Source organism: Kogia breviceps, chromosome 14 (genome assembly GCF_026419965.1).
Source record: "Kogia breviceps isolate mKogBre1 chromosome 14, mKogBre1 haplotype 1, whole genome shotgun sequence".
NCBI lineage: Eukaryota > Metazoa > Chordata > Mammalia > Artiodactyla > Physeteridae > Kogia > Kogia breviceps.
Genome location: NC_081323.1, coordinates 27,931,362 through 28,075,540, shown reverse-complemented (window position 1 = coordinate 28,075,540; position 144,179 = coordinate 27,931,362). Strand labels below are relative to the sequence as shown.

General features: G+C 43.8%; 3 protein-coding genes and 1 long non-coding RNA gene across 13 annotated transcripts; 1 reads left to right on the top strand and 3 right to left on the bottom strand.

Moving 5' to 3' along the window:
* Positions 1-13,922: 13,922 nt before the first annotated feature.
* ZNF133 (zinc finger protein 133) lies at positions 13,923-46,199 on the bottom strand. Of its 4 annotated transcripts, none has more exons than XM_059037470.2 (4): positions 45,764-46,199; positions 30,315-30,441; positions 29,737-29,832; positions 13,923-15,933 (listed from the first exon to the last, which is right to left on the bottom strand). In XM_059037470.2, exons 2-4 carry the CDS (start codon positions 30,433-30,435, stop codon positions 14,186-14,188), a joined length of 1,965 nt encoding a protein of 654 aa, XP_058893453.1. In that variant the 5' UTR covers positions 30,436-30,441; positions 45,764-46,199; the 3' UTR covers positions 13,923-14,185. The 4 variants fall into 4 exon arrangements, with proteins under 4 accessions (XP_058893453.1, XP_058893454.1, XP_066868592.1 ...); XM_059037471.2 differs by having other exon boundaries at positions 13,923-15,930; positions 45,764-46,196; XM_067012491.1 differs by lacking the exons at positions 29,737-29,832; positions 30,315-30,441 and having other exon boundaries at positions 14,031-15,933; positions 45,764-46,170.
* A 23,061-nt stretch (positions 46,200-69,260) lies between these two features.
* On the top strand, positions 69,261-86,396 carry LOC136792585 (uncharacterized). The gene is made up of 3 exons (XR_010836573.1): positions 69,261-69,600; positions 74,254-74,387; positions 86,293-86,396. It is a non-coding gene; the product is annotated as an uncharacterized lncRNA (long non-coding RNA).
* On the bottom strand, positions 78,448-137,378 carry KAT14 (lysine acetyltransferase 14). 7 transcript variants are annotated; one of them, XM_067013431.1, is made up of 11 exons: positions 137,120-137,378; positions 134,601-134,719; positions 130,194-130,315; positions 123,879-124,060; positions 121,893-122,309; positions 121,212-121,777; positions 111,725-111,861; positions 110,643-110,818; positions 108,908-109,098; positions 106,536-106,710; positions 78,448-78,902 (listed from the first exon to the last, which is right to left on the bottom strand). In XM_067013431.1, exons 1-10 carry the CDS (start codon positions 137,376-137,378, stop codon positions 106,537-106,539), a joined length of 2,343 nt encoding a protein of 780 aa, XP_066869532.1. In that variant the 3' UTR covers positions 78,448-78,902; position 106,536. The 7 variants fall into 7 exon arrangements, 4 of the variants coding, with proteins under 4 accessions (XP_066869532.1, XP_066869531.1, XP_058893069.1 ...); XM_067013430.1 differs by lacking the exon at positions 78,448-78,902 and adding an exon at positions 98,197-98,461 and having other exon boundaries at positions 121,893-122,312; XR_010836570.1 differs by lacking the exon at positions 78,448-78,902 and adding an exon at positions 110,350-110,473 and having other exon boundaries at positions 105,732-106,710; positions 121,893-122,312.
* PET117 (PET117 cytochrome c oxidase chaperone) lies at positions 136,864-142,798 on the bottom strand. The gene is made up of 2 exons (XM_059037088.2): positions 140,686-142,798; positions 136,864-137,826 (listed from the first exon to the last, which is right to left on the bottom strand). The coding sequence occupies exons 1-2, from the start codon at positions 140,779-140,781 to the stop codon at positions 137,677-137,679; spliced, it is 246 nt and encodes an 81-aa protein (XP_058893071.1). The 5' UTR covers positions 140,782-142,798; the 3' UTR covers positions 136,864-137,676.
* Between the last annotated feature and the right edge of the window lie 1,381 nt (positions 142,799-144,179).

The following is a 144,179-nucleotide window of genomic DNA, read 5'->3' as shown; positions in this document are numbered from 1 at the left end:
CTTTTTGCCATACGCGGGCCTCTCACTGCTGCGGCCTCTCCCGTTGCGCAGCACAGGCTCCGGACGCGCAGGCTCAGTGGCCACGGCTCACGGGCCCAGCCGCTCTGCGGCATGTGGGATCCTCCCGGACCGGGCCACGAACCCGTGTCCCCTGCATCGGCAGGCGGACTCTCAACCACTGCGCCACCAGGGAAGCCCAGGATATTGTGTTTTTTAAACAAGGAAATCCATTTCAGTATTATTAGTGTGCAAAAATACTTACGTAAAATAGTCTATCCACAGAGACGTTTAGAAAACTCTCTCGATGGTACAAGTTTTCCCCCTTCGTTTGAATTTTCTGCAGTGTTTTAATTTCTTACAATAAGCATGTAATGGCTTGCAAAAACAATAAATTACCTCAGTAAGAATTAGTAAATCATTTAGTCTGTCAAAATTTGATGAAGCCTAAATATCTACCTTGATTATAAATGTGTCTAAGAGACAAAACATACTGCAACATTACCCGTTTCGTAACAACACATAAACCCACGTAACCAGGATATTATTTGAAATTTAAAATATTTTGAAGGTTTTTTTAGGTTATAAAACAGTTGACACCCAAACATTTTCTAGCCTACTGACACACCTACTTTTATTTTTATCTACAACGTTATATCAGAACCACCTGATAAAAAAAACAACATGTCTTTCAAACCTCACAGCCAGCATACCCCTGCCGCAAAACCTGCAGTTTGGCTACAAAATTCTTTTGCCCAAACCCAAAAGCCACAGTGAATTTTCTCCACAGCTCTTTGCTGAGAACCTACCTCACCACGTTCATTTTTCCAGACAGGCAGGAGCCGAGACGCCAGGGTTTGCAGCAAGGAGAGGATTTATTCACAAAGCAGCCGAGCGAGGAACTGGGAGAACCAATCTGAAATCCACCTCCCGAAGGCGAGAGGCTGCGGTCTTTATGGCCTAACGAATCAAGCAGCAAGGCGGTCTGAAGCGTGGCGAGCGTGGGGAGACGTGATTGGGAACAGGTGTGATAATCATCATTCTGCACAGCTGTCCCTAGGAGAAGGTTAAGGGGGCGGGGAGGGAGGAGACAGGAAGGGTGAACAGAGAGATGAAGGTAAGGCGGGGGGAAGAGTTGATGTAAGAGATGAGGAGGGAATTTTAGGGGAGAAGGCGGCAAAGCAGGGTCCAAAATATTCAGCAAATTCCATTAAGATGTTTCCGAGGTCCTATCCGAACGGAACCATGTTAGACGGGATTTGCATTCTAATAAAAAACTTGGCCAAAACCCAGAAAAAGCCTGTTTTAAGAAATGTATAAATTCCTTTGTCATCAGATGATCCACGTATTTAAGAGCTTTCGCTACAGATACACGCTGGTCTGCCCAGCCAAAGGGCAACAAGAACCTTGCGCCACCCCCAGGCTTGGATCCCCACCCCATGCAATGCCCACTCCCGACTCACCCAGGAAAGGGTCCTCAACAGAAGGGCGGCAGCAAGAGGGTGACAGGGCTGCCTTTGCGGGGAGCCCACAGCTGCTCCCCGGGCCCAGCTCTGTTCTCCTGAGCCCACTACCCGTTTGCTGGGACAAAACCACCAGCAGTTTGTGGCGTCCAGTTCTTCCCGGGAAAGGCAGGAGACGGTCCAGCTCTCTGTACAATTCGAGCCTGAAAGCATCTGTGCCCTTCTGTCACTTCAGGATCAAATGGAGGAGGGAGGAACAGAGTAAGGAGTCTTCTGGTCCATGTCTTTGATGTAAAGGAAGCCCCCTGGGCTTCCCTGGTGGTGCAGTGGGGTTGAGAGTCCGCCTGCCGATGCAGGGGACTCGGGTTCGTGCCCCGGTCCGGGAAGATCCCACCTGCCGCGGAGCGGTTGGGCCCGTGAGCCATGGCCGCTGAGCCTGCGCGTCCGGAGCCTGTGCTCCCCAACGGGAGAGGCCGCAACATTGAGAGGCCCGTGTACTGCAAACAAACAAACAAACAACCACAAAAAGAAGCCCCCTGAAGTTTCTGGGAATGCAGCTGACTGACTGACTGACTGGAGTGTTGGGAGAAACTAGGTCTTTTCAATTTGGTAGTGGGTCAAGGACGAGCAGGAACGTGGGACTGGAGCATTTGTAAACAGACAAGGGGAAAAAAGCAACTGGAGTGAGTTCTCGGGACCCCCTGCAGAAGTAAATTAATGAAAAATGAAAAATGGTGTTTGGGACACATGCCAACCAGAGATGTACCTCCATGGCCCAAGGCCAGGATGCCTGAAGCTGGGGTCCTAGCTCCAGGCAGGGACTTCACCATCACTGGATCAGGCCAGAGAGAGTCCCACCATCCACAGAAGCCATGACTGGCGAGTTTGTGGTCCTGGTGTCCCCGCCGTGTGGACTCAGGATGCAGCGACCTCTTGGTGTATTGTGACATCAGACAGGAAGTGCTAGAACACCACGGGCACAGTCCCCTGGAAGCCAGCCACAGCGAACACCGTTTTAAGTAAAGACATTCTAACTTACAGACGGTTGAAGGATCTCAATTGGGAAGACCTTAAACATGTTTTCTACCCAATATTCTTAGGTAACTCTGGGCACCTCAGTTGAACAGTTTTCAGAGAAAAAGCTTATCAGAATGATCATCTAACTTGATCCAGACAGCTTCCCCACCCCCCCATAACTGTAGCATACTATCAAGATTTTTCTCCATTCTTGATCACAGAACACCTGTAAATCCTCAAGAAAACTGTTTGAAGAAACTTCATATGCCACATTGCATTTGGTATGTGCTCTATAAATATTGACTTTAAGGGCTTCCCTAGTGGCGCAGTGGTTGAGAGCCCGCCTGCCGATGCAGGCGACACGGTTTCGTGCCTCGGTCCAGGAAGATCCCACATGCCGCGGAGGGGCTGGGCCCGTGAGCCATGGCTGCTGAGCCTGCGCGTCCGGAGCCTGTGCTCCGCAACGGGAGGGGCCGCAGCACTGAGAGGCCCGCGTACCGGGAAAAAATAAAAAATAAAAAATAAATAATAAATAAATTTGGATCTGCCTTCTCCTCTTCTCGCTGGTTGTGACCAGCTCCATTTGATCACAACTGTGATCAGAGGTGGGTAAAGCCACATCCTGCACACCTTCAGGTTCTGCTTGCTGTTTACACGGGGCTACAAGTCAACAGGGATTCGCTGGGGAGGGATCCTGGAGCCAAGGGAAGACAGGAAGACAGAGCGAAGCTGGTGCCCTTTGAGGAACTTGCCTTCCTGACCAGTGGAGGGACCCACGGACTACGCTGTCACTGTCACGCTCACCAAAGGGCAGGCACATGCTAAATGCTCTTTAAACACCTTTTGATTGGATCATTTCACTTCCCTTGTAAAAGCTGTTCCTGATCTTAAGGAATTTAAGAAAAGAAGAGAGTCGGAGAAGCAGCTATTCTTTCCCAACAGGTAACATATTTCTTGGTATATGGAGCAAAAAGTCAAGATATTGGGGTTTTGTTCGGTTTCTTTTTGCCATACGCGGGCCTCTCACTGCTGCGGCCTCTCCCGTTGCGCAGCACAGGCTCCGGACGCGCAGGCTCAGCGGCCACGGCTCACGGGCCCAGCCGCTCTGCGGCATGTGGGATCCTCCCGGACCGGGCCACGAACCCGTGTCCCCTGCATCGGCAGGCGGACTCTCAACCACTGCGCCACCAGGGAAGCCCAGGATATTGTGTTTTTTAAACAAGGAAATCCATTTCAGTATTATTAGTGTGCAAAAATACTTACGTAAAATAGTCTATCCACAGAGACGTTTAGAAAACTCTCTCGATGGTACAAGTTTTCCCCCTTCGTTTGAATTTTCTGCAGTGTTTTAATTTCTTACAATAAGCATGTAATGGCTTGCAAAAACAATAAATTACCTCAGTAAGAATTAGTAAATCATTTAGTCTGTCAAAATTTGATGAAGCCTAAATATCTACCTTGATTATAAATGTGTCTAAGAGACAAAACATACTGCAACATTACCCGTTTCGTAACAACACATAAACCCACGTAACCAGGATATTATTTGAAATTTAAAATATTTTGAAGGTTTTTTTAGGTTATAAAACAGTTGACAGCCAAACATTTTCTAGCCTACTGACACACCTACTTTTATTTTTATCTACAACGTTATATCAGAACCACCTGATAAAAAAAACAACATGTCTTTCAAACCTCACAGGCAGCATACCCCTGCCGCAAAACCTGCAGTTTGGCTACAAAATTCTTTTGCCCAAACCCAAAAGCCACAGTGAATTTTCTCCACAGCTCTTTGCTGAGAACCTACCTCACCACGTTCATTTTTCCAGACAGGCAGGAGCCGAGACGCCAGGGTTTGCAGCAAGGAGAGGATTTATTCACAAAGCAGCCGAGCGAGGAACTGGGAGAACCAATCTGAAATCCACCTCCCGAAGGCGAGAGGCTGCGGTCTTTATGGCCTAACGAATCAAGCAGCAAGGCGGTCTGAAGCGTGGCGAGCGTGGGGAGACGTGATTGGGAACAGGTGTGATAATCATCATTCTGCACAGCTGTCCCTAGAAGGTTAAGGGGGCGGGGAGGGAGGAGACAGGAAGGGTGAACAGAGAGATGAAGGTAAGGCGGGGGCAAGAGTTGATGTAAGAGATGAGGAGGGAATTTTAGGGGAGAAGGCGGCAAAGCAGGGTCCAAAATATTCAGCAAATCCCATTAAGATGTTTCTGAGGTCCTATCCGAACGGAACCATGTTAGACTGGATTTGCATTCTAATAAAAAACTTGGCCAAAACCCAGAAAAAGCCTGTTTTAAGAAATGTATAAATTCCTTTGTCATCAGATGATCCACGTATTTAAGAGCTTTCGCTACAGATACACGCTGGTCTGCCCAGCCAAAGGGCAACAAGAACCTTGCGCCACCCCCAGGCTTGGATCCCCACCCCATGCAATGCCCACTCTCGACTCACCCAGGAAAGGGTCCTCAACAGAAGGGGGGCAGCAAGAGGGTGACAGGGCTGCCTTTGCGGGGAGCCCACAGCTGCTCCCCGGGCCCAGCTCTGTTCTCCTGAGCCCACTACCCGTTTGCTGGGACAAGACCACCAGCAGTTTGTGGCGTCCAGTTCTTCCCTGGAAAGGCAGGAGACGGTCCAGCTCTCTGTACAATTCGAGCCTGAAAGCATCTGTGCCCTTCTGTCACTTCAGGATCAAATGGAGGAGGGAGGAACAGAGTAAGGAGTCTTCTGGTCCATGTCTTTGATGTAAAGGAAGCCCCCTGGGCTTCCCTGGTGGTGCAGTGGGGTTGAGAGTCCGCCTGCCGATGCAGGGGACACGGGTTCGTGCCCCGGTCCGGGAAGATCGCACATGCCGCGGAGCGGTTGGGCCCGTGAGCCATGGCCGCTGAGCCTGCGCGTCCGGAGCCTGTGCTCCCCAACGGGAGAGGCCGCAACATCGAGAGGCCCGCGTACTGCAAACAAACAAACAAACAACCCACAAAAAGAAGCCCCCTGAAGTTTCTGGGAATGCAGCTGACTGACTGACTGACTGGAGTGTTGGGAGAAACTAAGTCTTTTCAATTTGGTAGTGGGTCAAGGACGAGCAGGAACGTGGGACTGGAGCATTTGTAAACAGACAAGGGGAAAAAAGCAACTGGAGTGAGTTCTCGGGACCCCCTGCAGAAGTAAATTAATGAAAAATGAAAAATGGTGTTTGGGACACATGCCAACCAGAGATGTACCTCCATGGCCCAAGGCCAGGATGCCTGAAGCTGGGGTCCTAGCTCCAGGCAGGGACTTCACCATCACTGGATCAGGCCAGAGAGAGTCCCACCATCCACAGAAGCCATGACTGGCGAGTTTGTGGTCCTGGTGTCCCCGCCGTGTGGACTCAGGATGCAGCGACCTCTTGGTGTATTGTGACATCAGACAGGAAGTGCTAGAACACCACGGGCACAGTCCCCTGGAAGCCAGCCACAGCGAACACTGTTTTAAGTAAAGACATTCTAACTTAGACGGTTGAAGGATCTCAATTGGGAAGACCTTAAACATATTTTCTACCCAATATTCTTAGGTAACTTTGGGCACCTCAGTTGAACAGTTTTCAGAGAAAAAGCTTATCAGAATGATCATCTAACTTGATCCAGACAGCTTCCCCACCCCCCCATAACTGTAACATAATATCAATATTTTTCTCCATTCTTTATCACAGAACACCTGTAAATCCTCAAGAAAACTGTTTGAAAAAACTTCATATGCCACATTGCATTTGGTATGTGCTCTATAAAAATTGACTTTAAGGGCTTCCCTAGTGGCGCAGTGGTTGACAGCCCACCTGCCGATGCAGGCAACACGGGTTCGTGCCCCCGTCCAGGAAGATCCCACATGCCGTGGAGCGGCTGGGCCCGTGAGCCTTGGCCGCTGAGCCTGTGCGTCCGGAGCCTGTACTCCGCAACGGGAGAGTCCACGACAGTGAGAGGCCTGCGTACCTCAAAAAAAAAAAAAAAACGTTATTACACGATAATGGCTGTAATTCCCTGTGTACTATATATCCTTGTTGCTTATCTGTCTTATACATAGTAGTTTGTATCTCTTAATCCTCACCCCTAACTTGCCCCTCACCTTCCCTCTCCCCTGTGGTAACCATTAGTTTGTTTTCTGTATCTTTGAGTCTGTTTTTATTTTGCTATGTACATTCATTTGTATTTTTTATATTCCACATATGCAGTATTTGTCTTTCTCTGTCTGACTTATTTCAATAGGCATAATATTCTCTAGGTCCAGCCATGTTGCTGCAAATGGCAGAAGTTTGTTCTTTCTTATTGCTGAGTAATATTTTATTGTGTATATATACCACATCTTCTTTATCTAATTTTCTGTTGATGGCCTCTTGGGTTGCTTTCATATCTTGGCTATTATACTGGCTTCTTTCACTTAGCAATATGCATTTAAGCCTCAAAGTGTTCTTCAAAAAATAATTCTTAGCTTTAAACAGAAAGACTAGAAATTAACAAGGTATGTGTGCAAATCAAGAACCTAGGAAAAAATTCAGCCAAAGAAACCCAAGAAAAAAGATGGAAGAAATAAAAATATTATACAAATTAATGCAATAAAAAAAGGCCTAATTAGTAGTGATTAAGTAGGGCAACCACAATACTTGGCTAAGTATGGATTTTCAGTTATAAGTTTACCAATATTCGTATTCTTTATCCTTTAACATATAATTCTCAGATACAATTTATTAAGCAATAGGCCATGAGAAATTGCCATTAAATTTGTGTTTAGATAGATTTTTTTTAAACTGATAGTGATTTTGAATTTGTTGCCGTTTTCTCAGGGAATATGGCTGAAACAGGTTCTGTTTCATAGAACTGGAAGCAGAGACACAGATTATAAATTCTTTTCTTGGATACAGAGGGGAAGGCAGGGGAGCCTTGGTATTTATATTTACTCAAACCCAGGCAGCTTCACCACTTATTGTTATACTATCTAGACTCAAATCATGAGGAATAAAAGAACATCGTCAATCAGGACCTCAGACTCTGGGTCAGTCAGCAAGTGTCTCCCTTCAAGTAAAGAACACAGTATACATATTTGGGGTTGTATTAATTTAACATGAAGGAACTATCTGAAAATGCTCGTCAACACTAAACAGCACTAAAATTTTACAAATCAGGACCTAATCGTCTATTGGTTCCCACATTCTCCTATCAAAGCTCAGGGCAGTGGGGCAGCAGAGCACACATTTTTCAGGATGGAAAACACCATTGTTTACTCAGCAGTCTGAGCCCTGGTGGAAATCTCTGCAGTTAGACACATGAAGGAGAGTGGAGATGTGGTTTGTTTTGTTTTGTTTTGTTTTTAAAGCTACAGATGCAGTTGGAAGCATAGGGTATCCTCTGGATTTGAGATAAATTAAAATAGCAAAAGTAGAAAAGTATATACTAGCATTGAAAGATATTTAATGGTTGACTTGGAAAAGGCCAGGCATCTTACCTCTATATCCAGACTTGAGTACCATTTATTGTCAGGCTGTTGGTGGTGTTTTTTTCCGCCTTTCACTGAATTTCTCCCACGGTTTAAGTGCCTCCGCATTTTGTTTATTTTATTTTGTCCCTTTCCTTTATAATTCCAATTCTAGACTCCTCAAACTGGCTTCTGAAGCCTCTAGAATTTGACCTGACCATTGGTAACAATTTATCTTATTTCCCTAATACCTTCCCTAAAATCCAGGCAAAGCAGTCTCTTTGTGGAAACTATAGCTGTTATTTCCATGCCTAAAAATTCTACTTCCAGTTTTTCCTGGGTTATTCTTTCTCTCCTCTGACTTTCCAAGTCCTTGTCATCATTCCCTGATCTCTCCCTAAAGTTCCACACTTTTAATGAAAACTTTCTTGGCTAACCTTCTCCTCTATGAAGGCATCTCCTTTGGCTCACCAGTAGCACTGAGAGACTGGGACACAGAAATGAGGCTTTCTCTGTGGACTGTCTCAATATTCTGTAAGGACTGCGTTGTTCTTCTCTATAATACTGTATGGAGCTTGAGAACAGGGATTAGAACACAAAATTTTGCTTCTCCCAAGAAAGGCTCCCTGCAAATTGACATCACAAAACCAAGCACTCATTCTGGCCAGCCAGCAGGATGGTACACCTGCTTCTGAGATGTTTGCTTTCACACTTTATAGATTGATAAACAGATACTTAGAGGATTTAACAATCCCAAACAGTCAGCTGTGTACCATAAACAGAGCAAAGGCTCTGGTTTTTCAGAACCGTTTCTCTCAATTTGTTTTGGAAAAACTTAAGAAAACAATTGAAATGCTGTTGCTGCCACTTTAGGATTTTACCAAGTGTGTGTGAGCTTTATTTTATTTTTTAAAAAATATTTATTTGGCCGCACCAGGTCTTCGTTGCAGCATGCGAGATCTAGTTCCCTGACCAGGGTTTGAACCCAGGCCCCTGCATGGGGAGCACGGAGTCTTAACCACTGGACCACCAGGGAAGTCCCGTAAGCTTTATTTTACATCGGCAATTTTAGGCCTCAGATATTTTTGTGGCATCAGATTTGTCCTTAGATTTTTATTCTTCTACTTATTACAGGATTTGGGTAGGTAAGATTTTTAAAATATTTAACAGAGATAAGATTCAGATAATATAAAATTTATCATTTTAACCATTTTTAAAGTATACAATTCGATGGCTTTTGACACATTCACAATGTTCTGCAGCCATCATCACTGTCTAGTTCCAGAACATTTTTATTACCCCAAAAGGCAGCCCTTTATCACTAATAGGGAAGTTACTCCCTATTTCCCCCTTCTCCTTAGCCCCTGGCAACCACTAATTTGCCTTCTGTCTCTTTGGATTGGCTTATTCTGGATATTTCATATAAATGGAATGTGTGCGTGTTTGTGTGTGTGTTTTAACCGTCATTCTATGAACGTGGTGTATTGTATTGATGGATTTTCCTGTGGAACCAGGAAACCACTCCGTCATAGTGTAAAATCCTTTTGACATGCTGCTGGATTTGGTTGCTAGCATTTTGTTGGGGTTTTTTCCATCTCTGTCCATAAAGGATATTGGTCTATAGTTTTCTCGTGTTGTCTCTGTCAGGCTTTGCTATCAGGGTAATACTGGCCTCACAGGATGAATTAGGAAGAGGTTTTGTAAGATTTTGAGAAGAATGGGTGTAAAATCTTTAAATGGTAGAAGTCGCCAGTGAAGCCATCTGATTCCGGGCTTTACTTTGTTGGAAGGTTTTTGATTACTAACTTAATCTCGTTATTCATATTGGTCTATTCAGATTTCCTATTTATACAGGATTAAGGGTTTGTATGTTTCAAGCTATCTGTTCATCTAGGTTAACTAATTTGTTGACACAATAATTCACAGCATGCTCTTATAATCCTTTTCGGTTCTGTAAAGTCATTAGTAATGGCCCACTTTAATTTCTAGTCATTTGAGTCTCCTCTCTTTTTGTCTTGGTCAGTCTTGCTAAAAGTTTGTCGGTGTTGTTGCTCTTTTCAAAGAAGCTTTTGATTTCATTGATTTGTCTCTTAATTTCTATTGTCTATGTTAATCTTTGTTCTTTTATCCTTGCTTCAAGTTTGAGTTTGCCCTTTTTCTAGTTTCCTAAGATCAAAGCTTAGGTTCATGATTTGAGATCTTCCTTCTTTTTATTTATTTTTTAATTTTTAAAAATCTATTTATTTTTGGCTGTGTTGTGTCTTCGTTGCTGTGTGTGGACTTTCCCTAGTTGTGGCAAGCGGGGGCTACTCTTTGTTGTGGCGCACAGGCTCAGTAGTTGTGGCTCACAAGCTCAGTAGTTGCAGCGCGAGGGCTCAGTTGCTCCGCGGCATGTGGGGTCTTCCCTGACCAGGGCTCAAACCCATGTCCCCTGCATTGGCAGGCAGATTCTTAACCACTGTGCCACCAGGGAAGCCCCTAGATCCTCCTTCTTTTTAAACATAGGTCTTTATAGCCCTAAATTTCCTGAGCACTACTTTTGCTGTACCCCATGAGTTTCAGTGTGTTTTCATTTCATTCATCTCAAAGCAATTTTATTTATTTATTTTTTTATTTTATTTTATTTTTGCAGTACGCGGGCCTCTCACTGTTGTGGCCTCTCCCATTGCGGAGCACAGGCTCCGAACGTGCAGGCTCATCAGCCGTGGCTCACAGGCCCAGCCGCTCTGCGGCACGTGGGATCTTCCCAGACCGGGACACGAACCCATGTCCCCTGCATCGGCAGGCGGACTCTCAACCACTGCACCACCAGGGAAGCCCTCAAAGCAATTTTAAATTGAATAGTCATTGGTTTCCTTTTAATCTAAATTAATTTTGACAAAAAGAATTAATTTTGATCTTTTAGTTTTTAAAGTGGAATCAACCAGAAGGCAAGGGTGTAAGGGAAATAATTTTCCAGCATTGCTAATATAAACTCAAATTTTAGATTCCTTTTTTTCACTTTTTACATTTTTTGGAGTATAACAGGCTCTGCTGTTTACAAAGTTGAGTTGAAAAATTATCTGCCTCCTCTGTGTTTTAAAATTCCCATGTTTTCCCATTGGATTTTAGCTGTCATAATCAGACAGAAAGCATCAGAGAACTTCTTCCTTGCACCTGTGGTGGAAACCTTAGCAGCAGGCATTCATTGCTCCATTCAAAGCATTTTCTAGTTTCCCTTGCGATTTCTTCTTTGACCCATTAGTTGTTTGCAAGTGTGTTGCTTCCACACATCTGTGGAATTTCCAGTTTTTTTTTTGTTACTGATTTCTAGTTTCGTTTTGTGGTCAGACAGAGAAGATACCCGGTATGATTTCAATCTAATGTTTATTGAGAACTTTTCTATGGCCCTACATATTTTGGAGAATATTCCACATGCACTGGAGAAGCATGTGTATTCCACTGCTGTTGGGTGGAGTGTTCTGTGCATGTCTTTGGGTCTAGTTGGTTTATAGTAATGCTCAAGTCCTGTGTTTCCTTATTGATCTTCTGTCTAGTTTCTTCATCCATTATTTAAGGTGGGGCATTGAAATCTTCAATTATTATTGTAGAACTATTCCTCCCTTCAATTCTGTTAATTTTCTACTTCATATGTTGCTGGGTACTGTTATTAGGTATGTATGTAATTGTTACATCTTCTTGATGGATTAACCTTTTTATCAACATAGAATGTCATTGTCTCTTGAAACAATTTTTGAAGTCCAATATTGTGATATTAGTATAGCTGCCTCACCTCTGTTTTGGTTATTATTTGCATGGAATATCCTTTTTTTTCCATTCATTCACTTTCAACCTGTTTGTGCCTTTGGATCTAAAGTGAGTATCTCTGAGATAGCATATAGTTGGATCATGTGTTTTTTAATCTATTCTGCTGGTGTCCCTCTTAATTGGAGAGCTAAATCCATCTATATTCGAAGTAATTACTGATAAGAAAGGACATACTTTTGCAACTGTGGTATTTTCTGTATAGCTTATATAAGTTTTGTTCCCCAATTCATCCCAATACTGCCTTCTTTTGTGTTTAATTTTTGAAGTGTATCATTTTGGTTTTTTTCTCAAAATATAAATTCTGTATATTTCTGTATATACATATTTACATATGTACAGGATATACTTCTGTATATTTTTTCTAGTTATTTTCTTCAAAATTACCCTGGAGATTACAATTATCATCTTAATTTTCTAACAATCTAGTTTGAATTAATGCCAACTTAATTTCAATAGCATATAAAAAATATTCTATACAATTCCATCCCATCTTATGTTGTATTGTCACAACTTACATCTTTATACATTATGTGCTCATTAACAGGTTTGTGATTATTGTTTATTCATTTGTCTTTTAAATCACATGAGAAAGAAAGTTTCAAGCCCAAAATATGATAATACTGACTTCATACTTAACTATGCAGCTACCTTTACTGGCATTATTATTATCATTTTGTATGGCTTCAAGTTACTATTCCAGTATCCTTTCATTCCAGCCTTGAGCATTTCTTGTAGGTCATGTCTATTAGTTATGAACTCCCTCAAACCTTCTGAGAATGTCTTAACTTCTCTACTTTTGCCAGACATAGAATTCTTGGTTGACCTTTTTTTTCTTTCAAGCACATTAAATATACCATCCTGCTGCCTTCTGGCATCCATGGTGTCTAACGAAAACCGGCTGTCAATCTTACTGAGGATCTCTTGTACATGGCATGTCTCTTTCCATGCTTTCAAGATCCTCTCTTTTGACAGTTCGACCACGTGTCCTGGTGTGGACTGTGAAGTTGAGCCAGGCACATGCCATTAGTTCCTTGACAAGTGCCTGGTACTGCCCCCTGGGAGTGACTCTCATGGCTTTTGTGTCTGCACAGTTATTCTTCCTTTTCCCTAAGAAATGGCCTGTTTACAGATCAGTATATTTCTCAGCCTGCCTCCCTGCCCATATAAACGTAGGCGTTTTTCTCTGTCCTTTTCAGACTAAACTGGTGTTTCTATTTCAAATGTCTTGGGTTTCCTATGCCTCTTACTGAATTTCACTCCTTAGATGAAACCAAACCTACAAACCTTTTCAAGTCAGGCCCCTCTCTGGTTTGGGTTGAGTGTAGGGTGCCGTGGGATGATACCCTTAAAACTCAGAAACCATTTTGTGGAGTTGGTAGGGTCTAGGAGCCTCACACTAAAATCTTCTGAAGTCTTAAAGGTTTTCATAGCTGCAACCTTGAGATGATCCTTACCTTAAAGGCCACTTGTTTAGAGCAAAACCACTGTGGATGGGAACACAATGAAGGAGGTATGGTTAAGAATCTTCAAATATGATTAAATATCTTTTCACTATGATAAATAGCCTTGTGGTTGGAGAACTACTAAGCTCTTAACTCTTGAGGGTGTGTGGCTAAGGGACCTTAGACCAGTTACTGGATGGTTGGCATGAGGGCTGGGCATGGGGTGGAGTGCCAAGAAGCACAACTGGAAGTTCTAACCCTAATGTTACAGGGCTGATTTGGAAATGTGGCTTCAAGTCTTATTCCTGTTACCGAAGGGCTTAGGAGGGCACCTGCTTACAGGCTGTCTCATTACCAGAGCACCATGTTCTTGGTGATCTGAATGGTGTGACTGGAGACCCAAGGTTGTCATAGCCGGAGGACCAGGCTCTGAGACTGTAGTGCTAGGGACAATATATTGTCAAGGGGGCCCCAAGACATGAGGAGTAGGGACTAAAGCCTGAAAAAAAGCAATAAAGGTAGTTAGGGGATGATTCAGCAAAGGCAACAATGTAGACGTTTCAGAGCCAGTAGAAGAGGGGCAAGAAAGGGGGCTGCAGATGAGAGGAATGGCTAGGGGAAGCCATATTTCCTGGAAGATTCCCTCCCCTCACCTGAATCCCCTGAATACAGTCCCCAGATTCTCTCCCTATAAAGGGGACCAGACTTTTCCAATAAATACAGAGTGACTCAGTTCTTATGTCTTACAAGGAATTGAATTTTTATGGAATAGTGGACTCAGCAGCTCAAGATTTCCCTAACACTCCTTATTCCCTATCTTTATAGAGGAGTGAATGAGGTACACACCCAAGGTTTGTAAAGAAGCAGTTTATTAGAACAAAAGACCACAAAACATGAAGACTTAGCATGGAGGAAGTAAACGAAGTCAAATGTCATTTGACCACTTACGGAATGTGTTTCATGAAAGTGTAAGATGTTTGATTATTCAGTCCTCACCACCATCTTCACTCTCAAATAGAGTGTAAGGGGTCAGAAGATTGCTCTGAGTAGGCCTCAGGATCAGACTGAAGTCGCAGTTTGTGGTGGGCGGACTTCATCCTCCTGTGTCTGCTGAGGTGAGCCTTCTGGCTAAAGCCTTGTCCACACGTCTTGCACACATAAGGCTTCCTGCCCTGGTGTGTCATCTGATGTAAGATGGGGTGTGACTTTTGGGGAAAGCCTTGGCCACACTCTCTGAATAAACAGGGCTTCTCTTCTGAGTGTACCCATTTGTGCGTGATTAAAGCTGACTTATTGCTAAAGCCGAGTCCACACTGCCTGCACGTGTAAGGCTTTTCCCTCGAGTGTTTCCGCCTGTGCCGGATGAGACCTGCCTGGTGACTGAAGCCTCGCCCACACTCCCTGCACACATACGGCTTTTCCCCTGAGTGTGTCCTCTGATGTGCAACGAGGTTTGACTTCTGGCTGAAGCCTCGCCCACACTCCTCACACACCATGGGCTTTTCCCCTGAGTGTGTCCTCTGGTGTCTGATGAGATTTGACTGCTGGCTGAAGCCTCGCCCACAGTCCTTACACACAATGGGCTTATCCCCTGAGTGTATGTTCTGGTGTCTGTTGAGGTGTGACTTGAGACTAAAGCCTCGCCCACACACCCCACACACATAAGGCTTCTCCCCAGTGTGTGTCCGCCTGTGTGAGATGAGGGTTGAATTCTGGCTGAAGCTGTGCCCACACACGCCACACACATAAGGCTTCTCCTTGGAGTGTGTCCTCTGGTGGTTGACAAGGGTGGTTCTCTGCCTGAAGCACCTCCCACACTCCTTGCAGGCATAAGGCTTCTCCCCGGAGTGTGTCCTCTGGTGTGAGATGAGGTTCGACCTGTCGCTGAAGCCCAGTCCACAGTCACTGCACACGATGGTCTTCTCCTCCAAGTGCGTCCTCTGGTGTCTGACGACAGCTGACTTCTGGCTGAAGCCTTTCCCACATTCCTGGCACACGTAGGGCTTCTCCCCAGAGTGTGTCCGCTGGTGTATGATGAGGTTTGACTTCTGGCTGAAGCCTCGCCCACACTCGCTGCACATGTAAGGCTTCTCACCTGAGTGTGTCCTCTCGTGTATGATGAGTGTCGACTTCCGGTTAAAGCCTCGCCCACACTCCCTGCACACGATGGGCTTCTCCCCCGAGTGTGCCTTCTGGTGTCTGGCAAGGCTTTTCTTTAGGCTAAAGCCCTTCTCACACACCCCGCACACATACGGCTTCTCCCCTGAGTGTATCCGCTGGTGACTAAGCAGGTTTGTCATCTTGCTGAAGCCCAGTCCACACTCCCCACAGTTGACTGTTCCAAATCCTAAGACTTCTATCCTCTTCAACAGTCTGTCTGTTTCCTCGGGGTTCCCCGTTTGAGCTGGGCTGGCCGCTACCTCCACGCCTTGGATGCCATCCCCAGAGCTGACGGGCTGCCGCTGGGGTGGCGGCCTGAGGAACGTGCCTGAAGTCCTTTTCTTTGTCTTTCCAAACAAAGGCTGGGCGCCTTCTCTCTCCTGACCTTCTGCTTTATCATTCCAGGGACTTCCATCAGAGGCTTGCTGCTGCTGCTGGTCCCCAGGACACGGATCTCCTGGCTGGACAGGCTCTTCTGCACACCAGCACGTGAAGATCCAGGGAGGGTGACTACACAGCATGTGCTGCATGCGGAACTGCTGACTGGAGAAGTCTGGAGGGTGGAAGGGACCGAGGTGGAGTTCTGGCTTTGGTTCTGCTGCAGAGAGAGGAGCGTGAGTCAGAACTGAGACCTGAGGCAGCCGGAGCAGTTCTGCCTCATCTGATGTTAAGACTTGATTCCCTGTTCTTCCAAATGCTTAGAACTTACGAGCTACCCGGCAAGACTTCCTTCATAGGACCTGCTACATTTACCTCCTAATGCCCAGCCACCAATGGTGATAGAAACTGGGCCCAAACGGTATTCTATGACAAAGAGATCTAACCACAGGACCCTCGTGGAAGGGTCTTTGTCTCCCCTGTTTCCCTAGGAGAATGGGGTGGAAGGAGAGCAGTCATTCAGACTGGAGAACCCCTGGTGGAGGCAGCATAGTCGCAGTTAAAGAGATCACGAGCAAAAACACCTGAACTGGAGTGTCCTGCCTCACTAACAAATATTCATAAGAGGATTACTTTGTACCAGAATTTCTACAAGGCAGTAGGCTTTCAGCAATAAACAACACACAAACATAGTCTAGGCCCCGCAGTGACTGGTGCCCCTGTCCAATTCAAGCCCTGTTAGTTAACTTCCGTAATTAATCTAAGTAAAACTTTCCCCAGGGGGAGGAACCAAGGTGGCAGAGTAGAAGGACGTGCTGTCACTCCCTCTTGCAAGAACACCAGAATCACAACTAGCTGCTGGACAGTCATCGACAGGAAGACACTGGAACTCACCAAAAAAGATACCCCACATCCAAAGACAAAGGAGAAGCCACAATGAGACGGCAGGAGGGGTGCAATCACAGTAAAATCAAATCCCATAACCGCTGGGTGGGTGACTCACAGACTGGAGAACACTTATACCACAGAAGTCCACCCAATGGAGTGAAGGTTCTGAGCCTCACGTCAGGCTTCCCAACCTGGGGGTCCGTCAACGGGAGGAGGAATTCCTAGAGAATCAGACTTTGAAGCCCAGTAGGAACTGATTGCAGGACTTCGACAGGACTGGGGAAAACAGAGACTCCACTCTTGGAGGGCACACACAAAGCAGTGTGCGCATCGGGACCCAGGGGAAGGAGCAGTGACCCCACAGAGACTGAACCAGACCTATCTGCTAGTGTTGGAGGGTCTCCTGCAGAGGCAGGGGGTAGCTGTGGCTCACCGTGGAGACAAGGACACTGGCAGCAGAAGTTCTGGGAAGTACTCCTTGGCGTGAGCCCTCCCAGAGTCAGCCATTAGCCCCAGCAAAAGAGCCCACATAGTCTCTAGTGTTGGCTTGCCTCAGGCCAAACAACCAACAGGGAGGGAACCCAGCCCCAACCCATCAGCAGTCAAGTGGATTAAAGTTTTACTGAGCTCTACCCACCACCAGTCCCTCCCATCAAGCCTCTTAGATAGCCTCATCCACCAGAGGGAAGACAGCAGAAGCAAGAAGAACTACAATCCTGCAGCCTGTAGAAAAAAAAAAAAAAAAACATTCACAGAAAGACAAGATAAAAAGGCAGAGGGCTATGTACCAGATGAAGAAACAAGATAAAACCCCAGAAAAACAACTAAATGAAGTGGAGATAGGCAACCTTCCACAAAAAGAATTCAGAATAATGATAGTGAAGATGATCAGGACCTCGGAAAAAGAATGGAGGCAAAGGGCTTCCGTGGTGGCGGAGTGGTTGAGAGCCCGCCTGCCGGTGCAGGGGACACGGGTTTGTGCCCCGGTCCGGGGGGGTCCCACATGCCACGAAGCAGCTAGGCCCGTGAGCCATGGCCGCTGGGCCTGCACGTCCGGAGCCTGTGCTCCGCAGCAGGAGAAGCTGCAGCGGTGAGAGGCCCGTGTACCACTGTAAAAAAAAAAAAAAAATGGAGGCAAATATTGAGAAGATGTAAGAAATGTTTAACAAAGACCTAAAAGAATTAAAGAACAAACAAATAGAGATGCAGCAAAGGAAAAATGAAAAATAACATACAAGGGAACTCCCATAAGGTTAACAGCTGATTTCTCAGCAGAAACTCTACAAGCCAGAAGGGAGTGTCATGATATACTTAAAGTGATGAAGGGAAGACCTACAACCAAGATTACTCTACCTGGCAAGGATCTCATTCAGATTCGATGGAGAAATCAAAAGCTTTACAGACAAGCAAAAGCTAAGAGAATTCAGCACTGCCAAACCAGCTCTACAACAAATGCTAAAGGAACTTCTCTAAGTGGAAAACACAAGAGAAGAAAAGGACCTACAAAAACAAACCCCAAACAACTAAGAAAATGGTCACAGGAACATACATATCGATAATTACCTTAAACATGAATGGATTAAATGCTCCAACCAAAAGACACAGGCTTGCTGAATGGATACAAAAACAAGACCCATATACGTGCTGTCTACAAGAGACCCACTTCAGACCTAGGGACACACAGAGCCTGAAAGTGAGGGGATGGAAAAAGATATTCCATGCAAATGGAAATCAAAAGAAAGCTGGGGTAGCTTATACTCAGATTAAAATAGACTTTAAAATAAAGAATGTTACAAGAGACAAGGAAGGACACTACATAATGATCAAGGGATCAATCCAAGAAGAAGATATAACAATTTTAAATATATATGCACCCAACATAGGAGCACCTCAATACATAAGGCAACTGCTAACAGCTATAAAAGAGGAAATTGACAGTAACACAATAATAGTGGGGAATTTTAACACCTCACTTACACCAATGGACAGATCATCCGAAATGAAAACAAATAAGGAAACAGAAGCTTTAAATGACACAACAGACCAGATAGATTTAATTGATGTTTATAGTACATTCCATCCAAAAACAGCAGATTACACTTTCTTCTCAAGTGTGCACGGAACATTCTCCAGGATAGATCACATCTTGGGTCACAAATCAAGCCTCAGTAAATTTAAGAAAATTGAAATCATATCAAGCATCTTTTCTGACCACAACGCTATGAGATTAGAAATGAATTACAGGGAACAAAACACAAACACATGGAGGCTAAACAATACATTACTAAACCACCAAGAGATCACTCAAGAAATCAAAGAGGAAATCAAAAAATACCTAGAGACGAATGACAATGAAAATATGACAATCCATTTGGGATGCAGCAGAAACAGTTCTAAGAGGGAAGTTTGTAGCTATACAAGCCTACCTCAAGAAACAAGAAAAATCTCAAGTAAACAATCTAACCTTACACCTAAAAGAACTAGAGAAAGAAGAACAAACAAAACCCAAAGTTAGCAGAAGGAAAGAAATCATAAAGACCAGAGCAGAAATAAATAAAATAGAAACAAAGAAAACAATAGCAAAGATCAATAAAACTAAAAGCTGGTTCTTTGAGAAGATAAACAAAATTGATAAACCATTAGCCAGACTCATCAAGAAAAAGGGAGAGGACTCAAGAAAATTAGAAATGAAAAAGGAGAAGTTACAACAGACACTGTAGAAATACAAAGCATCCTAAGAGACTACTACAGGCAACTCTATGCCAATAAAATGGACAACCTGGAAGAAATGGACAAATTCTTAGGAAGGTACAACCTTCCAAGACTGAACCAGGAAGAAATAGAAAATACTGAGCAGACCAATCACAAGTAATGAAATTGAAACTGATTAAAAATCTTCCAACAAACAGAAGTTCAGGACCAGATGGCTTCACAGGTGAATTCCATCAAACATTTAGAGAAGAGCTAACACCTATCCTTCTCAAACTCTTCCAAAAAATTGTAGAGGAAGGAACACTCCCAAAGTCATTCTATGAGGCCAACGTCACCCTGATACCAAAACCAGACAAAGATACTCCAAAAAAAAAAAATTACAGACCAATATCACTGATGAATATAGATGTAAAAATCCTCAACAAAATACTAGCAAACGGAATCCAACAACACTTTAAAAGGATGATACAGCATGATCAAGTGGGATTTATCCCAGGGATGCAAGAATTCTTCAATACACGTAAATCAATCAATGTGATACACCATATAAACAAACAAGAATAAAAACCATATGATCATCTCAGTAGATGCAGAAAAAGCTGTGGACAAAATTCAACACCCATTTATGATAAAAACTCTCCAGAAAGTGGGCATAGAGGGAAGCTACCTCAACATAATAAAGGCCATATACGACAAACCCACAGCAAACATCATTCTCAATGGTGAAAAACTGAAAGCATTTCCTCTAAGATCAGGAACAAGACAAGGATGTCCACTCTCACCACTATTATTCAACATAGTTTTGGAAGTCCTAGCCATGGCAATCAGAGAAGAAAAAGAAATAAAAGGAATACAAATTGGAAAAGAAGTAAAACTGTCACTGTTTGCAGATGACATGATACTATACATAGAGAATCCTAAAAATGTCACCAGAAAATTACTAGAGCTAATCAATTAATTTGGTAAAGTTGCAAGATACAAAATTAATGGACAGAAATCTCTTGCATTCCTATATACCAATGATGAAAAATCTGAAAGAGAAATTATGGAAACACTCCCATTTACCATTGCAACAAAGAGAATAAAATACCTAGGAATAAACCTACCTAGGGAGACAAAAGACCTGTATGCAGAAAACTATAAGACACTGTTGAAAGAAATTAAAGATGATACCAACAGATGGAGAGATATACCATGTTCTTGGATTGGAAGAATCAATATTGTGAAAATGACTATACTACCCAAAGCAATCTACAGATTCAATGCAATCCCTATCAAATTACCAATGGCATTTGTTTGTTTGTTTGTTTGTTTTTGTTTTTGTTTTTTTTACTGTTACTTTATTTATTTATTTTTTAGCGGTACGTGGGGCTCTCACTGTTGGGGCCCCTCCCGTTGCGGAGCACAGGCTCCGGACGCGCAGGCCCAGTCGCCATGGCTCACGGGCCCAGCCGCTCCACAGCATGTGGGATCTTCCCGGACCAGGGCACAAACCCGTGTCCCCTGCCTCGGCAGGCGGACTCTCAACCACTGCACCACCAGGGAAGCCCACCAATGTCATTTTTAATGGAACTAGAACAAATCATCTTAAAATTTGTATGGAGACACAAAAGACCCTGAATAGCCAAAGCAGTCTTGAAGGAAAAAAACGGAGCTGGAGGAATCAGACTCCCTGACTTCAGACTATACTACAAAGCTACAGTCATGAAGACAATATGGTACTGGCACAAAAACAGAAACATAGATCAATGGAACAAGATAGAAAGCCCAGAGATAAACCCACGCACCTATGGTCAACTAATCTATGACAAAGGAGGCAAAGATATACAATGGAGAAAAGACAGTCTCTTCAATAAGTGGTGCTGGGAAAACTGGACAGCTACATGTAAAAGAATGAAATTAGAACACTCCCTAACACCATACACAAAAATAAACTCAATATGGATTCAAGACCTAAATGTAAGACCAGACACTATAAAACTCTTAGAGGAAAACATCAGAAGAACACTCTGACATAAATCACAGCAAGATCTTTTTTGATCCACCTCCTAGAGTAATGGAAATAAAAACAAAAATAAACAAATGGGACCTAATGAAACTTCAAAGCTTTGCACAGCAAAGGAAACCATACACAAGACAACCCTCAAAATGGGAGAAAATATTTGCAAACGAATCAACGGACAAAGGATTAATCTCCAAAATATATAAACAGCTCATGCAGCTCAATATTAAACAAACAACCCAATCCAAAAATTGGCAGAAGACCTAAATAGACATTTCTACAAAGAAAACATACAGATGGCCAATAGCACATGAAAAGCTGCTCAACATCACTAATTATTAGAGAAATGCAAATCAAAACTACAATGAGGTATCACCTCACACCAGTTAGAATGAGCATCATCAGAAAATCTACAAACAATAAATGCTGGAGAGGGTGTGGAGAAAAGGGTAACCTCTTGCACTGTTGGTGGGAATGTAAATTGATACAGCCACTATGGAGAACAGTATGCAGGTTACTTAAAAAACTAAAAACAGAATTACCATATGATCCAGCAATTCCACTACTGGGCATATACCCAGAGAAAACCATAATTCAAAAAGACACATGCACCCCAACGTTCATTGCAGCAGTATTTACAATAACCAGGTCATGGAAGCAACCTAAATGCCCATCGACAGACAAATGGATAAAGTTGTGGTACATATATACAACGGAGTATTACTCAGCCATAAAAAGGAATGAAATTGCATCATTTGTTAAGACGTGGATGGATCTAAAGACTGTCATACAGAGTGAAGTACGTCAGAAAGAGAAAAATATCGTATATTAACGCATGTATGTGGAACCTAGAAAAATGGTACAGATGAACCAGTTTGCAGGGCACAAGTTGAGACACAGATGTAGAGAACAAACGTATGGACACCACAGGGGGGAAACCGCGGTGGGGTGGGGATGGTGGTGTGCTGAATTGGGCGATTGGGATTGACATGTATACACTGATGTGTATAAAACTGATGACTAATAAGAACCTGCTGTATAAAAAAAAACAAACAAAAAAACAATACTAAACTTTCTTTGGGTTATTTGGAAATATGTTAATATAAATGTTTCAGACATTACATGAAATTTCTAAAAATCTTATATGTTCTGGTATAATGTTATAAGTCATAATTCTAGTTATTACTTTAAAATGTATATCTCTGAAATAACTAAATTTCCTTGTCAACTGCATTATTATGAACTTTCATCAAATCTTTAACCGTGGTCATTTTTAAGTCTTTTGTCATTTACAGACAGTTCTGGGTGTACTCTGATGCTTTTGTAAAAATGCTCCTATAAAAGGGTTTCATCTTCAAGGAATTCATGGAAAAGACTCTGACAAGTACAGGTTTCCGGTAACTGACTATACTGCTGTCTAATGGGAAACTGATGAATTCATAAAAGTGCTAACAAAAGATCAAGATGAAAAAAAAATTACATGGGACTGAGTGTTCAACTGATGAGGATGATTATAATTTTTGTGACTTTCTGTTTGAATAATAATTTTAAAAATCCCCCCCACAAAAATAAAGAATGATGGGGAGTCAATGGGTGAGTCGAATCTGGCACCAACAGAACAAAGAAACACAAGTTGAAAACTATAGATTATGTGAATTTTCTTCTAGCATTGCCTGCCATATGGGTATAGGAGTGGAAATCAATTGTTGGGAAAAAAAAAGGGTGGCTATGATAGGTCAAAAGAAACAAATGAGAATGCTCGTAAGAAATGGAGATGAAGCAAGAGACTGAGGAAAAGCTATTGGCTTAGAAAAGTGCAATAAGCTTGATTTAATGGGAGAGGATGGAAGGATAAGGAAACAACGAAACAGGAGAATTTTAGAGTTTAAGGTATCAGAGGTGGCAAGAAGCTGGGGTTATATTCCCTAGCAGTAAGAAAGAACTAACTCTGAGGTCAGAGTGTCCAATATGGTATACAACCCCAAGATGGTAACAGAGGAAGGAGGTGAAATACAAATGCAGCCAGGTATTAAAATCAATAAAGACAGAGAGAGAGTATCTTAGAGGTCAATGAAAAATATGGACTAGGATAGGTGATAGACAATTTCAAATAGGGAGAAGTTACTGAAGGAGACTAGGTCTTTTTTATTTTAAGAGACATACAATGTACTGTGAACATTTTTAATTTTCTCATTGAAACTGTCAATATTAAAAAATTTACTTGGAATCACACACACACACAAAATTTCCCCAGAAATCAATATAAAAATTTTGTTCTTATATACCTCTTTGTAAGGAGATGTCAACACTGAGTGCATTTTTCATCACAGCTGGTTCTAGTCAGCTGAAGACAATAAATGATCACACAGTTTGAGAATCCAGGTACAGATATTGCTGTATCTACCTGAACAGTTGCCTTGATCAGTGAACTGAACTTTCAAAAACCAACTGTGTACACATCTACATTCTAGAATTATTCCATCCTGTATAGTATGCTACTGTCTTTGGAGATAGGGCCTTTAAAGAGGTCATAAGGCTCTAATCCAATATGACTGGTGACCTCCTTGTAAGAGGCGGAGGAGCCGGGATGTGCAGACACAGAGGAAAGGCCAGGTGAGGATAGAGCAAGCAGGCAGCCATTTTCAAGCCAAGGAGACAGGACTCCTGCATAACCGAATCTGCCAGCACCTTGATCAGCCAAGAACTGTGAACCTCCAGAAACAGAAAAACTCTTCTGCTTGTGCCACCCAGTGTGGTATTTTGTTTTAGGCCTCCTGAGCTAAGACAGATGCTTTCTTCCTTTGCCCTGACCTTTCCTATCACTGAAGTCAAGCACCTCTGCATCTGCCCCAGAGTTCGCCCCTAAGTAAGTCCCATGAAACTGATCAGTTATTACAGAAAATGTGAAAGGGCAAAAGTCCCTATTCAAAGACAACAGTTGGTCTGGCATAAAATGCAATACCAGCTACAAACCACCAAAATCACATTAAATACCATACCAACCCCCCCAAAAAAAACAAACAAAAAACCACAACAAAGTGGGTGCTAAGACTAACAAGAAATAAGGGAAAGTTAAAGGAATATCACATGGAACAAAGAATTTTAATGTTAAAAATTTTATTAATGAATGAGATAAAATTGTCATGAACCTTTACATACCTAACAGTACACTGAAGTGGAATATAAGGCAAAAACTTAGAAATAAATGGAGGATTTGATATAAATTACAATGACATTGGGGAGCTTTATGACTTAGCAGACAAAAAGCAAGAATATAAACAACTTGAAAAACAGAAATAGTTTCTATTATATATGCTATATTCCCTTGATTCTAAGATAAAATTAACTGTAAGCTTCTTTTAAATTTAATAAAACTGAGAAATAGAAAATTTCCTACACAGAAAAAGAAAACATATACTCCTGTGTATGAAACATTTATAAAACTGTCAAAAGTATTTTAAAAACTAAAAAACACACAATTCCATGGACTTCCCTGGCAGTCCAGTGGTTAAGACTCTGCGCTTCTAATGCAGAGGGCGTGTGTTCAATTCCTGGTCAGGGAAATAAGACCCCATGTTCCACATGACATGGCCAAAAGATTAAAACAAAACAAAACAAAACAAAACCTGCAATTCACCCCCCACCAAAAAAAAAAACAAACAAAAAACCCCACACAATTCCTTTAAGTTATCTATACCTCTGTCATTTAAAAAGAATGCCAAGTAAAAAACGTTCCCAGAAACACTTTGCCCCACTCTCTCCAATTCTATCCCCACTGAGGTAAGCACTGGTCACGGTAAATAATAATGCAGACATCTGTGTTCACATAAACATACTGATATACAGTCTTTCACACACTTCTCTTAATAAAAAACCGAACTGTGTAATAAACATTGTTTTGTAATTTTTCATTTAAAAATGTATCCGAAGTTTTAAATGATACATTAAACAAGATGGACTTAATTGATATTTATAGGACATTCCATCCAGAAACAATAGAATACACATTCTTCTCAAGTGCTCATGGAACACTCTCCAGGATAGATCATATCTTGGGTCACAAATCAAGCCTTGGTAAATTTAAGAAAATTGAAATCGTATCAAGTATCTTTTCCGACCACAACGCTTTGAGACTAGATATCAATTACAGGAAAAGATCTGTAGAAAATACAAACACATGGAGGCTAAACAATACACTACTTAATAACCAAGTGAGCACTGAATAAATCAGAGGAAATCAAAAAATACCTAGAAACAAATGACAATGGAGACACAACGATCCAAAACCTATGGGATGTAGCAAAGCAGTTTTAAGAGGGAACTTTATAGCAATACAATCCTACCTTAAGAAACAGGAAACATCTCAAATAAACAACCTAACCTTGCACCTAAAGCAATTAGAGAAAGAAGAACAAAAAAACCCCAAAGTTAGCAGAAGGAAAGAAATCATAAAGATCAGATCAGAAATAAATGAAAATGAAATGAAGGAAACGATAGCAAAGATCAATAAAACTAAAAGCTGGTTCTTGGAGAAGATAAACAAAATTGATATACCTATAGCCAGACTCATCAAGAAAAAAAGGGAGAAGACTCAAATCAATAGAATTAGAAATGAAAAAGGAGAAGTAACAACTGACACTGCAGAAATACAAAGGATCATGAGAGATTACTACAACTCTATGCCAATAAAATGGACAACCTGGAAGAAATGGACAAATTCTTAGAAATGTACAACCTGCCGAGACTGAACCAGGAAGAAATAGAAAATATGAACAGACCAATCACAAGCACTGAAATTGAAACTGTGATTAAAAATCTTCCAACAAACAAAAAGCCCAGGACCAGATGGCTTCACAGGTGAATTCTATCAAACATTTAGAGAAGAGCTAACACCTATCTTCTCAAACTCTTCCAAAATATAGCAGAGGGAGGTACACTCCCAAACTCATTCTACGAGGCCACCATCACCCTGATACCAAAACCAGAAAAAGATGTCACAAAGAAAGAAAACTACAGGCCAATATCACTGATGAACATAGATGCAAAACTCAACAAAACACTAGCAAACAGAATCCAACAGCACATTAAAAGGATCATACACCATGATCAAGTGGGGTTTATCCCAGGAATGCAAGGATTCTTCAATATACACAAATCAATCAACGTGATACACCATATTAACAAATTGAAGGAGAAAAACCATATGATCAACTCAATCAATGCAGAGAAGGCTTTCGACAAAATTCAACACCCATTTATGATAAAAACCCTGCAGAAAGTAGGCATAGAGGGAACTTTCCTCAACATAATAAAGGCCATATATGACAAACCCACAGCAAACATCATCCTCAATGGTGAAAAACTGAAACCATTTCCATTAAGATCAGGAACAAGACAAGGTTGCCCACTCTCACCACTATTATTCAACATAGTTTTGGAAGTTTTAGCCACAGCAATCAGAGAAGAAAAAGAAATAAAAGGAATCCAAATTGGAAACGAAGTAAAGCTGTATGAAATTAGAACACTCCCTAACACCATACACAAAAATAAACTCAAAATGTATGAAAGACCTAAATGTAAGGCCAGACATTATCAAACTCTTAGAGGAAAACATAGGCAGAACACTCTATGACATAAATCGCAGCAAGATCCTCTTTGACCCACCTCCTAGAAAAATGGAAATAAAAACAAAAATAAACTAATGGGACCTAATGAAACTTAAAAGCTTTTGCACAGCAAAGGAAACCATAAACAAGACCAAAAGACAACCCTCAGAATGGGAGAAAATATTTGTAAATGAAGCAACTGACAAAGGATTAATCTCCAAAATTTACAAGCAGCTCAGGCAGCTCAATAACAACAACAAAAAATCCCAATCCAAAAATGGGCAGAAGAACTAAACAGACATTTCTCCGAAGAAGATATACAGATTGCCAACAAACACATGAAAGAATGCTCAACATCATTAATCATTAGAGAAATGCAAATCAAAACTACAATTTGATATCATCTCACACCAGTCAGAATGGCCATCATCAAAAAATCTAGAAACAATAAATGCTGGAAAGGGTGTGGAGAAAAGCAAACCCTCTTGCATTGTTGGTGGGAATATAAATTGATACAGCCACTATGGGGAACAGTATGGAGGTTCCTTAAAAAACTACAAATAGAACTACCTACCATACGACCCAGCAATCCCACTACTGGGCATATACCCTGAGAAAACCATAATTCAAAAAGAGTCATGTACCAAAATGTTCACTGCAGCTCTATTTACAATAGCCAGGACATGGAAGCAAACTAAGTGTCCATCAACAGATGAATGGATAAAGATGTGGCACATATATACAATGGAATATTACTCAGCCATAAAAAGAAATGAAATTGAGTTATTTGTAGTGAAGTGGATGGACCTAGAGTCTGTCATAGAGAGTGAAGTAAGTCAGAAAGAGAAAAACAGATATCGTATGTTAACACATACATATGGAATCTAAGAAAAAAAAAAGGTCATGAAGAACTTAGGGGCAAGATGGGAATAAAGACACAGACCTACTAGAGAATGGACTTGAGGATATGGGGAGGGGAAAGGGTAAGCTGTGACAAAGTGAGAGAGTGGCATGGACATATATACACTACCAAACGTAAAATAGATAACTAGTGGGAAGCAGCCGCATAGCACAGGGAGATCAGCTCGGTGCTTTGTGACCACCTAGAGGGGTGAGAAAGGGAGGGTGGGAGGGAGGGAGACCCAAGAGGGGGGAGATATGGGGATGTATGTATATGTATAGCTGATTCACTTTGTTATAAAGCAGAAACTAACACACCATTGTAAAGCAATTATCCTCCAATAAAGATGTTAATAAATAAATAAATAAAAATGTATCCACTAAGTATCTGAGTTATTCTGCTAAAGAAGGTAAAGGAAAATTTGCTCCTCATTAATGAACAGTTAGGAAATATCATCATGAAAATGAAAAATTATAATAAAAGTAAATGGAAATGACAAAACTGAAAAAATACCATATCTAAAATGAAAAATTCACTGGCCAGAACTTAGTAGCATATTGGAGATGACAGATCAACAGAAATCAATCTGAAGAACAGAGAGGGGAAAAAAAAAAAAAGACAGGCTCAACAACCTCTGGGACAATGTAAAAAGGACTAATACACATGTAACTGTAGTCCCCAAAAGGGGGAGAGAAGGAACAGAAAAAAACCATGATAGAATAATGTCCAAAAATTCCCCAAATTTGGCTCTAGCCATAAATTTATAGATTCAAAAATCTCAGCAAGGCCTAAGCAGGGAAAATACAAAGAAAAGCATGTTTCCTTAGTTACGTCACAGTCAAAGAGCTGAACACCAAACATATACAGAAAACTCTGAAAGTAGCCAGAGGTTTAAAAAGAAAAGTAACAAAAAAACCCAAGGTAATAATTGTGTAAATGACAGCTGATTTCTCATCAGAAACAGTAGAGGCCAGAACAGGGGAACAGTATCTTTAAAGTGGTGAAAAAATAAACCAATGTAGAATTCTATATCCAGTGAGAATATCCTTCAGAATGAAGATGAAATACACATTCAGAAAAACTAAATGAATACACTGCCAGCTGTACTACAAGAAATGCTAGACAACTAAAATGCTATCAGGTAGAAACTCAAATCTTCAGGAAAATAATGAAGAGCACAGAAAATGGTAAATTATCTGGATGAGTATAAAAACTTTTTCTTTTGATTAAAAAATAAATACGTATGAGTGTTTAAAACAAATATTTTAACATTGTATTAGGGAGTTTAGAAAGTATAGAGGTGCAGTACAAATGACAATTATAGAATAAAGCAAGTGGGGAAAAAGGTTTAATTTGAAGTGTGCAATTGCACTGTTCTTATATTTTACATAAAGTGGTATTCAGAATAAATAGAAAAGGAAAAGTGAAGGCTGTATATTGTAACCCCTTTGAGCAGGGGTCAGCACACTTTTCTTAAATGGCCAAATAGTAACTAGTTTAGGCTTTGAGGGCTAAGAGACAAAATTGAGGATTATATAGGTATTTACATAACCGTTTAAAGTTTCACCTTCCTGGGTGAAATCCATTCTTACAATTTTTTTAGAATTCCATTTCAATTTCCCAGTTGGCTTTTTATAGCCTTCCTTCCTCCCACTGGGCTTGCCTTTTTTCTTTAGCTCACTCAATTTTACTTCCACATTCTTGCTTGATCTTTTAAAAATATAGTAACAAGAGCAAGAAGCCTATGAATGTGGGAGAGAACTGAGTGAGGCAGAGAGGACAAAAAGAGAAAGCTCGAGGGCAGATGAAGGGCTGGAAGGTCACACGGGGCCAGCACAACAGCCTCCCTCCCCAACACCTGAGCGAGGCCTTCTCGCCCCCAACCCCCTGAGCTGCCCAGTGTTCCCCACTCACCCGGGCCATTGGCAGGTGGGCATTTTCTCTCTTCTCTCCAGGTTTCCTTCCCTTGCTCCAGCTGGGTGATGAGTTTTGGTTTAGAAAATGGAATCCCTGCTCACAGGAAAAGAAAACAAGATGGCTGTAGGTTACAGGCTCAAAAGCCAGTTCCTGAACTCAGAGCCACACTGGGTGGGGAATTTCAAAACGTGGTGGGAAAGACCTGAGAGTGGGGAGCTCTCTGCAGGGGAGGGAAAACCAGGATGACAGCTCACTGACCTTACTCCATCCTGGGGAGAGAACAACTCCCTCATTTAAAAGAAGATAATAACTAGGAAGACATGTCATGCTTACCCAAGAGACTGGGAGAAAAGGCCTAGAAATGCAGATTATCACATACACAACACACAGACACACACACACCTCTACACATTTCAATTCTACAAAATCGGACCTTCTCTGGGGAAAGAGGGAACAGAGTGTCTCTGCTTTTGAGTCCAACCCAAAGGCAAAGTCAGAAAGCAAGATAGCTGCTTCAAGCACAGCCTAAAGTACCCAGCAGCTGGGATACAGGTCCTGAGAGATGCCAGGCTTACCCAGCGAGACCAGGTTGCTGTAGTTCTCCAGCATCACCTCCCGGTACAGGGACCTCTGAGCAGGGCTCAGTAGCATCCACTCCTCCTGGGTGAAATCCACAGCCACATCTCTGAATGCCATGTGTGCCTGTAAGACAGAATACAGCCCTGCTCATCCAGGAGCCAGCCTTGCCCAGGACTCAGGGTAAGGGGCAGGCAGAAGGCTGCCCAGGGGGAGGTAGGTGAGACATCTAGATCTTGTCTTTGACCCTGGTGCCCTGTGTTCCAAGGCTTTTAACCCCTGTCACCATCAGGGCAGTGGCATTTAACCTACACATTCGAGATACTAAATGGGCTGTTTTGGAGAATACCTACAAAAAAATGGAGTCTTTAACTTTCAGGAACGTTAGGCTGAGGGAAGAGCAGATAACAAGAGCAAATCTAGGCTGAGGGAAGAGCAAATAACATAAAAATTAAACAACAGTAAAGCAACAGACTTTAAGAATTTAAAAGAATAGTCTGAAAAATGATTTTTTTTTAAAGCTTTGGTTCTTTTATTAATTTATTTTTGGCTGTGTTGGGTCTTTGTTGCTGCATGTGGGCTTTCTCTAGTTGCGGTGAGCGGGGGCTACTCTTTGTGGTGTGTGGGCTTCTCATTGGGTGGCTTCTCCTGTGGCGAAGCACGGGCTCTAGGCACACAGGCTTCAGTAGTTGTGGCACGCAGGCTCAGTAGTTGTGGCTCGCGAGCTCTAGAGCACAGGCTCAGTAGTTGTGGCGCACGTGCTGAGTGGCTCCACAGCATGTGGAATCTTCCCGGACCAGGGCTCAGACCCATGTCCCCTGCATTGGCAGGCGGATTCTTAACCACTGCGCCACCAGGGAAGCCCTGAACAATGGTTTTAATGTTGAAGCATCAGAATGAAGTTAGTACAATTCAATTATGGCAAAGACCAAATACAGCTCAGTCCTTCCCTTCAATCCCATGGCCCCTTCGGCCTTCCCTGGCCTGAGAGGCACAAGCAACGAGTGGTAAAGAGCATGAACTTGAACTCTACTGCCTTTGTTTGGGGCCCACCCCGCTGTCAACTAGCACCTCTGTTTTCTCACTTACGAAATGTGGGTAACAGTCCATTAAACTTCCCATCCCACACTGTGGGTGCTCAGCGTGAACATCCTTGGCTACTAGGTCTATAAATTTATCTCTATGTGCCATTCTCATCTGCCTGCCCCATTTTACTATCTTTACCTCAACACTATTTCAAAATGGAGAGTGCACTGGAATATAGACATCAGGAAAGGTTTCATGAGAGGCCCAGGAACTTGGTCTTGAGGGAAGGGCAGGAATCAAGGGAAGAGGAAGGTGCCAGGTATTCCTGATGCGGTGCGTGGGGAGCAAAGCAGAGGACACTGTGGGCCATGAAAGAGAGAGAGCCTGAATCATGGGAGCAGGACCACTTGGGAGGAATAAAAGGCACCTAGTGGTAGAATACAGAATAGGTCGAGTGTAGTAGCAGCCTGTAGGTTTTAAATTTTTATTGTAAAATATATAGAAACATTTTACTACTTTTACCATTTTTAAGTGCGTATTTCAGTACATTAAGTATGTTGACACTGTTGTACAATCACCACCACTTTCCATCTCCAGAACTTGTTCATCATCCCACACTGAAACTCTGTAACCATTAAACCGTGACTCCCTCTTTCTCACAAACCCTGGTAACCAACCATCATTTTACTTTGTCTCCATGTATTCAATATTTGGCTAGTCTGTGTATCACAAATAAGTGGGATCATACAGTATTTGTCCTTTTGTGCTGGCTTATTTCATTTGGCATAATGTCTTCAAGTGTCAGCCATGTACTCCAAAGAAGACATACAGATGGCCAGGAGGCACATGAAAAGATGCTCCACATAATTAATTATTAGAGAAATGCAAATCAAAACTACAATGAGATAGCACCTCACAGTAGTCACCATCAAAAAGTCTACAAACAATAAATGCTGGAGAGGGTGTGGAGAAAAGGGAGCCTTCCCACACTGTTGGTGGGAATGCAAATTGGTGCAGCCACTGTGGCAAACAGTATGGAGGTTCCTTAAAAAACTAAAAACAGAGCTACTATATGATCCAGCAATTCCACTCCTGGGCACATATCCAGAGAAAACCATGGTTTGAAAGGATACATGTACACCAATGTCCACTGCAGCGCTGTTTACAATAGCCAAGACAGGGAATCAACCTAAATGTCCATCGACAGAAGAATGGATAAAGAAGATGTGGTACATATATACAATGCAATATTACTCAGCCATAAAAAAGAATGAAATAATGCCATCTGCAGCAACGTGGTTGGAACTGGAGTGACCTAAGTCAGACAGAGAAAGACAAGTATCATATGATTTTGCATATATGCAGAATCTTAAAAAAAAATGACACAAATGAACTTACTTACATAACAGAAACAGACTCACAGACTTAGAAAACAAAGATGGTTACCAAAAGGGAAAGATGGGGAGAAGGGATAAATTGGGAGTTTGAGATTGACATATACATACTACTATATTTCAAATAGATAACCAACAAGGACCTACTGTATAGCACAGGGACCTCTGCTCAGTATTCTGTAACAACCTAAATGGGAAAAGGATTTGAAATAGAATAGATACATGTATATGTATAACTGAATCACTGTGCTGTACACCAGAAACACATTGTGAACTATACTACAATATAAAATAAAAAATTTTTAAAAAGTTTCAGCCATGTATAAGCATGTACTCAGAATTTCCTTTCTCTTTAAGGCTAAAAAATACTCTACTGTATGTATATACCATTCCTCCACTGACAGACATTGGGTTTGTATCCACCTTTTAGCTATTGTGAATAATGCTACCATACAAATTGCTTTCAGTTCTTCTGGGTATATACCCAGAAGTTGAACTGCTGAATCAAATGGTAATTCTATGTTCAGTTTCTTCAGGAACCACTGTACTGTTTTCCACAGGAGCCACACCATTTTATATCCCCACTAGCAATGTAAAAGGATTCTAGTATCCCTACATCCTTGACAACACTTGCTGCTCTCTGAGTTTTTGGTAATAGCCATAATGTGAAATGTATAAAATGATCTCTCATTGTGGTTTTTATTTACATTTCCCTAATAATTAGTGACAGTAAGCATCTTTTTATGTGCTTATTTGCTGTCTGTATATCTTCTTGGCAAAAACTATTCAAGTCCTTTGACGGTTCTTGAATTGGGGTGTTTGGTTTTTGTTGTTGCTATCTGAGATCTTTATATATTCTGTATATTAATTACTTATCGGATATATGACTTGCAAATATTCACTCTTTAATGCACAGAAGTTTTTAACCTTGATGAAGTCCAATTTATCTATTTTTTCTTTTGTTGCCTGGGCTTTTGGTGTTATTACCCAACAAATCATAACTAAATCCAACTTCATGAAGCTTTTCCTCAATGTTTTCTTCTAAGAGTTTTACAGTTTTAGCTCTTACCTTTTTAGGTCTTGGATCCATTTTGAGTTAATTTTCATTCTCTTTCATATGGGTATAAGTTTTCCCAGCAGCGTCTATTGAACAGACTGTCCTTTCCACATGGAATGGTCTTGGTAGTGTTGTTGAAAATCACCTGATCATACATCTGTGATTAAGTTCTGAGCTCTCTGTTGCTGCTCTCAAGATTCTCTGTTGCCTTTGGCTTGATTATAATGTATCTTGGTGTGGGTCTCTTTTAAGAGGTTATCTTACTTAGAGTTCATTAAGCTTCTTGGTTCCTTTTCATGTTTTCTATCTCTTTATTGACATTTCCATTTTGTTTTTACACTGTTTTCTTGACCTCGTTCATGTTTTCCATTAGCTCTGACAGTTGTCTTAAAGTCTTTTGTCTAGTAAGTCCACCATCTGGCCTTTATTGGGGGTCATTTCTATTGATTTATTTTTTAACCTCAGAATGGGCTATAATGTCCTGTTTCTCTGTATGCCCTGTGATTTTTTTGTTATTGAAAATGGGATATCTGAATCTCATAGCATGGCAACTCTGGAACTCAGATTCCCCAGATTTGCTTGGTTTTTGTTGTTGTAGTGTGTCTCTGCGCCAAGGTTCAATCTGAGGTGTAAACTAAAGGTTTTTCTTGCATCTTTTCTGATCCTGCACCTTTCCACGGGTAATATTTCCAGGGATGGTAACTTCCTAAACTGACCAAGTCATGGGGCAAACAGGCTTCAGGTAAGGTAAGTTACACTTCCAGGACTAGAGCTGGACTTTGCCAGGTGCCAACAAGGTGGTCAAGACAAGAGAAACGATTGTGTCCATCCTGCGACAGCCAGTGTGGAAATGCAGGAAACACTCACCATTACCCTGGCTTCCCAGGACCCTGTGGCCATTTTTCCTGGTATCCCTAAAGGATGATATCTCAGAAGGCAGATCCGGGTAAGGAAAGCAGAAATTAGAGGGTGTCAGATGGAAATGCTCTCCCAGTGAGCAAGTGCAGGGTCTGCTCTCCAACCCCACAACTGGGGGAGGGGTGGCAAGGTGGAAGTGTAACAGTCTGGTTTTTACCAGGGCCCTGGAAAAAAGTTCAAAGTCAGGCCTTCAGTAGGTTTGATTCCAAACTCTCCTGATCCCAACAAACTAAATGTAGAAGGACGTTTTTCAGGCTATCTACTTGACTGTAGATGTTAACACATCATTATTAATTTGAGGGGTTGTGAAATGGTATTATTGTGGTTGTTTTTTAAAAAAATATACACTGAAGTGTTTACGGATGAAATGATCCATGGGATTGCTTTTAAAAACACCTCAGGAGGGCTTCCCTGGTGTCGCAATGGTTAAGAATCCGCCTGCCAATTCCGGAGACACGGATTTGAGCCCTGGTCCAGGAAGAACCCATGTGCCATGGAGCAACTAAGCCCATGAGCCCTAGAGCCCGTGCTCTGCAACAGGAGAAGCCACCGCAATGAGAAGCCCATGCACCGCGGCCGCAACAAGAGAAAGCCCACAGGCAGCAATGAAGATCCAATGCAGCCAAAAATAAATAAATGTATTTATAAAAACAAACAAACAAAAAACACTTCAGGAAAAACCAGACAAACCACCCCCCTCCCAAGATTGCTACACAGTGATTACTGTTAAAGCTGGGGTTTTATTATAGTTTCCTTGCTTTGAATATGTTTGAAATTTTTCCATTAATAAAAAATTATTTTAAAATTCTTAAACACCAAAGGAACCCAAAAACCAAAAACCCAGATGCAACAAATATGGCAAAATATAAACAAGTGTTAAATCAAGATGATGCACATAAGGACGTTCATTATGCTTTTGCCTCCTTTATTTTTAAGATTTTTCTTTTAAAAAGTAAAAAGCATACACAGAAAAAACATTGCGTTGTGAACAAAACCAGAGAAACCTAAAGCAATAATGAAGGACAAAAATTGGCCATTAGAATCAATTATCAATTCATTTCCCCTTTGGTAACCATAAGTTTGTTTTTGAAATCTGTGAGTCTGTTTCTGTTTTGTAAATAAGTGCAGGGAACTAAGATACTGCAAACCACACAGCCAAAAAAAGAGAAAGAAATGAAGACTAAATTATAAGACAGCAAGGAAGAATAGAATGAAATGAAAACATGATGGCCACTGAAGGCTAACAGGAGGAAATGAAAATGAAATAAAGAAGTAAAAAGAGTTAGAGAAAAAATGGTTCAAATGGAAAACAGGCAAACAAAGAATTTCATTTCTATAATTGCAGCTCCTGCAGAAGAAAACAAAGAAATAAACCAAAAAAGGGTAGGAGTGGGGAGGGAGGGAACAAAACTAATATTTAAAACTATAACCCAAGAAAACTTCAAAAATAGATGACTTGAATCACAGCAATATCCTTCTTGACCCACCTCCTAGGGTAATGAAAATGAAAACAAAAATAAACAAGTGGGATCTAATTAAACTTAAAAGCTTTTGCACAGTAAAGGAAACCATAAGCAAAATGAAAAGATAACCCACAGAATGGGAGAAAATAATTGCAAATGAAGCAATCGCCAAGGGATTACTCTCCGAAATATACAAACAGCCCATGCAGCTCTATGTCAAATAAACAACCGAATCAAAAAATGGGAAGATCTAAATGGATATTTCTTCAAAGAAGACATACATATGGCCAAAAAGCACATGAAAAGATTCTCAACATCACTAATTATCAGAGAAATGCGAATCAAAACTACAATGAAGGATCACCTTACATTGGTCAGAATGGCCATCATCAAAAAATCTACAAACAATAAATGCTGGAGAGGGTGTGGAGAAAAGGGAACCCTCTTGCACTGTTGGTGGGAATGTAAATTGGTATAACCACTATGGAGAACAGTATGGAAGTTCTTTAAAAAACTAAAAATAGAACTACCATATAATCCAGCAATCCCACTCCTGGGTATATATCTAGAGAAAACCATAATTAGAAAAGATACATGCACCCCAATGTTCACTGCAGCACTAGTTACAGTAGCCAGGATATGGAAGCAACTTAAATGTCTATCAACAGAGGAATGGATAAAAAAGATGTGGTACATATATACAATGGACTATTAGCCATAAAAAAGAATGAAATAATGCCATTTGCAGCAACATAGATGGACCTAGAGATAATCATACTAAGTTAAGTAAGTCAGAAAGAGAAAGACAAATACCATGTGATATCACTCATATGTGGAATCTAATTTATTTTTAATTTATTTATTTTTGACTGCGTTGAGTCTTCGTTGCTGTGCACTGGCTTTTTGTAGTTGCGGTGAGTGAGGGCTACTCTTCCTTGCGGTGTGCAGGCTTCTCATTGCAGTGGCTTCTCTTGTTGTGGAGCATGAGCTCTAGGTGCTCGGGCTTCAGTAGTTGTGGTGCCCGGGCTCAGTAGTTGTGGCTCACAGGCTCTAGGGCACAGGCTCAGTAGTTGTGGCACACAGGCTTAGTTGCTCCACAGCATGTGGGATCTTCCCGGACCAGGGCTCGAACCCATGTCCCCTGCATTGGCAGGCAGATTCTTAAACACTGCACCACCAGGAAAGCCCCTGGAATCTAATTTTTTAAAATGATATAAATGAACTTATTTACAAAACAGAAACAGACTCGCAGATTTCAAAAACCAACTTATGGTTACCAAAGGGGAAATGTGGGGGGGAGGGATAAATTAGGAGCTTGGGATTAACATACATACACTAGTATATATAAAATATATAGATAGATGTAGATAGATAACCAACAAGGACCTACTGTATAGCACAGGGAACTCTACTCAATACTCTGTAATAACCTATATGGGAAAAGAATCTAAAAAAGAATGAATGTATGTATATGTACAACTGAATCACTTTGCTGTACACCTGAAACTAACACAACATTGTAAATCAACTGTACTCCAACAAATTTTTTTTTTTAATGACCTGAATCTAATATGAAAGGGCTTACAGAGTACAAGGGAAAAATTGACTCACAACCAACAACTTCAAGGTATCTACTGGAAAAACTATCAGGCTTTGAAGAATAACAACAAAAATCCTAAGTGACTCTAGGCAAAAAATATACCAGACTTCCATCAGATTTTTCATAATCATCATTCAACCCTTGTGCATTGCTGGTGGGAATGTACAATGGTGCAATGCAACCACTATGGAAAATAATATAGCAGTTCCTCAAAAAATTAAAAATAGAAATTATCAAAAAAAATAGAAATTATCATATGATCTACCAGTTCCACTTCTGGGTATTTCCCCAAAAGAACTGAAAGCAGGGACTTGAACAGATATTTGTACACTTGTGTGAGCAGCATTATTCACAATAGCTACAACGTGAAAGTAATCCAAGTGTCCGTCAAAAGATGAATAGATAAACAAAATGTGGTATATACATACATACACACATACAATTAATATTATTCAGCCTCAAAAAAAATTCTGACACATGCTACAACATGGATGAACTTTAAAGATATTATGCTAAGTGAAACAAACCAGACACAAAAGGACAAATACTGTATGATACCACTTATATGAGGTACCTAGAGTAATCCACAGAGACAGGAAGTAGAATGAAAGTTGAGAGGAGCTGGGGGGGAGGGGAAATAGAGAGTTACTGTTTAATGGGTACAGAGTTTCAGTTCTGCAGGTGGAGAGTGCAGATGGTTGCACAACTATATGAATGTACTTAACGCTACTGAACTATACACTGAAAATAGTTAAGATGGTAAATCTTATATATATTTTACCACATTAAATGCATGGCAAAAACATAGCATCATTCAAAGCAATAGGAAAATATTTCACCAAGACAAAGTGGGATTTACCCAGAAATGTAAGACTGGTTCAATATTAGAAAATCCATTACTATAATACACCATATTAATGAACAGATCCAAGAAGAAAAATCATGATTGCATTTATACATGCTGAAATATTCTTTAACAAAACTCAACTCTCATTCTTCCAACATCCAATTCAATGTAAGATTGATGAATCCAGAAAACTTTTCATTTTTAATTTTAGACTTAAAAGGAAGTTGCAAAAATGTCAATTCCCATATAACCATCACTTAGTTTTCTCTAAAGTTAACATCTTGGAAAACCAAAATACAATGATCAAAACCAGGAAATTAACATTGATATAATACTATTATCTAAACTACAACTCTTAACCACATTTCAACAGTTTTTCCACTAATGTCCTGTCCTTCTTCTGGTCCAGGAATCAACTGAGCTTCCAACACTGCATCTAGCTGTCATGTATCTTTCATCTCCTCCAATCTGTGACAGTTCCTTCTTTCATGAAAGTGATATTTTTGAACAACATCCCTCAATTTTGGTTTATCTGATTTCTAAAAAATGATTAGAATGGTATTAGTTCATTTGGGGCTAGAATTCCTCAGAAGTCATGTGTCTTTTTCAGCACACCCTATCAAGGGGTTCGTGATACTGATATGTTTCATTATTGACGATGTTAACCTTAATCTTGATCACTTGGTTAAGGCAGTGTCTGCTGGCTTTCTCCATTGAAAAGTCACCCTTTTTCCCTTTATAATTAATATGTACCTTGGGAGAGATACTTTGAGATTATACAAATAACCTGTTTCTCGTCAATCTTCCATCCACTAATTTCAGCATAATTTTGTGGGACCTGTCTGCAACAATTATTACTGTGGTGTTGACCAAATGACAATGTTCTATTTCCCTCTTTCATTCTAAATTCATTAACTGGGGACCTCCCTGGTGGCACAGTGGATAGGACTCCATGCTCCCAAAGCAGGGGGCCTGGGTTCCATCTCTGGTCAGGGAACTAGATCCCACATGCATGCCGCAACTAAGAGTTTGCATGCTGCAACTAAGGAGCCTGCCTGCTGCAACTAAGACCCGGTGCAACCAAATAAAGAAATAAATAAATATAAAAAATTAATTAATTAATTGGAATTCTTCTGTAAGCAAGAGTTGTCCCTTCTTATTTATTTCAGTGTGGATTTATAGTTTATCCTATGGGTTACATTAGAATATTATCACTTTATTATATGTGGTATCTAAAAAAATGGTACAAATGAACTTAAAAAACAGAAATGAGTCACAGATATAGAAAACAAACTTATGGTTACCGGGGGAAAGGTTGTGGGGGGGAAGAGATAAATTGGGAGGTTGGGACTGACATATACACACTACTATATATAAAATAGATAGCTAATAAGAACCTACTATATAGCACAGGGAACTCTACTCAATACTCTGTAACAACCTATATGGGAATAAAATCTAAAAAACAGTGGATATATGTATATTTACAACTGATAACTTTGCTGTATAGCAGAAACGAACACAACATTGTAAATAAACTCTACTCCAATGAAAAAATAAAAGAGGATGAAGTGAGAAAGTAGCATTGACATATATACACTACCAAATGTAAAATGGATGGCTAATGGGAAGCTGCTGCACAGAACAGGGAGATCAACTCAATGCTTTGTGACCACCTAGAGGGGTGGGACAGGGAGGGTGGGAGGGAGGCTCAAGAGGGAGGGGATATGGGGACATATGTATACATATGGCTGATTCACTTTGTTGTACAGCAGAAACGAACACAACATTGTGAAACAATTTTACTCCAATAAAGATGTGAAAAAATTAAATAAAATTTAAAATATTATCACTATTTTGCTGCTCAAATTATTTCAACTTCAAACATTGGGAGCTCCTTCAGACTGACCTCGTTCCTGCTTTAACCAATAAATGTGGCACAAGTGACACTGTGTCAGTTACAGGCTTAAGTCTTTTTTTCTTTAATATTTATTTATTTATTTTGGCTGTGCTGGGTCTTAGCTGCAGCATGTGGGATCTAGTTCCCTGACCAGGGATTGAACCCAGGCCCCCTGCATTGGGAGTGTGGAGTCTTACCCACTGGAGCACCAGGGAAGTCCCACAGGCTTAAGTCTTAAGAAGGCTACACAGCTTATGCTCTCAGGAGGCCCAAGATGCCACTTTAAGAACTTCAACTCCCCTGCTGGAGGGACCACGCAGAAGCAGAGGCCCCGATACTCTGCGGAGAGAGAGTGTGGGGCCCAGGTGCCCCCAGCCTTCCAGCCAGTCCACTAAAGCACCAGATGTGTGACGGAACCATCTTGGATGGTCCAACCCAAAAGAGTCCACAAGTGACTCTGTGGGAAAATTCAGCTGGATCTGTAACTCCCACGGGGCAGAAGGACTGCCCAGCGGATTTAACCCAAGGAACTGGGAGAGATGATAACATGGTGGCTCCTCTACGCCATGGTTTTGGGGAGCTTGTTGTGCAGCAATCAATAATGAAAGCCGTCGCAGACATGCTGTGCCTCTGTCTTTTTCAGCTCCGTTAATGACAGAAGCACCCTTCCCATCACCCACATGCTGACTCGGGCACCAGGTGTACCTCTCTTCCTGCCAAATCACACCAGTTACCAAGGCCTACTGAGTCCACCTCCAAGAACTCTCTATGCCTCCCACTCCCACCCCGGCTGGGGAAGCGACAGTCCCTCCTGAGAGAGGCTCTGCAGACCATCTCCCGACATCCCGGCCAGCCTGATCCGTTCCTCCCAGAATTAGCTCCATCTACACATGGCTGGATTACTTATTAAAAATGTCCTAAGCCCTTACTGTGCGACAGACACTATCTTAGACCCTGGGGATACAGAAGTGAACAAAGACAAAAACATCTGCCCTCACTGACATGCAAGTTTAGAGAAGGAAGATGGACATATTAAATAAAACACACACCAGATCAGAAAGTAACGAGTGAGATAAAGAAAATAAAGCAGGGAAGCAGAGAAGAAGTAACACAAAAGATACGGAGTTTTCAGATTTTAAATAGTGGTTAGGAAGGCCTTGCTGAGAAGATGACTGAATAAAAATCTGAAGGCTATGAGGCAATGAGCCAAGTGAGTAACTTTGAAAGAAGCATAGCATGCAAGAGAACAGCCACTGCAAAGGCCCTGAGGCAAGAGTCGGCCTGGCACAGTCAAGGCACAGAGACAGTTCACTGTGGCTGGTATGCGGTGACTGACACCGAGTGGGGGAGGTTTTCACTTTGACTGAGGTGAGAAGCCAGGAGGTCTTTGAGCAAATGCATGACCTGCCTGCTGAACTGACTAATACAGCTGTACTGAGGGGGACAAGGAAGGAAGCAGAGAGATCACTCAAGGGCTATGACCATCCAGGTGAGGTGGTGGCCCGGACCACAGCAGAAGTGGCGGAGGCTGCTTATTGGGGATATGGAGTGTAACAGCAAGAAAGGAGTCGAGGACGACTCCGAAGTTCTGAGCCTGAGGAAGCTGATGGCATTGGCATGTCTCTGCTCCCTTTTACAGCTGATCTTCCTGAAAGAACTGTCCATCTTCCACGGGGGCAGGGCATGTTTACAGGAGTTGATCAGAGTTTGTTGTTGGACACATCAGGTTTGGGTGCCCATGAGATACCCAAGTGGAAATGCCAAGTAGACAGGAGACTGGGATTTGGAGTTGAAGGCAGAGATCTTGGCTGAACCTCAGAGAGATGGCATCTCAGGCCTTGAGAGTGGACGGGGCCACCAAGGAGAGATGGAGCTGAAGCGGGGCCTTCCACAGGGGGGTCTGGGAGTAAAGAAGCCAGCCAAGGAGAAAGAGGAGGAGCAGCCTATGTGGTAGGAGGAAAACCTGGAAACCAGGAACAGCAACATGAAAGGAGATCCTAAGACGAATGCAACTATGTAAAATGTTGCTGAGCACGAACTGGTATTTAGCCACAGGAAGCTCAGTGGTAACTTAGACAAAGAATATTTTTTAGTGGGTAAAGCTGAAAAACCTTACTGTAATATTTAAAAGGCAATGGAAGGATATTAATGGAGACAGCAAGAAAAGAGAATTCTTTCAAGGAGTTTAGCTCTGAAGGGGAGGAAACTGCAGGGCAAGAGTTGGAGGGAAACTGTGGTCCCTGCTCTGCTCAAGACCCTTTACTGGGTCCCTCCTGCACCCACATCAAGTCCACACTAACTTGCTATTTAGGGCTCACTCCACTAATGCCCACAGCGCACTTTCCATCCACTAATGCCCACAGCGCACTTTCCAATCAGACTCCCCATGTGAACTTCCATCCTTCCAGCAAGGATGACACTCATGTCTTCACCATGCATCACTCACTTAGTCGAACCCGGTGCCAGGAACCGTACCAGTGGCTCAAGAAGCACAAGATGAGGCACCCGACCGTCAAAGAACACCTCCCATTCCAATGGGACAGCTGGACAGTCATGACACAGCCTGAGCCCTGGGGTCCTGATGTGTCAAGCATCCCACCGCGAACAGGAGCCCAGGAATTCTGCCGGGGGAGCGCGTCCCAGCTCATCACAGGAATTGATACTCAAGCAGAGAGGTACGGAGAAACAAAATGGACAATGGAATAAGTTTCCATGCAGCTGTAAAGCAGGGTCTGACAAGCGTGGAGAATAGGGGAGGACACTGAAAGGGTGACTTGGAGAACAAGGTGGAAGCATTAATAATAATTCTAACGAACAATCACTGAGTATTTATGTACTAGGCGCTCTAACCGCATGGCTAGGGTTATCACACCCAACATCCCTGTCAGGTGGACACCATTCTGATCCCCATTTGGCAGATGAGGAACAGAAGCCTCAGAGAGGTAACGTAACATGCTCAGGGCCACACAGCTAGATATGGTGAAACTGAGATTTGAATCTGGGCAGTCTGACTTTGGAGTGGGGACAGAAGCAAACGATTAGAAAGGTCCCTTTCTAGCAGGCTGAATGGCAAGATCAGTATTTATACCTCAGGTGCCCAACTCAAGAGGCAGCGGTGGGGGGAGGGGGCAGAGGGAGAAGAAGGTGGAGAAGAGGCAGGAGCAAGGGCACTGCAGGAGTGGAAACAGGGAAGGAGAAGGGGATCCAGTGCACAGCACAGGGGAGAGAACACGGCAGCCACCAAACAGGAGGTAAGTCTGTAAAGACCAAAGAGGCCCAGCTTGTACCAAGGGCAGAAGTTGCAGATGTTAACCAGATCTGCAAGGTTAGAAGAAATGTGGGGAGAGGGGCAGAGACAGGGAAAACCACCACACTGAATTCCACATACATCTCCCTCTCCTGTCTCTGACCAGAGCTGTTCTGACTGAAAGAAACTTTAAAACAACTGGAGAAGGAACTATTAATTTTGTTGGGTGTAATGATGAAATTGTGGTTATATTACAACGAGAAGTCCTTATGTGTAAGCTGCCTCCTGAGGTATCTGTGTGTGAAATGACAGGTCTGGGACAAAAAGGCAGTGAGGGCGCTGGACAGAACGAGACCAGAAGGCCGAGGCCTTCACGGCGGACAAGCCCCGGGAGTGAGCAGGTCTGAACAAACGCTGAGACGGAGCGCTGGCGCAAGGATGGAGGGATAGTGAAGGAGGACGCTGGGTCTGAAGAACAGTCCCTGTGAAAATGGCCACCCTTACAACAGGCCTTGCTTCCTGGGGAAACCAGCTGGGGCCCTGATCCCGGGATGGGGCATTACAAGGCACAAGATGCCAAAGTTGAGCGAAGGAAACCCACCCATGGCTCAGCAGGCAAAAGGCAAGCGGTTCCCACCAGAGGCTGGGCTGTCAGGAGCCCAGGAGTCCTCCCCTGGCCCACCAGGCAGTCCTCTCTAGGCAGGCAGGAGCCACAGGGGGCAGAATGAGAACCGAAAGGTTCAGGAGAGTCGCTGGAAACTCTCAAGCTCCAGCAGGGTAGAGTTTCCTCTTCCTAACAGGCATCAGGAAGGGACCTGCCACAGAAGAAAAGACTGCCGGCAGCTTGCTGGGAACAGAGCCGGGATGTAGGCTGGAACACCGGGCCTTAGCTGATCCTCTCGCACCACTGATCTTTACTAGGGAAGTTCACGCTCACTGGGCACTTAGTATATACCGGAAACTGCTCCAGGCGCTGGATGAGTTTTATCTCATTCTAGCCTCACACAACCCAGTGAAGTAAGATTTATTATTTTCATTTTACAGATGAGATAACCGAGGCATAGTGAGGTCAGTCTCTTGCCAAAGGTGACACAGTTATAAGGTGACAGAGTCTGGATGAAATCTGGCTGTGGAGGCCAGGCTCTTAAGCAGGGCAGTGACAGCGAACCTCTGTGGGTTGTAAGGATTCCCAGTGTATCATTTTGAAATGAATCAAGATTGTTCACGAGGTGATAAGGGTTAAATCTGCGTGATGGCTCTATGGAGTTCTATTTATTGCCGTTTAAAATTTCTCCGTAATAAAAATTTAAAATGGAACGTAACATCCCAAAGCCGGGCCACCCTAGAAATGTGTAAATCCTTGATTCCCGTTATCAGTGATGGTTTCCAGGACCTCTGAAAAACTTGCTCGGTGGGCCCCAGACGACCTCTTCCTCCAAGTCCCAAACCCAGGGGCGACCAGCCAAACTGAGACACCCGTCCACACCCGCAAGATCGCGCCAAAATGGCCACTCCACACCCAGCCCATTCCGGGAGCGTTGGCCCACGCCGGCCGCCCATCCGCGGGAGGCCTCAGCAAAACCGAGGGGTAGCCGGGCCCGAAAGAAAACTACCAGCTCCCACCCACCAAAACTCGAGACACCTGGCACCGGGGCCTGCTGGCACCTGGCACCCCCTCGGAAACATAAGGCCCCCAAAGCCTACTTACTCAAACCCCTAAACCCGGGGACTTGTGGCATGAGCGAAACTCTCTCCCAATACCGCTATTTCGGCCGAGGCCGAACCTAGGACGAGGCCGGAGCCCAGCACCCGCCACCACTGGGCATCGCGGCTGGGCTTCACCCACGTCCCTCGGAGAGGCGCGCCCACATCCCAAAATGTGACACCCGGCAGGGCACGGCCTGAGCCACGACAGCGCGTCCCCGCCGCCACCTCCCCTCCCCACCACCCGAACCGTCTCCAGCCCCAGCCCGCAGGCCAGTCTTTCAGGACTTACCTTTCCGCGCGGGGAAGGGCACGGCTGCAGCGAGGGCCCGCGGGAGCCACACTCACCAGCGCCACCAAAGAACAAGGGGTCACTCGAGCCACCAGCTCGGGGGCCACTCCAGCAGGACGCCAGGACTACACTACCCAGAATCTTCGGGTGGCGCCGGGACCACACCTCCCAGCATGCTCGGCGCCATCAAGCGCACCGCCCGCCAGCCGCTCCCACTGGCCTCTGAGAGAACCGTTTCTGTGTGACATGCTCCGGCCACCGGAGAATGGCCACTGTGGCGCCCGGATTCCCCCTGTTTTATTTTCTTCAAACCACATGGACAAGGCATGTAGCGAAAGCATGTAGCTTCTCTCCGTGCAATGACCCCTTTCTCTAACGCCGCCGCCTCAAAGACTACCCTCCCCAGTGACCCCCTGCAGTGACTTCCGCATCCGGTGCCGATCCCGCCCCCTCGGTTAGCGGAAGTGACGTGTAAGGGGAGCTTACACGTTTGGCTCCCGTGGTGGGTGCTGATGGGTGGCACTGGGACGTGCGGTCTCCGCCGCTCCAGTTGCGGGGGAGCGAGCCCCTGAGCGCCGCGTAGGTGTGGTGTCCACCAGTTCACATAACCCTTGAACTCACTTAAACTCATGGCGGGGGTGGTTACTGAGACTGGGAGAGGCAAGGCATCTTAACGGGATCTCACGGCCGAAGGAGGCAGACGCGGGTTCCAGCCCATGTCCGCAACCGAAACATCCCTCTGTGCGCCCTGAGGTCTTGTCCCTGTGTGAATCCACAGATTTATAGGCAGGCTCTCATCCATCTACTGGGGGGACAGGAGCCTCACTGATAGACAATAGCTTGGGGCTGATCCCCTCATAGTCTAAGCTCTGTGTACCGGAAAAACACAACAACCTGAAAGTTGAGAATTATGTTTCATTTGGTGGGCTTACACCTGGGAGACAGCCGCTCAGCTAGCTCTGGGGAACTGTTTCAAAGAGGTATGGGAGGAGCCAGGATATATAGGAGTTTTTGCTGAAAAAAACGCGTGTTGAACGTCAAAAGATGACCACTAGGCACAAAAGAACACACATCTCAACTTAATGAATTTAGCACTTTTTTATGCATGGGAAGATGCAAGAGTCTGGGCTCAGTGAAATTATTCCTTTGATATGGCACGTTAGCTATCTAGGGCCAATATCCTGTTTTTCTCCATCCTGAAGTCCCCTCAGGGCACACCCTCAGGGTGCACCCTCGGTGTGGCTGCAGAGGCTGATGCCTTGATCGCAGGCAACATTCGTTGATTACTGGAATGGCAGGCGCCATATATATATTCTTTTTTTTTTTTTTTTTTTTTTGTCCACAGCCCTCTGGGTCTTTGTTCAGGGTCCTGAAAATGGGGCAGCACTGGTGCCATCTGGGATACCTCAACTGGGGAGCTGAAGAACACACCCCACTTCACTGTGGAAGGGCGTTTCCAGTAGGGCACCCTCTCAGTTCTGTTTACTTTCCTCAGATTTGCTTTCTGAAATTTTGTCCTCTAGGAAGACCAAGAAAATGTTCACATGGCCCGGAAAGCCAGGGAGAGACAAGAATTTCCTAAAATTCCTTTCTAGCTCTTGGAGGCTGAATCCATCCCCTTCTCTTGCCCGGAAGCTGCCATGTTCGTAATGAATTCTATTCAGCCCCTGCCCTGGAGAAAGTGCCCAGTCTGACTTGGACCCTCTCTCCACATCCCTCTCTGCCCCACCCTACGACTAGTCATTCACCAAGAAATTAGTGTCGACTGAAAATGTACAACCTGAAAGTTGAGAATTATGTTTTATCAGGCGGACTTTCTGAGAACTTCAAGCTTAGGAGTCAGCCTCTCAGCTCTGCGGGACTGCTCCGAAGAGGGAGTGGGGGAGCCAGAATATATAGGAGTTTTGCAACAAAAACCAGGTAGTCAGACCATCAAAAGGTTACTGTTAATTAAAGAAAATCAGACATCAAGTTAATAAATTTAGTGCTTTTCTATGTATGGGAAGATGCAAAAGTCTGGGTTCACTCAGATCATTCCTTTGCTATGCACCTTAGCTATCTGGGACCAGTATCCTGTTCTTTCCCATCCTGAGCCCCCTCAGGGTGCACCGTGGGGGGCGAGGTGTGGCTGCAGTGGCTGATGCCTTGGTGGCTACAACAGCCTTTGTTTACTAATCAGGCAGGTGGCATTCTTAGTCCACATTAGGTATGTGGACAAAGAAAGTCAAGGAAGTCACCTGCCCTATCAGTAAACAAAGCTGTTGTGGCCACTGCAGCCCCTCCCAACCGTGCACCCTGAAAGGGGATTCAGGAGGGAGAAAAAAGGGTACTGGCCCTAGGTAGTTGGGTGCATATCAAAGGAACGATTTCAAGGAGCCTAGACTCTTGCATCTTCCCATATAGAAAAGTGCTAAATTCATTAACTGGAGATGTCTGTTTTTTCTTTAAATAACAGGAATCTTTGATGTTCTGACTACCTGGTTTGTTTGTTTTTTCTTTAAAAACTCCTATATATCTTGGCTCCTCCCTCACCTCTATGGAACACTCTCTCAGAGCCATCTGAGAGGCTGTCTCCTGGGCTTAAATCCTCAGGAAATCCACCGAGTAAAATATCATTCTCAACTTTCAGGTTGTGCTTTTTTTTTTTTTTAGTCCACACTGCTCTTCAGGGATGTGGATGTGGATTTCACCTAAGAGGTGTGAAGGTTGAGGAGTCCTGCTCAGAAGAACCCATACCGAGGGGTGGTGGTATCACTGGGTGATTATGGCTTCCCTTAGAACTTAAAACTGACCTACTGAGCAGCTTAAACCCTTGATGCAGAAAAGGCAAGAGAGGGAGAGCTGATCTTTGCCTTAGGAATGGACCTGACAACAAAGATGTGACTTTCCACATCTCCCCAGGGTAGGTCTTCATGTTTTTGTACAGTTGAGAATAGGTGTGTGTTGTTATTGGTAGTGTGTGATTTACCTTGGCTTAGAGAAACATGTCATTGAGCTGTTTTTTTAAAATTTGTAAAAATACATATTTTAAACTTTAGACTTTTATTTGGAAATAATTTTAAGCTTACAGAACATTGCAAAAATAGTGCACAGGACACCAATACTGCCTTTACCAGATTCACTTATCGCTAACATTTTCCTCCAGGGTTTCTCTCTAATTTGTCCAAGTAAGCAAGCACGCGCATGCTCTCTCTCTCTCTCCTTTTTCTTCTTTGAACCATCTGTAAGTTGCACACACCATAGACCCTTAGTTATGTCGATGCATGTTTCCTAAGAACAAGGACATTCTCTTACATGACCACAGTAGTTAGCTGGTTCAGTAAATTTAACAATGATGCAATATCTTACATAACCTGCCATCCATACTCCAGTTTGACAACTGACCCAAGAGTGTGTTTTATAACATGGCCTCACTCTACTACAGGATCCAGTCTAGGATTTGAGTTTAGTTGTCATGTCCCTAACTTCCTCTAATCTGGAGTATTTCACAGTTGTGTTTCTGTTTTTTGTGACAACATTCTTGAAGGGTCGGGACTTCTTTTTGGTAGCTGACCATTTCTTACTGGGGCTTACCTGAGGCTCCCACATGGTTGGATCCAGCACTGACTTGAGTGGAATTGCATCCTTCACGGGGCATCACATCTGGTGCTGCTCGATTTCTGCCTTGTACCGAAGACCATATCTGGGGAGACACTTTAAGACCATACATCCATTGATGATTCTTGCCTAAACCAGTCTTTACTGTGATGGTTACCAAGTTACGATTTTCCAATCAGCACTAGGCATTTAAATAGGATGCTATCTTAAAAGAGAAAATACAGAATTTCCAGGTAGCAATGAGACATGGATGCTCAAACCCCGGATCCCAGTATCACCAGAGCCATTCGGAAGTGCAGAGGACTGGGAGAGCTCGGAGAATGAAGCACGAAGCGGGCGGGGGGCGGGGGGCAGGTGACAGGAGGCAGGAATGATGATGGAGGCGGGGGCTCCGTGGATTTCCTCGCCTGCCTGGCTGAGGTGTCCGTACTCAATCCTGTCCATTGGTGAGCTTATAAAATCATAACAGCACAATATCTAATTACTGAGAAAAGGAACTTCATTGATATATTATTTTTTAATTTAAATAATGCATCCATGTACCCATATATTTAATATTTTCAGTAAAGCCGATTGTCCCTTAATAAGTTTATTTATTTATTTGTTGTGCTGCACACAGGCGTTCTCTAGTTGCGGCGAGCAGGGGCTACTCTTCGTTGCTGTGTGCGGGCTTCTCATCACGGTGGCTTCCCTTGTTGAGGGCTTCAGTGGTTGTGTTGTGCAGGCTCTAGAGCACAGGCTCAGTAGTTGTGGCACGTGGGCTTAGCTGCTCTGCGGCATGTGGGATCTTCGCGGACCAGGGCTCAAACCCATGTCCCCTGAATTGGTAGGCGGGTTCTTAACCACTGCGCCACCAGGGAAGCCCAATAAGTTAACTTTTTAACCATATTCATAGTTAAGCAAGACTGAGCATCATAAAATAGATAACTAACGGGGACCTACTGTATAGCACAGGGAACTCTTCTCAATACTCTGTAATGACCTATATGGGAAAAGAATCTAAAAAAGAGTGAATATATGTATATGTATAAATGATTCACTTTGTTGTACAGCAGAAACTAACACAACATTGTAAATCAACTATACTCCAATAAAAAAATTTTTTAAACAAAACAAAACTGGGTAGGTCCCAAGCAAACCAGAAAAAAAAAAAAAAGACTGAGCGTCATGATCAGATTTTTTTTTTTTAATGACAATAATGCCAGCATCAGGGAAGAGCAGATCCTGAAGAAGGAAGAAACTAGGGACAATAAGAAGTAATATACAGGAGTAAAGCCCTGGTAAAGACAAATGAGATTTATTAGCAGTGAACAACTGGGGGTCATCAGAAAACTCATCTAATGTAGACTAGTGTCTTCAAACTTGAAAATGCTGGGGATTCTGACAAGATGCAGATTGTGACTTGGGGACCTGAGCTCCCAGGAAGGGAGATGCTCCTGGGCAGGTGGGGCCCATGGGCAGTTGTCAGTCCCCTGGAGGCACCTTGTAAATGACAGGAGGGTGTGGATAAAGCGAACTACAGAAGGAGCAGCTGAATGAGGTCAGTCCTGGAAATGGGTTGACAAGATATCTCAGTCTAGATGAGAACCTAGTGGTTCCTTTGGGATTTTGTTCTCCAGTAGTTCATGAGGGCCAGATGACCCAGGTATAACTCAATTTCAGGTATAGGCTACTATTTTTTTAAGCTCTTCTCAGGAGCCAGATACTGTACTTTGCCCACATTACCTTCTTGAACCTTCAGAACAGCCAAATGGAGATTCCCCCCTTCTTGTGGATGGGGACACAGAAACAGAGCTGGCAGCAGCCAGTAAATTGCAGAATCCAAATCTGAACCCCTGTCTGTCCCCCAAACCCTGCTCTTTCTATGCGTTAATGAAGTGCCCACCACACACCACTCACAAGGGCTCATTAAGTGAATGTGTTGCATTCCCCACTCCAGCAGCACAGACTGTGGGGGAGAGGGATGTGTCTGCAAGTAATTACCCTCTGGCCCTGTTACTAGACAAAGGACCAGAGAGGTACCAGCTCTCCACTCTGCAGACTTCTTTGGTTAGAACTGTAACAAATGTCCTTTTCCAAAGTAGAATCTTGAAAGTTGAATAAGCTGGAGTAACATTAGAGACAATAAATGACTGCATCTATCTTAATTCTTTTCCTCCCAACATTTTATTGTGAAAATTTTCTAACGCAAAAAATTGGAAGAATCGGAATGTCCAGATGCCTGCCACAGTTACTATTTTACCATATACATATATATTTTTTGTCACTCTCTATCTGCCCATCCATTAGTCCATCGAATTTTTGGATGCATTTCACAGTCCCAGACATCAGTTCACCCCTAAGCACCTCAGCACACAGGTCATTAGCTAAAGTTCAATATTTGTTTACAGTCCATTTTTTAAGTTTACTTACAGTGAAGTGCACAAATCTTAAGAGTACCATTTAATAAATTTTGACAAACGCAGACACCCATGAAACCCAAATCCTTCTCTAGATACGGAATGTTCCCATCACTCCAGGAAGTTCCCTTGTGCCCCTTCCAGCTAAATCCTCATCCCCACAGCCTCAAAGGCAATCGCTAGATTAGTGATTCCTGTCCTAGAACTTCACATAAATGGAATTAGCTTTTTTTTTTTTTGAGAAGCCTGTGACTTTAGCAAGCAGTTGCATACGTTCAACACACCTTTACTAGACTCCAGATATATATCTGGAAAAGAATTAGTTTAGGGAATCCCCTGGTGGTCCACTGGTTAGGACTCTGCCCTTCCATGCAGGGGGCACGGGTTTGATCCCTGGCTGGGGAGCTAAGATCCTACAAGCCGTGCTGTGTGGCATGGCCAAAAAAAAAAAAAAAAAAAAAGTTTACAGGAAACATTAGTTTTAGCCGAGTGGTCAAGTTTGGAGGGTTGCACAGACAAGCCCTTCATACCAAGGTAGACACATCTACAGACTAGATCAAGGAGCAGAGTGCCCCCCAGGGTGGGAGACTCAGTGACTTACAGCGGCCAGCCCCAGGGTGGGGCTGCTGGGCCTCCGGGCATCCTCAGACACCTGTGTCTGTACCTGCTGTCAAAGATACCAAGATCCTCTGAACTCTTAAGATTGTTTTTTCAGTATTTCAAGGTATCAAATACAAGCGATACACTAATCTTCCACAAGGCAGCAGAGACTGACAAAAATACCCTTCTCCCCTTGACTTTTGGCTGTGATGATACAATCCTAATAGCTAACATCTTCGGAAAGCCCGTACTGTCCCAGTCACTGTTTCACACGTCGAATTTCATTTGGTAATATCAGTCAGTACTGTAACATCTCATACATGGCAGGGTGTCTGTGCCTCTAAAAGTGAGAAAACACGTTTCTTCTAAATATGCACTTTGTTTAACCTGAGGCCTATGGAGAAAGACAATGAAAGAAATGGCTAGGCTAGAAAGAGATAGGCATTGGGACTTCCCTGGTGGTGTAGTGGTTAAGGATCCGCCTGCCAATGCAGGGGATACGGGTTTGAACCCTCATCTGGGAAGATCCCACATGCTGTGGAGTGGGTGGGCCATGGCCGCTGAGCCTGTTTTTTGTCCGGAGCCTGTGCAAAAAAAAAAGAAAGAAAGAGGCAGGCCTCTGTTTCATTCTTAAGGAAATTCCTTCCTGGGGAGACTTTGGGATCCAAACATAAGGAATGAATTTTTAAATCGATTTTTTAAATCATGTATTGAAAGTGTGAATAGTTCACATTATAGGAAGTTGAAGGTATCAATCATAAGAAATGGGCACAGTAAATTTATGAATAATTGTCCTTAGGTTTTAGAAAGGCAAAAGAGACTGGAGTTGTGAGTTCTATTTCCCCTTGATGGGTGGCACGGGTCAGGAAATCCAGCTTTTAACCAGCTGTGACCACAGCCAAGACATTTGACCTCTTTGGGCCTCAGTTTCTCCATCTGTAATATGTGGGTTTGAACTAATCACCTCGCAGGGCCTTTCCAGGAAAGTCCAGGGCGCTCTGACCTTTGACCTGAGACCCCCATGCACTGGAAGCCCCGACCCTACTCTCAAAGTGGCCTTAGCACCACTGAACAGCAGGGGGCACCCTCTACTTGGGGAGCCATTCCCTCCCCATAGGCCTCTGGCCATCCAGGTGGAGACCTGGCACAGGCCAGCAGCTCAACAGTCAGGGCTCAGCTGTCCAGAGCAGCCATCCCCTGAACAACCGAGGTGACCGCCACCTTAGAGGAATCCACTGACTGATCTTGTATCTTTCCAAATGTTTGTGAGATTGAAATATGTAATTGTATTTTAAGTATGGATACCATTGAAGAGGATGGAAATCATGACAAGGCCACACTCCGGGGCCTTGATATTGGACTTCCCAGCCTATTGAACTGTCGGAAATAACTTGTTTAAGTCACGCAGTATTGGGGCCTTGATATTGGACTTCCCAGCCTATTGAACTGTCGGAAATAACTTGTTTAAGTCACGCAGTATTTTTGTTTGGCAGCACAAATGGACAAAGCCATGTGTTCATGTAAGAAAACATCTTTCACTTAAGGAACCGATACAAGAATCCTAGCAAAGAACTCGAGTCAAGGCATCTTCCAGCGCCCTTCACCTCCACAAGATAAAAGCAGAAGCTGGAGATGCTGCACATTCTCTTCTGGTTAAAGAACATTGCATTTGACTGTAACAAGAGTTTAACCCTGATTATATCTTAAATTGTGTTTGTTCTGGCTAAAGACTGAATTCCAGGCTGGTATCTATAGTAGGATTCCAGCAACTTGAGAATGAATGGATTGTGTTTCCTTTCAGCCTTCTAATGTCTTGGTGAAATGAATATATCTTACTGTTCTTACATATCTCACCAGTGAACCATCTTCAACAGGAAAAGAAAGCTTCTGCTAGCCTGATAGCATTTTTGTGCAAATTAGAAAAAGATGTCCCCTTCCTTATGGCATTTTGCTTTTCCTGAAATTTTTCCTAATAGATATTCATTTCTACAAGGTCTAAGATGTAAATTGCACTCCTTAGTTTTGTTCAGTGTACACTCTGCACGGTGATATCAAACCACTCTCCTGATAGGTCCAACCAAGAGAGGAGAAGAGCAACTTATTTCATAACGCTGTTTTGTAATTGCTTTCTTTCTACCCTTTCCCCTTGTCACCAACTTTTCTTACTTGGAGGCAAACATAAAATTTCACCCCAGTGATTAAGAAGTCTATACCAGGTCCCAGCAATTAAATACATTCTTGGGAGAAGACACTCAGCTAATAGCTAGATGACCACAACAGCAAGCAAAGAAAATTGTGCACACACACACCCTCAAACAAAACAAAACAAATTTTAAAAACCCAGAAGACATCCCAGTCTGGTCTGGCATGGTGGGGGGAGGAGAGTATCTTTTTCAGCGGCCAGATTAGCTTTCATGCTTTTATCACATCTTCTAAACGTGTATTGCTCCATTGTTTTGGAATTACAATCGTCTGCAATCTCTTGAATCAAAACCAAGCTCTATCTGTATACGTGGGAGAATATAAGATGCCTCCCATGGGAGTTTTCTGGAGCTCCAGACCTCGTCTCCAATGCCCGGTGGTGGGCATCAGGCAGCTCAAGCTCAGCCATGTCTCAACCTTAGCCTGTTCCCTTCCTTCCCAGGCCTCTTTCTCCTCCTTGGTCCTCTGATCTCCATTAATTTCACTACTCTCCTCTCAGTTTCACCAATGATCACCCACCTTCCCAGAGCCTGTCCCAGCATCAAATCAGTTACCAAGCACACCCTGCCTGCTCCAGATTCTTAAATCTGTCTGATTCTCTCTATTGCCTTGACTCAGCCTTAGGTGTAGCCTTGGGCCCGTTGTCCTTTCTCTCTGGGAATAACACAACAGCTGCTCAGCCCTGGCATTTGGAAAACTCCTGACCGCCTTTTAATTTTCTGCTCTCCTGTTATCTAAATAGAGCTCTGACCATTTACCCAAACTGCTTATAAACCCCCAGGGGCTCCTTGCTGCCTTCAGGATAAAATCTCAACTCTGTTCCAGTCTACCCCAACTCAACCCTAGTTTTAACCTTTACTGTCCTACTTTCTGCTTCCCCTCTGCACCTCAGGTCTTCCTGGCCACTTCGAACTGCTTAGAATTTCCTCAAAACATTGTGCTTCTAGCTCCCCGTCATCCAGGACCCCATGGGCTCAATGTCACCCCTCCTTCCCTGGCAAGCTCTTGCTCATCCTTCAAGGTCCAGCTCAAGTGTTGCCTCTTCTCTGCAGCTTCCCCATCCCCTCTTGATTTGACTTTCTTAGTGCAATTTACAAACCTCTGCCTCAATATTTTTTATCATGGTGTGTTGCAACATGTTTCTCATGGTTTCTCTCCCATCAGGAATGATCTGCCCCCAGGCAGGTGCCGGGTGTCATTTTAGCGCCTGTCGCTCTCAGAGCTGACACTCAGAGAGGACTCAAGAGCTGGCTGAACCCTTGAAATGGACAGATAAGAACAACGAGGTGACTCCATGGATGCTAAGCAACTTCTGATGAGCGTCAAAGATGGAAGGGAGGAGGCTGCTGTGGCCTTGGTGGGCCACTGTTGTTCAGAGAGCCAGAAAACTCAGATTATGTAAAATCAGAACTTTCCAGAATGTTCTCCTGTTTTGTCCACTTCATATTAGGGGGTTCTATGGGACTGTGGCTTTACAAAATGAAATAAAAGGATCTTTGCTGTTGACTACAGAGTGATCATCCTTAGAAAGACAAACACTAAGAAAAAGAAAATCATCGTATCAGTGAATTGCAAGTTCAGAGTTCTAGAATTGATTTATGGGCTCCGGCAAGGTGGTCTGACATTAAACGGTGATCTTTTTATTCTTCTTCCAATTCAGTGTTCAAAGATATTACAAAAGTGAAATGAGTCTTACTGATATATTTTGAATTCCTTGGAATTCAAGATTCTACTGAGAACAAAATATGAATGGGTCTCATTATCTTGCCTGCCAAATTCGTTGATGCAATGTCAAATTCATTTTCTTTTTGCCTGAAAACAGGCTTTTTCAGAATTTTTTTTCCTTAAGGAACAAAAAGATTATCTTAGATTATGAATAGTTAAGTAGATTAATTTTAAAAACAACAAATACATCTATTTATATAAACAGATATAAATATATTTATATTAGTTTGAAATATTAGTTGTATGTCTATACTAGTTCGATAACAAGCTATAACATATACACAGCTAAAGCCATGCATTGGGTCCTTACTGGGCTGCTGGGATTCAAAGCAGGGGATTCTGCTCCTGCACCCAAGACACTCACAAACTTACTGAGGAGATGATGAAGTCAAGAAATACATCAATGTAGTGAGTGTAGAAAGGTCTTTAACACGCTGTTGGTGCCCAAAGCTCCATCAGATAATTCTCTGGGGTGCACATCAAAGGGGAACACAAGCTGGCTCCAGGTGTGGCCAAAAAAGCATACAGTCTAATCAAGCATATTCACATATAAGCAGGTGGGAGGTCAAGAAGGGGTCTTCCGAAGTCTTCCGGTTTGGGCCTACTCCTTTACAGTGAAGGTCCCAGGCATAGGAACCGTGGTTTGTGCAAGGTCACCCAGGTCACCACACAGCGCCAGTCCTCCAAGCCAGGTCCAGTGCCTCATCTCACTTCACAGGGGCCCTAAGTCTGGAAGGGTGTGCTAGGAGAGCTTGGCGTTCCTGCACCAGGTGGAAACAAACTCTAAACTCAGTGCATTAGAGAGGTGCTTTTGGTTTTATTTAAACACTGTGTTCTGTTATAGATTTAGTTAAGTAACTTTTCTGCCTTAGGAAATCAGCTTCCTATTAACCATAGGCTCAAGGGTAGATGTTTATGTCTACCACATGGGTCATGAGTACATCACGTGTGTTGGGGGCATGTGTATCACCTGGGATCCCAAGACGCTTCAGATTCTTGGTTGTCACTGAATGATACACCAGATAGGAAGAAGGCTGCAGTGAACTGGAGAAAACAATTAGATGTCTTAAAAAGGCAAATTATGTCGATGCAGTTCTTTCCCTTTTTTTGTTTCCCTCTTATGTGTGAGTATTGCAACGAGCTCCAGAAGGAATGTTTCTCCCTTATTTGCAATATTTTCTTAAAGGGAATGTTTCTTGATTTCATCTCTTTATTCTTTATTTCTTTTCCTTTTTTCCTTTTATTTTCATGGTGTGACACTTGGAAGACCCAAGTGCTTTTGGCATGTGTATTAGCCAGAGATATTATTCAACAGCCTCTTTTGGTGATGTGTTAGAATCTTTTTTGTTTCCTCTTTTGGAGAGTGTTTCAGACACCTAGGGTTTGATATTGCTGTTTTCACTATGGATGGTAAAGCACATATGCATTTCTCCAAATGTCTTTCGTGCCTTGCAGCCAGTGGCAACAAGCTCTAACATGTCCAGAACAAAAGTGAAAATTGCAGGACCAAGTTTCCAGTCTCATCTTTATGGCCAGTTTTCCAGGCAATCTTGAGACAGTCCTAACTGCCTAAGACATAATTGGGATGATAATACCCAGCCTATGGATAAGTTTGTCATATAGGTAAATGAGGTCATGTCTGCAAAGGATTCTCAGCTCCTTGAAAGAAGACAATATTATAGAGCCATGGTGATTACAGCAGTCAACAGTCTAATTGGTTTTAGTGAGATCGGCTCTGGTGTACTTTGTCTCTGTCTGGTTTCATTGTAACAATGAGAGGTCACAGTGGGTTGAGGTCACAGTGGGGTGTTTAATGAGGACACAGAAGGATAAGAGAATCAGGAATGTCAGTCAACATGTAGTGTGTTAAATGCTGCATGTTCTTACCACTATCTTTAATACCTGGTACTCTCCAAAAGGCACTGACATGTCCCAGTGTGATCATTCTGGACTCAGCAATCTACTTCAGAGGGTCCTCACCACCTTGTCTGTGCCACTGTAGACCAGGTTGGTACATATTCCCAATGTCTTGGGAAGTGGCAGATGGGATAAGTAAGTGTCCGCCAAGGAGGCTGCACTGTCCATTTCTGCCCCAGAAGACTCTGACCTCAACAACTTGAGCCCTTCTGAGGCTGCCAGGTGGCGTGGTGGGTTTCAGAATTCCCACCAGGCTTCTGGACGATGGGAGGCAGGAGGGGCTCAAACGAAAGTTTCCTGCACTTGGGAGTCCTTTTTGTGAGTTGATGGACTGCCATTCTCGGGAAGCCCACAAAATCTTACAGGTTGCTCAAGGGGTCTGTGGGGGAGTCAAGGCCAGTGTCATGGAGGAGACTTTGTTAAAACCTCAACACTGTGGGACTCAACGGTCAGAGGTCCTATTACAATTAAGACTCCCTATTACAATTAATATTAAGTAAATTCCTTTTTCTGTCTGGAAATGAAATTTACAGATAATAAGCATATATAATAAATATTACATACATACACAAATTATATCTATCATATGTCATATATGTGATGTATATATATCATATATTTGATGTTTTTTATATATATGCATATTCGAAACCACAATATAAAGAAGTAGAAGAAAAAGAATTTATAAAGAAATATTTTGGGGCTTCCCTGGTGGCGCAGTGGTTGAGAGTCCGCCTGCCGATGCAGGGGACACGGGTTCGTGCCCCGGTCCGGGAAGATCCCACATGCCGTGGAGCGGCTGGGCCCGTGAGCCATGACCACTGAGCCTGCGCGTCCGGAGCCTGTGCTCTACAGCGGGAGAGGCCACAGCAGTGAGAGGCCCGTGTACTGCAAACAAAACAAACAAACAAACAAAAACCTCCCAGCAAAGAAAATCCTAGGACCAGGTGGCTTCACTGGTGAATTCTATCAAACATGTAAAGAAGAATTAATGCCAGTAATTCTCAAACTTTCAGAAACAAAAGAGGAGAGAATACTTTCACATTCATTTTAGGAGGTCACTATTACCCTTATATCAAAGCCAGATTAGGTCACTACAAGAAAAGAAAACTGCAAGCCAATATTTCTGATGAATATAGATGTAAAAGTCTTCAACAAAATATTTGCAAACCAAATTCAACAGCACATTACAAGGATCATACACCATGATCAAATGGGATTTATCCCCAGGATGCAAGGATAGTTCAACACTGGATAGTGCAACGAGGATAGTGCACTGTTGGTGGGAATGTAAACTGGTGCAGCCACTACCATTTCCACTATGGAAAACTGTATGATAGCTCCTCAAAAAGTTAAAATAGAGCTACTGCATCATCCAGCAATCCCACTTCTGGTTATACAGCCACAGGAAATGAAAACAGGGTCTTGTAGAGATAGATACCTGCACTCCCAGGTTCACTGCAGCATTATCACAACAGCCAAGACACAGAAACAACCTAAGTGTCATCAGTGGATGAATGGAGAAAGAAAATGTGGTATATATACACAATGAAATATTATTCAGCTGGAAAAAAGAAGGAAACTCTGCCATTTGTGACAAAATAGGCAGACCTGAGGGCATTATGCTAAGTGGTTGGCAATGGCTTTTAGATGCACCAAAAGCACCATCTATGAAAGAAGAAGCTAGTAACTTGGACTTCACTGAAGTGAAAAACTGCTCTGCAAAACACATTGTTAAGAGAAAGAAAAACAAGTCACAGACAGGGAGAAAATTTTTGCAAAACACTTATTTGATAAAGGACTGTTATCGGGTCTTCCTGGTGGCACAGTGGTTAAGAATCTGCCTGCCAATGCAGGGGACACAGGTTCGAGGCCTGCTCAGGGAAGATCCCACATGCTGCAGAGCAACTAAGCCTATGTGCCACAACTACTGAGCCTGCGCTCTAGGGCCCAAGAGTCACAACTGCTGAAGCTCGCATGCCACACTACTGAAGCCTGTGCACCTAGAGCCTGTGCTCCACAACAAGAGAAGGCACCACGGGGCTTCCCTGGTGGCACAGTGGTTGAGAATCCGCCTGCCGATGCAGGGGACGTGGGTTCGTGCCCCGGTCCGGGAAGATCCCACATGCCGCGGAGCGGCTGGGCCCGTGAGCCATGGCCGCTGAGCCTGCATGTCCGGAGCCTGTGCTCCACAACAGGAGAGGCCACAACAGTGAGAGGCCCATGTACCACAAAAAAAAAAAAAAAAGAGAGAGAGAGAAGGCACCACAATGAGAAGCCCTTGCACTACAATGAAGAGTAGCCCCTGCTCACCGCAACTAGAGAAAGCGTGCATAGCAATGAAGACCCAACGCAGCCAAAAAATAAATAAATAAACGAAGAAAAGGAAAAAAGGTCTGTTATCCAAAACATACAAAGAACTCTTAAAACTCAACAATAAGAAAACAAAGAACACATTTTTTTAAATGGGCAAAAGTGCTGAACAGACATCTCATTAAAGAAGATATACGGATAATAAATAAGCATATGAAAAGATGCTTAACATCATATATCACTAAGGGATTGTAAATTAAAACAACAATGAGATGTCACTACAAACCTAATAGAATGGCCAAAATCTAAAACACTGACAACACCAACTGCTGGTGAGAGTGTAGAGCAACAGGAACTCTTAAAGTGGCTGGTGGGAATGAAAAATGGTACAGTCACTTTGGAAGACAGTTTGGCTGTTTCTTACAAAACTAAACATACTCTTACCATATGATCCAACCATCACCTTCCCCAGTATTTACCCAAATGAGCTGAAAACTTATGTTCATGCAAAAACCTGAACATGAACAGCTTTAGTCATAATCAAAAAACAGGAAGCAATGAAGATGACCTTTAATAGTTGACAGAATACACATACTGTGGGACCTCCATACAATGGCATATTATTCATTAATTTAAAAATATGAGCTATCAAGACACAAAATGACATGGAGAAACACGAAATGCATATTGCTCCATGAAAGAAGCCACCTGAAAAGGCTACATACTGTATAATTCGAACTATATGACATTCTGGACAAGGCAAAATTATAGAGACAAGAAGATCAGTGGTTTGGGGGTTGGGGGTGAGGATGAAGAGGTAGAGTACAAGAGATTTTTGGGGCTGTGAAAATATTCTCTTTGAAACTGTCATGGTGGATACATGACATGACACATTTATCAAAAACCTACAGTTCTGTACTATACAACACAGAGTAAATACTAATGTAAATTATGGACTTCAATTATCAGTACTGTATCAATAGTAGTTTATCAATTATAACATATGTACCATACTAACTCAAGTTGTTAAAAATAAATATTGTATAAATAATAAGGATTGTGTGGGTATGTGTGATTACAAAAGATATAGAGATGTAATATTTAAGACAATATCATAAGGGAGGGGAGGGAATGAAACTATATTGGGGTAAAATTGATATATTTTCTCAGAATTAAGTCAGTATTAACTTGAAATGAGTTATGATAAGTTAAAAATGTATAGTATAATATCTACAGCAACCAATGGGGAAAAAATTTTAAAAAACTTGAAAAGCAACAAAGTACTTAAAATGACATACTAAATATTTGTTCAACACAAAATAAGGTGGTAATGGAGGAACAGAGGAACAAAAAAAACATGATACACATAGAAAACAAAAAGCAAATTGGCAGCTGTAAATCCAACATATCAGTAATTGCCTTACGTGTGAATGAACTAAGTATTCTAAACAAAAGACAAAAATCGTCAGACTTGATTTTTAAAAAAAGAAAAGAAAAATCGGACTTTATGCTTTCTGCAAGAAACACATTTGAGATTCAGAGACACAAATAAATAGAAAAAAGTAGGCTTCCAATTTTGCCCAAGATGGAGTAAATAGTAAATCTATCACTCAGGGACTCCAACAAAAAACTCTGCACAAAATACAAAAACACAACTACCTAAGTACTCCTAAAAGTAAGCAAAAACAGTGTTGCAGAGATACATGGTGATTGTGTGAGTGGATAAAACTCAATAGAAATCCCATCTTTTGGACCAAAGCATCTATGAAAAGGGGTCCCCATTGTAAAAGCATAGAGGAAATTACCATTTTCCTTTTTCTCTTTCATAGCTTAACCCTGAGGACAATGGAAAATACCCCAGTCACAGAGCTGCAAGGTGGTGTAGGAGTCTAAAATTCTGATGAAAAAACTACCTTTCAGGCAAAAAACAAACAAACAAAAAAACCCAACCAACCAGGAAAAGAGACCTCTGAAGGCCAGAGTGTGTGTGTTTGTATAGAATTCAGAACTGGAGTGAGGTGGAGAGGGAGATCCCTTAATTCTGTGTATGTATGAAATGGCCCAAATTGAATGTCAGAGAAGAAAATTACTAAGTTTGAAACGAAAAATACACTGTGTAGGATTGACAGAAGATTTGACATTGCAGAAGAAATGATTCATGATCTTGAAGATGTAGGAATATAAACTATCCAAAATGAAACACACCAAGAAAAAAAAGCGAAAAAATGAAGAAGAACGGAGCATTAGTTAGCTGTGGAATAATTTCAAACAGACAAATACCTACGTAATTGATGTCTTTGAAGGTGGGGGAAGATAAAAATAATAGAACGGAAAAATTAAAGAATAAATGGCTGAAATATTTTCAGGTTCAATATAAACTATAAACCCACAGATCTAAGAAACTAACCAAACTCCAAGATCAAGACATATGAAGAACAGACTTCCCTGGTGGCGCAGTGGTTAACACTCCGCCTGCCAATGCAGGGGACAAGGGTTTGAACCCTGGTCCGGGAAGATCCCACATGCTGTGGAGCAACTAAGCCTATGCACCACAACTACTGAGCCTGAACTCTAGAGCCCGTGAGCCACAACTACTGAGCCTGCATGCCACAACTACTGAAGCCCATGTGCCTAGACCCCGTGCTCCACAACAAGAGAAGCCGTCGCAATGAGAAGCCCACGCACCATAACAAAGAGTAGCCCCTGCTTGCCACAACTAGATCTAGTCAGGAAACTAGATCCCACATGCATGCCACAACAAAGAAGTCCACATGCCGCAGCTAAAAATCCTGCATGGCACAACTAAGACCCTGCGCAGCCAAAATAAACAAACAAATAAATAAATAATAATTTTTTTAAAAAAAGTTCATTCTTTTAAAAAAATTGTTCTTTCCTCTCCTATCTTTAAATAGAATTTGTGTAGGATTGTATTATTCCACTCATTTGCATTAAGTGTTCAATAGACTTTACCAGTGAAGCCAGTTGTGCCTGGACTTTTCTTTGTGCAAAGATATTAAATGACTGATTCAATGTCTTTACTTGATATTAATCTAATCAGACTTGATGCTACTTTGTCAGTTTTGCTAATTTTGCTAGGAATTCCTTTCATCTAACTCGTCCAATCTGTTGGCACAAAGTTGTGAATAATATTTCCTTTTGACTTTCTTTTGATTTCTCTAGGGCATGTACCGATGTATCCTCTTTCATTCTGATTTTGAGAGTTTATGTCTTCATTCTTTTTGTCTTTGTCAGTCTAGCTAAACATTTATCAACTTTGTTGACTTTTCAAAGAACCAACTTTGTGTATTTAATCGATTTCTCTATTTTTTTGTTTTCTGTTTCATTGATTTTCACTGTGATCATTGCTACAGTAAAGTCCCCTGCATACGAATGAGTTCTGTTCCAAGAGTGTGTTCATAAGTCCAATTTGTTTGTAAGTCCAACAAAGTTAGCCTAGGTACCCAATTAACACAATCAGCTATATAGTACTGTACTGTAATACGTCTTTATTATTGACACTTCACACAAATAATACATAAAAAACAAACACAAAAAAATAAACATTTTTAATCTTACTGTACAGTACCTAGAAAAGTACAGTAGTACAACAGCTGGCACACAGGGGCTGGCATCAAGTGAACAGGCAAGAAGAGTTACTGACTAGAGGACGGAAAGGGGGTGGGAGGTGGTAGAGCTGAAGGATTGTCAGCAATAGGAGACGGAGAGCAAGCTGCAATTTCACCCACACCTGACGTTGATGGCACAGGTTCTGGTTCCTTGCTGGATTCAAATCTATCTACCCTCTTGATAAAACAATCCAGGGATGTCTGGGTGGTAGCTCTTTTTTTCTCATCATAGATGACATGGTAGCACTGGATTGCATTCTGAACGGCTGCTGCAAGCTTCGTGTACCATTCTTTGTTCATGTCCTTTGCCTCAAAAACTAACAGTGCCTCCTCAGATAAAGAGAATCCCCTTGCCATTTCCTGCATCGTGAATCTCTTTAGTTCTTCAGTTACTTCTTCCTCTTGTCTCTCTTCATCCTTTCTCTGGGCCTCCAATCCCATCAGGTCTTCATTAGTAAGCTCCTCGTGTTGCACAGCAAGGAGTTCAGTGAAGTCGTCCTCTTGCAGATCTAGCTCCAGCTTCTCACTGAGGGTCACTACGTTGCTGAAGACCTCTTTGGACCCCTCATTCACCTTCTCAAGTCCACGAAAATCATGAACAAACTGCGGGCAAATGTTCTTCCAAACCCCATTCATGGTGACAGCTGTAAACTCACACCAAGTGAAGTCAATGTTTTTTATGGCCTTGTAGATGTTATAGTCCTTCCAAAATTGTCACAAGGTTGTTCCTGATTTGTTACTTGCCTTTACTGCCTGATGAAAAGTGTGACATAAATAATATTTCTTGAAAGTCTCTATAACTCCCTTGTCCATAGGATGGATGAGCAATGTGGTATTTAGTGGCAGATGCACTACTATGACATTGGGATGAAAGTCATCCATGAATGGGGGCGTGGCCCAGAGCATTGTCAAGCAGCAAAAGAATGTTGAATGGGATGTCCTTCTCCAAGCAATATTTCTCTACCTCCGGGATTAAGTAGTGGAAAAACCAGTCCTGGAAAATGGCCCGTGTAACCCAAGCTTTGGGGTTACTCTTCCACACAACAGGAAGAGAGCCCTTGGCTATGTTTTTAAGGGCTATTGGGTTCTCTGAGTGATAAACTAAGACAGGCTTCAGCTTCATATCACCAGAAGCATTGCCACCAAACAGCTGAGTTAGCCTATCCTTTGCTGCTTTATAGCCTGGCGTCAACTTTTCCTCCTTACTGATGTAACTTCGGTCTGGCATCCTCTTCCAGTACAGTCATGTCTCATCCGCGTTAAAAACCTGCTGGGGTAAATACACACCATCATCAGTAAGTTCTCGGAGCATTTCAGGAAATTCCCAGGCAGCTACCATATATGCAGTTGCTGCCTCTCCACTTACTTCTACGTTGTCAAGGTTGGCTCTAGCCTTGAACCGATGAAACCAGCCATGGCTGGCATTAAAAGATGTGCCCTCTGATTCTTCACCATGTTACTTCTTCAAGTCTTCATAAAAGCTTTTAGCTTTCTCTTGAATCAGCGCTAAGCTGAGCAGGACTCGACGCTGATGCTGATCCTGCATCCACACATTGAGGAGTTTCTCCATCTCCTCCATCACTTTTCCACGTCTCTTTGATATCATTGTCGACATCATCGTCACAGCAGCCTTCACATGTTCCATGATCTTGTCCTTGTTCTTTAGAATCGTGCCAGTGGTTGAATAATTCATGTTATAAGAACAAGTGATGTCTGCCATCTTTTTGCCTTGCTCCACTCTCTCAATTATTTTCACTTTTTTTTCCATCATTATCACTTGGTGCTTCTTAGCAGGAAAAGCTACATCACCACTGCTTTTACGCTTGCTTCCCGACATCCTGGGCTTGAAATAAAGATACTGTACTACTGTACTCTATACAGTACTGTACAGTAAAGTACACAAAAGTATAACCACTTGCAGAGGATGCACACTCGGGACAATGTCCGCCAGACACGTGAACTAACGTACGTGATTGGACATACAAACACACGTTCGCATCTTTGAAAGTACACAACTTGAAGGTGCGTATGTAGGGGACTTACTGTATATTCTTTCTTCTGCTTACTGTGGGTTTGATTTCCTCTTCTTTTTCTAGGTTCCTGAAGTGGAAGCTTATGTAATTGATTTGAGACCTTTCTTCTTCTCTAATGTAAGCATTTAATGCTATGAACTTTCCTCTAAACACTAGTTTAGATACATGCCATAAGTTTTGACATATTGCATTTTAATTTTAACTCAGTTTCAAGATATTTTCTAGTTTTCCTTGTGATTTCTTCTTTGATCCATGGGTTATTTTAAAGTAATTTAATTTCCAAACATTTGGAGATTTCCAAGATTTCTTTCTGTTGTTGGTTTCTACTCCATTATGGTTAGGACAAGTAATTTTACCATGATAACTAACTAATACAAAATGATGAAGTTAAATTACATCACTGCTTTCCAAACTTTAATGTGCAGGTGAATCCCCCAGACATCTTGTTTTGATTCAGTAAGGCTGGGGTGAAGCTGAGATTATGCACTTCTAACACACTCCCAGCAAAGTCTAACACACTTCAGACCACACTTTAAGTGCTAAGATTTAGCACTTAACTTAGAGGATGATAACAATTTTCAAGATACTTAGTATTTAATTGTCTTAATTCCATTCATGTTACGATATGTTCCAAGTTACCATCTTTATTATTTATTACTAGAAATGAATGTCTATTATCATAGTGCTTTACATTTTTTAGAGACCATTTTTACACTTTATCTCACTCATTTTTTCACAACAATAATGTCAAGTAAGGTGGGCATGCATTTATTTGATCATCATTCCAGGAGTGAAGAAACCGAGGTTCAGAGAGGTTGGGACTACCTTGAAGTTGCTCACAATTTCAACCTTAGATCATGCTCGTTCCTTTCAATAACATTATACATTTGTAAAGCTGAGTTTTCAGTGATTAAAAAAAAAAGTATCACGTGAAGATCAACGTGGTACAGGAAGTGAAGGTGGTTTTATCCAATCTGGGTCCAAGGTTTGGGAAGTGTGAGTGCCCAGCAGGCACCTTAATATTTAATTAGTTTCAGGATATTTATTTAAGGAAGAAATAAAAAATATTTTTTCAAGCCATGTGTATTGTGCATTATTTTTTTCAAATGGCTACTAAATACTTATATTTGAACACAAATATAAGTTTGGAGTATTCTTGTTGGTCTAGGGGGTGCCACAAAAAATTACTGAGATGCTCAGGTCACTGTGAGTGGAGAAACTTTGGGGAGATCTGCCATAGATAATTAATCCCATATATATGTATATATATATATACCCCTTTCGTTAGATTATGCTTGGGAATTTGTGATTTTCTCTGCTCACTATATTACCATGTAAATTAATGCGCTGTTTTGGAATTCAAGCATGTATGAGGAGGGGAAGGTGTCTTTTCTATGTTTTTGAAAGTCATTGGCAGAGTCTCGTGTTGCTGTGGGTGTCGTGCATGGGGTGTGGTGCCTTTCAATAATTACATTGATGGGAAAACTGAGAAGAAATTGCTAAAAGCCACAGGGAGAATCAGTAGCTGAACTCAGGAGCACATGAAAAGCAGGTTCCTATGGAGTCTGCCACACATTTTGGTGGACTTATTAGAAAAAAAAAATCTTCTAAGTCCTTGTAAACCTTGATTTATGGTTTACTTTTGGGCAGGGAGAAGATGAAACAAAAATTGTCATCAGAATGTAAGATGTCCACCTAACCCTCAGACCTTCCTTTCAGGTACTGCCTCTAATGTGTTTATTTGCTGGTTCTCCAAACCCAACTAACACACCGGATAACAACCAGCCCTCCACAGTGCTTTGACAATGTGCTCAAGTGTGAATCAATAAGGTGGAATCTTCTTGAAAGTTTCTTTTTTCAACTTGAAGATTTCATGTACTTAAATCTTAAATGCTTGGTTTGAGAACCATTTAATGAACAAGGTTTTTGAGCGCTGATTTAGTGTAATGGGAGTAAAATAAGGTTGTGAAAGCTAGCGGTTGTGAAAGCTATCGATTGTGAAAGTCCTTTAATATAAAATGTTGCCTGCTAGTCTCACAACGTGCATTTTCTCTTCCACCAGCACCTGAGCTAACAACCTGGCAGGCACCCGTTCTACAGCTGTCTTTGGTGGGGGTAACATAAATACAGATGCCAGGGCCCTGCCCCTTTAACTGTATCACAATCTCTGGGTGTGGAGCTGGGTTTAACTATTTTTAAAAACTCCCCAGATATTTCTACTGTGCCACCAGAGTTGAGAACCACCAGCATAAATTTCTTTAGCATTTGATTCACTGAGTTTCTCATCCTTCTAAATTTTCTCTTGAAATCATAGTCCAGAGGACTATGGACTTTTCCCTAGCCTTGGAAAAAAAACCACAAAAACCTAAATTTGGATCCATTGGTTAATTCATACTTGAGTCAACATGTTGAAGGTTAATCCTACCCAAAGGGAAGAAATGAAAGGTTTTGTTTTTGTTGTTTTTTTTCAAGAAGTCCAACTCATCTCACACAGGAAAACTGAGAGAGATGGTGCTGCCTTTTCAGAATTCTGAATGCCCAGCCTGAGTCAGCACTTGAGCATGAGATCACATCATCTCTTGTGGGGGGTCTTATCTTTGTCTCAGCTCTCCTGGCGACCTCCTACACACCTCCCCACTATGCCAGGTTAGTGGAGCGCAAGATGGGCCCCGGCCCTCGCTCATCTTCAGGCTGGCTGCCCTTGGGAAGCTCTCACCCTGCACAACCTTACCCTGCGGTCCTGCTGGGCTCCAGCAAGAGCCCCTTTAACACTCACTCACTCACTAACGGATTCAGCACATACCTGATGCCTTTTGATCAGATGGGGCAAACTGACTACATTTCCTACATCATAAACCCTTGCCAAGGCTCGCCTTCCTCTACCCCCCACCCTGGTCCTGGTTAAGGTCCTCCTCACTGTCTCTTACCCGGACATCTACAGTAGCCCCCTGATCAGACTTGCTCCTTGGAGCCTCATCCTCTTCGAACCCCGCCATGTGCTGCCCAGAGCCACCTATTTACACTCACATATGGCCGGTCCTCAGCCCTGGTCCGCACACTCCAGAGGTGCCTGCCGCTAAGGTCCGCACGGCCAGTTAAATGTGCTAGAACGGCCGTGAGCTGGTCTCCGCCCACTTCCTGCGCGGCCATCCCACTGCTCCGGCCTCACCGAATCCTCCAGCAATGCTGCTTTACAGCTCCCCGTGCGCATCCTGCTGGGCATTGCTGCACCGCCTCCTATTCACCTGCTGGTGAGGGGGGATTCCGGTCCTAGGGTCATGGGGATGGCCAAGGTCACACACGGCGCTGGACAGAGGAGACTGTCACACATCCTCACAGCTGGGGGCGGGGGAGGACCCCGCGCCGCTCGGGGCCCCACGGGGGCTGCGCTTGGGGACAGAATGAACAGCCTGTTTCTTGCAGCGGTGAGCTCGGTGGTATCAAGGGGCGGGGTGACCTCCGGCTTAAGAGGCAGGGTGTGGTTGGCTTGTTTGAACACCTCCACAGGCTGAAACCCGCTCCTCAGGGATAAGCAGGAGCTGCGCCTGGTCCCCTTGACAAGGAGGGTTGCTTGGGTGGGGGACCTCATCCTGGGGAGCAGGGTGGGGAGGGGAACCTGTGGTCTGGGCATCTGAGGCTCTACCAGATATCAAGGCAGCACTTAATACTGGGCCCTCGTCTTAGGTTTCACATCACAGACACGAGAACTTCCTCTCTGTGTTTCTCCATTTCCCCCTCCCATTGGCTCTCTGGCTCAGTCCTGGTCCCCCTGTACTGTCAGCTCAGGCTTTCTGTCCAGCAGGACAGGTCCCCTGACCTCTCCCCTCCGGCTGGTCACCCACCAATCCCTAGTAACCCTTACTGTACCCCCTTACCCAGAAACTAAAAAAGCACTTTTAATTTTATCTTTCCTTTAGGATGTAAGCTCCTTGGGAACAAGGACCCTGTACAACTTACTTGTTTTCAAATCCTTGGTAAATGCCCAAGAAAAGATATTTTAAGAATATAACTCACAAATTTACTTTTACCAAAAAAGTTCTAATTTACTTTTACTAAATTTTACACTGTCAGAAAAAACAAGTCTGTTGGAATCCCGCAAAGAAAACAGGCAACAACAAAACTTTAAACTCTATAAGAAAACTGTGAGGGGAATTTATGTAAAATTGTTTTGCTAATACACCCTCCCGTCCTCTTTTCTTCACAACTTTTAGTTTGGCCCACCTGCACATATGCCCTCCTCTTAAACTGTTAAGCACGGATTTAAAGAGAGCTTGTAATTCCTAAGCACCATGTCAAGTCAGCGTGTGGGCAAGCAGTTCACATGACCAGGAGCTGAGCTCACCTTTGCCATCACCCAGGGCACCTGGGCTGAGACATCTGGGGTCAGTGCCTCCAGGGACCTTCAGGTAGGAAACAAACACAGCGACAAAGCTGCTTTTATAATCCCTGGCCTATCCTTAGGGGAAGACTCCAACATCTCATGACTTGTGAGAAGCAGAGCAGGATTGAAACCCAGGTGCACCCAGCCCCGGAGATGGTGCAGAGCTGGGCCTGGCAGGAAAGTGGGTGCAGTGAGCAGGCTGAAGTGGAGGCTCAGGTGCAGCAGAGGCCACGAGCCAGCAGCCTCAGGCCCTGCCTGCCCAAAGACAAGTTTTCTTTGTGCTGTACTTACAATTTTTTCCTTTTTTTTTTTTTTCCTGCGGTACGCGGGCCTCTCACTGCCACGGCCTCTCCCGTCGTGGAGCACAGGCTCCGGACGCACAGGCCCAGCAGCCATGGCCCACGGGCCCAGCCGCTCCGCAGCATGTGGGATCCTCCCGGACCGGGGCACAAACCCGCGCTCCCCGCATCGGCAGGCGGACTCTCAACCACTGCGCCACCAGGGAAGCCCCATTTTTTTTTTTTATGGTGGGAAAATATACATAAAATTTACCATCTTAACCACTTTAAGCGTACAGTTCAATGGCATTAAGTATACTCACATTGTTGTGAACTATCTCCAACATTCATCTCCACAACTCTTTTCATCTTGTAAAAGTGAAACTCTGTCCCCATTAAACACTAACTCCCCAGTCTCCCCTCCCCTTGCCCCTGGCAACCACAGTTCTACTTTCTGTAGAATTTCTATGAATTTTAGGACTCTAAGTACCTCATATAAATGGAATGATATACTATGTCTTTTTGTGACTGGCTTATTTCACATAGCATAATGTCGACAATGTCCATGTTGTGGCATGTGTCAGAATATCCTTTTTAACACTGAATAATATTCTGTCATACGAATATACCATATTTTAGTTGCCCATTCATTCATCAATGGACACTTGGGGTACTTCCACATTTTAGCTATTGTGAATAATTCTGCTATGAACATGAGTGTACACACATCTCTTTGAGACCCTGCTTTCAAATCTTTTAAGCATACACTCAGAAGTGGAATTGCTGGGTCACAGGGTAATTCTATTTTTATTTTTTTGATGAGTAGCCATACTGTTTTCCCCAGCAGCTATACTGTTTGGCATTCCCATCAGTACTGTACAAGGGTTCCAACTTGTCCACCTTCTCACCAAGACTTATTTTTTTCTGTTTTATTATTATTTTTAGTAATAGTCCATCCTAATGGGTATGAGGTAGTATCTCACTGTAGTTTGATTTTCATTTCCCTAATGATGACTGATGTTGGGCTTCTTTTCAACTGAAAAAATTAGTTCTCAACATGAAGAATCTGGAAATTTCACAGCTCCAAATTCCTGGCCTCTTTTGACAAATCAAAGATCTGGCAAAGCTGGGCACTCATTCCCACGAGGCAGGTCAGCCTGAGGGCAGGGTTGCTGTCTGGAAGGCACAAGCACTCTCCAGTTCACCACAGTCCCCGCCACTCCCTACTGCCTGACCCAGAGGGCACGGGCGTTTGTGACTCCCTGTGGGGACGGTCAGCACTGCTCTCAACTTGTCCAGACCTTTAGGCAAACGACTCACCCCAATCCAGCCACATGTTTTCCCCACCTGGCCCCTCGGGCCTCTGGAAAACTGTCGGTCAGCTCTGGAGGCCACATGTGACTGGGGTCTCCACTTCTCTTCCATATGCTTCTTGGAATCATCTCCCAACAGGAGCCAAAAAGGCTTTGCCAAGCAAATAACAGAGAAGAACTTTCCCCGAAAAACTTAATAAATCCGTCAAGAATCTGGGGGTGACCACGGAGTGACATCCTGAGCCCAGATGATCTCTGCCAAAGGGTTTTTGAAATAAAGAGCAGGCTGAGCCCCCAGCACAGACATTATGCTTTTACAGATGCCATGCTTTGGAGTAAATGGCATGACTTGATGAGACTTTCTTGAGATGACAGAGTCAGAATACCAAAGAAGTTGGTGGCGAGGAGCATTTCTATTGCTACACCTACTAAACAAATGTGCAGAGGGCTTGTTCGGTGACGAATGCCCTCACTGTCCCCATGGGGAGAAGCCAGGGGTGCTCCACTCTCCCACAGTTTGCAGCCCGTACCCAGGATCTTTGGCAGAGACACCAAGACCTGGAGAAGGAAACCTGGGATATTGTGTGTCTGAGAAGACAGGCAGGACCCTCAGCACCTGCTCCCAGACTGAAGCTGGTGAATCACCCAGCGTCTCATGGTGAGGAAGGGCAGGAGCAGGAGAGTCTGGGGCAAACCCAGAGAGGAAAGGAGTCACCCAGGGCTACAGCCTTCCTGGGACCTCTTAGTCTTACCCTTATGCAAGGATCTAGTCCTACTAACCTGCCTAGCACCTTGAGGATGTGCACCCATTTCACAGGAGAGGAAAACGGAGGTTTGCGTCACCGTGGCACGTGACCTTGGATGTGAACTATAAAAGTGTTATTAAGCTGGGACGAAGTGAGAGAGTGGCATGGACTTATATACACTACCAAATGTAAAGTAGATAGCTAGTGGGAAGCAGCCACACAGCACAGGGAGATCAGCTCAGTGCTTTGTGACCACCTAGAGGGGTGGGATAGGGAGGGTGGGAGGGAGACGCAAGAGGGAGGAGATATGGGGATGTATGTATATGTATAGCTGATTCACTTTGTTATAAAGCAGAAACTAATACACCATTGTAAAGCAATTATACTCCAATAAAGATGTTTTTTTTTTTAAAAAGTGTTATTAAATGTCTATTTGGCTATTTTAAAATTCCAAGTCCCTAGCTAAGTTGATTACGTGCAGCCTGGATCAACTATGGCTTTAGCAAAAAGATGCTCAAGCTACCCATGGCAGCGTCTCATCATTTTGCAAATGTAGGCTGGCCCAGAAATCCTTAAGGGGCATGCGGGTTATCAGAACAAATGGGCAGCTGCATTATTATTGTAAGTAAGTTCATTGAGTACCTGCATCAAGCACTCAGGCCAAGTGTGCTTCTAAACCTTCCCACATACTAACTGCCACCGCGGGTATTCGAGGTCATACTGAATTCAGGATGTGGGGCACAGACAGGTCTCAGGGCTCCGGCTTCAAGGACACTGCTGTGAGCCATCATACGAGCCCATTCTTTCAACTACTCCAACCTCAGGGCTGTGTGTGCTTCTCTACAAGAATTGCCATCTGCCCACCCTGCATGCTCAGAGCATCATTCTAAAAGCAAATCTGCCCCCATACCCCTTTTTGTTTCCTACAAGAAACGAGAGCATCTGCATCTGTGATTATCTATTCTTCACGACACAGTGAAGTGGGTGCTGATCTAGAACCAGGAGAGGGTGAGCAGCGTGGGCACAGGTGAGTGGCAGAGGCTAGGCGCCCAGTCCCCCGTCCCAGAACTCGGGTCCCTGCGGTCCACCCACAGTGGGTGACCAGCAAACCCCAGGAGGATGAATAAGCACGTCCAGGACTTCTTCCAGGCTGCCCAATTCAGGTCATTGATGACTCCACCCCTACTCCTCTGTAAGGCACAAACTTCTTGAATAACATTTTGGGTTAACATTTTTGTAAAATACATTACATACTGTTTTCCTTGAATTTCTTTCTTCTTCAACTATCAGACTTTATTTTAGTGATTTTGATGGAAAATTTACTAAATGGCTTTACACATCTTTACACTTTTTTTTTCAGAGCAGCTTAAAAAAAACTGTATTATGGAGAATTTTGAAGATACACAAAAGTAGTTCATAGTAAAAACCTGCAGCGTGCACTCTGCCGGGTCTGGCCTCCAGGTTCACAATGCATTTGTAGGAACCATTCACACTGTGAGTATAGCAGCAATATGTTCTTTCTCATGGTGAATGTCTCTTTCAGGCATTTTCTTTGCTACAAAAGATTATGTTGTGGCCATCATCAAAAAATCTACAAACAGGGCTTCCCTGGTGGCGCAGTGGTTGAGAGTCCGCCTGCCGATGCAGGGAACACGGGTTCGTGTCCCGGTCCGGGAAGATCCCACATGCTGCGGAGAGGCTAGGCCCGTGAGCCATGGCCGCTGAGCCTGCACGTCCGGAGCCTGTGCTCCGCAATGGGAGAGGCCACAACAGTGAGAGGCCCGCGTACTGCAAAAAAAAAAAAAAAAAAAAAAAAAAAATCTACAAACAACAAATGCTGGAGAGGGTGTGGAGAAAAGGGAACCCTCCTGCACTGTTGGTGGGAATGTAAATTGATACAACCACTATGGAGAACAGTATGGAGTTTCCTTAAAAAACTAAAAGTAGAACTACTATATGACCCAGCAATCCCACTACTGGGCATATACCCTGAGAAAACCATAATTCAAAAGGATACATGTACCCCAATGTTCATTGCAGCATTATTTACAATAGCCAGGACATGGAAACAACCTAAATGCCCACTTACAGATGAATAGATAAAGAAGATGTGGTGCATATATACAGTGAAATATTACTTGGCCATAAAAAAGAATGAAATTGGGTCATTTGTAGAGATAGGGGTGGACCTAGAGACTGTCATACAGAGTGAAGTAAGTCAGAAAGAGAAAAACAAATATCGTATATTAACTCATATATGTGGAATCTAGAAAAATGGTACAGTTGAATCTATTTGCAGAAATAGAGACAAAGACATAGAGAACAACATGTGGACACAGCAGGGGGAAGGGGAGGGTGGGATGAACTGGGAGATTAGGATTGACATATATACACTACCATGCATAAAACAGATAGCTAGCAGGAACCTGCTATAAAGCACAGGGAGCTCAGCTTGGTGCTCTGTGACCACCTAGATGGGTAGGATGTGGGGGTGGGAGGGAGATCCAATAGGGAGGGGATATAGGTATACACAGAGCTGATTCACCTCATTGTATAGCAGAAACTAGTACAACATTGTAAAGCAATTATACTCCAATAAAAAAAAATTACATTGTATGAATAAAACACAACTTTACTGTCCTTCTGTTGATGGACATTTGAGTTGGTTTTGGTTGGAGAAGGATACCAACAGAAATACTGAGAACATTCCTGCCTTTGACTTTGGAGGCTCTATGCATTCACTTCTCAGTTCTCTTTTTTTTTAAAATTCAAGTACAGTTGATTTACAATGTTGAGTTAATTTCTGCTGTACAGCAAAGTGCTTCAGTTGCATATATATGCATTCTTTTTAAAATATTCTTTTCTGTTATGGTTTATCATAGGATATTGAATATAGTTCTCTGTGTTATACAGTAGGGCCTTGTTGTTTATCCATTCTATATATAATAGCTTACATCTGCTGACCCCAACCTCCCACTCCATCCCTCCCCCAACCCCTCCCCCTTGGCAACCACAAGTCTTTCTCTATGTCCCTGAGTCTGTGTCATAGATAAGTTTATTTGTATAATTTTTTAGATTGCCCATATGAGTGATATCATATGATATTTGTCTTTCTCTGTCTGACTTACTTCACATAGTTTGATAATCTCTAGGTCCATCCATATTGCTGCAAATGGCATTATTTCATTCTTTTAATGGCTAATATTCCATTGTATATATGTACCACATCTTCTTCATTCATCTGTCGATGGACATTTAGGTTGCTTCCACGTCTTGGCTATTGTGAACAGTGCTGCTATGAACATAGGGGTACATGTATCCTTTTTAATTATAGTTTTGTCTGGATATATGCCCAGAAGTGGAATTGCTGGATCATATGGTAATTCGATTTTTAGTTTTCTGAAGAACCTCCATACTGTTTTCCACAGTGGGTGCACCAACTTACTTTCCCACCAACAGTATAGGAGGGTTCCCTTTTCTCCACACCCTCTCCAGCATTTGTTATTTGTAGACTTTTTAATGATGGCTATTCTGACTGGTGTGAGGTGGTAGCTCATTGTAGTTTTGATTTGCATTTCTCTAATAATTAGCAATGTTGAGCATCTTTTCATGTGCCTGTTGGCCATCTGTACTTCTTTGGAGAAACGTTTCTTTAGGTCTTCTGCCCATTTTTCAATTGGGTTGTTTTTTTACTGTTAAGTTGTATGAGCTATTTGTATATTTTGAAGATTAATCCCTTGTCAGTTGCATCATTTGCAAATTATTTTCTCCCATTCCGTAGGTTGTTTTTTGTTTTGTTTATGGTTTCCTTTGCTGTGCAGAAGCTTGTAAGTTTGGTTAGGTCCCATTTGTTTATTTTTGCTTTTATTTCTTTTGCCTTGGGAGAATGATGTAAGAAAACACTGGTACAATTTACATCAGAGAGTTTTTTGACTATGTTCTCTTCTAGGAGTTTTATGGTGTCATGTCTTATGTTTAAGTCTTTAAGCCATTTTGAGTTTATTTTTGCACATGGTGTGGGGGTGTGTTCTAACGTCATTGATTTACATGAGTTTGTCCGGTTTCCCAACACCACTTGCAGAAGAGACTGTCTTTTACCCATTGCATATTCTTGCCTCCTTTGTCGAAGATTAATGACTGTAGGTATGTGAGTTTCTCTACTCCTGAGTATAAAAACTTAGGAGTGGAATTGCTGGGTCAGAGGCTATAGGTGTGTTAAGCCTTAGGAAATTATGCCAAACAGGTTTCCAAGGCAGTTGTGCCATTTTACTCCTGGCTGGGATTAGTTAGCTTTAAGAACTAGAAACATGCCGTTAGTATTGAAATAATTCCAGTGTTTGAACAACCCGGCTAAGGCCTGGTATGACTCGAGTGATCTGAATCATCTTTTCAACAGAGGTTTGGAAAATGTTGCTCAAGGGCACAGAGAGGAGGGTCATTCTGGAAGATGCCAGGTGGTTTCTTAGTTCCAGATTCAAACCTGTCTCTCCTCTGCTTAGAGCTCTTCTCTGTTAAGTTTTATGCTGGTGGGAAATCAGCCACTGGGGCTGACGGTAGAGAGCAGAGCATCAGAGCCGGCGTGTCCCGGCTGTAGACACAGCCTTTGAGGACAGGAGAACTGGAAGATCCTTGCCCGGCCCTGTAAGAAAATCCTGCAGTAAAAGTAAATGTGTAATTAACTCTTAGGAGAAAGTATCATTATTTGTAGGTGATATGATTGTGTATCTGGGAACCCGGGAGAATCAACTGAAAGATGAGTAGAAATCATGAGAAAATTCAGTAATGTGACTAATTATAAATTTAACATACAAAAAGTTTTTTGATGTGCAAAGAACCTGTTAGAAAATACAATAAAAGAAAAACCCCACTTACAATACCCACAAAAGATAGAATATCTAGGAATAAACTCAGTTAAAATGAATTTAAATGAGCCAAAGCTCTAGAAAAACTTGAATAAAAAACAACTGCATAAATAGCAAGACATACCCTATTTTCAAATAGGAAGAAGTGATATTGTATTTTTTTCTCCCTAAATTTATCTAAAAATGCAATCTCAATGAAAATATCTACTTTCTAATTAGACAAGCTGATTCTAAGGTTCATATGAAAAGTAAAACATGCAAGAATAGCAAAGAAAACTCTACAAAAGAAGGCTAATATGGGGAGACTATTCCTTCTACATAATAAAAGGTATTATAAAACCATACTTAATTAAAGGAGCTTGAAATAGTATATGAATGTACCAGCTAGATCAGTGGGACAAATAATAGAACCCAGAAATAGACCCAAATACATATGGAAAGATGGCATTTCAAAGCAGTGAAAAAAAGATAGATTATTCAATAAATGACTTTGGGACAGCTAAGTGCCAGCTGGAGCCATACCTTACTCCTTACACCAAAGTCAATTCCAAATGGATGAAAGTACTTTTAAAAACATAAAAGTACGAGAAGTTAAGGGTTTTTTTTTAATGAAATCATCTCCAAGTAGGGAAGCTCTTTCTAAATAAGACATAAAACCCAGAAGCCATAAAGGAAAAGACTGCTATGTTTATGTACATATAAAGTTTATTTATAGAAGATTAATAGGTACAAACTATTATGCATAAAATGAGCTATAAGAATACATTGTATAGTATGGGGAATATAGCTAATATTTTATAATAACTATAAATGGAGTATAAGCTTTAAAAATTGTGAGTCACTATATTGTGCACCTGTAACTTATATAATACTGTACATCAACTATACTTAAAAAAAAAAAAGTAGATTTCCCAATCTACTTTTCCCTGGTGGCACAGTGGTTAAGAATCTGTCTGCCGGGGCTTCCCTGGTGGCGCAGTGGTTGGGAGTCCACCTGCCGATGCAGGGGATACGGGTTCGTGCCCCGGTCCGGGAAGATCCCACATGCCGCAGAGCGGGTAGGCCTGTGAGCCATGGCTGCTGAGCCTGTGCGTCCGGAGCCTGTGCTCCACAACGGGAGAGGCCACAACAGTGAGAGGCCCACGTACTGCAAAAAAAAAAAAAAAAAAATCCGTCTGCCAATGCAGGGAACACAGGTTCAACTCCTGGTCTGGGAAGATCCCACATGCGGCGGAGCACTAAGCCCATGGGCCACAACTACTGACCTTGTGCTCTAGAACCCATGCACCACAACTACTGAGCCCACGCGCCTAGAGCCTGTGCTCCACAAGAGAAGCCACTGCAATGAGAAGCCCGCGTACTGCAACGAAGAGTAGCCCCCGCTCCCCACAACTAGAGAAAGCCTGTGCGCAGCAACAAAGACCCAACACAGCCAAAAATAAATCAAATTAAAAAGTTTTTTTAAAAAGTAGATTAATACTCTAAGGAAAAATGTTTATTTAGGGAAAAATGCTTATTTTAGAAGTTTTTTAAAATGACAAACTTGGAAAAAATATTCGCTACTCATACGACAAAAGGCCCAATTGCCTTAATATTGAAAGAACTGTTATTTAAAAACAGAGCTGGTAAATATTGACAATCCAACATCCAAAAGAAAAGGGAACAAAAGACAAGAGTAGGTGATTTATAAATGAAAAGGTGCTCAACCTTTCTTACAATGAAAGAAATGGATATTCCAATGAGACAATAAAAATTAAAAAGATGGATAATTCACATTGTAAGCATGCAGGGAAAGGCACTGCGGAGGGGTAAATGGTTCTGATTGCTCTCTAGGGCCCTTTGGTGTTAACTGTGAAAAACTAAAATGCATGTAGCTCTTCATCTAGCAATTCTTCCTCTACTGGGGATTTACCTACAGATAGATACACCTGAGGGCAAAATTCAATAAATGAGAATTGTTTATAATAGCATTGAATTGGAAACAATTCAAATGGCCTTTCAACAGGAGTCTGGCCAAGTGTGTTCTAGAATGGGGATTGACAAGCTTTTTCTTAAAGGGCTAGATAGTATTTTAGGCTATAGAGGCAACTTAGAGTTTATTATGTAGGTACTACTTTAAAACTATTCTCAGATCAAGTATGAAAATAGGTCGCTTTGGTCTCAGGTCTAGAATATCCACACAATGAAATGCTATCCAGAGTATGATGAGGTATGTCTAAATATTAAATGTGTGAAAAAGCCCCAATGCATACTTTTTAAAAAGTAAGAGAGCGGGATACAACATCAGCACACAAATATCAGTTGTGTTTCTATACACTAACAATGAACGATGTGAAAAGGAAATTAAGAGAATGATTTCACTTACAGTAGCATCAAAAAGAATAAAATAGGAATATTTTAAAAATAAAATACTTAGGAATTAAGTATTTTAAGTAGTTTAAAATAAAATACTTAGGAATTAATTTAGTCTTAGGTGAAAGACTTACATACTGAAAAGTATAAAACATTGCTGAAATAAACTAAAGAAGACACAAATAAATGGAAAGATGTTTCATGTTCATGGATTGGAAGACTTAATATCATTAAGATGTTCATATTACCCAAAGTGATCTACAGAGTCCATATATTCTCTATCAAAATCCCAATGACATTTTTTGCAGATATAGAAAAATCCATCCTTAAATTCATGTAGAATCTCAAGGGACCCCAAATAAGCTAAATCAATCTTGAGGAAAAAAAAACAAAGTTGGAGGACTCATACTTTATGGTTTTGAAACTTACTACAAAAGCTATAGTAATCCAAACAATGTGATATTGGCATAAAGACAGACATACAGACCACTGCAATAAAATAGAGAGCTCAGAAATAAACCTCACATATAGGGTCAAATGATTTTTTCACAAGGGTGCCAACACCATACAATGGGGAATGACAGGCTTTTCAACAAATGGTAGTGGGAAAACATTTCAACAAGGAAGATACACAAATGGCCAATAAGCACAGAAAAAATGCTCGACACCACTAATCATTAGGGAAATGCAAATCAAAACCGCAATGAAATACAACTTCACACCAACAAGGATGACTACTACCAAAAAAACAGAAAATAATAAGTGTTGGTGAGGATGTGGAGAAATTGGTACACTTGGGCACTGTTGGTGGGAATGTAAAATGGTGCAGCTGTTCTGGAAAACAGTACGGTGGTTCCTCAAAAACTTAAAAATAAAATTACTGTATGATTCAACAATTCCATTTCTGGGTATATATCCAAAAGCACTAAAACAGGGTTGTTGGAGAGATTTTTGTACACCCAAGTTCGCAGCAGTATTATCCACAGTAGCCAAAAGGTTGAAAGCAAACCAAGTGTCCATTGACAGATGAATGGATAAACAAGATGTGGTATATACATACAATGGAATATTATTCAGCCTGAAAAAGAAATGATGTTCTAATATACACTATAATATAGAAGACATTATTTGAATGAAACTTGAAGACATTATTTGAAGTGAAATGAGACAAATGCAGAAGGACAAATATTGTATGATTTCACTTATATGAGGTACCTGAAATAGTCAAATTCATAGACACACAAAGTAGAATGGTGGTTGCCAGGGGCTGGGGGGAAGGGGTATAAGGAGTTACTGTTTAATGGGTACAGAGTTTCAGTTTGGGGTGACGAAAGAATTCTGAACATAAATAGTGGTTATGGGAATTCCCTGGCGGTCCAGTGGTTAGGACTTGGTGTTTTCACTGCAGGGGCCCAGGTTCAATCCCTGGTCGGGGAACTAAGATCCCACAAAGCTTGCAGCATGGCCAAAAAAAAATAGTGGTTATGGCTGTACAACAATGTGAATGTACTTAAGGCCACTGAACTGTACACTTAAAAATGGTTAAAATGGTAAATTTTATATTATGTATATTTTATCAGAATAATACAAAGAATATTATTTAATATTTTTTTAAAAGCAAAGGAAGACTTCCCTGGTGGCACAGTGGTTAAGAATCCACCTGCCAATGCAGGGGACACAGGTTCGAGCCCTGGTCTGGGAAGATCCCACATGCCGCGGAGCAACTAAGCCCGCGCACCATGACTATTGAGTCTGCACTCTAGAGCCCACGAGCAACAACTACTGAGTCCAGGCGCCTAGAGCCCGTGCTCCACAACAAGAGAAGCCACTGAAATGAGAAGCCCGTGCACTGCAACAAACAGCAACCCCCGCTTGCAGCAACAAAGACCCAACACAGCCAAAAATAAATAAATTTAAAAATTAAAAAAGCAAAGGATATAATAATAAGCTGTCATTTGTATAAATTTGTATCTGTGTATGTGTGTGAGCGTGTAGGAAATTTCTGAAGGCTATATGAGGAATATGGTAGGTTTCCGGGATAGCAGAGAGTCTTACCTTTTCAACAAAAACACTGGGTTTAGAAAGAAATATTTGCCATAAAACAGTAAAATAGTTAAGATCTACTCATAGATCATAAAAATTCTTCCTGTCACACCAAACTTGCATTTCCCAATCTGCTCACCACACCGGTCATACCACACCTACTGCTAGAGCCAATACTAGCCCGCTCAGCACCTTTGTGTAATTAGAATCAGGCAACCGTTCCTCTGGGTAGATGTGACCTTACAGGCATGCAGCTTGGAAGGCAGAGAGAAGGAAGGGTTTCAGCCTCACTAGCCTTTCATCAGGGTGCCTTTTTTTTGCAGTACACAACATGCACAACTGTTCGTGGTGGCCCTGCCTGGAGCCACTTTTTCCCTACTTGACCAGTGTTATTATTCATAGACCAATAAAGAACACACAGAGACTTTGTTAAAAACACAATTTCCTTAAAAATAAATGTTTTTTTGAAAAGCTTACCAAAGGTAGAAAAGGGGAATCTACTCTTTTCAGTTGTTTCATTGATGGTACAAAAGCATCCAAATTTTCTGCTAATTGTTGGCTGCAGTGATTTTCATAACCACAATGACCTGTGAAACTTTCTGGTTACTTGAAATTTGATGTTTTTCTCTCAGAAGGGCCTAATTGTTTAGGTAGTAGGGAAAACTCCCTTGTTCTCTATTTTCCTTTCCATCAGCTGGGTCCACGTAACCGAAGCATTGTGTTGAGGGATGTGGTCTTTCTGGATGTGGTCTGAGGACTTTAATGTGCCAATGTGAGGCAAGAAATTATAGGGTCAACATGACATCTGATTTTGGGTAAACAAAATGCACACCAAGTGGTTTCTGTACGGCTTTTTTTTTTTTTTTTTTTTTTTTTTGCGGTACGCGGGCCTCTCACTGTTGTGGCCTCTCCCGTTGTGCGTTGCGGAGCACAGGCTCTGGACGCGCAGTCTCAGCAGCCATGGCTCACAGGCCCAGCCACTCCGCGGCATGTGGGATCTTCCCGGACCGGGGCACGAACCCACGTCCCCTGCATCAGCAGGTGGACTCTCAACCACTGCGCCACCAGGGAAGCCCCCGGCTTTTTTTTTTTAAGAACAAGGTACTGTATAAGCCACATTACCGCATGCAAAGAATTGTAATTATTTGTAATACTTTTGAGCCAGGGGTTCATTTGTACAAATATGGAAAACCAAAACAACCTGGAAATACCAAGTCAGCAAGGGGCAAAGCAAGAAGGAAAGTCTCAGCTACACTGACAGTTGGTTTTTGGCTCTTTCTCCACAGACACAGACACACAAGTTTGCCACTCTCAACGACCCGAAGTCCATGATAAACAGGTGTTTTGTAAAACCAGACCATTCTGAACCTAAAGATAAATCTTTCTTTTTTTCTTTTTCTTTGGCCACAATGCATGGCTTGCAGGATCTTAGTTCCCCGACTAGGGATGGAACCCATTCCCTGTGCAGTGCAAGCATGGAGTCCTAACCACTGGACTGCCAGGAATTCCTGCTAAATCTTTTTCTATGAGACATAAAATAGACCTACTTTCAAATGTATTCTGTCCTTTAACAAATTTTTTTTAGACTTAGAGAAAAGTTTTACTACTTATCCTTTACCCAGATTCTCCTAATGTTACTATCTAACATAACCATATAAAATTAAGAAGTTGTCATGGGTACAATACTATTAACCAATCTGCAGACTTTATTTGGACTTGAGCAGTTTTCCCACTACTGCATTTGGATGTCGTGTAACCTTAATCTCCTTGAATCTGTGACTGTTCCTGTCTTCCCTTGTTTTTTTAAAAAAATTTATATTTGGCTGCACTGGGTCTTTGTTGCTGCGTGTGGGCTTTCTCTAGTTGCAGCAAGCAGGGGCTACTCTTCGTTGTGGTTCACGGGCTTCTCACTGCGGTGGCTTCTCTTGTTGTGGAGCACCGGCTCTAGGCACGCAGTCTTCAGTAGTTGTGGTGCACGGGCTCAGTAGTTGTGGCTTGAAGGCTCTAGTGCACAGGCTCAGTAGTTGTGGCGCACGGGCTTAGTTGCTCCGCAGCATGTGGATCTTCCTAGACCGGGGATCAAACCCGTGTCCCTTGCATTGGCAGGTGGATTCTTAACCACTGTGCCACCAGGGAAGTCCCTTCCCTTGTCTTTCATGACTTGGGCATTATTGAAAAGTACTGGTCAGTTACATAGTAGAATATCCCTCGTTTGGGTTTGTCTCAGCATCAGATGCAGGTGAAGTGTTTGGGCAGGAACGCTGAGGCACTGTGCCCTCCTCAGTGTATCCTGTCAGGGGAGCAACATGTTGACACATCTTTTTATAGTGATGTTGCCTTTGGTCATTTAGTTATGGTGCTGTGTCCTGGATTTGTGTACCATAAAGTTACTGTTTTTCTCTTTGTAATTAATAAATATCTTGGGGGAGATACTTGAGATTACAAATATCCTGTTTTTCCTCAAACTTTTGCTGACTACTTTAGGATTCATCAGTGAATTTGACAATTATTAGATTTGTTTTCTCAAGGAGATTTTGTTTCCCTTTTTCTTTCTACATTTATTAATTAGAATTCTCCTATAAGGAAGAGCTGTCCTTTCTCCCTTATTTATTGATTCTTTAAATTTTATTTACTCATATCAATATGTGCTTATGGATTTTTTTATTCTGTGGGTTATAATCCAACATTATTGTTATTTATTTCATTGCTTCAATTGCTCCAGCTTTGGCCATTAGGAGCTCTGTCAGCCACTGACACATCCCCACCCTTTTCAAATACTTCCTTACTTACTGGCACCACAAGATGCTTCAGGGTCTTCACAGCAGCACTATTTACAATTGCCAATATATGGAAGAAACCTAAGTGTCCATCGACAGATGAATGGATAAAGAATATGTGGTGTATACATACAATAGAATACTACTCAGTCACAAAAAAAGAATGAAATATTGCCATTTGCAGCAACATGGACGGACTTGGAGAATATTACGCTAAGTGAAATAAGTCAGACAGAGAAAGACAAATACTGTACGATATCACTTATACTTGGAATCTAAAAAATAAAACAAACTAGTGAATATAACAAAAAAGAAACAGACTCGCAGATATAGAGAACAAACTAGTGGTTACCAGTGGGGAGAGGGAAGGGGGAGGGGCAAGATAGGGATCAGGGGGCTTCCCTGGTGGTGCAGTGGTTGAGAGTCCACCTGCCCATGCAGGGGACGCGGGTTCGTGCTCCAGTCCGGGAAGATCCCACATGCCACGGAGTGGCTGGGCCTGTGAGCCATGGCCGCTGAGACTGCGCGTCCGGGGCCTGTGCTCCGCAACGGGAGAGGCCACAGCAGTGAAAGGCCTGCGTACCGCAAAAAAAAAAAAAAAAAAAAAGGGGCTTCCCTGGTGGCGCAGTGGTTGAGAATCCGCCTGCCGATGCAGGAGATACGGGTTCATGCCCTGGTCCGGGAAGATCCCACATGCCGCGAAGCAACTAAGCCCGTGAGCCGTGGCCGCTGAGCCTGTGCGTCCGGAGCCTGTGCTCCGCAACGGGAGAGGCCACAACAGTGAGAGGCCCGCATACTGCAAAAAAAAAAAAAAAAAAAAAAAAAAAAAAAAGATATGGATAGGGGATTATGAGGTACAAACTACTATGTATAAAATAAAGCTACAAGGACATATTGCACAGAACAGGGAATATAGCCAATATTTTATAATAACTATAAATGGAGTATAACCTTTAAAAACTGTGAATCACTATGCTGTACACCTGAAACAGATAATATTGTAAATCAACAATACTTCAATTAAAAAAAAAAGATACTTCAGGCTCATCTTGCATTTTCCCTGTCCTAGTCCTAGAATAGAAGCATAAATGATATTGGTATCTAATCATGAATAAAACAAAATATAATTATTGATATCTGTATGATAGGACTAAAATAATATCCCAGACCTCTATATCACCGCCATTTAGAAACTCTGTAATTAGTTTAGATACTGTGGTTTTGTTCATTTAAGTAATTTCTAGAACAGTACATGGCACATAGTAGGTCATAACAATATCTCTGAGAATGCAAGCTCCACACATGCATTTTTCTTAGCCTCAGAAGACATATCCACTTGGCTGAATTTGGGTTTCTCTTCCTTAGGACACTGGAGAAAATGGTTGCATTGCATCTCTGTTCACCTGAGGTCTTGTGCTCTGAACAGCACTCAATTCTGGACCTTAACTGCAGAACCCAGGATGGGAAAGGTAAGGGAAAAGATGGTAGAACATGGCAGGGATTCAAATGAAAGTCAAAGTCACCACCTCCGGAGGGCCTCCAAGTCTGCCGGCCCAGCCAACAGGCCTCGCCAGCTCACTTTCCAGGTTGTTATTGTTGTTGTTGCCATTTTTTCCTCAATCTGCTCATTCTCAGCCTCAGCACTGTTTAAATTTTGACGAGAAAGAGCAAGAAAGCAAAATAAGCAAACATAAGGATTTTTCTCTGCAAATGTTCCCTGGGTTATGTTGGCTCTGGCCTCTGGCCAAGAAAAACATAGATGACCCAAGAATCATCACCCTCAGCGGGGACCTGCCACCCTTCAGCTCAGAGGTTTTCTTATTTGCAGGCAGGGGTGAAGAAGTGAGAGGCTGGTTTAATCCCAGTCCCGAGGCTCCTCAGCCTGTGGCTCTGCCTCCACGCGCTGTCAACTTGTCCCAGCATGAGACAGGGCACCCCTGGGCATGCTTTCCATGGGGATTGGCAGAGAAGCCAGGGGGTGTTCAAGAAAAATCAAAGCAGATTATAAAACAGAAGACTGAGGTTCGAGAACCCTCTCCATGAGTCAGCCTTGGGCTCAGAGCGGGCATAAAACCAGGCTGATGCAGAGACACCACCTGCTTTCTAGGTTCCTGAAACTGTTTTTTTTTTTTTGTCCCTGTTGACTGATAGGAAGTCCCATAGCAACGACAGGGATTCCTAGGCCAGATTTAGAATTGACTTAAACCTGAGGCTTTTGGTATAGATACTATTTTCCCAGCATTGAGAGAGGTTGCTGCAAAGGAAGTATTTATTTTTTTCTTTTTTTAAGGAGTAGAACTCTTGTGTTTCTTTACCTCTCTATAATTTTTAAAAATAAATTTATTTATTTATTTATTTTTGGCTGCATTGGGTCTTTGTTGCTGAACGCAGGCTTTCTCTAGTTGCTGTGAGCGGGGGCTACTCTTCGTTGTGGTGCGCGGGCTTCTCACTGCGGTAGCTTCTCGTTGCGAAGCATGGGCTCTAGGTGCGCGGGCTTCAGTAGTTGTGGCACACGGGCTCAGTAGTTGTGGCTCGTGGGCTCTAGAGCACAGGCTCAGTAGTTGTGGCGCATGGGCTCAGTTGCTCCGCAGCATGTGCGATCTTCCTGGACCAGGGCTCAAACCCATGTCCCCTGCGTTGGCAGGCGGATTCTTAACCACTGCGCCACCAGGGAAATCCCCGACTTCGATGTTTTTTTTTTTTTTTAAATGCTCTCTTGGGGGGGGCCTCACACATGGTGGCCTTTGAACAGATGTTGGTTCCTCTCCTAACCAGCATGAAAGGAGACCATTTGCTGATGTCTCTTCAACCTAATAGCGCTTAGTAAGCGTAGTAGAGCCTGTCAGGGCTCTTCCCAGACCCCTCTGCATCCCTTTAACTGTTTGGCTATCACCCCTTGAATGTGCTTCCATGATTCACAGTGATACTCTTCACTAGAGCAGTGTTCCTGGTAAAAAGCTGGTAAAGTACTGGTAGAAGCATCTGGGAGTTAATACTCTCCCCAAAGCGCAGCCCTCCAGACAACGTCTGTTGGATGCCAGAATTCCTTTGTCTCAGGTCGGGGAAACTCCGAGGCATAACTTACACTCCTGAGCCCCCAGGATGAAGCCACAGGACTTAACTTGAAAGCACAGAGCTGCTGACCCCTCCCGGTTCTGCTTCCCTTACTCCTACACATGTCTTCCCAGGAAGCGCATCCTTAATAAACCATTAACACTCAAGTCCTCAGCCCAGAGTCTGCTTCTGACCCAAGACACTCAGCTTCAGAACACCTCATGCAGAAAAGCTACATGATACTGAAGTTCTGATGGTCACAGTTAAAAGAACTGACTAGATGGTACATGCAAATCATTCACTACTTAACAGCCATAATAATCATACTAGTGACTATGCGTTCACCTGCCTAATACCTACCTGCATTATGTTCAACACTAATCCTCATCACCAGCCTATAAGATAGGTAGTTTCATCCTTTGTGGCAGTTTTTTTAAATGGCACAAATCTTTGACTCTCTGTTAAGGTCTTTGTCCCTTCCCCTTGAATCCTGCTGCTTTTAGAGAGATCTGCTCTATTTTGATAACTTGTTCTTCAGCTGGCAGGACCCAGCCACCCGAGGATACTCTTCACTGGGTGAGGACATCCAGCCATGCGGGTTGATTACACTTCAATTTACCTCTAGTAGACGGCAGAGTTAGGTCTTGCTTTTACATTGGTAGGTGGTTCTAAATAAGTACATAAAGGTTGAGCTTTTCTTTTTGTTCCTTTGAATTAATAGTCCTACTTGCCATGGTTTGTGCTTTGGTTTAAAAACTCAGCTTTGAATGAAGCATTTGCAGACTGAGTCATTTTGACTCACTCCATTTTCAGATGGTTGTGTCAGCCTCTGGGTGGTGGCACTGCGGTCATGGAGTCCATCAATGGCTTCTGCCGGCAGATGTGAACAGCCAGTGCGCAGGGCTCTGCTGGGGTGGCTGCCAGCACCAGTGCCGGCCCTCCATCTCCCATCACTGCCGTGTGCCAAGTGAAGTAACTCTGTAGGGTGATATGCTAGTAAACGACAAGTAACAGAGCCAGGTCTCAGGCCCTCACGCTGTACAACTGGCGGTGCAGGGGAGAGCCCTAGACAAGCAGCCAGGAAGCTGGGCCCACCAAGGGCGTTGCCAGGGTCACCTTGTTAATTTTCTCAAGCGGATGCTCTCTCTTTCTTCATCTTCTGAAATAACTCAGAATCCCTGTGCCCCACCAGCAAAGTTGGAACACCATCAAGCTACATGAAATAAACTCTTAATGAAGTCCAATTGATCAATTTTTCCTTCATGGTTAATGTTTTTGCTTTTCTGTTTTACTGCTGTGTGTTGGCCTTGTCCATGGTTGCCTCTCAGAAAACTTGTGATGAATGAACGGGTGGAGGAATGAGCAGACCCAGTGGCCCGGAGGTGGCCTGGCCTGGCCTCGCCAAGAGCTGCCTGGACTGGGAATCAGGGCCAAATGGCTAATGTTCTTTGTCTATCTCAAGATGCTCTTCTGGAAGCTTTATTGTTTTGCCTTTTATGTCTACAACCCACCTTGAATCGATGTTTGTGTGTTTCTAGTGTCACCCACTGTGTGCAGGTGTCCCCTGTCCTAACTGCGCTGCCGTGTGAGAATCAGAACGTGAAGAACTGGGGCAAATGCTGAAGCCCTGGCTACTGCCATGTCTGAGGTGAACAAACCACACCCCTCACCTTTGACCCAGAAGACTCACTTCTCCTACCAGGCCCCATGAAACAGGCCAGCTCACTTGGTAACTTGGAAATAGGATAACATCTGAGACCCTTCACAGCTCTTGACACTCGCGTGCAAGAAAATTGTTTATGATTGTAAATCTGTGTTTGGGGGTGGTTTGCTACACGCCATGGTTGTGGTGATAACTGACTCCCAGAGGGTAGATTGGGTCAAAGGCTGGGACTATTTTCAAGTTCTTGGTACATACTGCAATTTGCCTTCCCGAAAGGTGGCTCCAATGTACACTCCCACCCACCCAGGGATATCTGAGTGGATTTTTCCTACTGAAATGCTAAGGTCTGCTGTCCTTTTCCCCCTACACGCCTCCCCTGAAGTAAGTTCTGCCTTCATGCTGGTTTCTTTGGTTCAGTTTTGTTTTCCTGTTGGCAATAGGACCCAGGAAATGGAGCCTGTGAATGGCGGGTGGGTCTGTTTCCAGGAGTAATGGGAGTATCTGCAAGGCCCAGAGCGATGCCCCAGTAAACCCATGGCCTGCGAAGACTAGCTCCAGAGTTACATAATAAATTGCATCTCACAATCTACTCTCTGGCGCCTTCCTGAGTAATCTGCAAGCAAGCTTGGTGGAAAGTGCCAGAGGAATGCAAGCTCCAGAGTTGGCCCTGAGGCCAACACTTAACAGCCTACCTTAAACAGGACTGTGGCCCTTGTGGCAGCTCTGGGTGGAACTTTAATCCCCAAGGGCATGTCTGTACCTCTCTCACCTGTCCCCACTCAGAGATGACAGTTCAAACCCACCCACCAGCCCAACAAAGGGCCACCTCTGAGCCTCTTGAGGGGCTCTTGAGGACCAGGATAAAGGCCAAGGAAACCCTTGGGGGTCAAAGGGGTTTGTGCAGAGAGGACAGCTGAGGAATTTAAAAGTGTGACATCCACAGAAGCCACTTTTTCCCAGGTAAGAGCAGTTTGCATTGAAGCTGCAGCAGACCATGGTTGATGGTGGGTTTAGAAGACTCAGGGCAGGGGTCAGTAAGCTCACTCTGCAAAAGGCTGGAGGATAAATGGCCTCTGTTGCAACCACTCAACTCTGCCACTGCAGCGTGAACGAGCCTTAGACAACACACAAACCAGAAAGCATGGCTGTGAGCCAATGAAACTTTACTTACAAGACCTGGTGGCAGGGAGGCTATAATTTGCTAACTCCTGACTCAGGAGATGGTGGTCAAAAAACAGGGCTAGACCGTGCCCTCAGCTGCTCAGGTGGAAACTATCTTTTTTTTTCATGTCTTCGTTTAACAAACACTTAAACAGCCTCACTATGCCCCATTTGGAAGAGCTTTATAAATACTGATGCACTTAATTATCACAGTGATCCTGTAACGCAAGTAATACTATCCTCCCTAGTTTGGTACAGAGAGGTTAGGTAACTGGCCCAAGGTCACACAGTGGTAAGTGAGAGAGTCAGGACTTGGAAGGCAGACAGTTTGTGCTCTTACCCATCACCCTGTGCTGTACAGAGGCAGGCTGGGCTTCATGGAAGGCACATCCAATGGGCACCCTGCTCTGTGTTAGCCTGGGGGGAAGGGCAACAGGGACAGAGGTGATTAAAACCAACTCCTGAAATGGAACAGGATCTTATGGGGGCCTTTCCAGGACACAACCTCCCTACAGCCAACCCCATCCCATGTCCTTCACCTGCTTCTTGTCCATAGAAAACCTTAGCCTAAGAATAAATTTAATCAGAGAAATGAGAAAATATAGAAACAAAGGAAAGCAGTCAAACAGGACAAAATAACAATAGTTTAGCCATTAAACAAAGTCAAGGACCTTTAGTTCCTCCTCAAGGGCTTTAGATCATATCCTGAGCCATGTCCTGGGAGCTGTCTTATAGATACTAAAACCCACACCAGGTTGAAGAAGTTAACTACCTGATGACCAGGCTGTAGCCATGACATAAGCTGCCACAATTCCGAGAACTGGCCTCAAAGAAATGGGAACAAACCAACCCTGGAACTGAAGATGGACTGTGCTTAAAACAATCAACATGATGCTGATCAGACCACCGGTGACATTTTGAGATGACTGTCAGAGCTGACTGTGCTGTGCTGCAGGCGGCCCCCTCCCTCTGCCTATGAAAGCTCTTGCCCACTGATGGGCAGTGGGAAGTTGGCCTCTGGACAGCAGTCTGCCTTCTCCCCCCGTTGCTGGCAACTGGAATAAAGCAAACCCTCCTTTCCATTAACACTTGCTTCTCGAATATTGGCTTTCCAGCTGGAGCAGCCAGAGCCCTCAAGGAGCCCTGGCGGGAGAGACCAGTGCAGAGTAACGATGAGTGTAACTTCGGGAAAGCATGGGATGCAGGATGAGTTGAGAACGTGCAAAACTCACTTTCTCACCTAAAGGTCAGAAAAGTGGTGGCCATGGAAAGTACAGATGAGCACAAGTGACCTTCTGCAGTGCTGGAAAGGGCCGGTGTCTTCAACTAGGTATCTCATATAACTAGGTAAAAAAGTCGTCAAGCTGACCCAATAAAATACACAAATTTGGAAAAAAAAAAAAAGAGCCTGGTGGTGCTGGGTGGAAGCTGGCAGGTGGTGAGGCAGCTGTTCAGGCTGCTGCTCTCCAAGGCCTCTTCTGGGTGCTGGAGTGTCCCTTGGCCCCCATCCCATCTCCTCAGAGTTTTATGGGGAGGAAACAGGGTCATGGACAGTGACATGACCAACTATGAACCAGTGCATTTGGCCCGCCTGGCAGGCTGATGGCTGGGGGTGGCTTCCAGAGCAGAGTCAAGGCCTTTCCCACAAACCCCTTTGGGATGGGCTGGGATACTTGACATGCAGCCTGGGCACACATGAGGGATCCACAGCACAGTCACCCAGGTGACCCCACAGAGAGGGATGGAGAAGGCCGCTCTCTTCTCCTTGGCCATCAGCCAGGACTTGTGACTGCAGACTGTGTCCCTGGCCTTGCCCAGGGCCCTATGAGGGGACTCAGACTGTAAACTCCTTGAATATAAGAGTCCTCTTGGGAATCCTGGTGCCTTGCACAGGGCTAGAGACTTGGGAAATGATCGGCCCAAACCCTGGCGCTGAAGACTCTCTTCTAAAATTCGCTCTGGGCTCTCCCTCCTCTGAAAGAAGGAAGACTTTGCACTCGCCGTCTCTAGCTCAGAGGACCTCTGATTGGAAAGGCTGACTCATCCCAGTGTGGACCCCACACCTCAGGCCCTCAGCCTGACGGCCCCAAGAAAGTCCACCTGGAGGCTCAGATTTATTTCCTGCTCCTCCACTTCAGAAAAAAGACAAGCGGAGATGAGGTGACAGTTGTCCTCAGCCCTCTCACATCATCTACTTGCCAACAAGCTGTCCACCCACCCATCCACTCAACCCCCCAACCACCTGCTGGGCCATCTGCCCACAACCTCCTCCAACTTCTGTCACATGCCTGTCCTTCAAGGAGCCAAGGGTCTTTGGAGATGATTCTCTCCTTGAGGTTGACTCGGTGTCCGGGATTTTCAGAGATGGCGAGATGACTCCGCAGTCAGGAAGCCTTCAAGGACGCGGGCAGATGGGAGAGGGGTTGGATGCTGGGGCGCTGCTGTCTGCCCGCCCAGGTCCGGACCTGCCACCTGCTGGCTCTGTGAGCTCGGGTGACTTAAGTAACCTCTCTGTTCCTGACTCATCTGACCTGCAAAAGCCGGTGAGGTAAACCACCAAAATGGCCACAGACCTCCACCCCTCCTTGTATCATGCCCTGTGCAACGTGACTGCAGCTCCGACCACCCAGAGGTGGAGTGATTTTCCTACCTCTTGAGTCTGGGCTGACCGTGTGATTTGCTTTGGCAAAGAGAATGTGGCAAAAGTGATGATGTGCCGATTCTGGGCTAGACCTGAGCAAGCCTTGGTACTCTCTGTCTTTCTCCCACTCTCACCCCTTCCCCCAGCACGTAAACACGCCCAGGCTAGCCTGCTGGGGGATGAGACACCATGTGGATGAAAATCCCTGTCACTCCAGCCAACAGCCAGCCAACTTCCAGAAACCTAGCTGAGCTGTAGGAGCTCAGCTCCTAGGAGCCCAGCCAAAGCCAGGATTGCCCATGTGAGCCCAGCCTAAATCATTCACTCACAATTGCAGGCAAATAATTGGTGGTTGTTTCAGGCCGCTAAGGTTTGGGGTGGTTTCATGCAGAACTGCTGTGGCCACAGGTGAGTGAAGCGATAGGATCATACGACTCTTGTACCTCAGGGTCACGGTGGGAGTTAAACGAGATGCTCTATGGAAGGTGCTTAGCTCCCTGCCTGGTACGAGGCAACATCCCATGGATGTTAACTGTTATCCCTGCTGTGGGACACTGTCCTGTGTGAAGATCACAATCTCAGCCACATCAACTGGACTACAAGTTGTCTCCACTCGAGAATCCAACCAGCCACTCATGGGCCACCTGTGGCCCCACCTACAGAAGCCTGGGCTCTGCCTGAAATTTCTAGCAAAACCTTCTTTAAGTTATATAATTAGCAGGTGCATGAACTAGCTTAGGCGGAACGTGCCAGGTCTGGCTGACACGTGGAAATGCTGGACTCCCCAGCCACCTCGATATGGGGCCCCTGCCACAAGACAGCAGACGGTTCCAGCAGTCTCTTCAGGTCCAAAGAGAAAAGTGGGGGGGGGGGGCACTGTTTTTCTTTTTTGTAAAGCTTCCCAGAGGACATTCTGGCCCGCCTTGGAAATGCTGGGCTTGCGCGCAACTGGACACGAGGGTGAGCAGATGGCTGGCCTCCGGAGACCAGCCTCCCTCCCACGGTGCGACAGCTTTGAACATGATGAATCGCAAAGGGTTTGTGGTGCTACCTGACTCTGACTGAAATTCTAATTCCAGAAGTGAGTCACGGACTGGGCACCAATACCGTGGGTGATATGTACAAGGATGGTTTTTGCTGCCTCGTTTGTGGTGACAAAAAAACTGGAAACTGCCGGAGTATCCAACAGTAGGGGGATGGTTGAAGAAACTGTGGTACTTATAAACCTCTGTTTCAAAGTAAATTAAACCTATGTTTTTTGACCTAGAAGGACCGTTATGATGTATTGTTAAGAGAGAAAATCAAGTTGCACGATAATTAATACACTGAGAATAATCCTATTTTAATAAAATGATAAAAATCCCATCTAAGTGTATAAATATTAGTATATGTTTGTGTGGGTAAGGAAAGCATATGGAAACATACACACCTGGAGGAGTGGAGTAGGGGGGAGACTTATTAGCTTTTCCTTTCTTTTTATTTTTTATTCGGAGATCATTTTAAACTTACAGAAAAGTTGCAAAAATTAAAATAGTACAAATAATACCTATACATCCTTTGCCCAGATCCACCTACTGTTAACATTTTACCCCTTTAGCTTTATGATCTGTGCATGTTCCCTGCCCCATCTTCAGTTAACTGCAATCTACACACACACACACAGAATTCTTCCCTGATCCATCTGAGGGTAAGTTACATGCATCATGGACATTTACCCCTAAATACTGCAGCATGTATTTTCTAAGAAAAGAGGTGTTCTATTACATCACCACAGCATAGCCTTTGGCTTAAGAAATTTAACACTGATATTTCAAAGTATGTTCTCTGATCATAAGAGAATTAAACTAGAAATCAGTAGTAGGAAGATATATGAAAACATTCCCCCATGATATGGAAACTAAATGACTCACTTCTAAATAATCCACGGGTCAAAGAAGAAATCACAAGAGAAATGAGAAAACATTTTGAATTTAACAATGTTAATACAATCTTTGATCTAATCCACCGATGACACACTGTTTATTAATTCTTCATGTCCTTTGACATATGACTTGATACTACCACTAACTGGCGTGAGTAGAATTTACCTCCCCTCCCTGCTGAAACTGGGCTGGGACATGGGACTTGCTTGGACCAAAGGAAAGGGGGCAGAGTGAGATCGTGCCAGTTCCTGACCGATGCTGGTGTTCTTCCTCTATCCTGTGTCACTGCCACCGTTATGTGAACAGCATTGCTCCGGCACCTGCTGCACTGCTTCCCTGGGACCCAGGGGGAACACCTGTGGGGCAGACCTGAGCTGTGTGCACAGATTGAACGGGAGGGGCCGAGCCAAGCCCTGCCAACCTGCAGACGCACGGGAAAGAAATGCTGATTGCTGTGGACCACTGAGAATTTCGCATCTGTTACACAGTGATGACTGATTTTTTTTTTTTTTTTTTTTTGCGGTATGCGGGCCTCTCACTGCTGTGTGGCCTCTCCTGTTGCGGAACACAGACTCCGGACACGCAGGCTCAGCGGCCATGGCTCACGGGCCCAGCCACTCCGCGGCATGTGGGATCTTCCCGGACCGGGACGTGAACCCATGTCCCCTGCATCGGCAGGCGGACTCTCAACCACTGCACCACCAGGGAAGCCCTGCGATGACTGATTGTATAGTAGCCGACACATACAAAACACTTCCTTCACATGAGGGATTGTTGTAAGGCCTTTACTAATGTTAACTCACTGCACGGGCAACGGTCCTTTTTCACAAATGAGGACACTGAGTTTAAGCCGCCAGCCCAAGCTCACGTGGTTAACACGCTAACGGTTAACACGCTAATGGTTGCGTGACCGTGAGACGCACTCCCTCTGGACGTCTGCTGGGTGAGACCACAGTGGGTGGTCCTCTGAGCCGGGGCTTCTCCTACTTGCAGCCCAAAGTATCCTGCCAAGCCCACGAGCACAGCCTGCCTCACTCCCCCGGCCTCATCTTCTCCAGCCCTGGGGATGTCTGACAAGCATGGGGAGAAAGACGCACTTTTCCCAAACACTAGTTTACAGTCGGGAGGCTCCAAGATGCCCCAAGGGTCACAAAAGCCAACGAGTCTGGTTTTCTGTCCACAGACGTGCAGGCAGGAAAAGAACAAACACCAACATGTGCAAAAGAAAAAGTGGTGCGACAATAAAATGGAATCAAAGCCCGAGTCAGGAGAGGAAGTGGGCCCTGCTCTGGCTTCATCAAGGTAAGGTCAGTTACCAGCTCAGGTATGCCTTCAGGCTTGGAGAAGGGATGCATTTCGGAAAGTGAGATGAGGAGCCTCCCCTTGGGAGGCCGGGGTGGGGGCGGGAGATGACGGGCAGATCACACCCGGACTAGTCCTTGCAGCCTGTGCATCTCAACCTTGGCCACCATTAGAATCGCCTGGGCTGGGAAGCCACACCCCAGCCCAGCTAACATCAAATTCTCGGAGGACGGGACCCAGGTGTGGGCGATTTTGTGGCCGAGGCTGAGAAACACTAAGCAACAGCCCCATTTTAACTAGGGTCTCCCCGCTCCCTGAGGGTAACCACCATTGTCCCGTGGCCCCCAGCTACCAGGTAGCCTGCCGAGTACTCCACATGTTCTCACAGGTCCTCCTCACAACACATCACAGGTTTTTAGCAAACAGGGAACTGAGGCACAGCCAGCAAGCAGCAGGTGCGGGACTTAGGCCCGAATGGTCCATAAGCCAAGCTTTTTACAGACATGCCACACACCTCAGTGTGTGCTCTCAAATGACCTGAGAACTAAGAGAGGACAGAAATTTCCAACAGGCCCAAAAGGGGATCTGGGCTGGGTGGACAGAAAGAGGGGTCTGCTGTCAGACTGGGGAGGGGGGCCCAGAGAGGGAAGCGGGGTTCCTGGGATGGCCGGTCTGGGAAGACCAGGCCTTCGTCGACTAATGAGAGCAGATAAACGAGGGAACCAGGCCAAGGGCCCCAGAGACAGAGAACAGATGTCCAATTCTTCCCTGCAGCCTGCTCTCCCAGGACTGGGGAAAACAAGGACACGGGGTTGGCTGAGGACCAGGACCTACCTGCCTCTGAGTTGTTCTGTTTTTGCCTTGGTCCCTCCCTTCTCTTACCCCCTCCTTCACCTCCCTCCTTAATACCACACGAAGGGGAATTTTGAGGGACCCTCTCCACAAATTCCCCAGATGGGACCAGCCAGTTAGTCTGGGTTGAGAATCACCACTTCAATTGTGGGAAGAACTCATATGAATAAATGATGAGAAACACCAAGATCTCCCTACTCCCTGGAGATTAATAGACAAAGGATGCAAACAATTGGTAAAAGAAGGAATGCTACTAGGAAACAAACAATGGAAAATGTTCAACCACGCTAATAATTTTTTAAACGGCAAATTACTGCCTATTTAAAAATTAGCAACAAGTACTTCCAGTGATAATAACTAATCCTGGTAGTTTTGAGGTGAGACTGGTACCTTAACACATTAATGACAGTGTTGGCAATGAGAAAGCGACAATGAAAATGTTCACAGCTTTTGACTTAAGAATACCATTTCTGGGATCTAGCCAGAAGAAAAAAATCCAATCCATGGCAAAAAACCTTAAGCACAAATGTGTTCACTGCAATGTTATATATAAAAGCAGGAATCCTAATGAGGAGCACTAAAAGAAAAAGAAAATAGAACCATTAAAGAATGGTCATGAAAACCATTTAGCAACCTGAAAAAAATGACTGTGATATAACATGAAGCGATACAAGCAAGTAATCCCTAATCTATTTTCTGTCTCTATTAACTTGCCTTTTCTGGACATTTCATATAAAAGGAATCATACAACATGTTTTCTTACATGTTCTTTTGTCTGGCTTCTTTGAAATGTTTCAATTCATGATGCTTCACCCCTGTTGTAGCATTTATCAGCGCTTGCTCCTTTTTATTGCTGGGTAGTACTCCACTGTACGCATCTATCACATTTGTTTATCCATTCATCAGCTGACGGTCACTTGGGCTGTTTCCACCTGGAGACTATTGTGAATAATGCTGCAATTAATATTCATGTACAAGTCTTTGTGTGGATATATGTTTTAATTTCTCCTGAGAGGAACTGCTGAGTCATATGGTAATTCTATGTTTAACATTTTGAAAAACTGCCAGGCTGTTTTCCAACATGACTGCACCATTTTACATTCTCACTAGCAATGTATGGGGGCCCCAATTTCTGCATAGCCTTAGCCACCTGATTATTTATGTCTTCTTGATTCTAGCCAGCTCTGTGAATATCATTTGAATTTCTCTAATGACTAATGGTGCTGAGCATCTTTTCATATGCTTACTGGCTATTTGTACACCTTCTTCGGAGAATTGTCTAGTCAAATCATTTGCCCATTTTAATTGCAGTACCGTCTTTTTAACACTTTATTTTTTAGAACAGTTTTAGGTTCACAGAAAAATTGAGCAGAAAGTACAGAGATTTCGCAAATATCCTCGCACCCCATACACAGCCTGCCCCATTATCCACATCCCCCACCAAGATGGTACCTTTGTTACAGGAGAACCTACACGGACATATCACTGTCATCCAAACTCCATAGTTTACATTACAATTCATCCTTGGTGTTGTGCATACTATGGGTTTGGACAAATGAATAAGGACGTATATCCATCGTTATACCATTATACTATCACACAGAGTATTTTCACCGCCCTAAAAATCCTGTGTTCTGCCTGTTAATAATCCCACCCTCCCTCCCTAACCCCCAGAATCTGATCCTTTCCCTGTCTCCAGTTTTATCTTTTCCAGAATATCATATAATTGGAATCAGACAGCAAGCGGCCTTTCCAGACTGGCTTATTTCACTTAGTAATATGCATTTAAGGTTCCTCCATGTTTTTTCACGCTTGATAACTTGTTTCTTTTTAGTGCTGAAAAATATTGTTTTCTGGACATACCAGTTTATTCATTCACCTGCTGAAAGACATCTTGGTTGCTTCCAAGTTTTGGAAATTTTGAAAAAAGGTTCATGTGCAGGTCTGTGTATAGACATACATTTTAACATCATTTAGGTAAATATGAGGAGTGTGATTATTGGATTATGTGATGAGTGTGTACATCTATTTTTGTAAGATACTGCCAAACTGCCTTCCAAACCAGCTGTACCATTTCGCCTTCTCACCAGCAATGAATGAGAGTTCCTGTTGCTTCACATCCTCGTCAGCATTTGGTGTCATCAGAGTGGTGAATTTGAGCCATTCTAATAGGTGTGTAGTAGCATCTCATTGTTTTCATTTGCATTTCCCTGATAACATGATGTGAAGCATTTTTTCACATGCTTGTTTGCTGTGTATCTTCTTTGAAGTGTCTGTTGAGGTGTCTTGCCTGTTTAAAAATCAGGTTGTTCATTTTCTTATTATTGAGTTTTAAGTCTTCTCTGTATATTTTGGATAACAGTCCTTTTATCAGATGTGTGTTTTGCAAAGATTTTCTCTCAGTTCGTGGCTTGTCTTCTTAATTCCTTCACAGTATCCTTTCACACAGCAAAGTTTTAATTTTAATGAAGTCCAGCTTAGAAAATCCTTCTTTCATGGATTGTGCCTTTGTGGAACCAACCAGGACCCTAAGGGGTCTTCCCTGGGACTGACCCCTCCCCCCACATCCTCTGCTTCAGCCCCTCTCTGAAGTACCTAAATAATAGTACCTGATGCACATTTCCTGAGTTGTTCTACAGATGCCAAAACTCCCACTAGATAGAACAGCTTAACTACTTGATGACCATGAGTACATAGCCCCCCAGACCTACTAGAGCCTAAAGACTGATCATGTGAACCCCTGTGACCTCACCATCAGCCAATCAGAGCTGATCACTTACCCTGGGACTCCCTTCCCTTCCCTTCCCTCACCTCTCAAAATGCTTTGCTGAAAACCATCAAGGAGTTCACGTGCTTTGAGCATTAGCTGTCCCGGATTCCTTGTACAGTGCCCTGTGATAAATGCTGCTTTTTCACCACAACCTGGTGTCAGTTGTTTGGCTTTACTGCACACCAGCGAGTGGACCCAAGTTTTGGCTTGGTAACATTTCATGTTGTATCGAAAAAGTCATCACCATACCCTAGATCATTTAGATTTTTTCCTATGTTAGCAGTTTTATATGATCCATTTTGAGTTAATTTTTGTGAAGGATGTAAGATCTATGTCTAGATTTTTTTTTTTTTTTTTGCACGTGGATACCTAGCTGTTCCATTACCATTTGTTGAAAAGACTATGTTTTCTCCACTGTATAGCCTTTGTTTCGTTGTCAAAGATCAGCTGGCTATATTTATGGAAGTCTATATCCGGGCTCCCTGTTCTGTTCCATTTATCTAGCTATCTGTTCTTCCACCAATACCAGTGTCTTGATTACTGTAGCTTCACAGTATGTCTCAAAGTTGAGTAGTGTCAGTCTTCCAATTTTGTTCTTTTCCCTCAATATCCTGCTGGCTTTTCTGGGTCTTTTGGTTATAAACTTTAAAATCAGTTTGTCAATATCCACACAGTAACTTGCTGGGATTTTGACTGAAATTGCTTTGAATCTATAGATCAAGCTGGGAAGAAATGACATCTTGACAATGTTGAGTCTTCCTGTGCATAAATATGGTACATCACCACATTTACTTAGTTCTTTGATTTCTTTCATCAGAGTTTTGTAGTTTCCCTCATATAGATTTTGTACGTATTTTGTTAGATTTATACCTGCTAATGTAAATGGTATTGTCTGTAATTTCAAATTCCACTAGTTCATTGCTGGCATATAGGAAAGTGACTGACTTTTGTATAAATAACCTCATATCCTGTAATCTTGCTATTCACCTGTTAGTTCCATTTTGGGGTCATTTTATCAATTCTTTCAGATTCTCTACATAGACAACCATGTCATCTGCATACAAACAGTTTTATATCGTCCTTCCCTATCTGTATACCTTTTATTTCATTTTCTTGCATTAGCTAGAACTTCCATTAGCTAGTACAATGTTAAAAGGAATGGCGAGAGAGGACACCCTTGTCTTGTTCCATCTTAGCTGGAGGGCTTCTAGTTTCTAAGTATTCTAGTTTCTCACGGTTAAGTATGATGTTTAGGTGTAGGGTTTTTGCATAAGTCCTTTATCAAGTTGAGGAAGTTCCCCTCTATTCCAACTTTGCTGAGAATTTTTATCATGAATGGGTACTGGATTCTGTCATGTATCATGTGATATGATTGTGTGATTTTTATTCTTTAGCCTGTTGGTATGATTGCATTAATTGGAAACAAGGGATATTTGTTAAACTATGGTACATGCCTATAACAAAATATAATTCTATCATATATGATTTTTTAGAACATACGACAATGTGGAATGTTATTTGTGATCACCTTAAAAAAAAACCCCAAAAGTCATATATCTTATAAAACAAGATATACAATATGATCACAGTTCATTTTAAAAACTAGTATATGAAAAAAAAATGACAGGGCATATGTATGTGCATAAGACAAAAGGCCTTGTAGGATTTATACCAAAATATCTAAAGCAATGGGCTCTGCTACGTTAGAGAAGCCTCTCCGGTAGCTGGTAACAAGCCAACGTGAAGTAAAGCAAAAAGGGTCATTTGACATGTAACGTCTAGAAAAGGCAAATCTATAGGGACAGAAAACAGACTGGTGGTCGCCCGGGCTGGGGCAGGAGTGGGGACTGACTGCAAATGAGCACCAGGGGCCTCTCTGGCCCCATGTTCTACAACTGGATTGAGTGATAACTCCATAAATCTACTAAAAACCACTGAACTGTACACTTAAAATTGGTGATTTACAGTATGCAAATTACACCTCCATAAAACTTTAAAAGGAAGGAGGGATGATTTACTATAAAATGGGATGGATGGAAGGGGAAGCCTTCTCCAATCCTGAGGGGGAGCCTCAGCCAGCCTCAGGAAGAGGCCTAACCAGAAATCTATCTGAAACTGTCTCAACCCTTCCTGTTCTCTACAGACTGGCCCACAAACAAAACAAAAACAAAAACTGTGGCCACCTAGAGCTCCTGCATGCTCTCTGGCCACGAGAAACGCCCTCACTGCCTTCCTAGCATGGATGAGGTGTCCACCAGCTACAGCCCACGCAGTTGCCCCAAAGGTGAACAATTCCAAGCTGGGCAGCTGCCCTCTGGGTGTCACAACTTCAGAGGCTTTTCCATAATGACCCTTGTGGCTGACTATACTTTAGTGCTCACCACCCCCCTCCCCTCAGGAACCACATATCCCAGTATTTGGCCTTGTGAAGCCCTCCCTCTGGCGTGGTCTAGGAGTTTGGTCACATTACTGGCTCCAGCTGATGGGTCAGCAGTAAGCACGATGCAAGCAGAGGCTTGAGAAGCACTTGCAGTGGGGTCTGTCTTCCTGGAAAGCTGGAAGAAGGTTCCTTCTTGGAACCCAGCTACCTTGCCATGAGGTGTTGTAAGCAGTCCCACGGGGAGGCAGGAAGAGAACTGAAGCCCCCCGGGCCAGCACCCCAGCTGAGCTCCCAGATGACAGGGGCTGCCCCAGTGCCCCAGCTGGCACCACATGGAGAGAACCATCCAGAAAACCCTCAGAATCCCAAGAGAAAAGAAACTGCTATGGTGTTAAGTGGTTAGAGTTTGTGGTGGTTCCGTACGTAGCACTAGGTAACAGACATCTTTTGGCCTCTTGGTCATCAGAGAAGTCCTGGTGAGTGTTGAGAAGCGCCACCTTTAACACTGAGTGCCCGGCCCACCTACCCAGGACACCCTGCTGTGCCCCTGGGGAGGCAGGAGCTCTTGCCGGCATCTTACTGAAGGGTGACAGGCAGGCCCTCACTTAAGTTCAGGTCACTGCGGACCCCACTCTAAAAGCCACTTCCTCAAGGAGATATGAACCTAGAAGGCTAAGATGCCATTCATTGTCTGGATACTAAGACCAGGGGTGCAAAGTCTGAGTAGCAGGGTACTGACATATCCTCAGTGAACCTCTCCATAAGACACATATTTGCGAAGTGAACCATGCCTGCCTTAGCTAAAAGTTAACCTTGCCAGAAACGGGACTTATGTCCATGGTATTCCTGCCCAAGTGCCTACAGAACCTGAACAGGAGCAAAGAGCAGATGCCCCCAAATCCTGGGACACTATGCAAACCAACTAGCCAGGACGCTTCAGAAATGTCCACATTCACAAAGACTTGGGGACGGTTCCTGATCACAGGAGACAAAAGGAGCCTGATAATTGAATGCGACACGCAATCTTGATCTTCTTTTGCTATAAAGGGCAGTATTAGGACAATCAGTGAAATGTGAACTAGGTCTGTACATTAACAGCAAGAGATCAAGGTTAACTTCCCTGATTTTGTCACTGTACAGCAGTTAGGTAAGAACATTCCTAGCTTTTATTAAGGGTAAAGGGGGCACAGTATCTGCAACTTAGTTTTAAATGGTTCAGAAAAAAAGTGTGCATGTGCACACACACATATGTGTACAGGGGGCACAAACGTGTGAAATGTTAACATTTAGGGAACTGGGATGAAGGGTACCTGGGAATTCTTTGTACTCTTGTAACTTTTCTGTCAAGACTGAAATTATGTCAAAATTAAAATAAAACATTTCTAAGATACCGTTTGGTGAGTCATTCCTTTTGAACCTTTGCTCCAACCACCCAGCTGGCTCCAGAAAGGTCTTCCCTCCAGTCTGAACAGGGCTTGTTACTGCTTTTTGGCTCACACACCCCTCTGAACGTCTCATGAAGCTTCAGGCCCCTTCCCCAAAAAAACATTCACACTGACACACACCTGCCTTTGCACATGACCATAGACCCTGACCTGGGAGCCCAGCAAGGAAAACATGGAAGGTCAGAGTGGGAAGCGAATCAGCTCTGAATCCAGGCCACCTATCAGGGTCCAGGGGCCTTAGGCCCCGCGGAGAGTTCCTCCCCAACGTCACATGCCCCGCAGGCAGGGAGGGGCCAGAGCCAGGACTGGGGTCCTGTCCTCTGCTTTCTATCTGTGTGCCCTGGCACGGACTTACTCATCCTCTCAAGCCCACTTTCCCTTCCCTAAAATTGAGGCAACAGTACGACCACCTCATGGAGTCGCTGGGAGAATTCAGAGCTCAGGAACAGGGCTGACACTTTTCCTACTCTTAGCACCTTGTACCTTGTCTGCTCAATGCTGCCTACTCCAGAGCCCACCTGGCTGGGTGCTGGGTGCTGCTCAGGGCAGGCAGTGGCACGGACATGAGGCCCCGCCTCAGGCTTACACCCCAGAGGCCCCAGTTGCCAGCAATTCTTGTTTTTCCTGTTATCCTCTGAGATCAGGTCTTTGCTTTCCATCCCACTTGGAGCCCACTACCTTCTGCTAGACATACCTTTGATTTAATGTAGCCTTTAGCCACATTCACTTTAACTAGAATACTAGACATTTTGGCCAAATGTGAACATACGAGCAGTATATTTGCTTTTCAGCCACCACTCACCCTCACCTGGAAGTTCTCTCTCAAAATGACACAAACTATAAGGTGTCAACTCAGAGTGCAGATTGGTCTGTCTTGAAGCCCTGGAGTTTCACTGCGGAGGAAAGTATGAGACGGCAGGTCTGTGGACACATACACACACGGGGCGCGTACGGGCTGGGGCTCAAACCGCCCGTCTTCCCCGAGTGTCAGCTCTTCCTCGAGCTCTGGAGTGAAAAACTCCATCACTTTAGCCATAAAACAGACACACTCAGATAGCAGAATATAACATACCTGTAATCTAAAGAACCTAAACCTTAGGCCAAGCAAGCGGCAGGTGACAGCCGGCCCTTCCCAGCCGGTTGGGGGTCCCCGCAGGGTCAGGTTGGGAAATACTGGTTTTGACCCTCTGGAAGGGGAGAGGGTGAGGAGGAGCCCAGAAGACTCCTTTTCGGAGGCTGACCATCGCTGCTTTGATCCTGGCACCTGAGTGACTCCGCGTGTCCAGCCAGGGCCTCATGTTGGGGAGGGGAAAGGGAGCCCCGATCCCAGCCAGGTTATAAGAGATAGCGACAGGACAGCTGCAGACTCTTCCTGCGGGGGCGACACACATTCCCCTGGAACGAGGGGATTCAAGCTCCCTCTAAGCACAGCCTCCAGAACAGAGATGCCTGTGGTCCACAGAATACCAATGCAAACTTCTAAATGTGCAGAGTTTTCTAGAGAGTGTTCAGCCTTTTTTGGATTCTCAAAGGGATTCATGTCCCCAAAAGATAAGAACTACTCTTAATTAAAAAGAGTCTGAAAGCAAACTGATGAGACTGAAGCTCTGGCCATGGGTTGTCACAAGGAAAGATTTTTATTTGAGAACATCGGATACTTCTGGAAATGTTCCTGCTAAATCCAAAAACACCTGACAGTCCAGCTCCAACACTCACAAACCCACCAACAGCCTCGTTCTACAGACAAGACGGGATCATCCACGGCCAGCTCCCCTCCCACCGCAGCTCGCCTCCATCCGGGGCACAACTGCAATGCTAGGCCACTCAGCTACTCCCGGCCATAGGAGGGGAGAACGGGACCCCGCCTCCCAGGCCAGGGCCCCGGTGGGGGATGCTCACAGGGGCACAGCTGAGGCGACGTCACACACGAACACCGTGACCAAAGTCAGCGAGTGCCCAAGGGGTCCCGCTGGCTTCAGTGACAGCACAGCCAGGCTGGGACGGGCTGGCGTCCCCCGTGTGATCATCGCACCACCCCAGGACAGCATGGTGCCTCTGAAGGAAGCACCGCAGGAACCCTTAACCGCAATCACATTTCTCACACTTTATAAACAGAACAGAATCTCTCTCCCCAAGAACATCAGTTTGGACCTTCCTGGCTCGACAGGCTGTCAGGCAAAGGACAGCACACCTGCCAGTCTTAGTTGACCGTGGAGTCCAAGGTGTGGGCAAAGGCCTGTCCAGAAAGGGCTGGACAGCGACTCAGCCGAAGAGGCACCCACTACCGACGCCACTGCCCACGCTGCTTTCAGCTCAGCTGAGATCAGAACCTGCAGTGAAGCGAGCACCTGCCACTGGGGGTCTACTGACATCCCTTCTCTGCAAGCACGTGTGCCCTCTGTGAAGGCGTGCACTCACATCAGCGTCGCAGCCGCAGGAAGAACGCGTGTTTACACTCCATGCTCTCCAAGGGGTAATATTTATCGTAAAAATCTAAAACATATTCTTCAGTCTTGAATCCAAACTTCTGGTAGAGCAGCATAGCAGGGTTGCTCGCTGAGACGTGAAGGGTTACGTCCTTGCCCATGCAGGTCTGCCGAAAGAGTGGGAAAACACAAGGTGAAAACGAAAAAGCCAGAGGGAAAATGAGTGGGTGAAGTAACTTTTAAGTGTAGGCAGTCAGTTACAGAAACCAGAGACATTGCAGCACCAGCAACAGCAGGAAACCTGACCCTTCTCGGCTGCCACCAAAACAATGCGCCGAAACGTTCAAGACCAAGGAAACAGACGGTAAGCTGGGTGTGTTCTTTTTCTCTTTGGAGCAAAGAGCCAACAGGGATATTTCACTGTCAATTGTTTTATATTCAATTGCATTTAAATACATCAAGCGTATCAATACCAACATCACAACAATCTTGAAGAAACAGAGGACAAGATGAGACATTCTGCTTATAAAAACTAGACGTCAGGGCTTCCCTGGTGGCGCAGTGGTTGAGAATCCGCCTGCTGATGCAGGGGACACGGGTTCGTGCCCCGGTCCGGGAAGATCCCACATGCCGCCGAGCGGCTGGGTCCGTGAGCCATGGCCGCTGAGCCTGCGCGTCCGGAGCCTGTGCTCCGCAACGGGAGAGGCCACAACAGTGAGAGGCCCGCGTATCACAAAAAAAAAAAAAAAAACAAACAAACAAACAAACAAAAAAAAAAAAACTAGACGTCAACTTGCAAGGGAATCGTAAAAATTCCCTACCTAGACCTTCTAGAAAATATGTTAAATTATGTAGCCAGATATGAAATATTAAGATTTCTGTTTAATTATACAACTTGAATACCTTACACAGACATTCTGAATCCCAAAGACACTCTCTCATCACTTCCAAACTTCTCAGAACTGAGGTTTCTGCATTTAGCATGGGCCTGATCCTAGGGGAAAAGAGTAATAATGCTTGCTCTGTCAAGTCTAGGCAAGTTCTTAGATTCTTTAATTAGCTACACAGAAGAAAGTACCCCGAAAGTCACATAAATTCAGAACTTACTCTTTATTGACGAGGTACTGAGATCCTGGACTTGATGAGTTCCTGAGATTTTACAATCCCAGGTCAAAGGCAGACACATACCTTCTCCTCCCTGCTTCCCGCACATTCTGCACCCAAAGGCATTTTCAGGACAAGAAAGAACTACAAGCACACCAAGGATGATAGTCCTCTTTACGCTGCAAGTTGGCACAGTCCCAGAAGCGCCGTAGCCGAGCACAACTGACCGTCTGGGTGGTACTGTGTCTGGGCCAGGGTTTATGGTCTGGCCGGGGGCCAGGCACCCACATACAAAGACGGACACTCCTCCTCCCAGCCAGGGAGGCTCAGTAAGGACCGAGTGTGACACCAGAACAACACCCCTGCCCTATCCACTGGCCCTTGCTAGTGAAGGAGGAGGCAGAAGCCTGTGACCATCCTGCCAGGAGAGGGTGGATGGGGGAGGTCGGCCCTGCACACAGGGTGGGTGAAGGCGGGGTGTGGCGGGGATAATGGAGACAGCCTCACATTAACTGCCAAGAGAGGAGAGGAGAACGCAATTCCTCGATAGAGGGTTCTCAAGGTTCTCACCAACATCGGGCAATTATTGAGCAAGTTTCATTAAAAACTGAAATAAAAAAAACACTGAATCATCTCCATCTTCTATTTAAAAAGAATATTGCCCACGTGACACACAATGCTCCACATCCAATGGTTTCTAAATAAGCTACCAGATAAATTCTGGGGAAAAAAAAATCCTTGCATGTTTTTCTGGTGTTAGTATATAAATATATGGTCTATTTTCCTCAAAGGTGATACAGATATATCAAAGGATGAATTATTGAGAAGGTTCAGAGCAACAGTAAAATTAAAAACAAGCAGCATTAACAGAATGCACATACCACTGATTGATAGTTTTGCTAAAATGTTTAAAAATACTTAAGAACTAAAAGTCACTTTCACTTCTCAGTCACCGCAGTGGTGATTCCAAGAGCAGCAGCAGTTACGATACGGACGGTACAAGTGCTTTAGGCTCCCACTTGTGGTACTTTCCTCATTTCATTTACTACACCTGTTCACAAACTGATTTCTTTGAAACCTGGGTCTGAGGAGTGACCCTCTTTTAGAGGGTGAAGGCTTCTCTCTGGGTGTTAATAACCTCATGAGCTACCCAGACCTGCTCCTCTTCACTGGCGTCGCCTGGCGCTGGCCTCCTCCTCCTCCAAGCCTTTCAAGGAAGCCCAGAGGCAGGTGGGCAGACAGTGCGCAGAGACAACATACCTGAATCAGATGATAAATCATGAAAGTCGCGATCCCTGCTCTTCTCCACTCAGGATGGACAAATAGAAATGAAATGTATGCTTCGTTGTACTTCACATCTGGGACCATGAAGCCAAAGGCAATGATGACTTTCTTATAGAGGACGACAACGCTGAAGTCCGGGTACTGCAGGCACTCGGACAGGTCAACACCTACGGAGAAAGGCCAGCAGGGTCAGCCCGGGCTCGGGGGCTAGTGAGCAACAGGCCACTCAGTCTGTGCTTTCAGCTGCATCTGCGTGCTAAAACACCCAAACTGGAGACAGAGACATTACCATAGACACCACACATTCAGATCATAAAAATAAAAAAGTGAATTTTAGAAAATATCAAAATTAGCATCGCCTGGTCTACTTCTACATATGTTAAAAGAAGGGAAGCAGGACAGGGTGGGTAGGAGAGAGCATACAAGCTCAGAACTGGACGCACCTAGCACTGCACTCAGCCTCCGGGGCCGCGAGTGCCAGCTGGCGCAACCCTAGCGCCCCGCCTCGGTATCTGCCTTGGGTAAGATGAGAGATACCCAGACCCCAGGGGGCTGAGGAAAGATCCCGAGACCACCCATACACAGAAAACTGACAAGCTCTTTAGTACGAATGCCACATTTTACAACAAAGGAGTAAAATATAACATAACTCCATGTTGGAAGGCACCCAGTGTAGGGGCAGGAAGTAGCAGACACTCCCAGAATGCTCCTTCCAGCCCCATCCCAGCCCGCACCACGTGCACTGTGACATCCTGACAAAATCTCATCCAGCTCCTAGAAGACAAGTATTATTTCCTTTACACTCCAAAGCAGTGCAGTAAAACAGATCCACAAAGAACGTGTTTATATTTAGCAATGAAACTGTATTCCTTTAATCGATGGCTTCAGAGATAATATGTTAAGGCTGATAAAATCACGAATCACACTGGATTTATTCTTATTTTCAAAGTCTGTGGTTGGGGTATTTGGCTTTTTAAAAACAACTTGGGACTTCCCTGGTGGCGCAGTGGTTAAGAATCTGCCTGCCAATGCAGGGGACACGGATTCGAGCCCTGGTCCCGGAAGATCCCACATGCCGCCGAGCCCGTGTGCCACAACTACTGAGCTTGTGCTCTACAGCCTGCGAACCACAACTATTGAAGCCCACGCACCTAGAGCCTGTGCTCTACAACGAGAAGCCACTGCAATGAGAAGCCCGCGCACCACAACAAAGAGCAGCCCGCACGCAGCAACGAAGACCCAACACAACCAGAAATAAATTAATTAATAAAAATAAATAAATAAAAACAACTTTTGGCTGTGCTAACACTCTCAAAAGGACCAGCTAAATACACAAAGCACACAGAATTATTAAGCAAAAATGACAAGTGTCCAAATACACCCAAGATACCAGCTTGTGTGGTGCTGATGGACATTACCTGGGATCTAGACACATGTGGAAGCAAAACAGGGTGAATCATTTATTCTGGAACCAGAGACAAACAGGGAAGAGGAACAAACAAAAACACTGTTTATTACTTTAACTGCTGGCTTCTTCTTGACCTTAGGAAAGAAAGAGATGTTTATATTTTAATATTTCTATGTTAGTAGAGACAAACTGAATGAAATCATATACGGTTTTGGGGGTCACGCGACGTACGCTAATTTTTAAAACTGCTAAAGTGAATGACACAGAAAATGGATCTGCCTAGTTTGGGAGGGGAGAACATACCAGGCCAGAAAAACTCCTGACACATGGAGTTTATCGTCGGGATGTGATTTGGCCGGACATAGCAGTAATCAAGAGGTGCATCCGGCTCTGGCGTCCAGTGAGGGTCACTCCTGTGCAGGTGGGAACGAATCTGTGACAGCAGCTGCAGTTTGGGTGGCTTTGTTTCATAATCACGCCTCCAGAACCCAGAAAATAAACAAACTGAAGTCAAGAAAAATACCCATTACTCCCAGCCATTTGATTCACGAAACTCTTTGATCTGCTTTAAATTTTAAATTAATTTGCACTACTTTATATGGCGGCTGACTTAACAGCTACAATACTTTTCTGGTATGAAATTTAAAATTCATTCTATTAACATTCGTCAGACCCAACCCCTCAGTACCTGCCAGGAACTCTACTAGTGCTGGTGAGCCTTGATGAACAGAATGGGGAAACAGAAACAGCATCCTAATTCAACGCTCGGAGTGCTGGGACACAGGACAGAGCCCAGGAGAGGAAGGCCCAACCCTGCCAGGACAGCTGGGGACCAGGAGGTGGAGGAGGCTCGCATGCTGCTTCCCCGCGTCTGCGAGGGCGGGGCTGTGCCAGAAGGACTGCATGACTGGGGGTTGCAGAGCAAGCATGGCCAGCAGAGACAACTGTCAATCATGCACAGCCCAGCACTGGGGGCCTCTCTGGCCAGCTCAGCGTCCAGGGCGCTGCCTACACAAGGAGACTCATCAGCAGTCCACATACAGGCCTGACTTAGACATCATCCCATTTTTTCATTTCACAGACCACTAAATATATATACAACTTTGAAATCTAAAACAAAACAATGAGTATGATAATCATAATGAAATCTAACAGAGTTAACTTATCCTTGTCTTTTATGTTTCTTTCAAAGGGCCATCCTTTCTGCAAAAATGTACCGTTGAAACAAGCCAAGGATGAGACTGAACACAGAGCACAGACTCGGTCCTTGCTGATGCTAGCTCACAGGTCTTGGTCTCTATTCGCTCCAACAGGGGAACAGGGCTTGAAAACCACAAACATTACTCCCTGCAACACACTCGACATCACAGTTCTTCTCTGTATACCTGATGTAAGGCTTTAGGATCCGAGAAGTGTAAGGGCTGACAATGCTCTGGTCCACAGCCATATCTTCCGACCCCACCAAACGGTACAAAAACTTCGTGGTCTGGTGCCGAAATCCTTTCCTGGATGGCAAGGCAGTCTATGAGAAAGACATGCTAGTTATATAAAAATAAAATTACTCAAAGGATTGGTTTAATTTCCACAGATAAGTAGTACTTACAACATTTTTTTAATGTGTCAGAAAGTAAGTCTTCCCACAGGACTTAACTGGAAAGTTCAAGGTTCAATATAAACTTCATAGGTACCTTTATATAAAAATGGTATGAAAAACTAATCCCGGTTTAATAGTTTAAAAGCAAAATAATTTTTAAAATTTTAAAGTTTTGTAAAGATTTTAAAAGAGATTTAGACAGGTGAAATGCAGAATTGATCCCTGGATTTACAGCCTCTCCAGATTTCATGTTGTCTATAAAGGCACAGTCAATCCACTCATCAAATGTTCACCAGTCCAAGCATCAGGGGGGAGGGGTAACACACATAGGCCTCCTGTCTCATGAGTGGTCTCTGTTATCACAGGTGCGTGGGGGTCAATCACTGCTGCATCTGTATGTGGATCTATTACAATATGTCTCTACCAAATAAATCTGACAAAAGTAGGACTGATGCAGATTATCATCCCTAAAACACAGCATGAGCGGAGAGGCCCGACCGGTCAAGGGGGACGCAGTCCTACTCCTCCAGAGGATGTCCCCACAAAAGGGCTGCAGATGTCTGCTCTCCAGACACTGCTGCTCCAGGGCCCTCGGTCATGTCGTAATAGACCATGACAATTAGGGTTTTAAAGCAAAGAGCTCAGATGGAAAGATTAAGGCACATTTATAAAGTGGCTTGCCAAGGGTTGGATGAAGTTTAGAAACCTGAGTTGTTTTTGTAGAAACAGCTTGCTCTTAGCATAGAAAATAACTTTGTTGGAAGAAAAGCAAGAATTCTTTCCTTAATAATTTGCTCTGATTACTTTCCCAAACCGGACACCAAAACTTTCAAAGGCCAACTCTGAAATTCTTCCAGGACTTTGCATTTCAAAGTGAAATTCAAAGTTGTGGTATAGAGTTTCCAAATATGGCCCAATGCTTCCTCCTGTGCCTGAAGGTACAAGTGTCTCCCCATATGGAAAAGTGGAGTCAATGTCCCCTCCCCTGGAATCTGGCAGGCCTGGGGCAGGCTGGACCAGTCAGAACATGGCATAAGTAACATTCTGGGACTTCTGAGCCCAGGCCATAAGGGAGCCGGCGGCTTCCACTTCCTCCCTCCTCGACCCCAGCTGCCACGGTGCCCAGGCGCAACCACTGAAGGGTTGGTGGCCACACAGAGACAGGCTCTGGAAGACCCAGCTCCCAGCTGAGTGGAGCCACAGGGTGCCCCTTCCTTCAGCACATGAAGGAGAAGAACACCCAGCTGAGCCAGTCAACCCACAGACTCAGAAGAAGAATTAAATAGTTACTGTTTTAAGCCACTAAGTTTTGGGCTGGTTTGTAAAGCAGCAGAGATTACAGCAGCCCCTGAGCCCATGAAACAGCATCAGGTTAAATGGGAAGGTGAGGTCTGTGAAAGCCGTGGATGCGCACAGTCCCCACCCCTTTCCTCTCCCTTGCTTCCACACCAGCTTCTGCCTGGAACACTACTCTAGAATCTACTCCTGGTGAAGGTGCTGTGAAAACTGTTGAAATGACAACAAAGGACTTAGAATATTGCAACTTAGTTGACAAAGCAGCAGCTGCAGGGTTTAAAGATGACTGACTCCTATCCTGAAAGAAGTTCTAACTGTGGATAAAATGCTATCCAACAGCACTTCATGCTACAGAGAAATTGTTCATGAAAGGAAGGGTCAATCAATAAGGCAGACTTGGGGCTTCCCTGGTGGTGCAGTGGTTGAGAGTCCACCTGCCGATGCAGGGGACGCGGGTTCGTGCCCTGGTCCGGGAGGATCCCACATGCCGCGGAGCGGCTAGGCCCGTGAGCCACAGCCGCTGGGCCTGCGTGCCCAGAGCCTGTGCTCCGTGATGGGAGAGGCCACAGCAGTGAGAGGCCTGCGTACCGCAAAAAAAAAAAAGGCAGACTTCACTGTTGACTGATTTTAAGAAACTGCCACAGTCCCTATGATCAGTCCACAGCCATCAACATCAAGGCAAGACCCTCCACCAGCAAAAAGATTACAACTCACTGAAGGCTCAGATGATGGTTAGTACTTTTTAGGAATAAGGTATCTTTTTTAAAAAAGAATAAATTTATTTCTTTTATTTATTTTTATTTTTGGCTGCACTGGGTCTTTGTTGCTGCATGAAGGCTTTTCGCTATTTGTGGCAAGCAGGAGTTACTCTTTGTTGCAGTGCACAGGCTTCTCATTGCAGTGGCTTCTCTTCTTGTGGAGCACGGGCTCTAGGCACAAGGGCTTCAGTAGTTGTGGCGCACGGGCTTAGCCCTGCACCAGGGCTCGAACCTGTGTCCCCTGCATTGGCAGGCAGATTCTTGACCACTGCACCTCCAGGGGAGCCCCAGGAATACAGGATCTTTTAATTAAGGTATATATATTGGATTTTTAGAGATAATACTATTACACACTTGATACACTACACTATACTGTAAACATAACTTTTACATGCATTGGGAAACCAAAATATTCACATGACTCTCTCTGTTAGAGTATTTGCTTTAATGCAGCGGTCTGGAACTGAACCCGAAATATCTCTGAGGTCTGCCTGTAAGCACTCAACAAACAATGTTAAGGATAGGTCTCTTAAAAAAACCAAATGAAGAGATAAAGAAGGAATGGCGTCAACATTCATATTAGGAGTCCAGAAGGGGAGGAAAAAAATAAAGGAGGAATGTATTTAAAGAGCATGATGAGGAATTTCCCAAAATAAAGAAGCATGGTTTCCCTTCGGGTTCCAGTCCTGCATGTAAGGAGCTCAGAAGTCCTCACTCCACCATAACAAGGAAAAGGCTGAACAAGCTAAAAATCAACAACTTCTCCGACCCATCAGAGAAGTAAGGTCACAGGGAAAACCGCTGCCTCACAGACTGGAGACAGACAAGTGGATACAGAGGTTCACAACCTACTGGAGTAAGAAGCCTCGTGAAGCAGTGCCGGGAGGGGAAAACCTTACCTGCAATCGATGAACTGCTGGAGGCTCAGTGGGGACAAGTCTGAGAGAACAGACACCAGGGAGGCCCAGCACTTGCAAGAGATCTACCTCTAGGAGGCTCTACCAGGTGCTCACTGTGACGATCAAAGAAAAATCCCCTCCTGCTGCCACTGGGAGCAGCTCATTTTGAACTGTCAGGGTATCTGTGCTGGTTAACGAAGCTGCCCTCAGGCAAAACTATTCTGCCAGAGCCTAACCTACCTGAGGGAAGGGAATACCCAGCCCCTGCCCCCTCTAGCCACCCTGTCCCACTTAACTGGGGAGGAAAACTGAGAAACCCTTGTGGAGTCTCAGCCCAGGGGCACACGCTCACTTAAAGACCGAGGACCAATCCGAGGACTAATCCGAGGACTGTAGAACACCTCCCCACCACATCACTAATGGCCTATTCCCACAGTGCCTTGTACCCAGGACACCATCCTTGGCTGTCAACAAAAAATTACAAGGCAAGCTAAAAGACAAAAACACAGTTTGAAGAGACAGAAGCATAAGAACCAGACTCAGATATGACAGAGATGTTGGAATTACTGAACTGGAAATAACTATGATTAGCATGTTAAAGGGCTCTAATGGACAAAGCAGAGGACATGAAAAAACAGATGGGTAATTTAAGCAGAGATGGAATTTCTAAGAATAAAAAAGAAATGCTAAGATCAAAACCACTGCAGCAGAAATGAAGAACAGCTTTGATAGGCTCACTGGTAGACTGGATGTGGCTGAGGAAAGACTTCCTGAGCTTGAGGACATGTCAACAGAAACTGCCAAAACTGAAAAGCAAAGGGAAGAAAGGCAGAATGGAACAGAATATCCAAAAACTGTGGTACAATTACAAAAGGTGTAATATATGCATAATGGGAATAGCAGAAAGAGGAAAAAAGGAACAGAAGAAACACCTGAAGCAATAACAACTGAGAATTTCCCCAAGTTAGTGAGACACCAAACCAAAACCACAGTCCCAAGGAGTTCATAGAACAAGGAGGATAAATGCCAAGAAGCATGTCGGACACGTGTAATTGAAAGAGAAGAGGTGCCGAGCAAGATAAATGAGAGCAAAAAACACTTGAAATGCATGAACACAAGTCAAGATCAAAAACAAAGAGAAAACTCAGAAAGCTTCCAGGACATGGGACAATAAAAAAGGAGGCCACCTACAAAGAAACAAGAGTAAGCCTGACATTGTGGCTCCAGGAACAACACTACAGCAAGACAATGATGGAGTAATAATGCTAAAATGTTAAAAGAAAAAACAAAATGACAATTTTATATCCAACTATGTTAGCATTTAAATGCAAGAGTGAAGTGAAGACCTTCTGAGGCATACTGGTTTAAAAATTAACCTCAAAAAGACTGTATTTTAAAGAACTATTAGAGGAAGTACTCTAGCAAGAAGTTAACCCAGAAGAAGCAATGGGATGTGAGACTGAGTGAACACTTTAGTGAGATTTACTGGTACCTAAACAAGCAACACAAAAGAAAAAAGGCAAGGGCTTCCCTGGTGGCACAGTGGTTGAGAATCTGCCTGCCGATGCAGGAGACACGGGTTCGTGCCCCAGTCCGGGAAGATCCCACATGCCACGGAGCAACTAAGCCCGTGAGCCATGGCTGCTAGGCCTGCGCGTCCGGAGCCTGTGCTCTGCAATGGGAGAGGCCACAACAGTGAGAGGCCCGCATACCGCAAAAAAAAAAAAAAAGGCAAAGGAGAGCACGCAAAGGTATTTTTTTGTTTGCAGGGTGAAGAGCACGTGATAATATTAAAAAATTAATAGAGAAAAATCAATACATGTCTTAGGTTAGGACCTATAAAAAGAATAAAAATAGAACATACAATTTTCTTTATAGAAAAGATTCAACATCACATAGACTATTTTCTTTGACTGCAATATAATTTGATTAGAAATTAAATCAATTACTAAAAGATACTGTAAAAATTCTCATGTATCTAAGAAAACTACGAGTTATTTACCACTAAACTCTTGGGTTAAAGAGGAAATGCTGAGAAAAATTACAGAACACTAAGCACTGACTGATAAAAAAAATCACATCATTTCAAAGGTCATGAGTCATGGCTAAAATATCATAGAGACAGTTATAGCTATGAATATATCAATCAGAAGACAAGAAGGAGAATGAATTGAACAAATGCATTTATGGCTGCACGCCTATGTAACTGCATTAAAATGATACTAAAATTCCAGGTTAAGATGGGAGATTAAACACAAACATCCAATTTTATTTCCTCCCAAAACCCAACTACAAGAAACTGACTTAAAAAAAAAAAAAAAAAAAAAAAAAAAAGACAAGCAGGCAAGAACAAAAAGATCAGGAGAAAACCAAAGTAACTGGGAAGCAGATGGACACAAAGTAGCAGATTTAAAGCCAAAATCCCAAGCTGGCTTTCAGTGAAGTGAGAACCGGCCCAACCAGTACTGCAGAATCCTAAATTAACCCAGGTGGCAGCACCAGGTTCCTCTGGAACTGGGAAAAACTAAGGAGCAGGTAAAAGCTGTGGGTGGAGCAGGAAGGCCCCAAACCTCCAACCCCACTCCCACCCGCGGGGTGGCTGCCCTCCCCCAACAGGAGTCTGGGGCCCAGCTCTACAGAAGGCCTGATCAGGCTCTGGACGGGCAGCTCACGTGACACTGAGGGGTGAGGCCTGCACCAGCTGAAGGCTGAGACCCCCTCTCCCGGTGGCCACAAGGGTTCCGAGACTGAAGAGTCTTCTACAGGGACTCTGACTGGCCTAAGGGTCTAAAGGAAGTGACACTGGGGGTCCTCAGCAGAGGACTCACTGGCCTAGAAGTCCCTGTTCAACCTAGCTTTCCCGAAGACTCTGAAAGCACTGCTCCACTGCCGGCTTCCTTCCAGTATTGCTGCTAAGCTGGCACTCAGCTTTACCCAGCGCTAGCTGGGGATTTCTGGCTCTAAGTTCAAGGCCTTTCAGACACACAAGGTCTCAAAGTTTACTTTCCAGGCAGCTTTCCTCTGGAAGCCACTAGGATGTGCTTCACTAAAGAAGGGAGTAAACCTATGAAAAAGTAAAGATGGGGAGCAGGAAACAGGGGGTTCAATCCAGCAGAGGGGAAGATGGGGCTCCGGCAAGGGTAGATGCCAGGACCACGATGGCGGCCAGTACAGAGCAACAAGTGTGACTCAAGGGGCAGACATCCTGAGGCTACCAAGACTAAGCCTCTGCCCCACTGGACCGTCTTGTAAACCCAAGGAGGCTTGTCCGTGCTCAGCTTGGTTCACAATGCATGTGAGGCTCCCCTGCTCCCTCCATGGGCTCCCTGGGTCAGCGGAGGACACTTACCCCACAGATAACCGCCCTGACCTCTGACAAGCTGGAGGGAAGCACAGCAGCCCTGACGCAGGACAGGGACCCCCCACCCACCGACCAGATTTCTGCACATTCCCTGGTACACACCGTAGACCGCTGATGCTCAGGCTCCCAGGACTCCTTAACGACCTTAGCCACCGACTTCCCCAGGAAGGGGTCACGGCACGGCAGCTGAAGCCAGAACACGACTGGACGAGTTTCCTGGGGCTGCCGCATCAACACTGCATAAACGGGGCCTTAAACAACAGAATTGTATGTATTCCTTCTCTCATGGTTCTGGAGGCCCAAACCAGCCATCAAGGTGCCAGCAGGGCCATGGTCTCTCAGAAGCTCTGGGTGGCAATCTATTCCATGTCCTTCTCTTGGCTTCTGGTGTGGCTGGCAAGGCTTGCTGCCCCTTAGATCTGCAGACACATCACTCTAAAAGCTGTAAAAGCTGCCTCAGTCATCACATGGCATGTCTCCTGTGTGTCTCTCCTCTTGTAAGGACAGAAGTCACACTGGGTTAAGGGCCCAACCTACTCCAGTGTGACTTCAGCTTAACTACTTATACCTGCAAAGGCCCTATCTCCACATGAGGTCACATTCACTGGCACCAGGGGTCAGGGTTTCAATATACGCTTTTGGGGACACAATTCAATCTACATCAGTGACCCAAAAAGCCCATCAAGTTTATCTTCTCCTGGAAGCCTTCATCTAATAGCAGCAATTTCCTTACACAGCTCCATCTGTGCTTCCTACTTAGTTTCCAAAACAAACAAACAAACAAAAAAAACAACTAAAAATACACTGTTTAGGGATAAAGACGTTAAAAAGGCAGAGGAATAATTAATTAATTTAATTTAATAATTTTTAATTAATTAATTAAAATTAATTAATTAAAATTAAATTTAAATTAATTAATTAACTTAATTTAATAATTAATTAAATAATTAAATTTCACATTCTGAAAGTCAGAAAGTGGCTCCCTCTGGGGGGAGCAAGCAGTGCCCAGAAGGATCTTTAAGGTGTTTTTAATGCGCTCCCTGTGTCTTAACCCAGGAGCTAGATTCATAGTTATTTCTCTTATTAACCTCTAAATTACATCCATATGTTCTATGCATTCTTCTATGGGTATGATGCATTTCATACTTTTAAAAATTAAGTATAGGGATTAAAAAGACAAACCTATGAGAACAAAGAAGAGGTGAGCAGATGACAGCAACGAAAGCATGTGAGTAAGTGGCAAGTGAGTAAGACCAGCAGAGCCAAAACCTAAGGCAGTGGTGAAGACATGCCAGAGCCGGTGCCCCAGGACAACGCAGCAACAGGGGCATCAGGTCCTGCTAAAGTTGAGGGTGAGCAGGGTGGCTATGGACTGAGAATCTCTTTAGTTAAGAGGTTAAAGCTCCAATGACACCTCTGCTGTTCACATCCAGAAATGACTCCTCCCTCCAGGGGCAGGCTAGACTCTGGCGGCTCCAGAGATTCTGAGGCAGCCAAGGGTGGAAGCTCTATCCTGAAAACAGGGAAATTCAGGTGAAGTTTAACAACTGTGTGGTCAGCTCCTGGTCCTCCCTATGAGGCTTCTAGGATGTAGGCAGGCAGGTTACTACTTCCCAGGAAAGAAAAGCTGGGAAATTGGGAAATAAAGAAAATTAAGGGGATCCAGCTACAGCAAGGGTCTTTGGCAAACTACAGACCCCACAGGCCAAATCCAGCCTGCTTTTGTAAATACATGTTATTGGCATACAGCAACGCCCATTCATCATGTATCATGTACGCTGCTCTCACACTGCACAGCAGGGTTGGCCTGCAAAGCCACAGCTACTTACTATCTGACCCTTTACGGAAAAGGCTTGCAAATCTCTGGTCTAGAGCGTCCAATATCCAAACAAGAGGGGTGCTCTAAAGAGACAAACCAGAGAAAATAGAAGCCAGGAAATTCCAGAACTCAAGAAGGAGCATTTCAGGAACTTCCCTGGTGGTCCAGTGGCTAAGACTCTGCACTCTCTATGCAGGGGGCCTGAGTTCAATCCCTGGTCAGGGAACTAGATCAAGCATACCATAACTAAAGATCCTGCATGTCACAAAGAAGATCCCGCGTGCCACAACTAAGACCCAATGTAGCCAAATAAATAAATAAATTATTATTTTAAAAAAAAGAAAGAGCATTTCAAATGGCAAGGCCCACAGAGCAAAGGCCCAGCCCCAGGGAAGAAAAGCCCCACATGTGGTATCATCACTGAGTAATATCAGAACACTGGCAACAAAGACTGGACCCACTAGTGTCCAAAGAAGTAGATAGAAAAATGTGCAGAGTCCAAACAGGCAATTCACAAACAACTAGGAAACAGGAAAAATGTTTAACTTCACCTGTCATCAAAGAAATATAAATAAAAAACAAGGCTTCATTTTACAGCCATCAGATTAGCAAAACCAGTTAAAGGATGGTTAGTAGCAAACTCCAGCAAAGATACAGGAGAGGAGCCGTCTTGCTCCTGTTGTGGGAAGGCGATTCCAGAACTTCTGGGTGGAATCAACTGTTCCCGGGAGTGCTCACACACAGGCATCCTCCGGCCACGCTGACCCACGCTGACCCCAGCTGCTCTTTTTGCAGAGTGTCACCTAACTACACAGATGTCCACAGATGTCCACAGGCCTTCACTCCTGCTCAGCTCAGTGTCCAGTATGCTGTATGTCCTCAACAAACCTGTCCATCAAAGCCACAATGCAAACCATGTACAGCCACCCTCAGGGACTAAGAGATACAAAGAAAACATCTAGGTTCCTTCTGGAATCCCAAAAAGGAAAACAAAAATCCAAACTCAGATGTATGAAAGGATGTTCATATTGGACAAATAAAAAAAATTACAGCCCAGCCATTTTTGTACCTCTCTGCCTTGATGTTTTCTTCCACATCGCCAGGAGCTGCAGCCCCAGGAATTAGAGAGCGAGGCCAACACTTACCTGGTACCGGTCAAGGATTCTGAAGTCCTGACAGGTCGTCCTGTACATGGCTTGTCCAGCTGGAAGCCTGGAAACTCCTTCTTTGGTCCCATAAATCCCGTCCACTAACAGAAGTGCGGCATTCACAACCTGATCCAGGTCAAAGAGCGGCAGCCCCCGGTCCCTCTTCGCCTGCCGGACAATCAGCTTCCGCTTCAGCCGCCGGGCCTCCGGGGTCATGGCCACGGCCCCAGGACAGGCTTCTAGCCGCTTGAGGAGCAGCTTCTCCTCGTAGATGCTCACGGGGGTGAACCTGGGCCCTTTGGGCTTCCGGTCCTTCTCCAGCACGGGCTTCCTCTTCTCTCGAGCCCTTGTTTGCAAGGACGTGTTGGAGTCTGTGTCCTCGCTGTCGATGTCCATCCTGTCGGGCTTCTCCTCCTCACTCTCCACCTCCTGCTTGATCTGCTCAGGGGCTCTGACCTTCTTCCTGCCTCCAACCCCTGGCCCCGAGGCGGCCGAGCCAGGAGGGGGCGGGATGTACTCCATCCCGGGGTCGATGACTCCGTCACCTTCCATCTCATCATCATCTGCGCAAAGAAGAAAGCAGGAGGGGAAATGCAGACCCGCCGCCCACAGGGACAGCACACACACTGCCATCAGGGCCACACACAACCCAAGAAACCCGAGGATGGGCTGTCTTACCGTGAAACAAGGCTTGTGGCGGCATCACATCTGGAATCAGATCAGCTTCTGAGAGCAGGCTAGGCGTGGCTGAGTGAGAGGCAGGGGTCCCAGGGGCAGAGAAATCCAGAGACGGGGATGGAGATGGGCTTGTCAGTGGGGTGCGGTCGGAGGAGCTCAGGGACGAGAAGTCAATCACTTCTCCTTTTTCTAGAATCACATCTGGCCTGCGTCCTCGGCTGATGAACTTCACAGGTGTCGAGGAGGTGCTACGGTCAAGAAAGCCAGCTGCCTCTTTCTGGGCTCTCCGGATGTCCTTCGCTTCCTGAGTGCGAGACCTTTTCTCTTTCAACTCCATGGCAGATTCCACAGGATTCCGACTCACCCGCTTTCTAAGTCCCTCGACAGTAATGATGGGATCTAAAGTTGGTTTCGAGGCTGCTGGAAAAGAATAAATATCTAAATTTTTTAATAGCTGTTCAACATTAGCTTCTTCTTCTACCTTACTGTGAATCTACTTCCATGTTTGAAAGAGAAAAATGTTCAATGAATGCCCTAAACTAAGATTTAGATTTCTCTTAACCAGGAAAAAGGAATTATAATGCAAATATAAACACTTCTGCACCATCTTTCACCTACTGGAATTGGTAAACGTTAAAAGTTTGATAATGCTCAGAGAGCGTAGGGGGAAAATGGATAGTTCATGCCTTTTTGATAGGGCATAAATTTTATTACAACTTTTTGTAGGGTAATTTGGCAATATGATTAAAATTCTGAATAAATATGCCCTTTGATACAGCAACCTATTTCCAGGAATTTATCACAAAAAATTGGCAAATGTGTGTAATTATAGTATTGTTTAAATACCAAAAAAGGATAAAAATAACCAAAATGTCCGTCAACAGGGTAAAGGTTTAATAAACTATCACATAGCCATTCAATAGAATGCAATGAAATAAAAGAAAATAGGGTAGATCTACATGTACTGTTATGGGAAGATGTCCAATGTATACTGGTAAGTGGGGAAAAAAATGGAGAACAAGTAATATAGTATGAATCCGTTTACGGGTTTTTTTTTTTTTAGTAAAAAAATGCTTCAGTATGCAGAGAGGACTTCTGAAAGCTTCACAAGAGACAGCAGTGGCTCCGCTGGAGTGAAGCTGCAGGCAGGGTGGGCATGTGGGGAACTTTCAGACTTCACACCTTCAATACTATGAGATTTGTTCCCAATTATATTTTTAAAAATTTAAAAGGTCATTAAAAACTTTTTAGATAAAAAAAAAAAATCAGATCTGTGAGAGTAAGGAGCTACTGTTAATTTTTTATAAGTGTGAAAATGGCATTATGGTTAGGCTACAAAAGAGAGTCCTTATGGATAAGAGATAAATCATGAATATTTAAGAAGGAAGTGCTGATGCCTGGAAGTTGCTTCTAAATAATCCGAGGGTGGGGATGTGTGGAGGGTAGGGAGAAAGGACCCCAGGGCCAAGATAAAATGAGATTGGGACGTCCCAGGTGGTCCAGTGGTTAAGAATCCACCTTCCAATGCAGGGGACGAGGGTTTGATCCCTGGTTGGGGAACTAAGATCCCACATGCCGAGGAGGAACTAAGACCCGCAACTAAGACCCATCACAGCCAAATAAATATTTAAAACAAACATACAAACAAACAAACCAAGATTGCCAGTGTTAACTGCTGAAGTGAAGACAAAGGTACCAAGGGATTCACTATATTACTTCACTATATTACTTCACATTTGTATATTTAAAATTTTCCATACTAAAAAGATTAAAACAATAAATAAACAGACTGAAAATAGAGAACCTTTCAGATACTACAGGAAATTTATTAAACTGGTAACTTGATTAGGCAGTTATAAAACATTTTTTGTATAATATTTATTCACAGCATAAAACTGTGGGGCAGAGCAGCTCTGGGGAGGCAAGGGCTCCGTGCCTCGTAAAAGTGGATTGTCTACACTGGCACCACTCAGCTCACGACAGTACCTTTCACTTTCAGAGTGGAGATGGACAGCTTCTCTCCCTCAGGTTTCAGGGTAGGGGGCCTGTTGTGGACGAGCTTCCACCATCCCGGTTCTCCAAATTCCTGAGCTCCCGAGCGGAAGTACATGGGGCTCCCCACGCTAAGGCAGCCCGCCACTGTGCTCCACCAGGTGGAGGTCTTTTTCCTGAGGAGTTCAAGAATTTAAAAATTATTGGCTTTTTAACTCTATCCTTATATAGACAGTGCAGTCTCTGCCTCCAAGTCTGTGACAGGCTATGGAACTTCCCCTCTCTGAAGGAACAGAGCACACTGGATAAGGGAGAGGCTCGGGGTTCTGCATGGCTTCAAATCCCAGCTCCACCACCTTCTAGCTGCCTCAGTTTCTTCATCTTTAAAATTAGGATAATAGAACGTGCAAGACTGCTGTGGGGATTAAATGAAGTTAATTCAAACAAAGCTCATAAAACACTTCTTATCCGTGATTATGAAGTTCTACAGGCTAATTTTATTTAACTTGAGCTGCTTTTATGTATGAGTTAAAAACAACTCCCAGGAAAGAAAGCAGGAGAGTCATTAGCCCTGGTAAACAGTTCATTTTACCCGTGGAGAAGGATGCATCCCTCAGCCTGCTACTTGCCTTCGCATCATCTCAATAGATGCAGAAAAAGCTGTTGACAAAATTCAACACCCATTTATGATAAAAACTCTCCAGACAGTGGGCACAGAGGGAACCTATCTCAACATAATAAAGGCCATATATGACAGACCCACAGCCAACAATGTTCTCAATGGTGAAAAACTGAAACTATTTCTTCTGAGATCAGGAACAAGACAAGGATGCCCATTCTCACCACTATTACTCAACATAGTTTTGGAAGTTTTGGCCACGCAATCAGAGAAGAAAAAGAAATAAAAGGAATACAAATTGGAAAAGTAAATTGGAAAAGAAGTAAAACTGTCACTGTTTGCAGATAACATGCTACTATACATAGAGAATCCTAAAGATGCTACCAGAAAACTACTAGAGCTAATCAATGAATTTGGTAAAGTAGCAGGATACAAAATTAATGCACAGAAATCTCTCACATTCTTATACACTAACAATGAAAAATCTGAGAGAGAAATTAAAGAAACACTCCCACTTACCATTGCAACAAAAAGAACAAAATACCTAGGAATAAACCTACCTAAGGAGAAAGGCCTCTATGCAGAAAACTATAATACACTGATAAAAGAAATCAAAGACAATACAAACAGATGGAGAGACATACCTACCATGTTCTTGGATTGGAAGAATCAACGTTGTGAAAATGACTATACTGCCCAAAGCAATCTACAGATTCAATGCAATCCCTATCAAACTACCAATGGTATTTTTCACAGAACTAGAACAAAAAAATTTTACAATTTGTATGGAAACACAAAAGATCCCAAATAACCAAAGCAATCTTGAGAAAGAAAAACGGAGCTGGAGGAATCAGCCTCCCTGACTTCAGACTATACTACAAAGCTACAGTAATCAAAACAGTATGGTACTGGCACAAAAACAGAAATATAAATCAATGGAACAGGATAGAAAGCCCAAGGATACACCCACGCACCTGTGGTCACCATATCTTTGATAAAGGAAGCCAGAATATACAATGGCAAAAAGACAGCCTCTTCAGTAAGTGGCGCTGGGAAAACCAGACAGCTACATGTAAAAGAATGAAATTAGAACATTTCCTAACACTATACACAAAAATAAACTCAAAATGGATTAAAGACCGAAATGTATGGCCAGACACTATAAAACTCTTAGAAGGGGACTTCCCTGGTGGCACAGTTGTTAAGAATCTGCCCGCCAATTCAGGAGACACAGGTTCAAGCCCTGGTCAGGGAAGATCCCACAAGACACGGAGCAACTAAGCCCATGCGCCACAACTACTGAGCCTGGACTCTAGAGCCCGCAAGCCACAACTACTGAGCCCACATGCCACAACTACTAAAGCCCGCACACCCTAGAGCCCATGCTCAACAAGAGAAGCCACTGCAATGAGAAGCCCATGCGCTGCAATGAAGCGTAGCTCCCTCTCGCTGCAACTACAGAAAGCCCATGTGCAGTAACAAAGACCCAACACAGCCAAAAATCAATAAATTAATTAAGTTTTCTAAAAAAACCTCTTACGAGGAAAACATAGTTCACAGCAAGATCCTTTTTGACCCACCTCATAGAGAAATGGAAATAAAAACAAACAAATAGGACCTAATGGAACTTAAAAGTTTTTGCACAGCAAAGGAAACCATAAACAAGGCGAAAAGACAACCCTCAGAATGGGAGAAAATATTTGCAAATGAAGCAACTGACAAAGGATTAACCTCCAAATTATACAAGCAGCTCATGCATGTCAATATCAAAAAAACAAACAACCCAACCCAAAAATAGGCAGAAGATCTAAACAGACATTTCTCCAAAGAAGATATACAGATTGCCAACAAACACATGAAAGGATGCTCAACATCACTAATTATTAGAGAAATGTAAATCAAAACTACAATGAGGTATCACCTCACACCAGTCAGAATGGCCATCATCAAAAAATCTACAAACGGGCTTCCCTGGTGGCGCAGTTGTTGAGAGTCCGCCTGCAGATGCAGGGGACACGGGTTCGTGCCCCGGTCCAGGAAGATCCCACATGCCGCGAAGCGGCTGGGCCCGTGAGCCATGGCCGCTGGGCCTGCGCGTCCGGAGCCTGTGCTCCGCAACGGGAGAGGCCACAGCAGTGAGAGGCCCGCGTACCACAAAAAAAAAAAAAAAAAAAAAAAAAAAAAAAAAAAAATCTACAAACAATAAATGCTGGAGAGGGTGTGGAAGAAAGGGAACCCTCTCGCACTGTTGGTGGGAATGTAAATTGATACAACCACTATGGAGAACAGTATGGAGGTTCCTTAAAAAACTAAAAGTAGAACTACCATATGACCCAGCAATCCCACTACTGGGCATATACCCTGAGAAAACCATAATTCAAAAGGAGTCATGTACCACAATGTTCACTGCAGCACTATTTACAGTAGCCAGGACATGGAAGCAACCTAAATGTCCATCGACAGATAAATGGATAAAGAAGATGTGGCACATATATATAATGGAATATTACTCAGCCATAAAAAAACAAAATTGAGTTATCTGTAGTGAGGTGGATGGACCCAGAGTCTGTCATACAGAGTGAAGTAAGTCAGAAAGAGAAAAACAAATACCGTATGCTAACACATATATATGGAATCCAAAAAAAAAAAAATGGTTCCTATGAACCTAGAGGCAGGACAGGAATAAAGACACAGACGTAGAGAATGGACTTGAGGACATGGGGAATGGGAATGGGAAGCTGGGATGAAGTGAGAGAGTAGCACTGACATATACACACTCCCAAATGTAAAATAGATAGCTAGCAGGAAGCAGCTGCATAGCACAGCGTGATCAGCTCAGTGCTTTGTGACCACCTAGAGGGATGGGATAGGGAGGGAGGGAGGGAGACGCAAGAGGGAGGGGATATGAGGATGTATGTATACATATAGCTGATTCACTCTGTTATAGAGCTGAAACTAACATAACATTGTAAAGCAATAATACTCCAATAAAGATGTGAAAAAAAGAAAGATGTGATACACACACACATACACAATGGGGTATTATTCAGCTATAAAAAAGAATGAAATCTTGCCATCTGTGACAACATGTATGGACCTAGAGGGCATTATGCTAAGGGTATTATGTGAAATAAGTCAGAGAAAGACAAATACTGTATGGTTTCACCTATACGTGGAAGCTAAAAAACAAAACAAATGAAGAAACATAACAAAACAGCAACAGTCACAGATACAGAGAACAAACAGGTGGCTGCCAGAGGGGAGGAGGGTGGGGAGAGGGGAGAAACAGGTGAGGGAAATTAAGAGGTACAAACTTCCAGTTACAAAATAAATAAGTCACAGGTATGAAATGTATAGTGTGGGGAAAAACAGTCAATAATTATGTAGTATCTTAGTATGGTGGTGTATGGTAACTAGACATACCGTGGTGATCAGTTTGAAACGTATGGAAATACTGAATCACTATGTTGTATAACAGGAACTAATGTAGTGTTGTAGGTCAATTATACTTCAGAAACAAACTCATAGAAAAAGACACCAGATTTTCCAGAGGTGGGGGGATAAACTTCCAATTATAAGATAAATAAGTACTAGGGATGTACTGTACAACATGATAAATATAACTAACACTGCTGAATGTTATACAGGAAAGTTGTTGAGAGTAAATCCTAAGAGGTCTTATCACAGGAAAAAAAATCTTTTTTCTATTTCTTTAATTTTATATCTATATGAGATGATGGATGTTCATTAAACTTTGTGGTCATCATTTCATGATGTATGTAAGTCAAATCACTATGCTGTACACCTTAAACTCATACAGTGCCATATGTCAATTACATATCAATACACCTGGATGAAAAAAATACATAGATGGAATCATACAATTAAAAAATAAAAGGAAAGAGGGTTTCAGATTGCCTTTACAGGTCATGGGATCTAGCTACAAGTCAACAGCACTGCTTTATTTTTAGTGCACTTATTTTTACAGTTTCATTCTATTTATGCAAGTGATATGGGTTTTCCACTTACCATGGTGGTGTGAAGTTTCTTTTTTTTCAGTGACTTGATTTAAATAAGTAAACGATAATTCAAGTGATACACTAATATGGCCAAAACCCACTAGTTTAATGGTTAAATTACAAGAAACTGGAGAGTAATTAATGTCTTTCAGTAGAAGTATTGAAAAGAAAAAGAGCCTCAGCTGATGCCTCTCAGAACTCGCTCTAGAAATGAACAAATGAAGCTGAGCACCTGCTGCTAAAATACGCCAACTTCCTTAAAACAGGCAATTTAAATCCAAATTCTTCCAGAAGACAATCCACCAGGCAGAACAGAACTGAAAGATCAAGAAAACCTTCCAAGATCTAATTTTATCAGTTTTTTTCCTTTCCTTGTCCCTTACAAATGGGGTGTATTAAGTTCCATAAATAGAGCTAAATCATTAAACTAAAACAACAGATTTCCTTTCTTTAAGAAAAAGAACCAGTTATGCTGTCAATTCTTTTCTTAGTTCTATTTTTCAGTTCTATTTTTCCCTCACAGCAGCCTGCAGAAGGTCACCCCTCCATGATTCCTCAGCAACTTTGGCAGAGCTGTGACTTCTCAGCACCCGATAAAATGGGCTGCAGGGAGTTCTGAGTGAGGACAAGCACAAACTCCCTGCTCTGACCTTTATCGTGTCCACACCGACCCAATTATGCAAGATTTATGAATCTCACACAGGACTTCAGAAGGCAACAAACAATCAGACTTCCCTGGTGGTCCAGTGGTTAAAACTCCACGCTCCCAATGCAGGGGGCCCGGGTTCAATCCCTGGTCAGGGAACTAGATCCCACATACCACGACTAAGAGCCCGCATGCCGCAACTAAGATCCAGCACAGCCAAATAAATAAATAAAAATTTTTTTTAAAAAAAGAAAAAAATCTCAAACAATCCGCCAATGCAACTGCAAACTTGCTAACCTCTAATAGCAATAAAAATCTTGCTAGATGCACATGGACCCTTAGTTAATAAAACATCTGGTGTGGATGTCTGTGCCCCGGCACCCCTAAGTCTGATGAACCAAGGAGGGGTCATGGAGGAGAAGCACTCGGCAGCAAATTCAAAGCATCATGATGAAAAGAGTACCAAAGGAATAAACCATATGCGTGTTAATGTGCCCAGACTTGGCCAAGCACTGTGAATACCAAACAGTATACAATGATTTCTACCTCTCAGTTAATAAACACAAATACTAATAATTAACCAAGAGCAACTTAAATGAGTGCAGTCAATAACTGCCATCATTTCTCTTCTTCTGACCTCCTATAAGGCACTGATTTTAAAAGAACATAATATTCCTCTATCCTCAAATTAGTCACCTATCCAACTATTAAACTGCCTCATTTAATCAAACTCTCTATTTTTTAACATTCTAAGAATCTGTTCAACTGTCTTCCTGCTCAGCAGAAACCAACAGTTTCCTCCGAAAGTAGGATAAGAAGTATGGAAACCTACCCTTGTAATTACATAAACTTCCACTTTGTTTTTAACTTAAAGTAACAACATTTTCAGGATTAAAAAATTCTCACTAACTGCCACAAGTAATTACTCTAATTCTCTAAAGGCCTGCATTAGGCTGTCTCAAGTCTCATATACTTTATTCTTTACATCTTCATGCAAGTATAAGATTTTTTAAAAATCACATTACCTATTCCCAAGCAAAAAAGTCCAATGTTTCTCAATGAAAGCACAGATGTCTTCTTTCCACCGGAAATAGCCCTGACGCCCACTACCTTCCAGGGACAAGTTGTACATCGCCAGCATGACCACCTGAAACAGAAGCACAACAGGCTGGGAGAAAAGCACAAACAGGGGTGGTAAACTTCAGAGGGGAACGTGTGTTGTTTTATACTCTGAGTATGAATAGAGGGGGGGAAAGGAAGGATAATATCTTGGAATATTCTCAGGATAGAATTCTACTTCCTTTTTGGCTTTCCATAGATGAGTATCACTGTTCCCCTTAATCACGTTCACTTGTTCCTCCCATGTTACATGTGCGAGGCTGCTGTGTGGCTGAACTGGTGATGAGTAACTAGTGCCCTAAGCAGCCCCCATCCCAGTCCCCCTCCATCACTCAAAGGCAGCGCTAAACACCGTGTTAACCAACGGCATCAGGAGGCCCCAGGGCCTGCTCCAGCCGGCATTTCTGACGGACAATGCTGACCTATACTAAATATTCCAAGCATCACCCCTGCACATATACTTTCCTAAGCTCTTTAGAGGGGAGAAACAATACTCTCAGAATTTCAGAGCTGAAGTTAACATGAGTTACCATCCACTCTGGGTTTAGCCTGCCTCAGCCGTGGAAACTGTTCCTGAGATGAAATCAGAATAGACAAGGGGCAGGGACCTGAAAGGCCTGGCTGCCTGGCCCATCCTCAGAGAGGAGGACACCCCTAGGTCCACATCTAACCTAACTTCGTATTTAACAGATAATGAATTCACAGCCCCAAATGGGGAAGTGCTTTGCAGAAATACGAATAACACATTCTCACTGTAAAAGACTTCACTAAAAAGAGAAAAGAACAAAGAAGGAAGTAAAAATCATTTAAAACCCACCATCAAGAAATAATCTTTTTAAACATTTTCAGTGATTATCCTATTAGACATTTCTCTTTGCATCTAAATGCAATTTTGTAATCGTAAATGGACAAGAAACTACAGATGCTATTTCAAAACCATGTTTTCAACCTAATAAAAATAATGATTAATTTTCGGCCAGCGCAATTGAAAAGGGGACAGAATCTAAGAAGAGAATCCTTCCATAACTCTTCTTTCCATGAGGAGTAGCCCAAAGCCATACAGGGTCTAACAGACTGCAGTTCACGCTCCCCGACATCGATGTTCACAGCCCCAAATCCCGATGGCCCAACAGGGAGACCTACAACCACACCCTCAAAGGGGCCTGGTGATTCTGATGCTCCTACCAAGTCTCAACTTCCCCCATCCTTAAACTTGTAAAATTTGCAGACAGTCTACCAATTAACCCCACGAACAGACTTTTCAAATCGTTCCACTCATTTTTGCATCGGGTCGGCGTCAGCCAACAAACCTCTCCCTTTAAAGTTATTGTTCACAGGGAGTCGTTGTTTAATAGACATAGGATTTCACTTTGGGGAGATGAGCACTTTCTGGAGATGATAGTGGTGATGGTTGGAAAACAATGTGAATGTGCTTAATGCCACTGAACTGTATGCTTAAAGACGGTGCAAAGGGTAAGCTTTGTTATGTATATATACATTTTTATAAATTTATTTATTAATTTCTTTCTGGCTGCGTTGTGTCTGTTGCTGTGCACAGGCTTCCTCTAGTTGCGGCGAGTGGGGGCTACTCTTCACTGAGGCCGTGTGGGATTCTCAGTGCGGTGGCTTCTCTTGCTGTGGAGCATGGGCTCTAGGCGCACGGGCTTCAGTAGTTGTAGCACGTGAGCTCAGTAGTAGTGGCTCGCGGGCTCTAGAGCGCAGGCTCAGTAGTTGTGATAGGCTTAGCTGCTCTGCAGCATGTGGGATCTTCCTGGACCAGGGCTCAAACCCGTGTCCCCTGCATTGGCAGGCGGATTCTTAACCACTGCGCCACCAAGGAAGACCTGTTACGTATATTTTACTACAATTTAAGAAAGCTATTGTTCAAGAAATACCTTAAGGATGGAATGAGCTCTTCTGCCCGCTCAGACTCCTAGAGTAACTTGGAAACGTGTATTCACTGTTAATCTCCGTGGTACAGACAAAAGTGTGTTGTTTCATTTCCGGTACTATTTTTTTTAAAACATTTCATGACTTTAGAAAGTTAAAAATCACATACTTACTTGCAAACAACTTTTCCTATTATCACCGTATTTACTGAGCAAACTAAAAATCCAATCATGAAGGACATGGTTTTCCCCCTCTTCTGGAATCTGTAATCTTAAAGAAGGAATCCCAGTTGCGTTTCTGCTCTTACACCACCAGCCCAAGCTCACAGTAACAAGCTGGCCTTGGGAACCAGAACAGCTCCAAGGCCTTGCTCAGGCTGGCACAGCCCAGCAGGCACCTCCCAAGTATCTGCTGAAGAGCATCTGGAAAGATGATGAGCGTGTCTAGGACAAGAACGTAAAAACCACCCTACTTGATAGCTTCCCTACTTTTCAGACTGTTGTTCACACCTCACCAAGGAGGAGGACACAGAAAGTGTGTGGAAGGGGCCTTTTAGTCACCTCATTACTGTTGACATTTTGTAATATAAACAAGCATTTCTACTTCTTATTTTGATAAATCAACAAAGTTTAAGATTTAAAACAACAGAAAACCCACATTCCAATTGGAATATGACATCAACAGAGTCTATTCCAGACCAACAGATCCTCTTTTAGCTCTTGCGTGGGGGGTGGGGGGGAGGGAGGGAGGGGAGAGAGGGGGAGGGGAGGGGGGGGAGAGGGGGGGAGAGAGATAGAGAGGGAGGGAGGGAGGGAGGGAGGGAGGGAGGGAGGGAGAGAGGGAGAGGGAGAGGGAGAGGGGGAGAGAGAGAGAGAGGGAGAGGGGGAGAGAGAGAGAGAGACAGAGAGACAGAGAGACAGAGAGAGAGAGAGAGATGCAACTAGAAACAATGGTCAGTACTTTTCCAAGAACCAGATGTGTCTGGTCCCAGTTTTCACTTCATTATCTCAGGGTATTTAATACCCATGTCTTTTGGAAGTGAAAAAATAATTTTCAAGAAATGTTAGTCTGATTAAATAAGCAAATTGAGTCAATATTGCCAATATATTGAGCAATACAATCAAAAACCACTTTTTCTTTTAAAAAGAATCTCCACAGAAAACTCATAGTCTTGAAAGTAACAAATTACATACATTTGCTCTTCTTCCATTTTACAATTTTATGAGAAGCTACCTGCAGGCCAAGTGCAAATCTGACTACATGTGCACACATCAGAATAATCAACTAACATTAATCTGACCTTGCCTAGACATAGTATCCCATGCACACTTTAAAAAAAAAAAATCTCAGAATACTCATGAGACTGTATCCTCAATACAAACTTCCATTCATTTTCTACTTACATATTTCCAGGCAAGTCCAAAAAGCCTCCCTAAGATCACCACTGACAGATTTCAACAGATGTCCTAATAAAGCACTGAAAATTAACAGGATAGCCTCTGGCTGCAAACACAGCTACAATTTACAAGGAACACCCTAAGTGCCTTGGAGGGTACAACCTAAAATCTTTCTTATTACCCTGTTTATTTCCTTCACAGCAAAAAGTGCTAGGGGTAATTAACTTGTTTATTTGTCTGCCTATCATCTAAAATAAATGTCTAGAATGTCAGCTGCCTGGGGCTAGGGTCTTGGCTGTCTCACCACGAAGAAGTAACAGCTAGAAGGATCAGCTGGTCTCCACGAGATTCTGCTCTCCAGGCCTAAAACAGTGCCTGGTTCAACATGTTCACTCAGTATTTGTCAAATGAATAAACATAAAAACTGAGTGAGTGATGCCTAATACATTTTTACAACTTAAAGACTGCATATACCACTGGTGCCTTGTTATAAACATATTAATATAAAAACAAAACAAAAAAAAATTAATATAACCTGGAGATCAGTTAAAAGATACTGTTTGGGCTATAGTTGGCTGGGATTAGGGTGACCATCTTTACTTTTTTTTAAAAATTGAAGTACAGTTGCTCTACAACATACAACTAGTTGCTAGTTTCAGGTGTACAGCATATTGATTCAGCATCTTTATATTTTTTAGAATGGTTTTATTTTTCTAAAAATAGCTGCCAAAAAAATGTGAACCTCTTCGATTAAAATCAGAGTTTGATATTATGTATAAATGAAACTATGGGTGGGATTTTCAGAATCTCAAACCCAATTCACTAAGTTGGCAGTGAGTTTTTTTACTAAGAACTCCTTTCTCCACACATTCAGTATGATTTTCATTGTGAAATAAAGTGACCCTCAGAAACAACTCAGAAGCTCATATGTAGGTTCCTCATTCCCTAGTTACTTATTTCAATAAATTTCGCAGCAGGGTGGGTGGGACCAACCCCATGAATTCTAGAGAAAGAGGTTTAACTCACTTGCTGCCACGTCAACTTCAGCCGCTCATACTGCTCCTTGCCATCTCCAGAGCAATCGGAACAAGTAAACCTAAAAAAATTATCGCCCTTAAGGTAACTGAGCTGTTCCCTCAGCTGACCTAGGAGGAAAACAAAAAGGCACGTCACAGGTATATCTAGAACAGAGGTAAACCAAAGTTTTAATAAATCTACCAGCCGTTTCCCAGGCTGTGTTTTTCCTTTTCTTTCAGCCAGCCTGTGAGGGCAGGATGGAGATGGGGAAGGGAGTAGAGAAGGTTTTTATTCTTCTAACATCAAGCACATGCCCACTAAGATAGATCTGTGGTTCCTGGACTTTGAGAAGAGACACTGGAAAGGCAGGTAGGGATTGTTCTCACTGGCTGTTCCAACTATTAACATTCTCGACTCCTACAGGAGGTCTCCTCACACATTCTTCCAAGAAAACATCTGAGCTCCCACTGTGCCACTGGGCTAGGAACCAGGAACACAACACCTAAGACAGATGCGGTGCTTGCTCTCAGAGGCTTACAGATGCGGTGAGGGCTACAGAGGAGAGAGTAGGTAATCACAGCAGCACAGAGGCTCTCCGTCCTGACTGTGCATCAGAACCACCCAGAAATTTTGTGTTTTAAATATGCCCGGGTCTATTCCCCTCAAAATAAATCAACCTCTGGAAGCAGGGCATTTCCTGAAGTTCCACAGGTGATGCTGATGCTCTCTGAGACGTGGAAACCCTGGAGTGGGATGTGATGGGTGCCGTGGGGCAACGTGAGAGCACATAGAAGAGGTGCCCACCGACACGAGGAAGACAGCAGCACTAGAAAAAGTGGGGTGGACGGTGGCCTAAAGGATGGCTAGAATTGGCACGTGAAAAGAGGTGGGGGGTACGGGGAGTATAGAGGCTGTAGAGACACATGTTCCACAGAGGAAATTTACATGCACAAAGTCCTAGGGATAAGAAAGAACGGTTTGGGCTTCCCTGGTGGTGCAGTGGTTAAGAATCCGCCTGTCAATGCAGGGGACACGGGTTCGAGCACTGGTCTGGGAAGATCCCACAAGCCGTGGAGCAACTAAGCCTGGGAGCCACAACTACTGGGCCTGCGCTCTAGAGCCCGTGCTCCCCAACAAGAGAAGCCACCGCAATGAGAAGCTCTCACACTGCAATGAAGAGTAGATCCCACTCACCGCAACTAGAGAAAGCCAGCGTGCAGCAACAAAGACCCAACGCAGCCATAAATAAATAAATAAATAAATAAAATTTATTTTTTAAGAAAGAAGCAACTGCTTGTGGAGAAGGAAAAGCTCACCCTAACTGTAAAGCTCTGTTTCCATGTGGGGATAGGAGGGCACGAAGGAGAGAGGCTGGAGCAGTTAGCAGGGGCCCCAGGAGGCAGGGCATTTACAGCGCAGGCTGTGAGGATGGTGGAAAGCCACCCAGGCTTTCAGGCAGAACCCTGAATCTATAAGCAGAGACAGCTCTAAAGCAAAAACTAGCTAACTCATAATAAATTTTTGGTTTGCTTTCTGTGAAAATGATATTAATTTATTAATAATAACTATGGGGCTTCCCTGGTGGCGCAGTGGTTGAGAGTCCGCCTGCCAATGCAGGCGACACAGGTTTGTGCCCCAGTCCGGGAGGATCCCTCATGCCACGGAATGGCTGGGCCCGTGAGCCATGGCCGCTGAGCCTGCACATCCGGAGCCTGTGCTCCTCAACGGGAGAGGCCACAACAATGAGGCCCACGGACCACAAAAAAAAAATAATAATAATAATAACAACTATGAATCCGAAGAGTTGAATCCATCTTAAAAAACCTCCACATACCAGAAAATGACCCAGTTCACAACAATATATATACACATACATAAATTTCTCTGACCTAGTTACAAATTCTATTACACAGAGTATTCCTCTAGTACATACATCTTTACTACTCTCCGCGTAATGGAAACATCCTGTTTTGGTTAAGAGCCCTGATGACTGGTAAAGCACCTTATTGCTTGTATTTACTGCCAGCAGATCAAGGAGGCCAGCAAGGAGAAAACATGAATGGCCATAGAAAAAGGCATAATACATATTTAATCTCCTAATTCCGACCTTATATCAACATACTATAGCAGTTGTTTTCCATGTAAGTTAGACACTACCAGAGTTATGTTTATGAGTCTGAAGTTTAGCTCTACACTGGGCCTAGAATTTGGCCCCAAAACCACAATGTGACCCTGATAGAAAAGTGTGGCTAATTCTTTAAGTAACACAAAATTTCCAATTTTCTAATTTTTATTGGGTTACAACCAAGAATGTTAATTTAACAACGTGATAGAGGTTGGCAGTAATATATATTAGTACAAATGTGTCTATGTTTTATATAAATTTGCAGTTAATCAACTACACTAATAATAAATATAAGAGTTATCTTTTTATTTGGGTCTCTTTCACATTCATGTTTCTTTCACAGGTTAGAAAAACAAAGCTTCCTGCAGGAATTGACAAAACAAAGGAAAGGAGAAGCTCTTACTGGCTGGGATCCACTTCTGGCACTTGTCGCAGAAGTAGGACAGCTGCTCCTCCATCCACGACACGTCTCCTTCATCACTGTTTAGGGAGTCCCCACTCTGGTCGTGAGACAAGTCCACAGACGCCTGGTCCTCTGACTCGACGATCAGCAGAGTCTCCCCCTCCACCTCCCCCTCCTCCAGGCCCTCTGAGGTGGACGTTCTTGTGGCTTCATCGTCGTGCCGACTGATCAAACTGCTCAGGTGGATGTTACTCTCCATCCCTCCCGGCTTGCAGGAGCACTCTCGGGAACAATCCCAGTTTCTGGACACTAAGCTTGAAGGGGCTCCTTGCTGACCACACAAACAAACTCTCAGAAGAGCGTCTGCCTGACTCTACTCAGACATAAGGGGCACTTAAAGCAATTATTTAGAATATACGATCCATCATCCTTTTTCTGATCAAGTTTAAAAGGACGGTGACCACAAAAAGGCTGAAGATCGCACTAAGCTGTTCTCCATCAACACTCACACACACTTAACGCTGTCTGTTCCATCAATATTTCACACGCATTTCAAGTCACGTTTTTTGAGATCCTTTTGCCAACACCATCTTCTCTCTTTCTGCTTCAAGTTGCTCAGTCAGAAGAATCTGTTCTCCCAAAAGACGAATATTCTCTTTTTTCCGATTTTGCCTCTCAATGTCTCTGATCACTCCGTCACGAAGCCTCTAAAAACGTAAGAAACAGATTTTAGTGAAACTCGCAACAGGTGGTTCCCATCCTTGTGTCATTCAAATCAAAAAATCAGTGTTACCAAAATACTTAAAACTCTTAGATTCCAAATACTCAATTACTATTTTAACTTTCTGTGTAGATGTAAATGTAATAAACCATCAAATTAACTTGGTAGCGTGATAGTATTATTACAGACCTCTTATCATACTTTAAGAAATTTTGCATGATTTAATATAAAAATGGGAAATAACAATTAAAAGAGAAAAACTGCCACTATGCTGAATTTTTAAAATTTAGTTAATATATGATGCTTTAAAAACTTGATGAGGGAGTTCCCTGGTGGTCCAGTGGTTAGGACTCTGCACTTCCACTTCAAGGGGCACGGATACTATCCCTGGTCAAAAAAAAAAAAAGAAAAAACAACCTGATAAGAGCTACTTGAGTAACTGTGAACTACATTCCTGGTAGCAATTGTCCTAACTGAATAATAAACATCCAAGAAAAAAAATCACTAAAATTTGAACAAACTGTAAGGACGCAAAAAAGTAAAGAACTCGGCTTCTTCTATTATGTACAGAGAAAAGGTAAAACTTACAATTACATAATGGGGAGAGAAGGGGAAAAAGAATGCTACCAGCAGAGTTAAAAATAAAGGCCCATTGATGGTCATTACTTTGATAAACACTAAAGACAAGCAGAAAATTCCAGAATATGGACCTGGCATCTAAGATGAGACTTTTCTAAAGCATCAATCCAGTCATTACTAGTAACCTACACTTTACAGGTCATAAAATACTCTAATAATTTAACAGTGGCCTTGTGAGGCAGAATAATGGGGGCAGGCCCTGGGGCCTGGGTAGGGTTTTTTTAAATTACTATTATGTCTATTTTAACAACTCACCAAGTACCTCTACTTGCTGGCCCTCCTCCAGGCCTAGGGCTCCAGTCCCCATTACAGGGGAAGCTGGGAAATTTAAGAGTACTGGGACTGATAACACAACTGAAAACCAACTGTCCTTAACCCTGTGCCCCTGGCAAGATCTCCAGGCAGAATCGGAGGCTCTCATTCCACTCTTCACTCCCCAGCTCGTCCTCTCCTGTGCTTCTTCCATCAGGACACACCTACACACGCCACCCAAGCCCCGAAGCCCACACCGTCCACACCTGCTCTGAGGTCCTCCCCTCCTTTCTCAGGGACTTTAGCACTCGGCTTGGGATCTTGTTCTCCATCCAGCATTCGCCAGTTTCCTCCAGGTTTCAAAGTCTGTGCCGACTGCCTCGCACATTCCTCCTGCGAATTCCACTTGACTACCTTACTAAGAGACCTCTTCACCATCACAACTCTAACACCTAGAACGCGGCTCCTCATGTAGTACTCACTGCTGGTTTTGCTGGGCTCCTGTGAGGATCGAGGCTGATGTATGTAAACTGCTTAGTACAGCGCCTGGTATGTGGCAGTCAGTCAGGAAACAATGGGGGACAACAGTCAATGTTTTATTTCTTGCTTCCTTGAACCTTCCAACACACCCACTGTGTCAAACATTTGTCCTCCTCTTTCCCGCTGCTAGAAAGTAACGCCGCAATGAATGATTGGACGTAAAACAAACACAGGTTATTCCAGTCAATCTCAACCTCTAACTTCCAAACACCTAAACCTTATACTTGTCCCATTCTGACAGTGGTTCTCAACCCTGACTGCATGTTAGAATCCCTGGGTCGCTTTTAAAACGTACCTAAGTGGGATCCGCATCCCCAAGAGATTCTGATTCAATAGGTCAGGAGCAGGGCCCAGGCTGCTTACCTGGTAAAAACTTCCAGGAACAAATCGCACGTGTAGCTGGAGGTCAGAACCAAGCTTTCACCCAGCCGTACTCCATACTCGGAAAATCCCTGCTCGCTGACCTCAGAGCTACATCTGACATAGCATCTTCTACCCTATCTCAAATTTTCTCCAGTCACCATCTTTTCCTTCTTCAAAAAGAAAATCTCCCGCTTCTGTTCCAAAAGGTAACACCTTAGAACCACTACGTTAATCCCAATCTCTAATCTCTTCCGCGCCCTGTCACCATTAATCATTTAATTCCCTCCCCTAAAATCTTGCATCATCACAGGCTTCCTCTCCTCGGACTTCCAGAGTGTGAACACGGGACAAAGCCCTCACCCGCTGCATCTCTGCACCCCGAGCACCTGGCGCGGTCCCACGCAGACAAGCCTGTTTACAGTGACCCAGCAGCCTGCGTCCACCCCGGGCCAACCGGGCTCCACCGCACCCCTCCCCCGCCCCCCTCCCCACACACCCGGCTGACCCAGCTCGCGCTCGGCCTTCCGTTCCCGGAGCAGCTGCACGTCTTCTTCTGTTTCCCGACGCGCCCGGGGCGCCGGGAGTAACGTCCACCAATAGGAAAAGGAAAAAAATAGGGCTGGGAGACACAGCAAGACAGACAGGCCCCTGAGCGGTGAAGTCAAGGATGTTTCCGCACATGAAACCACCGGAAAGAGAAAAATTGGAGGCCGCTGTCTTTATCAGCACCAGAATCTAGTTTCCATAGCAAACTGTTCCTTAAGAAGTAAAAACCCACCCCCCAGACGAGTATCTCTCCCAATTCCCGAAGGCGAGAGGCGGGGGAAGCGTCACCAGCGCTTCGACACCCGCGGGGCGGAGGCGGGGCCAGCCCAGGCGGGGACCACCTCCCCCACTTCCCGGAGGCCCCAGGGAACGGTCTCCCCGCCTCAAAGGAGGCGGGAGGGGAGAAAGGAAAGGCGAGGAGGAAGCGGCGCCACGCGGAGCCGGACCCCAGGCCCCAAGCCTCCGCCGCCGCGCCGGCCCGAAGGCGTGGGCACGTGACACCGACCTGCTGGTCCTGTCTCTGCTTCATATGCACGCCCGCCACGGTGGCCGCCGTCACCACCAACGAGAGGCCCAGCACCACCTTCGAGCTCCCCGACATCCCCGCGCCGGCCGCCGCGGCCTCCGCTCCCAGTACCCCAGGCCCCGGGCCGCCGCCGAGCGCGCGCCGTTGCCGGGGCGGGCCAGGCTCGACCCCTCGAGTGTAGAGTCCCAGCTGCCGCCAGGCGCGAGCAGTCGAGAGCCGAGCGCCGAGCGACGCCCAGGCTCCGCGGAAGGAGCGGCTTCCAGTAGGGCCTCGGGATCGCAGGCATCCCTTCCCTGCCCTGCGGGCGGGCGGGTGATAACAGTCCCAAGAGCCCCCGCCCAGAGCTGGCCCCAGCACCACCCAAGGCGGGGTTCCAGGCCTGAGCCCTCCAATTCATCACCCGCCCCCAGCGGCGGGAGAGTCCGGGGGCCGGGATGCCGGACCCGGTACCTTGCGGACCCTCGACCGCGCGCGTCCCCTCGAAGCGCGGGGCTGCCTCGCTCAATGCCAGCCTCACCAAACGCAGCCCTCGTTGCCCCTTCGGCAGGGAGGTGCCAGGAGATGGAGTTTTTCTCGTTAGATGCTGTAGACACGGTCACCTGCTTTCACCTTGACGCTGTGGGGTGGCGGGTCAGGTCTGGTTTTTCTTGACATAAAAAAGCCTTCTGGCTACAGAGCAAGCTCTCTGGGCAGCGGCATGTCTTCGCCTGCTGGCACGAAAGACGCTGTCCCCTTGTCGCCCAGGTAATCCTTGAGGCAGCCCTTCTACACCCAGTTCCCGCCCTCAGATGTCCGAAATGATCGAGCGAAGCAGAGCGTCGAAAACCGCCGCAGAAGGTACTGGGCAAGGCTCGCACAGAGGTTGGGCTTTCCAGTGAAAAGGTATTATCATCAAGTCATTGTTTCCCACTAGAATTCCCAAAGGACAAACTTCCTCCTGGGCAAGCAACTGGACGCTGTTTATTTGGGCTGAGTCTCCGTTAGCCTCACCCCAGGGCTTCTTCGACATTGATCTCTGTAGTGCCTTGCTGTTCCAGCGTCTGTTGTGCGAGCATCAATGGCTTGAGGTGAATGTTGCTCTCAAGAAATGTAATAAGGGCTTCCCTGGTGGCTCAGTGGTTAAGAATCCTCCTGCCAATACAGGGGACATGGGTCCATGCCCTGGCCCTGGAAGATCCCACGTGCTGCAGAGCAGCTAAGCACGTGCACCACAACTACTGAGCCTGAGCTCTAGAGCCCGCAAGCCACAACTACTGAGCTCACGTGCCACAACTACTGAAGCCTGTGCGCCTAGAGCCCGTGCTCTGCAACAGAAGCCACAACAATAAGCCCGCGCACGGCAACTAGAGAAAGCTCGTGCACATCAACGAAGACCCAACGCAGCCAAAGATAAATGGATTAATTAATTAATTAATTACTTTAAAAAAGAAATGTAATAAGATAAAAATAAATTTAAAAACGCAAATACCCTTTTCAAATGTCATTTTGTCTGCAGCATTTTTCTCAGCAGAGGAGGAAGTACCATTGAATTGGAGAACGGGGTCCCCGTGCTGACCTTGGAGTTAGAAGCAATTTAAATCAGGACATATTTGGGTGTTTCTCTAAAGAAAAAAAAATCTATATTCAACTGCTTTTTACTTGTGGTAGATTCCAGATAGTTTTTTCCCTAACTCAGTGCGTCTTCAATAAAGCTGCATGTCTTTAGAATGTATGTCAGAGTGAGATGGCCTTTCATTCTATCATGACTGATGTTTCAACTTGTTTTCTTGAAATGTATTGTTATTTTACTTTTTAAAATCCCTTATGTGGGGACTTCCCTGGTGGTCCAGTGGTTAAGAATCCACCTTCCAACGCAGGGGACATAGGTTCATATCCCTGGTCAGGGAACTAAGATCCCACTTACCATGGGGCAACTAAGCCCGTGCGCTGCAACTACTGAGCCTGTGTGCCACAACTAGAGAGAAGGCCACCTGTGCACTCTGGAGCCCACACACCACAACTAGAGAGAAGTCCATGTGCAACAACAAAAGATCCCTCATGCTGCAACAAAGATCCTGCATGCTGCAACTAAGACTCAATACAGCCAAATAAATAAAATAAAATTTTAAAAAATAAAATAAAATCCCTTATGGGGAATTCTCTGGTGGCCCAGTGGTTAGGATTTGCGTTTTCACTGCCAGGGCCTGGATTCAGTCCCTAGATGGGGAGCTAAAATCCTGCAAGCTGCTGGTCGCCATCCCCCCCAAAAAAAAATCCTTTATGTGTTACTGATGTCAAATTCAGAAATGGATTATCTGTTTAACTATTTATAAGCCTAAGCAGGATGTTTTCTGTGATTATTGTCACATAAATTACAGAGTTGCGAGAGTGACTGCACATCATCAAACACTGAAACCAAATTTTCTTTTCATTAAACAATTTCCATCTAGTCTCAGTATATATTTAAGTGTGTCCAGTATGTTTGAATAAAAACAGTTTTCTGAGACAATTTGAAGAGTTTCTACCAATGAATACATTTTCCAAAAAGAAAGTCCAGACTTGCTGGTTCACTCATTTTGTCCCCCAACAGACTGATTGAAAGTACCAGGAGCAGGCTTCCCTGGTGGCACAGTGGTTGAGAATCCTCCTGCCAATGCAGGGGGCACGGGTTCGTGCCCCAGTCTGGGAAGATCCCACATGCCGTGGAGTGGCTGGGCCCGTGAGCCATGGCTGCTGAGCCTGTGGGTCCAGAGCCTGTGCTCCACAACGGGAGAGGCCACAGCAGTGAGAGGCCCGCGTACCGCAAAAAAAAAAAAAAAGAAGAAGAAGAAAGTACCAGGAGCAGTAGATTCAAGGCAGCCCCCATCCCTCATGCAGCTGAACACCTGGAAGGAAGACAGACTGGTGTCAAATTATCACAATAAAAAAGACAGGGAGACAGGTGATTGTTATCAGTCAAGTAGCAGTTCTTATGTTCTGCGTGTTTGTGTCTCCCTCAAATTCTTATGTTGAAATCATAATCCCCAATGGGATGGTATTAAGAGGTGGCACCCTTAGAAGGCAATTAGATTTAGATGAAGTCATGAGGGTGGGGCCCCCATGAGGGGGTTAGTGTCCTTATAAGAAGGAAAAGAGACTAGACACACAAACAGATGGCACCTGCAAACCAGGAAGAGGCCCTCACTAGAACCTGACCAGGCAGGCACCCTGATCTCAGACTTCCCAGCCTCTGAAACTGTGAGAAATAAATGTCTGTTGTTTAAGCTGCCCAGTCTATGGTATTTTTGTTATAGTTGCCCAAGCTGACTAAGACAGCAATTATCTGTTCCCCAAAGTTAAGTGCAGGTGTGGATCTACTGCTCCAGAGTCAGCATCACCTGACACAAGAGAAGGTTCAAGACCCAGATCTCTGTCAGGACCTTCCAGCACTCTGGGAGCCAGGTGCCGGCTTGTCTTGAGTTCTTCACTCCCTTCCTCTCTGTGGTAAATCATCA

Bases quoted from the DNA above. Each gene is read 5' to 3' on its own strand.
- KAT14 (XM_067013430.1), bottom strand. From the start codon at position 137,378: ATGGAGAGTAACATCCACCTGAGCAGTTTGATCAGTCGGCACGACGAT. The intron at 122,313-123,878 runs GTACTGTCGTGA...ATTCTTTTCCAG, and splicing joins CTCCACTCTGAAAGTGAAAG to CAGCCTCGAAACCAACTTTA. The intron at 109,099-110,642 runs GTATGTTCTCCC...CTTTCTCCGTAG, and splicing joins TCAGGAGTTTTTCTGGCCTG to GTGTTGACCTGTCCGAGTGC.
- PET117 (XM_059037088.2), bottom strand. From the start codon at position 140,781: ATGTCGGGGAGCTCGAAGGTGGTGCTGGGCCTCTCGTTGGTGGTGACG. The intron at 137,827-140,685 runs GTCGGTGTCACG...TTACGTTTTTAG, and splicing joins AGCAGAGACAGGACCAGCAG to AGGCTTCGTGACGGAGTGAT.
- ZNF133 (XM_059037470.2), bottom strand. From the start codon at position 30,435: ATGGCATTCAGAGATGTGGCTGTGGATTTCACCCAGGAGGAGTGGATG. The intron at 29,833-30,314 runs GTAAGCCTGGCA...TCCTGTGAGCAG, and splicing joins CAGCAACCTGGTCTCGCTGG to GGATTCCATTTTCTAAACCA. The intron at 15,934-29,736 runs GTGAGTGGGGAA...CTCTCTCTGCAG, and splicing joins CCCACCTGCCAATGGCCCGG to CAGAACCAAAGCCAGAACTC.